General features: G+C 35.8%; 1 protein-coding gene across 1 annotated transcript; it reads right to left on the bottom strand.

Annotated features, from left to right (window-relative positions):
- Nucleotides 1–43,992: 43,992 nt before the first annotated feature.
- Nucleotides 43,993–124,104, bottom strand: hip1rb (huntingtin interacting protein 1 related b). Its single transcript, XM_042734007.1, has 32 exons — nt 123,722–124,104; nt 100,666–100,729; nt 95,514–95,656; nt 95,145–95,201; nt 94,948–95,034; nt 92,373–92,449; nt 79,771–79,832; nt 74,215–74,355; nt 73,977–74,034; nt 73,098–73,173; nt 72,843–73,001; nt 72,589–72,641; nt 72,132–72,204; nt 71,208–71,391; nt 71,041–71,129; nt 70,693–70,809; nt 70,508–70,609; nt 67,302–67,496; nt 66,331–66,478; nt 66,148–66,234; nt 65,931–66,038; nt 65,015–65,151; nt 64,120–64,230; nt 61,134–61,192; nt 60,965–60,995; nt 60,686–60,748; nt 60,353–60,457; nt 58,172–58,276; nt 55,581–55,704; nt 55,387–55,448; nt 45,960–46,193; nt 43,993–45,018 (listed from the first exon to the last, which is right to left on the bottom strand). Exons 1-32 carry the CDS (start codon nt 123,812–123,814, stop codon nt 45,010–45,012), a joined length of 3,213 nt encoding a protein of 1,070 aa, XP_042589941.1. The 5' UTR covers nt 123,815–124,104; the 3' UTR covers nt 43,993–45,009.
- Between the last annotated feature and the right edge of the window lie 20,075 nt (nt 124,105–144,179).

Below are 144,179 nucleotides of genomic sequence, written 5' to 3'. Positions count from 1 at the left end.
CCAATCATCCTCCATGTGGGGAAGAATGATATTCGGAAAGAGCAGTCAGAACTCCTTAAGAAGGACTTCAGTGAACTCTTTGAAACACTTCGGAGACACAAAGTTCAGTCGTTCATCAGTGGACCACTCCCAGCAAGGGGAACAAAAATGTTTTCACGGTTGCTTGGGCTGAACAAATGGCTACAAAGATCTTGCAATATAAAAGGAGTGAATTTCATTGACAACTTCAATCTTTTCTAGGGCCATAGACAACTGTTTAAACCGAATGGCCTCCACCCAAACAAACTTGGAGCTAGAGTGCTTAAGGACAATATCTACTTCTCCCTACGTCATCCTTCAGCAGAGTGTGTCAATTCATTCAGCACACACACACCAGGTCCGAGTCATGTGGTTGACATATCCCACAAGGACACTGATAACACCATGCAGCCACAACAAGCACTGCTGATGAACACTATCCCGGCTGAGCCCTACCCACAGAGCTCCTCAAGACAGACTGTGATGTATCAAAACAGCTACAAGACTCAGCACTCAAGGACGACTTTCTGGAAAACAGCCAGGGAAGCCAGGACAACATATCACAGTCACCAGAAACACCAGAGACACAGCCTCGCTCACCGGACACATTATCCCTCTCTCCAGTATCTCCACTTCTGTGATTCTCACAGAAAATGGAGGAATTGGTGTACGCTGGGACTAAACTCTCGCACTCATTCGCTGCAAGCCCACAGATATCAACAAAAAAACAGTGGGCCCCCCAACCACCAAAGCCTGTGGGCCCTGCTCCTGTGAGAGCTCTCCGACCGCTGCCACAATGCTAGGGCCCAAACACTCCATCTGCTGTAGGTGAACCAAAAACAACTGATAGCAGCTCTCAGTGATATGTGTCGGGTCCCCGCTATAATAGCAGCAACATTCACAAATGTTTACAGAACAAGCGGGAACTCAGTGTGCCTGTAGCTTTCTCTATTTCAGTTTTATCACGTGATAGAAAGTCTAAGGCCTTTTCAAGCCGAAGGGCAAACTCATCTAATCTGCGGCCTATTATGAATCAAACTAAGATTGATGTAAAGACACAAAGCACTGACATCAAGTTAGCATTTTTAAACATTTGCTCACTAAAAAATAAATAATTTCTAATCAATGACTTTATAACCACAAACAATCTGGATTTTATGTTTCTAAACGAAACATTGCTAGAAGACAGCAGGAGTGTCTGCAGGACTGTTAGGATAGATGGAGGTGTAGCTGCTCTATTTAAACCTCTGGAGTCGATTAACGCTTATACGCATTTTGGGGTATTTTCTCCTGATAACCCCAAAAAGAACTTAAATTACACTTTCAGTTTTCATCGTACAGATAAGAGCAATACATCAATCGAATCTGTAAAGGGTCTACTTTTTTTGTATACAGACATAACAAAACTTTGTGCACTTATAAAATAAAGATAACAAACAAGGAGTGCTGTCTGCAGCCTGTCTGCGCTGATCTTCATTTACAAACGCGTCATTAAAATGAACTGTAACTCAGTGAATACTCAACACAGAGACATGAGAGAGATATCTATAGAAAGCCTGACGTGTCTACTTTTAAACTAAACAAGTTCACCCCAAAACAAATAATCTTCTAAAAAGAAAACCACACCAAAACAAACGCGCTGTCCATTTTTCACATCTCCCTTCATTATCTTCTAATGCGACCACGCCCCCGCGCTGAACACGCTTTTGAGATGCTAATGTTTCACTGAAGCACGCGGCTTGAATACGCCCACACAACAGAAGACAACACAGCGAGACTGTTCTTCAAGTTTTTTTATTTTACTGTTTGCTTCGCGATGAGAGGAATAAGACATAATTCGCCCCAAAAAGATGTGATGTGGTTGAGGATTTGAGATTTGGATTTCCTCAGAAAAAAAGAATGAAGCATTTTATTCAGCAGAGATCTTAAACATGAGTAAGTCTCTTTTTATTTATTTATATACTTGTACTAGTTTTCACATAACGTGTAAACATTTTACTAGTTAGACTTTTTCCAAAGACTTTTTCCAAACTATAATTCCTGACTAAATGTATAATCAAGTGAAATATTATGAAGTTTCAATAACAATATACACTACTATACCATTCAAAAGCTTGATGTAAATAATATAAATATACCAATAAATGTAACTGTAACAAATGTAACAAACAATTCTGTTCTTTCAATTTATCCCCCCTAAAAAACCTGAAAAAAAATATTCTCAGCTCTTTTCAACATTAATAATAATAATAATAATAATAATAATGATAATAATAATAACAATAAATGTTTTTTTGTAGAAAATAAGATTGTTAAAAGGATTTCTGAAGGATTGTGTGACTGGAGGACTGGAGTAATGATGCAAAAAATTCAGTTTGAAAGTCAGCTTTGATTGTTCCTAATAAACTATTTAACTGCACTCACAAGTGAATATTAAATTATGTTGTGGGAAAATTAAATATATTCTAAATAAACTACAAACATAAAATTATATACATTTATTTTGTCCTCACATTCTTTTTTGTAACTCATCCCTCTCAGTGACACAGCTGACTGAATGGCTCATTATGCAGCTCATTATGCAGGCCTTTGTCTTCTCAGGTGTGAATTCTTGATAGTTGACGCCTACTCGCATATGAATTAGAAAATTTAAATCAATATATTGTTTTCTGTAAGTGAGTAAACAAGATGATTTTCACATCATTTAGAAAAAAAAAAATTCTAGGCTACAAGCTCCAGTTCTCAAAAGTCCCGGGAACCAATGTTCTGTATGTGTTTTATTGCCTTATTCAAGTGATTTAACATTTTTAGTTTTTCACTAACCACGCATAACATTTTTTTTAAAGATGTCTATCAATGCAAGCAAGTGTCATTTTGTCAGTACTTGACTTTTCAATATCTAGGGATTGTGCTGAAAGGTGCTCCACGCATTCTGTTTATCATTAATTACAGGCCTCCAAAATACTCTCCAGTCTTTTTTGAAGAGGTCACAGAAATGTTATCAATGATTTCCTCAGAGTTTGACTGTTTTGCTATTGCAGGGGATTTTAATATTCACATAGATAATGCAGAAAACAAAACTAAAAAAGAAACGATAACGGTTCTAAACACTTTTGACCTGATTCAGCATGTGCATGGACTCACACACAAAGGTGGACACACCCTAGATTTAATCATCAGTAGGGGTCTAAACATTTTATCCATTGTAATTAAGGACGTAGCACTATCTGATCACTTCTGTATTTTCTTTGATATATTGATCTCTGCTACCACTGAATCTAGATCTGAAGGAGATGCATTAACGAGAACACTAGTGTGCTGTTTATGGAGGCTATATCTTTAACACCTAGCATTTCTGCAGACTCTGTTGATATTCTCCTTGATTCCTTTAACTCAAAAGTTAAGAATGTTATTGATGATATTGCTCCAATAATAGTCAGTAAGAAAACAAACAGACAAAAATCAGTTTGGGGAAGATCAACAGCAGTTCAGACTATGAAAAGACAATGCAGAAAAGCCGAGCGGATGTGGTGGAAGACGAAACTTGAAATTCACTATAGCATCTATAAAGACAGCCTTCATGCTTTTAATGTGAAACTAGCCACAGCTAGACAGAATTTCTTTTAAAACCTTATAAACAGTAACTTAAATAACACTCATACTCTTTTTGCCACTGTTAAGAATCAATATACTATGTCTGTTTTTGAAGCAATTGATAGCAAAATTTTGGAAGAAATAGTGCAGCACCTAAAATCGTCAACCTGCTATCTTGACACACTTCCCACATAATTTTTCAAAAGTATGCTTAACTGTTTAGAAGCAGATCTCTTAGAAATGGTGAACGCCTCACTTCTTTCTAATACATTTCCAAACTTCCTGAAAACTGCAGTTGTTAACCCCCTCCTGAAAAAGAGCAATCTTGATAACACCATTTTGAGCAATTATAGACCAATATCTAATCTTTCTTTTATAGGCAAAATTATAGAAAAGGTCGTTTTTAATCAGCTGAACAAATACTTAAGTTCAAATGAATACCTGGACAATTTTCAATCTGGTTTCCGACTGCATCACAGCACAGAGACAGCACTCATTAAGATAATAAATGATATTCGCTTAAATTCTGACTCTGGCAAAATATCAGTGCTGGTTTTGCTAGATCTTAGTGCTGCGTTTGACACTGTCGATCATAACATACTACTAGAGAGACTGGAAAACTGGGTCGGGCTTTCTGGGATGGTACTCAAATGGTTCAGGTCATAATTAGAAGGGAGAGGCTATAATGTGAGTCTACGAGAGCATAAGTCTAAGTGGATGTCCATGACATGCGGAGTCCCACAAGGCTCAATTCTTGCACCGCTCTTGTTTAGCCTGTATATGCTCCCACTAAGTCAAATAATAAGAAAGAACCAAATTGCCTATCACAGCTATGCTGATGATACACAGATTTACCTAGCCTTATCGCTAAATGACTACAGCCCCATTGACTCCCTCTGCCAATGTATTAATGAAATTAATAGTTGGATGTGCCAGAACTGTCTTCAGTTAAACAAGGAAAAAACTGAAGTTATTGCATTTGGAAACAAAGATGAAGTTTTCAAGGTGAATGCATACCGTGACTCTAGGGTACAAACAACTAAAAATCAAGTCAGGAATCTTGGTGTGATTCTGGAGACAGACCTTAGTTTCAGTAGTCATGTCAAAGCAGTAACTAAATCAGCATACTATCATCTAAAAAACATTGCAAGAACTAGATGTTTTGTTTCCAGTCAAGACTTGGAGAAACTTGTTCATGCCTTTATCACCAGCAGGGTGGACTATTGTAATGGTCTCCTCACCGGCCTTCCGAAAAAGACCATTAGACAGCTGCAGCTCATCCAGAACGCTGCTGCCAGGATACTGACTAGAACCAGAAAATCTGAGCATATCACACCAGTCCTCAGGTCTTTACACTGGCTTCCAGTTACATTTAGGATTGATTTTAAAGTACTTTTACTCATTTATAAATCACTCAATGACTTAGGATCAAAATATATTGCAGATATGTTCACTGAATAAAAACCTAACAGACCACTCAGATCATTAGGATCGAGTCAGTTATACCAAGGGTTCACACACAAAAAAAGGGGAGTCCGCCTTTAGTTACTATGCTGCTCGCAGTTGGAATCAGCTTCCAGAAGAGATCAGATGTGCTAAAACATTAGTCACTTTTAAATCTAGACTCAAAACTCATCTGTTTAGCTGCGCATTTATTGAATGAGCACTGTGCGATGTCCGAACTGATTGCACTATATTTTACGTATTCACTGTATTTTATGTAAAATCATTTTCTATTTTTAACTGTTTTAAATTCATTTTAAAAAGTCAATTTTTAAATCATTTCCAAAGTTTTAAAATTGCTTGTTTTATTTTTATTATTATTTCTCTTCTTGAATTATTTACTTTCTTTTATGTAAAGCACTTTGAATTACCATTGTGTATGAAATGTGCTATATAAATAAACTTGCCTTGCCTTGACTTGCCTTGCCTATCCTTAGACACCCACACACACACACACACACAAAAAAAAACCTAGCTATGTCAGATTATTGTGATGGCCAATATTAGTTGATATATCAGATATGTGGTGATGATTAAGTTATATTTAGCAATTTAAACAACAAAGAATGATTGGAAGATAGAGATTTAAAACAAGGTGTACAGTACAACAAACGCAAACCAAATACATTTTTAAAAGTACACATTTTAATAATTTCACACACACGCGCGCACACACACACACACACAAAAACTACCCAAATACAACACTCATGTGACATTTTCTTGTATAGGCAGCAAATTTAGAAACTATTAACATGTTTGAAAGGGTAAATGAAGGTGACACACCATGTCGTCCATACAATCAGTTTTAGTACTGTGGTAACTGTAAGACCTAGAAAGAATTTCAAAGTTGTGAAGACATGTCGATCACAGTATATAACTTATAAAACACAGTATATTACTTGAACCAATACCAACCACAGGCAGTCAGAAAAAAAAAAAAGGTAACAAAGCCATCAAAATCTAAATTCAAAAGAAAAAGACGAAAGAAAAACAAAAAATGATTTACAATATTTATATACCACTAAAAAAGATAGCAGAGGAAAAAATTACAAGATAATTTAATGGTTAAATGTATACAAAATAAATAAATGTGGAAACCCACTACACAAGTAAAAACAGTACACAAGTACATAAAACGAATGCTTGAAGTTTTTGTTGTACATAACATGTATTTTTTTTTTTTTTTTTTTTTTTACTGTGGTGGTAACAAACCTCATTAAAAGGGCAGAGGTAGAGTAACCTTCAGACGTCTGTGCTGATAAACCACATGTGTTATTATTCAGGTAACAAGAGAACATGTCAGTAACTGACAAGTGTGTACTACTGTATTTACTAAATCCGCAAAAAGAGTCAAGCTGTGTGGCTGCTGATTCCACACGTTTCACAGAACAGTTATTTTGCCATGACAGTACCTGACCTGGGGCCCGTTCTTCTTAAGTCGCTAACTAAGTTAGCTGGATTTGATTGTTGACGATTTGGCATGATCTTGGATTATTTGGTTGTTCGAAGCTCATCCTGGAATTGCTGTCATAACAGGTCTGAGCAGGTTTATTTCATATAAACAGGATTAGATTGCATAATTTTAAGCAGAACTGATACTTAAAATCTGTCCGCTACCACTGCTACTTTATTACAAGAGTATCCTACTGATCCAGGGACAATAATTTAAAATAATAATTAGTGGTGGACCGTTATCGGCGTTAACGTGCTGCGTTAACGTAAGACTCTTATCGGGCGATAAAAAAAATATCGCCGTTAATCTATTCTCAAAGTTGGGTTGGGAGCTGGGTCTATACTACGCAAGATATGATGACTTTCACCATGATAGTTTATCGCGGATGTATACCTAGACGAATTGCACTGTAGGGTGCGAGAACGAGTCTTCGAACCTGTGTGTATTAGTGATCTCATAACCCGCGGACCTCGCGGGGTTGGGGCGGGTAAAGAAATTGTCACTTTATTTGCGGACCGGGTTGGGGCGGGTCATTCAAAAAAACAAAACAAAAAAAAACATACGTTGTAGTGTTGGGCGATATGGTCATTTTTTCAGATCAGATCAGATCGACGATACACAATATTATCGTGCATGGGTGGAGTAAGAGAGAGACTCTTTGTTCTTGTCATAGCATAACTATTTGGTGTTTTAAACCGCGCAGGTGCACGAGAGAGAGCCTATGGAATCACCAATAATCAAAAAAATTACTTTAAAACATACTGATAAACTAACGTTAAATATAAAATTACTGTAAACAGTAAAACAGCTAGTCCATATATAGTCAGACGCAACTGTCATATTGCGCGTCCTGTGACAAATTTACCGCATCTGCACACGGTATCAGTCTAAATGTTCAGTCAGCGGTGAAAATCAATAGTAGCCTAGATTTCATTTAAAGTCCATCAGTTTAACACTAATATTGGACATAAACGAAAACGTTAAATATAAAGTATTTAAAACAGGTAAGTTCATATATGTAGTAAAGTTGAATTGAACTGATGCATCGGTCATACAGCACTCTGGACCGCGCGCTGCCACAGAAACAAGGAGGGGATGCACATAACTGTGGCATTAAACTCAGTTAGTGAAGGCTCGTTTAAAATATTGCACATAAATAGGCCGTTCAGATTACTTGTTAAAGTGCAATAAAATCCCTTATATCTGCAGACGATGTAGATCTGTTTGTGGATAGAGACTTCTTCACCGACTACAGGCTCTAATCCTCATTTGCGCGCAATATTTAAAATTAAAGCACCGCTGACAGAAACAGTCGACTCTCGTGCCTTTTGCATTTAAATCTTTATTACAAGCAATTGCACGGTTCTTAATGACCTTTGTTTTTCTGTTTCCATAAAAGTGCAAAGGCCTATATCATGTTGCCTCGTTTATAAAGGTGCTCTTTTTCTTGTTTTAAACCTAGCCAAAACCCATGTGTTGCGTGTGAAAAACAGTAGGCTTTAATTAGTTTACATTTATTGTGAAATTACTGCATTTCCGTGTCAATCCATGTTAATTTTTACCGCGAACAATACGCCATCATTTTAATTCAGCGCATGCAGCACAGCAAAAATAGACTCGGTAGGTAAACGATGCTGCACTGCTGCAGACGCACCGCTCCTGGAATGCACTGACGGACCACAACCGCGTGAACGCTGGAATCCGTTAACATGGGTGCGTAAAAAAAAAAAAAAAAAAAAAAAAAAAAAAAAAAATGCAGCGCATACGCACTGCAGACAGAGTATGTGTGAAACAAAAGCGTAATGTTGTTTGCAACTTGTGCAATGCGGAATTAGTTTACTGTAGGAGTTCTTCCAATCTCAAGTACCACCTAAATGCAAAGCATCCCGACCCTTAGCTAATGCGGAAGATGCCGGGCCATGCAATGTAGCGCAGGGGAAGAGTCGTCGTCAAACTACTATGTTTGAGTGCAGCACAGCTCTATCAGTACTAACAAGTACATCTTATTGAACATAATTTCAATGCCTTCGGCAGAATTCAAATGAGCCATTTTAATCTAGATTAATCTAGATTAATTCCAAGATTACAGTGAGATTAATCTAGATTAAAAAAATTAATATATGCCCACCACTAATAATAATCATTTAAAAATTAATTTAAAGATAATATAATCTTTTTGTGTAGTCTTTAATACTATAGACACAGCCAGTTTTGCTCACTGGAAGATTTATTCATCATAAAATAATTACTTCATAAATGTATTAGAGTCTTACGCACATGCTTTACAGATAATGTAGAGTCGTGCATTAATTTGAGTGCTGCCAGCTATTGGAGTCGCTAAATGGAGATCAGGAGATGCAGATAACATGATCTTGACCCTTAAGAAACTCTAATTAATGCACGTAACAAATCTGTTCAAATATAAAATTAAATGAATTGCTAATTACTACATTGAAACAAAAATGTAAAGCCTGTACAAATATTAGAAATTGTGAATATAAATAATTAGGAATCATGTAAAAAAAAAAAAAAAAGCAGTGCACATTTCATTTATCTATTATAACATTTATGTAGTTTTGTTCACTTGGCTGTTTCCTTATAAAAGTCCAGAAATTTGTCAGGTGTCTTTTTTAATTATAGGCTATTATGTCATTATGTTGCTGTCTTGCCGCCAGCCAATCGCTGCACTGCTGATTGTGGTTTTGAGTATCGATACATAACCCCTTTTAAACCAACCCATGAACGTGCAATTATCTCAGATAACTCAATCCAGCCATACTAATCGTTCGAAGAACCGAATTAGATCCTGATTAGCGCGATGATATCATCTTGGATGTGACATTTCATCTCAGATGTAATAAGCACCGTAAGAAGAACGGGCCCCACAAAGACAAAAACTCATTGTAAATAATCATTTACATATCAACACTGTGGCACAGGGTAAAACACTGATTAAAGAACTGTTCTTCTTAACTTTTGTTTCAAAAGGCATGTACAGTGAACTCTTTGTGTTCACATGCCTGAAGTAAGTTTCACCTCTAATTCTACTGCACGATTTTAGCAATCCTATAAGATCATTGCTGGTCACACTGTGTGACATGGATCTAATAAACTTGTGTACGACATGTATGTAGACTGTACGATGATGACACCTATTAACTCATAGGCTACAACGCACGTTTCTATAGAAAAATAAAACGTCATTAGCATGCACTAGTGGTAAACAAAAAGAGCATAATAAATCACACTTTCCATGCGTTCCATTCGGAAGGGCTCATCCCTATACCCTAATCCCTTCGAAGGGTTAAAGGGTGTAGGGGACCAAACAACTGTTTCTTGAAGTGCCCCTTTGCGTCATCATCACTTGCCCACACGGAGGTGCCGTCATCATGCAAAGGATCATGGGGGCCCGAAGTGTCCATCAGTTGTACCGTTTGAAATCTTTCATTCCTAAGGGCCCTTTGAAGTGGCCAGTTTTGAGCACTTCGGTTTGGAACAACCCTTCAATATGGCGGCCATGATAGTTTTCACTCCGAAGTGCCCTTTTATTCAGTTTTATGTTTTAGCGCCATGTCGTGTTGATTTCATGTCGCATTTTTACTGGTTGGTCAGTAAACGCGGGTCATAACTGCAAACACACTGTGCGATGAACATGCTGAATTTCTGACACTGCCAGAAAATTATCGTAGGCTATCTTTGGTAGCAAGACTGTGACAATGGCCATCTTTCACCCGCTCTCATTGTACGATATAGGACCACCAATTAGGATCCATGATCACAGAAATCGCCACGACTGTTACATGATGTCAGTCTTTTGTCTGGTACAGCCAAAAATCATGCAGTGTGTCTCGGGCTTAAAGGCTCTTTCACAGCAATAACATTGGATACATTTCTCCAGTGTACCTTTTTACAAAACATAAATCAGACAACATCCTTTGTATTAGAGTTCAAAATATTTTTAAACATTACAGATTGAGAGAAATTAATTTGCAAATTAATAATAATAAAAAAAAAAACTACACACCTCTAAAAAAAAATTATATATATATATATATATATATATATATATATATATATATATATATATATATATATATATATATATATATATAAAACAACATTTAATGTACATTGGACTATATTATAATCTTTCTCTCTCTTTCTGTGTGTCACTTTGTCTTTGTGCCCTTGTGGCTCCAACGGCACTTAAAGCACTATGATTATAATTTAAACTTTAAAACTTCCCCCACAACCATCCTTAAACTGAAGCTACAAGACCTTAGAGAGCCAAAGAGCTCTCTTATCCTTATTATAATATATCATATATTCAACACCCACACACATTTACAGTCTTTTTTACTTTATTTTACAAAGCAAAATGTCCAAGGCATCTTAAATGTATACATGGGGAATCTCACTTAGTGAAAACTGTCAAAAATATTAATCCTATATTTCACCGTAAAACTACAGTGTATTTTATATTTTATTGTAATATAGATTATGCTATTAAAATAAAAACAAACACGTCTGATTTGTACTTCACCCCAAAATAAAATAATATGATATTAAATTAAATAATGAATTAAATAGAATAAAGACACTATTTTTAATATGAAAATTATCCTACACTCGAAAGATGTTCTTGTAATGTTTTACACAGTAATAGTTCTATTTAGAACCATATTAGAACCATATTATCCATAAAAACTCAAGTGTTTCTCTGATTTAAGGCCCCGTTTACAACAAGAACGGCAACGATAACTTTAACTAAGTTCTAAAAATCGTTTTAAATTTAATAGAACAGCCAAGTTCCTACCAAAACCATAACGATATATACCCGAACGGGAATGAGTGAAAGTCAGGTCTGAACAGTTTAAACAATGCCAACTTAAACATTAACAACAAGTGTCTTGTAGACTTGTCTCTGATACACTGTTGTGGTTGGCATATTATATGTATAATTATGGTATCTATGTCACTGGCAGCAGTTTATTTTCACTACTATTAAATATCCACACCCACCACTTTAGGTCAGGACAAGAAGAAAGAACATTATTTTGTGTCATGATAAGAGTGAAGTTTGTAAAGTACACAGCAATTATACATCTTGGTAGTGGCAGTGTTTGCTTGTATTTGAATTTGAATTTAAATTGTAAATAAATTTAAATATTTGAATTTAAATTATGCAAATTTTACTAAAAATACTTGTGTCAGCATAGGATGGTTTTAGTTCCTATATTATAGTAAAAAAATTATAATAATAAAATTATATATATATATATATATATATATATATATATATATATATATATATATATATATATATATATATATATATATATATATATGTATGATCAGCTTAATTTTGTTCATGCAAAATATAATTTATTTTCTTTCTTTCCTATGGGGTAAAATACGGGCCAGATTTTTTCATTAGATTCACCCATATACACACTCATATTCACATACTCCACTCAGAACTGGACAAACAGAACAGAATGAAAGTATTACATTTGATATAAATTAATATTCTCCAGTAGCTTTACATTTGTTTTGCAATCAAATATTTCGTCAAACACACAAAATACAGGCCTTCCACACATTAGTGACAAATGAAGGTTGGATGAGATCAGTCAGCCGAATAGATGGATACTTCGCTCGCATCCTGAGAAAGAGAAAGAAAGAGGGATGCTAAACCAGGCACACTCTCAGTCAATTAGCTTTCATGCTCTAGAGAGCACAAAGGGCAGTTCCATTAGCTCAGAAGCACTTATACCCCTACAAACATGCACCACCCACTCTCCTATAACAACACTGTTGTTTGAATATTAATTTCACACAGGCTCACCTTAATTAAGCATTTCATTAGCACATAAGGCACAGGGTGATTCAATATGACACAGGAGTACACCTGTGTTTCTAATGGCTGTCAGATTTTGCATGCTTGTGTAGGATGATAAACTGTCATGTTTTGCACTGTTTGCTTCAAACCTTATACATTAGTGATGCTTAATATTCATATAATGTCACAATGTAAAAACAGAAAATGTACACCTAAAGAACTGTTTTTCTGATCCGACCCTTAAAATTATTTTCACTGATATAACCCCTTGTTGCTAAGTTGATTGATTCTTACTGATAAATACAAGTTTCATGTATTAATGATATAATGAATGAAAGAATGCTTAATTTAGAAAAATAAAAGTTCTGTAGAAAAGACAGAAATAACACTAAGACTATTCTGTTGCGCTGAGAGTTTAATAGAAATAATTTCAAAAAGCACAAAATCACAAATGTGCTGGAAATATTGTCTGAATGAGCCCCTTATGTTCAAAACACACAATGAGTGCTTCCTTGTAAATATTCAGGATATCGTTCAGATTCTCAAAATTACTTTGAACTAGTCTCTCTGCCCATTGTATCCTTAAATTAAACAGAGAAGCTGCAACAGTCATCTCAGATCAGCATAAAATCAACTAATAAAGTATTGACTTGACACTGGACCAAAAATGCCCCAGGAGATCAGCCAGTAATTATTTTGTTTGTTTCCAGAGGACATTTGTTCTCATTTACCTCGCCTGTCTTGTCCATCAGCATATGTCTTTGGATGGGCACTGGTTTGACAATCTGGATTTGTTTTTCCTTTTCCCTCTTATGGAGCATATCCAGTTTCTCTCCATTCAATTTGCATACTTCTTTGTGAGATTTTTTGCGATATTATATTGTAATGTTTAACAATGAAACAATAAAAATCTCTACATTTCACACTTGGAAATTGTTAATTAGTTGGGTGGGTATTTGATTCAATAAACTAAAATATATATCTAATGCCCACCCAACAGCTAAAATAGCCTGAAAATACATTGTAACCATATTTACTTATTTACTGAAACTTTTCTGAGACTTCCTCTTATTAACCATAGGTCTTATTAACCAGCCCATATTTCGTAATTCTGTGTGTCAGGTCTCAAATTAACACTATAATTATAATGCACTTTTTGCTTTTCAAATATTGTTAATAAAACTTTCTATTTCAGCATTTTTTATAGGCCTGTAGTCTGTTCAGCTGGCCGTATTGTCTAAACAATATTTTTTCTTCAAAGTAGTTAAGCACAACCTAAGTATAGCACTGATAGCACATCCTGATAGATAACATTACACTTTGTAGCAATCAGATGCATCAGTGACTTTATGTAATTAATTAATTAATTTTATTTATTTATTTTTGCCTGAACCAATAAAATTGTCTACAGGGTGAAGTTTGTGCTTAAGTGGTTCAGGAGGAAAAAATAAAAACACATGCTGCACTCAAATATGCCTCTATATAGTATAGTATAATATTTCTAAATAGATAGCATTCAAAAACAGTAGGTGAAAAGTAACCAGATGACCAACTACTTTCGGCCAGATTCATGAATATGCATTCGATGGACACTTTACTATCCCATGAGGCAACACGATAGAGTTGTGAATGGCAGGTAAGAGTTGCAACTGATGCCATAGATCACATGATAAAGAAAAAATGTAGTAGGGGAGATTGGGGGCAATTGTAACATTTTTTACATTTTCCTTCATAATTCAAAGATTACTTGAAATACATTAGTCATCTTTTTGTTTTATACAAGAAACAAATATAGATGCACTAATTAATAATACAATTAATATATTTTCACTAATAAGGACAAGACTATAATATTAAGTTAAATGCAAGAAGTCAAAGTGTTATTTACAGTATAAACTCCCCTTGGTGGGGGTGATTGTAAGAGTGTTTGAGGGCAATTTTAACACTGCAAAATAAGTCATATTATCCCACTGTATCTCAAATTAAAGCCTACTACAAAGTATTCACTTTACTATCAAATTTATAGTACATTATATATATATATATATATATATATATATATATATATATAATATAATATATATATAAGTATATATATATATATATATATATATTTTTTTTTTTTTTTTTTTTTTTTTAATGGTTCAAATTCTTTTAGATGTCCGGCCTAATATGCATTCAATTTTTTTTTTTTTTTTTTTGCAGATTTTTAATTATATATATTACTCATATACATTAATCAGCTGATGAGTCAAGAACAGTCTTTAACCAAACTTTAATGAAATGGTACAAGATAGATATATCAACAGAATAAGATCACGTGGAGATAATATATATTTTTTAAGATTTAAAAGCAACACAATGTTTAATGTGTAACACTAATAATTTTTTAATATAGTTTTACATTTAAATATGTTCATTTTCTAACAGAAAAATGTCAACTCAGACAAACAAGGTGTTTACACTGACCCACGTGGCTCAGGGGCAATTGTAACACATTGTTACAATTGTCCCTGATGTTGCAGTATGAAAAAAATCTTGTATGCTAGGTAGACTCAACTATATTACCATATGTTGTTCATGTTAATTTTTTATCAATAACCTAGAGATAAAATGTATGTAAGTTTAAATTCACAGTCATCTAAACTTTAAACAGCAGAAGAAAAATACTTTACATCCAAAAAAGTAACTTTTATACCTCTAAAACCAGTATTTTGTTGAAAACTTCTGCTGAGGTGAAATGATCATGCTCCTTTTCCACAGGCAGCGAGAGAATCCTATTAGTGTCATCACTCTAGCTTTGTTTCTGATTGGAGGAATTGAATATGTAACAATTGCCCCCTGTTACAACTGCCCCCTGGATTGCGTTTTGTACATTTAAAGTAAGGCTGTATCCGAAATTGCATGCTCTCTGAGTAGATACTTCTTTTGAATAAGTAATTATTGACCATTAAAATAGCATGTTTATATAGTATGACTGTGTGTAGTATGAATTTAAGACGTAGTCTAGGCGTACTACATTCACCATGTTGTCATTGTCATGATGTGACGTGCTTCACTGTCATTCCCAAGTCCTCTCCTGTGGCTTCATGGGATAGTAAAATGTCCATTGAATGCCCAGAAGTAGTCATCCAGGAACTTTTCTCCTACCGTGTTATGAGTCTTTTTTCTTTTTCTTTCTTTCTTTCTTTTTTTTTCTTTTTTTTTTTTTGTAAAGGCATGCAAGTAAAATATCAATGTAAAATAACTAATAATAATAATAATAATATACATTTACCATTAACACCATGTGTATGTCAGAACCATCTCATTAATTAAATGGTACGGTAATATATGCAGCGTTTAAAACAATTTCACAGCATGTTACGTATTATTATTATTATTTAATGTTGGCTATATGAAATGTCGAAATCTGTGTAACCAGTGCCGGTGTTCTGATGATTTGTGCTACCCTGTCAGATTTAGCTACCTCCCATTAAAAGAGATGGTAGCATAATTCGGTAGCGAAAACTGCTACCTATCAGAGTTTGCTTCCAGCATGATATTAATAAATTGTGAGGCTTTATTAACATGTAGCCTACACCTACACCTGCCCCAACCCTAAACCTACCCTTACAGTAGGATATACATTGTTGGCAGCATAATCTGATAAGTAGCATTATTTGTCAGAACATCGGCAGTCAACAGTTAAATTCTAGATTATTATGAAAAAAACTATAGCGATGCGTCTGGATCCACATCATCAGACAGCGCGTAACTCTACCTCAGGAAACATCTCTGTTTGCCCCGCGCTCTCCACGTCTGACGGTAATGGAGCGATAGTGTGTTTCATCCGGTAAAGCATCACAATCATTAGGGCCAAAAGAAACAGCAGCAAACACACAAAAAGTCCAAGATATGTGGATAAACTCGGCAGTTTGGAGTCTGGACGTCCTATGTGCGCCACGGTGGTGGTCCAAATCGGTTCCTCGGTTGACCCATTTCGCAAAAGTCTAGGCAGATCGTCAGGTGTAGGCGTGAAAAAGTTCCTCCAAATGATTCGCTCATCTATCATGTTGAAAGATGGATAGTCCGTTTAGGGTGATAAAATACAGCCTACTGAAATCAAACAGGAACTATTCCCTTTTATTGTCTGCCCATGGTGCTATACGATAAATGCAGTTTTGCACGAAATCAGCATAACTTGCAGATGTCGATTCCGTCATCTTGGAGTATCCAGGAAGAAAATACAAATGTGTCACGTCGTGAGTGGCGCGCGAGAGTGGCAGTGAACCTTCACAGCAGACTCGATCTATAAGCGGCAAAACGTTATTGCGTTCACGCTATTTCAGTTTGCTTCACCCAGTCACGACATTTAAGTGAATTGTCGTTTTTAAACCGCGCCTTTCTCTGTCTCACAAACGTTTAACCTGAACGGAAGACGCGACACCGTTTGATGTAAATGTCAGTGATGACCTTGCGCGTGTCGGTGATACTGCAGGCTTGTTATAGGCTGTGCATCTTCATTAAAACAGCCTAATGTCTCTCATCTGTCAAAGGCTTCAATCGATTGAATCACACACCGCTAAATATTTCCTTGACCATCAGCTGTTTAGGCTATATTAGAAAGAACGTGCTCGTTTGTTTGGTTTCTAAAAGCAATCGTCTCATAAATCGCTTTCCATACGCTTCACACACTGTAAAAATGTAAAGTTTCAATTATCAACCTTTTATTTAATCCATTCAAGATTGTGGTCTATAAAGGATTTTGGTGATTTTATATAGATAATATATTTATGTAGCCTGTGTATATATATATATATATATATAGAGAGAGAGAGAGAGAGAGAGAGAGAGAGAGAGAGAGAGCATAAATATTAAATATAAAATAAAATAAAAAAAAAATTATATTACAACAAAGCACTTTGAGTTAATTTGGTTTACCCCTAAAATTTAAAACATTGCTGTGAATGAAAAATTGTTCCAGTCAAGACAAGTGAAAAGTCAAACCATCAATAAGTTTAAAGTTCAAGTTCAACTTAAACAGTAGAAGCAGTGATCCCTTTGTTTTTGGTCCAGAAAGCAAAAAGTCTGTTGTATAGTCTTAACCCCATGATTTTTCACAAGAGTGTCTGACAGCTACATCTATATTGTGATTTACTCTTAAGTTTAAGACCTCTCTTTTGTATTGCATTGTGGAGAAATGGCAGCTTACTGTACATTCTAAATTCCCTCTGGGTTTCTTTTATGAAATGTGTGGCATACACTTAACTGTGCTCCAACTAAAATGCATGATAAAGGTTTATAGTGGTGTCATAGTTAATGCTGATTTTGTTTCTCTTTGGTTCAAGTATTTTATTGGCAATGGAAAATTTTAGTGGTGTTTATGTTAAAGTCATCATCGGGATTCTATGGATTTGCTATGCAGTTGCTAAGGTGTTCTATTGAAAAATTGCTGTGTGGTTGCTAGTGTGTTTTGAGTGGTTGCTCACTTAGGGTACTGCTAAGTGAGGGTGTTCTATATGGTTAATAGGTGTTTGCTTTCCCCTAGATGGGTTGGGTCCTACTTTACATGTATAAATGATTCTTTACTCATTCAACTGCCAAAAATCATAAGTTATTGGAGTTCATTTAAAAACAAAAACAAATTATATATAGCAGTAAACTTTGAGGTATCATTCATTTCCATTAGAGCCATAGATAGGAATTCTGGTTCCCACTGTATATGGTTTCTTCTTTCTGCCCCTATAGCTACAGCCCCGACATTCATAGCATATTATAATAGCCTATCCATTGCCTTAGCAAGCACCATTAATTACACACACACACATACTGTACATACACACAAACACGTGACAGTCTGTATGAGGGTAGACAGATGAACTGTGAAAGAGTGTGGAATGGCAATTATGCTAACAAGTCAGACATGGAGACAGGACAATCAAGCAAGGAAGAGAGTAGGCAGATGGCAGGGCAAGCAAGGTATGTTCAGATGTGTGAACGTGTGTGTGTATGTGCAAGTGGTGTTTAATTGTGTCTCTGTGCCTTTATATGTGTGTGCTTGGCATTTATAACAATGCTCCGTTCCTGTGCTTAGCTGGTAGTGCAGCATGGGATCATTTGAAAGCTAATTCTTCCATCTTTCTTTCTTTATACATCATCAATGCTATGATTTCCTCCTTGGAAGCTTTTCCTATCTATTTCTTGCTCCTTCTTTCCAGATACTCTCTTTCAGTCATCTTCATTTTATAGGCATGGTATCAGCAAACTGCAGAAATAATTATGGCTGGATGAAGTTCACACGGTGTGTATCATGACTGAAGATGCTGACCTACTTAACATGTACAATTTTATGCTCATAATCAATCTTTATTTTTTTATATATTTTTTTATCTAAATACTCCTGTTACAAGAACATCTTAAACATGCTTCAAGTTTAGAAGAGACTATAAAATACGAGTAATTCTGCACAGTGCACTGGTAGTGATTTTTTTTTGTTCTTTTAGCACCTGCATAAAAGTCAAAGTTAAAGGGGCACTGATTGTCATCATTTAAATTTTGCAATCTGCATAGGATGGCACGGTTTGTTTCACCATTATTTACCTACCACTATACATATTAACAACTGCCAACAAAAATTTGATCTCAACCTGTTTTGTGTGATTCTCTTTCCACTGTGGCTTGTACTTGTCTCTGCCAGTTCTACTCACTCGCCAGAGTATTAATCATCATCACCTATAATCATAACATCTCTAGGAACGGACACTAATGGACCATAACCTTCAACTTACCCTTATTGTCTTGTTTCATCTGAGTGTGAACCTTTACAAACTACACATACTCTGCTTCTCCTTCTTGGACTTCTAGTAAGAGAAATAGTTTTTGGAACTATGCCTGTTTATTGCTATCTACCCAACTTCATCATGCAACTTTCCCTATTTGTGTTCACCTGTGACTCTGTCCATGCCTAACAAATAACAACTACCATTGTCTTGCTCCTCTGTGACAAAAGACAAAACAACTAGCTTCATCGCATCAATGAGATTGGGCATGGAAGAGGTCACTTCCACCGGTGAACCTCAACAACACCAATGCAATCGAACTGAGTCCTCCATTCACCCTGCATCTCCTGTTTGTTTGCTCTTCCAAATTCCAGTTATCATAACAGCTTCTGCCTTCTTTTATGTTGTAGATGGTCTCATCAACTTAGGGTAGGCTGGACAGTGAGAAGCTCAGTGAGAAGTTACACCTCCCACCCATCACTCTAACCACACCGACTGCCATCCAGCCAGCCGTGGGACAGTAAAGAACACATCACACATCAATCTGCACCGTTACAACTTCAAGTTGGTGTCTGCCACAAAGTAAAGCATTGTCCTCACGCTTCTCCACTGCATTTATCATCCTGGGGAGGCCCTGGTTGATTAAACACGCTTAGTAACTGACTGTATGAAATAATCCACATTATAACAACCAGTTAAAATAAATACATTACATGCATTACGTACATACACACAAACATAATTAAATACATTTCAAACCTTTTTATTTTTTGTAGACAGAGTTCACTCTCCATTAAGATGAAGGCTGTCATGATACTGTTCCTGCTTTGTGTGATTCATTGGCACTGCATGATGTCACTTAACTGGGCTGAATACTATGTTTAGTAAATGTTTATTTGGTAGTAACTTTACAATAAACATGAGATGATTTTAGTAAGTTAATTATGATTATGACACAATAATGCATTTACAAATCATTAACTAAAATATTAATAAACATGCACTAAGAATGCCAGTACACAAGTGGTGTGTTGGAGCAAGGTTAAATCAAAACCCTGCAGAGTTTAGAAGTAGATCTCTAGGAACAAGACTTAGTACCCCTGCTCTACATACTGTAGTCCCGAAAATAAAAGTAGCTATGACTAAAATTGAAGATGAACAATAAAATAAAAAGAAAATAAATAAATATATAAATAAAAGGTTTGGGTTGTAATTATTAGTGATATTTATTAATCTTTTTTTTTCCTTTTTTTCCCCCAAATTGGCAAATTATTAAATGGATAGTTCCAGTCCCTAATAATATTATTAATTATTGGCTAGTCATTGTAAAATAATCTATAAATACACAATCTGTGACCTCATTACATCAGTATAACTGCACCACTGTAGTTGCTGCATTGCTATGTCTGTGTGTTGCTTGGCAACCATTCTGCTATTGCTGAAGATTGCTGAAGAACTACAGTACATTACTTGGTGGAAATATTATATATCAACAAATTTATTAGATTTTTGTTGCTGTATAGTTATTTTCTGAAATCTTGCCTAACTGTTTTATATAAAAAAAAATAAGCCCCATGGTTTACTGTGATTTTAAAACAGCAAAGGGCTGTTGTTAGGCATGATGTGGAGTGGAGTGTATAAAATCTTCTTAGCTGTTTTATCACTGTAAACTATGACTTCCTGTGGCTCATTACTTTAATATACAGTACATGCACAATCCAATTATTTGTCACAATGCAGCAGATGGCAAAACCTTAAATCATGACAATATTAAATCATTCATGTTTAATTCAAAGTCAGAGTAACTGTTCTTTATTCTTATTTTGAGCATATTTGATTTAGGTTATCCCTAACTGTTAATTAATGCATTAACTATCAAAGGCCGTGTTTACACCTGTTATTAAGATGCAGCCATTTCCAGAGGTAGCTGAATATGCAGTCAACCAGATTGCTTTCATAATGGAAATGCTTATGTGGTCAAATGCATTCAAATATCCACAAAAGATGACCTCCTCTGGGCCAACTAACCTAATGCATAAACATTATGGGAAGCACACCTTCCAGACAGGATTTAAACTTTACCAGCTGAAGAAGTAAGTTAAGTTTGAAGATGAAAATAGCAACCACCAGTCCTGACTTCTAATATGCATCCACAGGGTTTGGTGAGGTTTTGCAGCTATTTGAGCAGAAAGAAAAGCTGCTGCTGTCCTTATTTTTTTTGGTTGTCAAATTTTACAGTCTTTGTAAATTGCCTGAGATTATCCATTAGACCGAAAGATCTGTAAAAGCCCATCCATTTACCAACCCATAGACCCCTTTGAAAAAATTAGTGCACAGAATTGGTCAAAAGCGAAAAAACAACAACAACAACAACAAAAAAAAAACGATTAAACCACCAGGTGTAAATGGGAATGTCTACCTTGTCTATTTGTCATCCAATCGACCAAAATGCATCTTAAAGCCAGGTGTAAACAGGCCAAACATGTACTAGCATGCAGTCAAAGTCACCATGAAATCAAAAAGTGACTTTAGATGGTAAATAAATAAATAAAAAATAAATAATAATAGTAATAATTAATAAAATGCCAAAAGGTAAACGGTAACATACAATATTAAAATATTAAACCATTGTTTACTAACTAAAATTGTAATTGATACATTACATAAAATTACAACATAAAACTCAAATGATAACTTGGCTTACCTGACAATCATGAAAATACCCTAAGTTAAAGTTACAGAAAAGTATGACAAATAAGTTTTAAGATCAGTTGTGCTTTAAATATTAGTATACAATTTTGTCTCACATCTTCATAGTCTAGTTTTACCATCTAAAGTAATTGACAATAATTGAAATTCCACTAGCTAAAGAAAAGAAAAGAAAAGAAAAGAAAAGAAAAAAGAAAAGGGAGTGCTCTTCTCAAACACAAAGTAGGGTATATAATAAAAAAAAAAATTACTGAGGGTTTTAAATTAATAAAATAAAATAATAATAATAAAAACCAAATATAGCCTGTATGCTATACACTCACTACCTTTGTTTCCATCCAAAGATGCAAATTTAACTTATGCACAAAACTGGAATATCGCATAAAACATTTGCGAATAAAGCACCGTTTCCATCCAACGAGTCAAAGAGAACAAAATTGTTACTTCCTGATAAATTGGCACTAAATATCTCTAAAGCACTCTCCACAGGAACGTGGTTATTTTCAAAACCGCAGCTTTTTCTATGTGGTTTGGCCATTCGTCCATACGCAAACGCAGCACCAGATTACTGAAACCGAACATTTTTAAAAACTCCTGCCAGAGTGAAGATTTTCAAAAACTCCGGTTGCAGTGTTATCTTGTAGACAGCGAAACCAGAGTTTTGTGGCTTCTGACGTCGGAGCATGCACTGTTATCTCTGCCTGCTGGAAACTTTTTTAGGCTTCTGATTGGCCAACATGGATTTACGGTTGAGATTATATCGCCACCCGTCGGCTTGGCATGCTCTTGACAGTGCTTCACAGCAGGCGTTTGCGTTTTCATGTGGACAGAGATTTTTTTAAAAACAGAAGAAGGAAAAACTCTCTTTTTAAAAATACCCTCGTGTGGACATGGCCTAAGAAAACTAGGAGAAGCCACTGAATATAATAATTTTCATATGTAATAAATTACTTGCGGTTCAGAGAGAGCAGACGTAACACAATAAATGTGGCAACACATAGATGCTGTGAACGAGATTGGTCTGCTGGTTAGTCAAGTTATCATGTCTCATAGCGCAAAGTCACATGACTTTTTCAAATGCACATGGTGGAATAGAATTATGGACATCTTGGCGTTTCCAAATGCACGCATAAAAATATGGTGGAATTTATATCGGTAAATGTGTTTCCAATCTAAATGGCTAAAGTCTAGTCTCACTGTAATCAGCACAAACTATAATTATATGTGAGCAGCATGTATGTACATGATTGTGTTTTTGAGAAAAAAAATGTTATGCGTTTTTGTGAAAAAAACTAAAAATGTTAAATCACTGACAATCATATAGTGGTTCCCAGGAAATTTGGAGAACTGGAGCTTGTAGCCTAGAATTTTTTTTTTCTAAATGATGTGAAAATCATCCTTGTTTACTCACTTACAGAAAAACAATATATTGATTTAAATTTTCTAAGACACTTTTTGTTGGTAAAAGTCAGCGAGTAGCGGTTCATGAATTCAACACCTGAGAAGACAAAGACCTGCATAATGAGCTGCATAATGAGCCATTCAGTCAGCTGTGTCACTGAGAGGGGTGGAGTTACAAGAAAGAATGTGAGGACAACATAAATGTATATAATTTATGTTTGTAGTTTATTTTTAGAATATTAATTTAATATTCACTTGTGATGCAGTTAAACAGCGGAACAATCAAAGCTTTTTGAATTTTTTTTGCATCATTAAGAAATCTTGTTAAACACAATGTCAACTTCATTTTACCAATCTTATTTCTACTAAAAAAACATTTATTGTTTTTTAGTATTATATTAGTATTATTTGATATATTTATTATTAAGTTATTAATGTGAAAAGAGCTGAGAATTTTTTTTTTAGGTTTTTTAGGGGGATAAATTGAAAGAACAGCAATGATTGTTACATTTGTTACAGTTACATTTAGTGTTTACATTTATATTATGTACATCAAGCTTTTGAATGGTATAGTAGTGTATATTGTTATTGAAACTTCATAATATATTCACTTGATTTATACATTTAGCCAAATCTCAAATCCTCAAAACATAAAAATATGTGGTGGGCGTATTCAAAAGCCGCGCGCTTCATTGAAACATTGAAATCTCAGTGTCGGCGCCGTGGTCGCATTAGAAATAATGAAGGAAGACGTGAAAAACGGACACGGGTTGTTTTTCATATGGATTACTTTATCACAGAATATTTGTTTTCAGCAGCAAAGTAGACATGTCAGCAGTCTCTCTCAGTCTCTTCGTTGAGTATTCACTGAGTTACTGTAACTGAAGATCAGCGCAACAAAGGTGCAGACAGCACTATCATCTCAAAGTTTTGTTGTTATTATGTCTGTATACAAAAAAAGTCCCTTTACAGATCGATTGAGATATGTACGATCAAAACTGTTTTTCGGGGTTTCTCACAGAAATACCCCAAAACGCGTATACGCGTTAATCGACTCCAGAGGGTTAAAACTCACACAAAAGCAGTGTCTAACTGTTCAAATGTCTAACATCTCACAGAAATTCCATCAGATATTGTTTCAACACATTTTTCATTTGGGCTGTAGTGTTTATTGTGCATACTTTTTCTTTTTAGTGCTAAATAGATTTTAAAAAAAAGAAAAGAAAAAACCTTGTACTCTAGTTACTGAAATATAGCATAGCCTTTTCCCCATCTAGTTATGGTCTCCACTAAGACAAAAACTATGAGACGTCTGATGTTTGAGTAACGTTTGCATTCCATGGGTTGTGATATATGGATAAATTTAACCATATCCGCTTGTTAAGTCGTGACGTAAGAAATGCTGTTTCTGGGTCCAAGCCTCAACTCGTTTCACTTAAGAATACTATCTCAACAGCTGTTTATCTGTACTGTTTATTCATATTTCACATTTAAGCGAAATATTTAAAAAATTACGGTGTACATTACAGTCTCCGTGTTTGCTCACAGCTTCCCAGACACAAATATTATATTTTCATTGTCTGACTATTTGGGATTTCGGTATGGAGTTAAGGGTTAGAATTATAATTTTTCTGTTAGTACATTACACTGTGAGTGTATACCGTTTGTTGTTTTCTTCTGGCAGCATTTTAGGTGTTCCTCGATTGGTCATTGGGTGGCGCAATCCTCTGTTTGTAGAGCTTTATAAGTGCTCAGGAAAGTGTCATCGGCATGCAGAGCTCAGCTCTTTAAAAACTGGCAAACTATTACTACCAAAGTAGCTCTACATCGCTGCGGCATCCTGGTACTCCCTGTCCTAATGCGAGTGAGCGAGTTTAGAAACAGTCTGCTATGAGAAAATGTCCGTAAATGAAGTATACGTGTTCCGGCCGTTCAAACTGATCGCTCAAACCGTTACAGATCTATTGTGACAAACCAATCTCCTGGACCGAATTTACACCATGATATGCTTGTGCCAGCATCCTGAAACTGCACATCTGAAGAGTGTAGTTCAGTCAGTGCAAATCCAAGAAGGGGTGTAGACCCCTTTTTCAACACCAGAAAGTACCGCATTGCCTTTCTTGATGTCCTCTTGAGGATGCTGGAAAGAGACTAGGTCAATCACACAACAAAGCTCAGTGGTCAGATCAGATCTCTTATACATATGGTATGTCTGCAAAACTTTCTATGGTATGCAGCACTGCACCAGTCTGACAGGCTGCCAATTAAGACTTACCAATGGGCCAACATTGCTCTGCATGACTTGGACAGCAAGGTAGGTTGTCTCAAAAAAAGTTTTTCAGCAATCAAATTTAGTAGTTGTAATTATGCTTGTAGCATGGCCACACAAGAGGGAGATATTTATAAAGCTGTTGATAAAATGCTAATTTGATTGCTGATATATTTCATCTGTTATCATTGTCCCTTTGTTTGTATTGTCCTTCTAGTGTTGTGGACCCTGTTTCTTCTCGCGAGAGTTCCATCGCGATGTGCCAGGGAATCCCGTTATGTCATCTCAATCAGCTAATTTTACAACGCCGATAAAAGAAGCCAGTTTATCAGTGTTCGAGGAGAAATGCTCTTTGTGCTCAAATTAGGACTATAGCGATAAGTCGCGTCTGTCTGTGACTCTGAGTTCCCTCCTTGTGGAAATAACTGATCTTGTGGGATTATTTTGCCTTGGATTTTGTCACAGGACAGCGCTGTTCCTCAATGTGCTACTGGACTCAAAACGTGTTTCTGGTGAGGCCGACCCATAACACACACACACATTGGACTTTAAAAGACAGTACAAATGCACGGACATTCATTTATTGTATATATTGTAAATATAGTTTACTTCTTGTAAAACACACTCTGGGTTGACAATTATTCTTTGTTTTGAAAGTGAAAAAAAGTCGTGACATTTGCCCAGTATGGTAACTCGGAATTGGTGCTCTGCATTTAACCCATCCAAGTGCACACACACACCTGGAGCAGTGGGCAGCTATATCCAGCGCCCGGGGAGCAACTGGGGGTTCAGTGCCTTGCTCAAGGGCACTACAGCCATGGGTATTGAGGGTGGAAGAGAACGCTGTTCATTCACTCCCTCCCAACTACAACTCCTGCCAGCACCGAGACTCGAACCTGCGACCTTCGGGTTACAAGTCCAACTCTCTAACCATTAGGCCACAGCTGCCCCAGTGGTGGTTACTTATTGTGCCTGCATTCATTCAAACACACTATTAACAGATAAAAGGACAAACTTTATTTGTGTAGCCTGCCTTATTTAGGCCGAGCATTACATGCTGGACCTTGTGTCAACCTTTTTGATTGATAATGACCTTTGACCTGTTTGACCTTGTGACCTTGGGATGATGTCCATTCCGCAAACGAAAGGTTTAAAGAAAAAAAAAATGTTTAAGTAGCAATATAAACAAAGCTCACAGGTCCTTCCAGGGATAAACTCCATTGTGAAATGGATTGAATGCTTCAGACCCACTCAGAGATGGGCAGAGTTACAGACTAAATGAGCCCCTGCGGTCCATTACAGTGCATGTGTCAAGTTAGTCTGTAAAACCCCTTTCCAGAGCGAACATCTTGATCACATTATTTTTAAAGCATAATGTTTAGAGTTTAAATAAGATCTTTCAAAGTTAAAAGATTGTTTAGATTAAATCTAAAGTTTTAAATAAAATCTTTTACTTATCTTTCTGCAAATTTAACCTAAATTATGATTTTTATTCAACAGTACCTGTGTGCTTCTGCAAAGTTCACTTAATTTAACAGGGTTTAGCTTCAATTTTAGTCTAGTGCCGTGTTTAATCTGACTTCAATTTCAAGTGATCATTAAATTTAGACTGTATTTCTAATTAAGAACTGATCACAGATATCAATAATGTAATAATTTAGATGATTATTCCGAACATCCCATACTTTCAATTATTCATTCATCTGGGACCCCAGGGCTGGACTGGGACATAATATCATGCTGGAAAATCTCACACTTGTCCAGGCCATCCAATACACCTACAAACAAAGACAACCCTATTATTTGTATGGTCATCACATAAAAAGGTCTAAATCCTTATTTTGGGGCTGTGGAAAATAATTAAAGGCTGTCTCTTGAACAGCACCTTCACTTCCCTTTTCCTTTTCTTAATTTTCCTCAATAACTCTTTTTTTTTCCCCTTTTTTTTTCTTTTACCTGTCACTTCTTCACCAGCAGCTCTACTGTTATGAACAGAACTGTGTCCACTTTGTTGCAAAACAACCACCTCATTGCAATTTGTTAGCACAAAATGTTATCTTGTTATGAACAGAACTGTGTCCACTTTGTTGCAAAACAAACACCTCATTGCAATTTGTTAGCACAAAATGTTATCTTAAAATGACTTAAATACTTCATACAAATATGCACATGCATCAATTACTCTAAACAGATGAGCCGATTCCTATAGCGCAGCGCTGCCATTCAAGACTAACCAATTTATGATTTATTATCGATTTATTATGGAATGACAAAATCAGAAATTATCACTTTAGGACAGTGGTTCTCAACCCGCGGCCCGCATGCGGCCCATCACAAATGCAGCCCATGATGCTGACCATGTAAAAAAAAAAAATAATAATAATAATAATTAATAACTTATAGTTTTACAATTCATATCTTTTTTAATGTATTAAACAAATAAAGTTTGAACTTTTTTTTTTTTTGTCATATAAAATCATTTTGGTGATCATGTACTGGTTTCAGATTTTAAACAGTCATCAATTAACGATCAAAGTAGACAAATTTGTTATTAGAGGAGAAAAATATGCAAGGAAAATACTGATGAAGGAACACATGCAAACAAGAAGAGTTGTAGCATCAGCAGTGAAGGTAGGAGAGTGCTTGAAGAATGGAAGAATCAGTTTGCTGTCAACGAGTGAGATGGACAGCCTTTCTGCTTGCTCTGTAGTAAAATAGTAGTAAAAAACTTACAATGTCAAAAGGCATTTTGATACCACCCATGCAACTTTTGACAATAAATATCCACCTGGATCTCAGGAAAGAGCTTTGAAGATAACTAGTCTTGAAAAAAATGCCATTGTTGAACAGATAGAATGCGAGCTAGCTTAAAAGTGTCTCTGGCCGTGACATTAGCAATGTTCAAAATTTCCTGGCTCCTTGCCAAACACGGCAAACCATTCAGTGATGGGGAGCTAGTTAAGAACTGTTTTCTGGAATCACAATTTCTGTTTGATGATCTGAGCAACAAGAGTGAGATAATTTGCAGGATAAAAAGTTTACAGCTCAGCAATGACACAGTTACTCGTCAAATTTATGAAATGTCTGAGAATTTGACAGAACAACTAAAAACTAAGCTTGCCACTGCTTCAGCACTCAGTTTGTCAGCGGATGAATCTACAGACATTGGAGATGTTGCTCAGCTTTGCATTTGGGTGAGATGTGTGAATTCAGAGACTTTTGAGGTTACAGAAGATTTATTGGCGTTGAAATCGCTACATGAACAAACAAGGGGTGAGAACATTCACAGAGCACTTAGTGAAGCATCCAAAGACATGAACATACCGGAATCCTCAGTTGTTTCCATCACTTCTGACGGTGCGCCCTCAATGACAGGAAAACACAAGGGTCTCATCGCTGAAATGCGAAAAATCTCCCCTGACTTGTTGGCGTTTCACTATATTGTGCACCAGCAAGCACTATGCAGCAAGTTAGTTGATGGATACTTCGTGGAGGTTATGAACACTGTGGTCAAGGTGGTCAACTTCATTCGAGTGCGGCCTATAATGCACCACCGTTTTATTGTGTTGTTGGATGAACTGGACAGTGCTTACGGAGACCTCATTCTGCACAGTGAAGTGAGATGGCTAAGTCGTGGAAAAGTCTTGCATCGCTTTCTGGCTGTACTCCCCGAGATAGTTAACTTTCTTAATGATATCGGCGAGGGAGAAAGATTTCCAGTCTTGAGAGACAATGAGTGGAAAACAAACGTTGCTTTTCTTTCAGACGTCACAGCTCACCTAAACAAGCCGAACCTACAACTTCAAGGTGACAAAAAACATGTTGATAACCTGTTGGGCTGTGTTGAGAGTTTCAAAATGAAGCTAGGGCTGTGCACTGCACAACTCAAAGATGGTGATTTAACTCACTTTCCACTTCTGAATGATGCGTGTGAGGGTGTAGCCTACTGGACATACAACAGAGAGAACGATTCGTTAAAACTGTCAGTCAAATGCAGGAAAAATTCATCTCTCGTTTTTCTGATTTTGAGAAAATAAAATCTGCAGAGCCATTTACTTTCCCTGTGGAAAAAAATCAAGGACTTGGCTGCAACTGGTTTGTCCCGCCGCACACTCGAAGATAAACTGATGGATGTTCATGCAAGAGGACACAGCCATACCGCGCAACAGTCATCCTCAGTTGCAGAAATGTGGCGAAATATCTCTGGACAAAACCTCAGATTATTAAGTTCAAAAGTGCTTTCCATCTTTGGGTCGACATACATTTGCAAACGCACATTTTCTGCAATGACGCGCATCAAGTCACATTTCAGTGCACGTCTTACAGACTGCAATTTACAGTCGCAACTTCATTGTGCTGTTACGCCTTTTGAGTCGAATTTCACCAAATTGGTCTGCTCCCGACAACATCAGGTGTCCCATTAATGGTAAGTAGAATTATACTCTCTAATAATAATAAATCTAACTGTAATCATTTAGATACCTTAATATCTGGTTAGTTTGCATTGGTGACGGCAAATGTAAATGATATGCGGCCCGTGAGACTTAAACTTGGACATAGTGCGGCCCACTGAAAAAAAAAGTTTGAGAACCACTGCTTTAGTACATTGGGAAGGCAAAAATATAAAATATTAAAAAAAAAAAAAAAAAAAAAAAATGCCGGCAGCTCAAATCAGCCAGCTACTGGGAATTCTCACAAACTCGCCAGTCTGATTTTCATCAGAGGATGTAGGTTGACTAGTACATTTAAATCTGCTGCCTACTGCTTGCTTTTGATAAAAATTTTAGTTTACTTCATTGTTTCCCATACAACAGTGGTTCTCAACCACATGAAATGGGTGTCAAACAAAGGAGACATGCAAAATGTGCAGTGTTGGGGATCCTCAAGGAATGTGGTTGAGAACCACTGCCATACAACTTGCTAAATTAGTGATAGACAGAAATCAAAAGATCATAGATGAAGTGCCTATACAGCTCCAGGTGGCTTCAGTTTGATATATCCTAGACAGATTTGATCAAATATACTCACTCAAATATACTTACTCAAATATAAAATTTATAAAATGTATTTGTCACGTAAAAATGTGCTGTACCAATTACATAATTAAACAATGAGAATCCAATTTGAATAAATACATAACATCAGTTCCTCAAAGATGAATATAAGAGTGAAAAATGCATACCTGACAGCAGAGAGACACACATCAGCATGTGAGAGTTCTAGTGAAGAACTCCAGAGACTCTCACACATACAGTGTGGGAGTTTTCTGGTTACAGAATCCCAAAGTGGTGTTTTGACATTTCACTTATATACCCAGACCAGAACAAACAAATCTTCAAATCAGTTGTAAAAACATGAAATACCTTTTGGTTTGTAAGGATCTCATGACCCAGAGTCACACCTAGCCAGAGATAGGAAAAAATTCTCACCAGACCCTGAGGGAGACCCACCTCTCAGCAGCAGAACAGAATTCTTCAAAAGTTTTCAGTCTTTCTCATAATATAAGTGACTGTTGTGAAATTGAGACCATTTTACCAATTGCATGGAGACCTTTATAATGATACTAAACATGAAAGGGTCAAAATTGACTGTGTGCTCAATTTTGAAATTGTCAAAATTTTGTAATTTGACAAAATTACAGGTTCTCCTGTAGCTCAAGTGGTAGAGCATTGCGTTACGAAGCGCAAGGTTGGGGGTTTGAATCCCCGGGAACACATGATAGGTAAAAATTGATAGCCTGAATGCACTGTAAGTCGCTTTGGATAAAAGCGTCTGCTAAATGCATAAATTAAATTATTAATTAAAATAATAGATTCTTAATATATAATAACATTATTTGATGAATAGAAAGATTCAAAGATCAGCATTTATCTTAAATAAAAAGCTTTTGTAACATTATACACTATTCCATTCAAAAGCTTGGAGTCAGTATAATTTTTATTTTATTTTTAAATGAATACTTTTATTTAGCAAGGATGCTTTAAATTGATCAAAAGTGATGATAAAGACATTTATAATGTTACAAATGATTTCTGTTTCAGATAAATAATGTCCTTCTTAACTTTCTATTCATCAAAGAAACCTGAAAAAAAAAATCTACACTGTTTTTGAGCAACAAATAAGAATATTAAAATGATTTCTAAATGATCATGTGAATGGAGTAATGATGCTTAAAATTCAGCTCTGAAATCACAGGAATAAATAACATCATGGCTTCCTAACCATCCCCATACAGTGATTGGCTTCATCACTCTGTCTCCTCTCCACCAATAAGTTGGTGTGTGGTGGGCGTTCTGGCATATGGCTGTCGTCGCGTCATACAGGTGGATGCTGCACACTGGTGGTGGTTTAGGAGATTACCCCCTTCTATGTAAAGCGATTTGAGTGCCCATGAAAAGCACTACATAAATGTAAGGAATTATTATTATTATTATTATTACAGAGCATTCATTAGACACTACAGAAAAAAATGAAGAACACAGCGTCTAGAACATTACAGGAAAAAAAATTGTATAGAGTAAATAAGTTTGCAATTCTGTAAAAAAGTATAGTAATTGCAACTGAGTAAAGTGAATATATTGTATAGGCCTACTGTATGTACTGCAAGAATAGTATTGTGCCGAATATTGAATATTACTGAATGTTTGTATATATTCAGTACTTGGATACTGTAGTCCAACTGCAAAGGCGAAAAGGTCAAATAAAACTCTAAATGAATTGCATGTTACAGTATGCTCAATATGCTTTATATGCACAGTATACTGTAAGTTGTGCAAGTGTAAAATCAGGGTCAGTGAGAGATTCATTCTGTCTTAGCATCATGTCTTTGTGCTTGAGTCTGGCCTGGGGACTTTGTCCACATCACAAGTAATGTTGTCTTTTTTGCTAGACAAAGAGAAAAAACCTCTGGTCTGACAGATCCTTGAAAACACTCTCTAAACCTTACTTTTTCTCTCCTCATCCTCCACTTCTTACATGTACTCTTCCTCCTCCCCTTCTCAGATTGTTTCCATCTATTGTTCATACCATCATTCAGTCACCTTTGCCACTTGTGCACTCTGAACTGACTCATATTTTGTACAGTTGGTTTGATCACATCATTAGAAACAAATGTGAACAATTTTGAATCATTGTGTATAAACAATAACAATCGTGCTTTAGTTGTTTAACTTTTGCCACTTGTGTTTAGCATTTTGCAGCAAAAATGCATGCACAGTTTGATAAGTGTTTAAGTGAATGAGAATGTGTTTAAAGTTTTGCAAAAAGAGTGCACAAGATTTGCAAATAGAGTTTAACTGCCTGAACGTGTTTAAGATTTAGCAGAAAGATGGGTTTAAGCTAGTGAGAATTTGGTTCAGAGATTGGGGTTTAGTGTTTTACCAATTTAGAAAAACTTAAAGACAGTAACATCCCTTACAAAAAGAAGTTTATTCAAGTGTGCTATTAGTATACTTCTTTTAAACTAAAAATAGGAAAGTATGCTTTTAGTTTACTTTTTATGTACTTCTCAGAAATGGGCTTTATGTACTCCTCAGAAATATACTTAAAATGACATTTAAGTATACTTGACTTATACTTACAAAAAGTCTAAATATATTTGAGCTATACTTATGCTCCTAGAATCTGTGTTTTCTTTGTTATATGGAAGGGTGGCTAGTACACATCTTCTGTACAGAATTTCCAAAAAAACACAAGTGAAGAAGAAAAAGAAACAACAGATACTAACACATGTAATTTAACACGATGATCTGACATGAAACAGCATCAAAACTGTAACGTTATGAAATAAAATGTCGACTGATGAAGAGGTAATAGCATTTTGATTGACTCCATCTACGTTTTGATTATCATTCTGAATCTAATTCATAGTCTTTTTTCAGCTTTTTGTTCAAAATGTTCTTTCTTTATTTTTTATGAAACTTACCCACATTAAAGTGTTTAAAAAAAGACTGCATGAAGCTAGAATAAAATATTTTTTGTTAACAAGCAGATACCCTGTTCTTTCTTTGGATGTTTTGTATGTTCAGATATTCATATAACAAAACATATACAAATTAAAACCTAAACCTAAGGGATGTAGTAGTATACTTAAAGTATGATGTAAAGTTCACTTAAAGAAAACTTATGAGTATACTTGCAGTATAAAACTACTAAACTAGTAGTTTACTGAGACTATACTTCAAAGTGTGCAAAATATTTAATTAGTAAACTATCAGTATACCTATAAGTTCACTTTTAGTATAATTGCAGTACAAACTACAAACATAGAGGTAAACTAGTTGTGTACTCAAAGTTTACTACTGTCATACTTAAAGTATACTTAAAAGTATACTTTTATATAGTAGAAAGTGGGCCAATTTAGTCCCAAGGAGTACTGAAACAGGACACTTACAAGTATACTACTAGAACACTGATATTAGTATACTTGCTACATAAAGTATACTTAAAAATATACTTGAACTTTACTTAAGTATACTTAATAAAATAAACTTGAAGTATACTACTTTTTGGTAAGGGATCATCTGCATATGCAGAAAGCTTAACAGAGTGCTTAACATCCAGTGTATTAACATCTAAACCAGTTAGCTGTATTCTCAGCCTATACAGGAAAGGCTCAATAACTAAACTGTAAAGCTGACCTGAAAGAGGACATCCTTGCCTAATGCCTCTATGTTCTTTTACAGGAACACTGAGGCCATCAGATATTTCGATTATACATGAAGCAGTTTTATTTTAGAAATAAAATTGTCCCCAAAACAAAAGGCCTTTAAGGTATGCAAACAAAAAATGTGATCAGCTCGGTCAAATGCCTTTTCCTGGTCTAATGACAGAAAACCTACATTGATATTATTATGGGATGCAAAATCAAACACATCTCAGACCAAATGTAAATTGTCTGTGATGGATCTATTTTTTATACAGTATGACTGATCTTTGTGTATGTAAAACACCATTTACCCTGTTGACCAGACATTTAGAAAAAAATGTAGAATTCTTTAAGAGAGTTAGGTCACCTTTTTTGGGGGGAGTATCATTAAAACTGCCCACTGACAGCTCAAATGAAGTTCCTTCACTTATGCATTTTGGAGAACCTTAAAATAATCATTTCCAATTATATTCCAAAAAACCTTATAAAAATCAGCAAGTAATCCATCCAACCTTGTTGGCGTCCTGAGGAAAGTCCCATAACAGCAGCAGTAAGAGAGGTCAGTCTCTAAAGACTGCTTGTGTTCTAAAGTTAAAACAGGAAAATCTTGTTGCAGTTGTCTTCAACACTGCTCATCTGAGTTCTCCACAGCTAATAAATTACAATAAAAATCCACAGCAACTTTGCACATCACTACAGGATCTGAAGTATTATGTCCATTGTTGTCCTTTAAAGCATACATCTGTTTTTCTTGTCCTGATTTTCATTCCAAATTAAAGAAATAAGAGGAGGGTCCATCCATGTCTCTTATAGTTAAAAAAGATTTCTTACAAGAGCTCATTTGACTTTCTTTAAAAAAAAAAGAGCTCAACTTTTTCTTTTCGTTCCACAGTTCCTGTAGATTTTGTGCATCATTATCATTCATGCTCCTTTCAATGTCAGCGATCTCTTTTTCCAACCACTCTAATGTCTTTTTCAAAACTAAAGAAGAATGAAATGTATATTGCTGACTTTTTATGTGCTCTTTACAAACTTCCCACCGCTGAATAATATTTTCAAAAAGGCATTTGTCACTTTTCCAGGTATCCCAAAAAAAGTTTATATTTCTCACAAAAATGTTTATCTTCCAGAAGTTTAACATTTAAATGCCAATGATAACTCTTATGAGTTCTTTTAGTCAAAATACACTTAAATGTAATAGGTTTACAATCAGAAAGAGCTGAAGGAATGATAGGCTGTATTGACAATCTTATTTCTCCCATTATGTGATATACTGTATAAAATCTATTCAAACGTGCTCCAAATACACTGCCGTCACTAACTTTCATCCAAGTACAATGCCACTCAAAAGTTTGTGAACCCCTTGCAGAATCTGTGAAAATTTTATTTTAACCAAATAAGATTTTTTTTTCTTTAGTACTGTCCTGAGTAACACATTTCACATAAAATATATTTACATTTAGTCCACAAGATGACAAAAAAAACAAAAAACAAAAAAAAACTGAAATTATTAAAATAACCCCATTTGTGAACCCTTGGTAACCCAGGTGTGGTTACCTGGATGATCCACGATTGTTTTTTGTTTTGTGATGGTTGTTCATGAGTCCCTTGTTTGTGCTGAACAGTTAAACTGAGCACTGTTTTTCAGAAAAATCCTCCATGTCCTGTGGAATCTTCAGTTGTCCAGCATCTTTTACATATTTGAACCCTTTCCAGCAGTGACTGTATGATTTTAAGATCCATCTTTTCACACTGAGGACAACTGAGGGACTCAAACACAACTATTAAAAAAAGGTTCAAACATTCACTGATGCTCCAGAAGGAAACACGATGCATTAAGAGCCAGGGAGTTAAACCTTTGAACAGGATGAAAATGTACAGTTTTTCTTATTTTGAAGAAACAGAACAAACTGAGACAGACTAAATCCAGAAGAAATGCGGCAATGTCTCTGAGATGCTTGAAGAAACCTACCAGCAGTCTTATTAGTAGACATCTAATAAATAGCCTCAGGCACTTTTTTTTTTAAACTTATGTTTCATATAAAATTATACCGTAAGGTTGAGCTGTCAGTCCATGGTAAATCTCGATTTAAATTCAGAGAACTATTTCTATTAATTATTTTCCAATAATAAACATTCCTTTAACTTTATTAGTATCTTGGATACGTTTCATAACCTTCAGGGTCCACAAAAATAAAAAAAATATATATTTAAGCATCTGTATAATAAATATATAGATGAATGGCAATATATATGCTATATGATGTCCTTTACAGACATATCAACCGTACGGTCATGCTTGATTTTGCATAATTATGGCAAATAAACAATTTTGCATTTCTCATACATTTAGCTATATTTCTGTTCTTTACCTTCTACCCTATTGACAACATTATTATGGTTTCATCTCTACTTCCTTGATTGCTTGTTTGACACTATTATCTGATGACTGACCAGCACTGTTTTACTTTCTGTGTGACTGACTCAAGTTTGTAAACTGCTACTGTCATTGAAAACTGGAAATTCTCAAACCCCCCATGGCAACAGCAGACACAGAGATGGGGCAGTACAGCTGTGGAAAGATTGCTCTCTCATCTCTTGCTTTTGAAGGCCCTCCCAGAAAAAAAGGAATCACCACTGTATTGTTCAGCGACCGTGGGTTTGCGAAAAAATCCTTGCAAAAAGTCCTCCATCGCCCTCTCAGACGACATTGCATTTACCACCACCAAATGCAGCTGGTGATTAAAACAATGCACACACTTGCAGTATTTTTATTTATTCATTTATTATTATTATTATTATTATTATTATTTTGCTGTGTTTTATACATAAAACCTTGTTTTCCTGACTTAAAATCTTGTCAAGGCTAAGGCCAGAATTAGTTAGTTCAGTGATAACTTGGTTAATGTAAAGGCGTCACATTGTTTGCTTTTAGTCAATTTCAGCAGTCTCTCTCACACACGATAACTGTCATCAACATATCTCAGTACAGTAGAAACTTTTTCACATCCAGTTGGGTCTTTATGTTTTTGCATTTATGTTAATTGAAATAAAGCTAAAATTAAATAAAATATAATATTAGTTGAAAAACTTAAACTTAACGAGATTTGTTGCCGTGATAGACTGAAATAAGTTTAAGTTGAAGCACTAAAATTATTAACTGGAAATAAATAAAAACTTAAACTAAACTGAAATGTAAATTATATAAATATAAATAACATCAAATAGATGTAAATAGCAATAGGCCCATTAAAAAAAAAAAAAAAATAGCCTAAAATTGTAATTACTAAGTAAAAAAAAATAAGCTAATTCAAAATACTAATACAACTAAAATAGCACTGCAGGAATCAGTACCAGTCATGTGACTAAAAACTATGAAACACTGTGGAAAAAAATACAAATAATAATAATCATAAAAAATAAGTCAAGAAAAAATACACTTAAAGCTAATTCAAAATATTAATAAACTAAAATAAAAACTAAAATATTACTGCAGGTCTCTGTACCAGTCACGTGACTAAATTATGAAAATATTGTCATTAACTAAAATAAAAAATAATAAATTATTAAATGATAATAAAAATTAATTCAAGAAATTCATGTTTCGCTCTTCTTAGTTGGCGCTGAACCAAATAATAAATGCTTTTTTTTTTTGGCTCTGGAAAAAAAAAAAAAAAAAGTTGGCAGTCTATGTGGCTGCTTTTATTATTTTTAATAGTAAGACTGAGCATGTTTTAATGAGCATTAGGCTAACCATTGGCAGTGGATGTTCATAAAAGGTTATCTGGCCATGCTGCTTAGAAAATTAAGCCAGATGGTGACCGGTCCCACTCTAAACCTGCCCAGCAGCCTCTCCCTGCACAGGCCGTCAAACCAACAGCTGAAGTTGGTCAATAGCCTGTGCCTACCCAGCAGCGAAGGACATCAGCATCACTCACACCTGTTTTACCCCAGTCAACGGCCCCCGATGACCTTAGGGATAAGGAACCAAATCAGGTTTGTCTTGATATCCAACCCGTGATTTTAATAGGAGAAAGCGGGCCTTCTGTAGTGCCTGGTATAAGAACAGAGACTGGCTTGAAGAAATCACATGAGGATCCAGTCAGGATTTAGACCTCATCATAGTACAGAGACTGATCTCATCAGAGTTACAAATGACCTGCTCTCATCATCCGATCATGGTTGTATTTCTCTATTAGTGCTACTGGATCTTAGTACTGCATTTGACACTATCGACCACAACATTCTTTTGAGTAGACTACAAAATTATGTTGGCATTAGTGGAATTGCATTGTCTTGGTTCAAACCTTACTTATCTGACCGTCATAAATTCGTAGCAGTAAATGACGAGATATCATATTGTTCACAAGTACAGTATGGAGTGCCACAAGGCTCAGTACTAGGACTGTTGCTTTTCACACTTTAATTATTGGGAGATAGCATCAAGAAACATGGCGTTATGCTGATGATACTCAGCTTTATATTTCTTTGTGGCACGATGAAACCTACAAATTTGCAAAACTAATGGAATGCATAGTTAATATAAAAAACTGGATTACTAGTAATTTCCTACTGCTAAATTCTGAAAAAAAAATCTGACTGTACTTTTCCATCTTAAAAATATATCTAAATTACGACCTATGCTCTCAGTGTCAAATGCAGGAACGTTCATCCATGTGTTCATGACCTCAAGGTTAGATTATTGTAATGCTTTATTGGGTGGTTGCTCTGCGTGCTTAATAAACAAACTCCAGCTGGTCCAAAATGCAGCAGCTAGAGTTCTTATTAGAACCAGGAAGTACGACCACATTAGCCCGGTTCTGTCAACTCTGCTCTGGCTCCCTATTGAACAATGAATACATGTTAAAATCTTGCCAATTACTGAATGGTTTAGCTCCTCAGTACTTAAGTGAGCTCATATCACATTATAGTCCTTTATATAGACCACATTATATAAAACTCTGGCCATTTGATAATACCAAGAATATCAAAATCAACTGCGGGCGGCAGATCCTTTTCCTATTTAGCGCCCAAACTCTGGAACAATCTACCTACAGTAGCATTGTTCGGGAAGCAGACACATTGTCTGCTTAAATCTAGATTAAAGACCCATCTTTTTAACTTGACAGACATAATACACTATTGCATTTGTATTATTCAAATCCATTGAAGGACTGTTAGGCTGCATTAATTAGGTCAACCAGAACTGGGGACACTTCCCATAACACCCGATGTACTTAAATAGTAAGAATTCTTTAATTTTTATTTCAAGGTCACCATAGCCATAAGGATCCAGTCTGTATCCAGATCAGATGGTGGATCAGCACCTAGAGATGACCTCAACAGCTAAATTTTTCTCCATTTCTGTCACCGATGGTGTTTTGGTTCCTTGCCACTGTGACCACTGGCTTGCTTAGTTGGGGACTCTTGACTGATTGCACAAACACTATTGGAAGGGAGCTGAACTGGATGATGACATTCATCATCAATGAACTGACTTAAGCTGAAAAAATGACTCCGTTATTGTCTTCTTGCATTATTGACAATCTATTTTCCTGATTAACACTGTAAAGCTGCTTTGACACAACCAGTATTGTATAAAGCGCTATACAAATAAAGGTGACTTGACTATTAAAAAGCAACAAATTATGAGTTTGAGGCAAAAGTCATAGTCAATGGTTTGTTAATAGCGAGAATTGTACCTTAAAATAAAGTGTGACTGGTTTATGTATGTTAGCAGTAGGGATTGGCGATACTACTTATTTTGTTTTCGATACGATACAGATACTTTTAAAGGCCAGTATTGTCAATATAGATACTGATAGGACACTTCTAAACTGAACTTTTAAATTATGAAATTTATTAAATTATTAAATCACTAAGAGTACAATGGTAAATGATATCCAATTTACTTTAAATTAAATTAAATTAAATGACAATTAACTTTATATTTGAAATGCATTTTAACATTCAATATGCCTTAATTGCAACATAAAAGGTTATGTTTTTGTTTACACATGGTTAAAATATGTTTACTAGTGTGGAAATCTACAAATACTATAGTTGAACTACGGTCACTTTAGTAAAACAATGGTTTATTTTCATAAGGGACTGCCAGTTACAGGCATAAAATGCAACCTTTTATTCTGACAGTGTGATGATTTATATCAACATTACAGAATAGAACATGATCAATATGAACTTTTTACGTTCAGTTTAAATAAATGCAACTGCACAATCTATGTAGGCTACAATTTCAGTTTATTTTTTGTGAAATAATTTAAACATAAATGTTTTTTTTCTGGCCTCTGATAAGTATTGTTCTAGGCTGCCATTCCCAAAATCATCATTGGTTTCTTATGATACTTTTTGGAAACGAATGCCTTGTTTGAATGCACTGTCAGAAGTGAGTAAACACTCACTTTGATTGATTGGTTCTGTCTTGAAACATTTGCGTATGTTCAGATGAGCAGAAAAATAGTTCTATCATACACAATTATTTGCCAACATAGGTTGTCTGTCCAATTCAATGTGTATTGTAAGCATTCATTTTTTTTGTTAAATGAACAAAATCACTGGTAAATAAAACATCTTGGCATAGATATTTTTTATTTGAGTATCGATACTTTTGATATTCACTTCAGTATCTATATATCGATAATTCAGGATCGATACACCCATTCCTAGTTAGCAGTATATTATGTGGCTGTGGCCATTTAGATCAGCAGTAGTTCCTAAGTAAATTTGGGGTGTTATGATTAGAAATGTATACCATTAGAGTTCTACAGATTACAAGTATATGTACTGTAGTAGATCAGCGATTCTCAGAGAAGCATAATTTGTCACTGCACAGAACAATATTACACTGCTCAAGAGTTGTGCTTTACACCTCTTCATCCAACACTTGGCATTGTACTTGGTGATGTGAGGCTTGCATGAAGCTGCTCAGCCACTGAAATCTTTGTTGCTGAGTTGCTGCTATTTCTAAACTCTTCAACTTTCCAATAATACTAGTTGACCATAAAATATCTAGGAAGGATTTTACTTGCAAAATGGTAATACCGTCGCTCCTGACGATGCACTGAGGTCTTATGAAATGAAACCCAAGTGTGCATATACTGCATTCAATCAGTCATCGTGACATTACTAAACACACACGCCCACTGCAGAGTCGCCAGCCGCACTTTTAGCCAATCACTAGGGATCAGCAGACAGACGTGATGATTCATGAGCGACTGGTTTTTAGCACAATAGTGGATCAGATTTTGAATATATAGCTGTATATTCAAGTGATCACAATGCCAGTGGCTTAATTATAAGTTACATGGTAAAGAGTGGAAGAGTGACTCGACCTTCATAATGTGAATTACACGAAAACTCTAATAACATTGCAGGGGGCAGCTGTGGCCTAATGGTTAGAGACTTGGACTTGTAACCTGAAGGTCGCAGGTTCGAGTCTCGGTGCTGGCAGGAGTTGTAGGTGGGAGGAAGTGAATGAACAGCGCTCTCTTCCGCCCTCAATACCCATGGCTGAAGTGCCCTTGAGCAAGGCACTGAACCCCCAGTTGCTCCCTGGGCGCTGGATATAGCTGCCCACTGCTCCAGGTGTGTGTTCACAGTGTGTTCACTTCTCACTGCTGTGTGTGTGCACTTGGATGGGTTAAATGCAGAGCACCAATTTCGAGTATGGGTTACCATACTTGACAAATGTCACGACTTTCACTTCACTTTCATCTCTGAAATCAGAGCACAGTTGAATAAATTAATCAAAATCAAACCAACAGTCTTGTGGTTATTGTGTTGACATATAGTGCAACTGTGCTCACGGTGACCAGAGTTCGATTCCCACCTTGAGGTCCTTTGCGGATCCCATTCCCTTCTTTCCACCCAATGCTTTACTGTCATCTCTCTACTGTCCTCTTCCATTAAAGGTATATAAAAAAAAAAAAAAAAAAAAACTGCTTATTTAATCACTTTATTGTTGTTAATTTTTTATTGTTGGATTATGGTACAGTATGTATCAGTGAATGACATTTTTTGACTCATGGTGCATAAACGAGTGTGAAAAACCCGCTAATTATGTTGCTTTTTTTGACCACTTACATCCAATTTGGAGAAGACCGTTACATCACTTGCAGCTGCGCACATTGTGGTGGGGGGAAATGGGTAAAATCCATGGAATTAGAGAAATATATATATATATATATATATATTGTTGTGCCTCTGGATGTAAAAATTGGAATGCAAATAGATTTTATAGAATGATGTTGTCAAAGGTGCTATTTGAAGCTAAACGAAGATGTTTAAATGGACAGACTATTGATGAAACCTGCTATGGTTACCCTACTTTTAAAGCATAAATTTGATTTAAACAATAGGTCTACATAATATTTGCATATGCATTTCATAGGGAACAATGTATTAGCCCTACAGTTACAGCATGAAATTCTATTTAAACCTATAACATTTTATATAACATTTACCTATTTTCTGTCACCAGATAGGCTCCAGCCAAAAAAAAAAAAAAAAAAAAACCTTCACTGTTTGCAAATACTGAAATTGGTCTATATTGGGCGCTTTTTGCATTTAAATTGGATTATTCTGACTGTTGACACTGAAAATGATGCACATGCTTTTTCGAGAGTATTAGTTAATTTCTTGATTGCAGTTTTGACAGTGTCTGTCTGCATATTTTAGTCATATTTAGTAATTCTCTAACATATTAGCCCTGATTTGATCCATTTTCCTAGGAAATTAATCTTTTTATATTATTTTGTCATCATTATTTTGTTTTAAGGAGTAAAATGGTCCTTATCAACCTTGGCAATAATATTCTTTCACATTATTTTGACAGTTAAAGTTTTGGGTATTTTTTTGGGCAGATTCTGTTGAGCTTTTGGGCTGGAAATTGTCCATCCAATCTGGCAACACTGGCCAGCATAAGCTAACAGTTTGTTTACAATGGAGAGTGAAGACTTGTGTATAGAATTTCACCAGCAGGACTAGCGTCCAAAATTCACAGCGTAAAAGTAACAACGGCTGATGATTTTGATGTGAAAGATGATGTCATGGAATTTTATGCACAACCCTTCTTGTTCGAACCAGAAAAACTATCCTTAAAGGGCAAACATGAAGAACTAGAACATAAGTTAAGATATATTGCTATCTCAGAATGCAATTTCATTATATTTATCTTTTATTTAACTGGTTGCAGATTGCAGGCTTATTAATTTATTCATTTTATTTCTACCTTCAGTCTGGCTGGACACACTTCCTTTGTTCTTATTTTATTTGCAGACTATTCACTTGTCTTTAACAATTCCATGATAACTTTTTGGTATGGGGAATTGTAAAATTTCACTAATATTTAAAATATTCCCCTATCAGTATTTAAGCTTTTGATTGCCCATGTACACAGATCTTAGATGCTTTCATAGCAGGCAAATTAAATTTTCCTTCTCCTAACCCCATTACACATTTTCTATCACATACCCTTCATAAAAACCTTTCTGCATTTTTACATGTTTCTTGTTTAGAAATCATTTAGTATGTGTAATTGTTTATTATTATTATTATTATTATGGGGACCATTGGCTGATTTGCAGTATGATTTCACGTCATTGTGGGGACATTCACAAAAATATTTTTACTGCACAAAGCAAGCTAGTTGCAGCACTGGCACTGCCTCCCCTGTCTCTTCAGACAAAACATCACTGATGAATCATAAAATATAAATAATAGTACATAAATGATCAAAAATGTAATTTAATTTAACTTAGTCCATTTCAAAGATTTTTCTTTAAAATATTTATTGATTATTTTATATTTATCACAAGGGAGAGTCAAACATGACTAAAATATGTTATTAATATATAGATGTTGATGCATAAAGACACTGACACATTTTAAGACAGACAGACAGACAGACTAAAAAAGCAAAAGACAAAAGACCCTAATTTAAAGAAAAAAAATCCCAATTAAATAGATTCTGCTTATAAAGTACTTGGTAGATATGCACAACACTGCAGAATTATTTTCCACCATGGTAATACCCTTTTGTTTATCATAAAATGGAGTACATTTTAAATATATTTGAAATATATTTTATAAGAATCACACATAAAATAATGTTTGTGAACGCACAGGAAAAATCCATTACAATAATGTTCACCTAGTTCACCTAATTATTAACTATGGTACTATTGTAAAAGTGTCTGAGGTGTTTCAAGGTAATAACATAGTATTGTGCAAGGAACCGCACAAATGAGATTTTACTGATCAATAATCTGCCCCTGTAATCATAATTTGCATAAAAATAAATCAAACTGGTTTTACTGCCTAGTGTTCATTTCAGCTGGAAACTGCAGTAAATTCTATATATAGATGAGTTTTTGGAGTTTTGTGAGCTTAAGTTCGAATTTTCATTGTTTTGGGTGAACTATTTCTTTAAGCCAAACGTTATTCATTATTTGCTGTATTACATATTATGTGTAATGTAAATAAAGCAAAATATCACTTTCACTTTCATATCTGTAATTTAAAAATGAAATTATTTGAAATTGTACTAAAATTATGGACACCCAGTACTATAGCTCTACATCTAAGATAGAATTTAAAAATAATTTGTAGCCTCTAAGGCACTCTCAAATAGAAAAAGGCAAAGGTCTTACATGGAAGATATGGAAAAACATTTGAGTGACTAGACAAAGAAAGTGGGGAAAGAAAGTTGATAGGAAAATTTAACAAGGGTTTTGGATGCATGATGATTTGAGATTCAACGAGTCTTCAAAAATCTTCATCCAGATGTGCTCACCTCAACTGTAAGAAAAGGACAGCTGTAGTAAATGATACATTATAAAAATGAATCACAGCAATTTGTCTCTTGCGTCACACTATTTCAACGCTACCTCTGTGTAAACCTCTCAGGCTGATATAAGATTTTTAGTTAATACAGTTTTTTTAACTAATTATAAGGCTTTGGGTATCAGGAAATTTTTCTGAAAAGTTTGAACCCTTACAATCTACATACAACACTGGGCTGTTTCTAATAAATTTTGGAATAACAAATGTGACTGTGTGGTATGTGTTATTACCTTTGTCTGCCCTGGCTATTAGTAGTGCTGGGCAGTATCATCTCTACAGAAACTATTAGTTGGTACATATTGCAGTGACAATTTAATATTTTTGAAGCAATAAAACTCTTAAAATGGCAAAACTATTTAGTGATATCAAATAAGAATACCAGCCGGGTAGTGTTTACAACAAGGTTGTCAACATGTTCAAATGTGTGTGTAAACGAGAGTGCGAGCAAAAACAAGAGCGTGCTTTCAACAGATATTACATTTTTGAAATTTCAGAAGAAGAAAAAAAAAGCTTTATCCTATTGGTTTGAGCTCTTTTGCCATGGTGGGCTGTGTGGCTCTTTGAATTTACTGAAATAATTTGGCCGTGACTGGAAGTGTAATGCAAATCAATGACCAATAAATCTGGAACCCCTTCACAGATGTACAAATATACAGAAAATTACAATGCCTATAATGATTTTACAAATGGCTTTGCTTTATTGCAAAATGACTACTTAAAATAAACGAAGCTACTGTTTTAATTTTTTTTTTTTACATTTTATTTCACCTAAAAGTCAAGCTAACCATGCTATTAGTGACATCGCCATGCAACATTTGAAAACTATTATATGATAAATAGATGATAACAGACAGAAAAGTGTGCAACATTTACAAAAAAAAAAAAAAAAAAATTACCGTGCTTTTGGGTGGGATGTTGGGTTTTTGTGCAAGAGCTGGTTTCTTCATTAGAGTGGGTTTAGAGGGTTTAGGAGAGGACGGGGCAGCAGTCACATGTGGAGAGGCTCTCAGGCCATTGTCCTGAGCCAGCTCCTCTAGAGGGACACCTGCTATCTCATAGTGTTTCTTCCTGAGTTCACCCAAATGCAGACGCTCATTTTCCAACATGGATTCAAGCTCTAGAACCTTCACCTGGGAGAGGAAATAAAGGTTAACCAAGGTTAAATTATATGCACTGTATCAAGTTTACTCACAAAAGTACTACTTTGTTTCAGGAACTTCCCCAACACTATCATTCATAAATGTGCCAAACTACTGCATTAAGTTTCATAGAGATTTTTAAGTTAAATTCAAGCACTTGTCCAGCACTTTCAAGTAATGACAGCTGGTGATTCTCAAAAGCAGAGAAAATATTCATTATTATTTAATGAAAAACATAAGCCTTTTTTCCACCATCATGCCAAACAGTTTCCAAAAAAGGGGAATCAAAGCCATGACCTTGGCATTTTTTTCCTTCTCTCTCTGAGTGACAGGCATAAGGGGTTGATCACACAATTCCTTTTTGCTTTTAAAAATGATGTTTGTTAAAAATGTCTATGTAAAGATGTATATCTAGACACATTAACTTTCTCATTTACAACTCTATGTGTTTGCTGCATAAAAACTTATGTTGATATTTGCATTGATCTGACCATAAACAGCAAGAAAGGCTTGTTGGAAATGCAAATTAATTCTCTGCCAGAGGTGGCACTTTAGGAGCACTGAAATATTGTGGTTTCCCTGGTAACAGCTGTAAACAAAGCAGCTCCATGCTCATAAACGTTGCTTTATCAGGAATTTCAATTCAAGGTAAAATTAAATTAAAATGCCAACGACACATTTCTGAGGACAGTCAGTTCCCTTCAAATACATTCAAATAAAGATATCCATGCTGCGTTTTGACTTGAACATGCAGGGCTCATATTTATTCAATGACATCATCGTCTTCTGTAGTTTAATCCAGCCATATCTGTCTTTCCGTCCCCAAGGCCCGTTCACACCAAGAACGATAACTATAAAGATAACTATAAAGATAACGATATTAGTGTCCACACCAGCGAACGATATCTTCTGTTTATTCTAAGCGCAAGCTTGTCTGGCGCTTTAAATACTCAAGCTCATTACAGCAGGATGGATTCTGATTGGCCGTCAATTTTTTTATTGTTCATCAGCTGGAAAAAAATTTTTTTTGAAAGTGATTCCAACGATTTCGTTTTTCTTTGTCTTTATTGTTCTAGTTGTGGTGCGTTTTTTTTTTTTTTTTTTTTTGTCTTTATTGTTATAGTTGTGGTGTGGATACTGAAAACGATTTTTAGAACTATATCTTTATCTTTATAGTTATCGTCCTTGGTGTGAACGGGCCTTAAGACCTCTTGAAATTAAGATATTTCTTATACAATTTAACACTTTTTTTTTTTTTATGGCCTTTAGTTTGATACAATTCACTTTAGGAGTTTAAGGACCCGTGGAGATCTGCATTCAAGATAGCCGTCGGGCAGAGTGGTGATACATTCTGGTAGCCCGACTGGAAAACACAATAGCCCCGGGACGTCAGGCTAGGGAATTTGCGAGCCCTTTATTAAAAGGGCTATTAAAGTCGCTCATTTAAGCCATTAGTAATCACACGTTTATATTTAATTAAACTATTAAATTAACTTAAACTAAACTATAGTCTACTAAATGAGCGTTTCATAGGCTATTCCGCGCTCAAAGGGATCCCATAAATAGCTAGAGCATATTTTATATAGGCTACTTATTACTAAACTGTTTTCAGTCAGTGTCGGCTGTAAGTTGAAAATGCTGATGAATGACTTTATTCTCTAAATTTAATTATTTTTATTCTTAATATTTTATTTATACATTTTTCTGGATATTTAATGAGTTTAATCTTGCATTATAGGCTAATGACTTTATTCTGGATTTTTTTTGGCCCTATAATCCTCTTGCTAACTCTCTCATTTGGAACAAATCCAAATGTTTCCATATTTACAATGTTGGCTATTTGAATTTGAATGCTACAGACTATTATTTATTAGGCCTATGTAAACCAGGCTTTGTGGTTTACCCGCTTTCCAAAAAAAAAAAAATTATAAAAAAAAATAAATCATGGTCTTCAACACATGAAAAATCATCCTCTTCACATGAGCAAATATGTGCTTGGCCCGAGCTCAGCCTGAATGGCATGGGTTGTACTACGGGCTGTTTTAATTAACCAGTGTATCTAGATTCTATTGTGTTATCTATATGTTTGGTTGACTGTATTTTATTATGATAATAAACATGAAAGGTATGAAAGGTGCATTTCTCTCATACTGCAGTGCAGAGATGGCTAATCAGCATCGTCTACTTCATCTTTGCATAATAATAATAATAATAATAATAATAATAATAATAATAATAATAATAATAATAATAATAATAATAAATATAGCTGCAAGCAGGAATTACAGGGCCAAGTACTACAGAACCAAGCCTCAGACCAACTGCAGGAATGAGTAATTAAAACCATTTTACGATTATTTTTGTCAAAATGGCTGAAAAATCATAAATACAACCACCAGTAATATGATTTCTTGACCAATAGGTGGCGCTGTTACCACATTATGAGGTGACAATGGCACATACAAAGTTTGGTGTCAATATGACAAATATTTGCAGAAATACAGCCTCAGATGCAGTTTGGCACTATGCCTAAAATTTGTAGCGGCACTGTGTTTCATTTATCGACACAAAATCCATAACTTTTTGTCAACACAGTCTGAAGATCATCTGACTCGATTTTGGTGAAAATCTAACAAACAGTTGATGAGAAGTTCAAAAAAGTAGGTTTTTCACATAAATCAAAATGGCGGACAGGAAGTTCGGCTGACTATGGCAAAACTGGTATGTATGTAGTCGGCATGACCCAATGAATATTTTCATACCAGTTTCATTAGCATTTTTGGAAATTTTATAATTAATGGTTAATGGTTTATTACTCTTGACCAATAGGTGGCGCTGTTACCAAATGAATGTGGCATGGTCAGGGTGAGGTGATAATGGCACATACAAAGTTTGGTATCAATGTCAAATATTTGCAGAGATACAGCCTCCGATGCAGTTTGGCACTGTGCCTTAAATTTGTAGCAGCGCTGTACGAAAATGGTTTTGCTTATCAACACGAAATCCATAACATTTTGTCACCACAGTCGGAAAATCATTTTGGTGAAAATTGTACCAACAGTCGAGGAGGAGTTAAAAAAAAATAAAGTTTTCAACATGCATCAAAATGGTGGAAAGGAAGTTCGAAATGTCTGAGCGAAAATTGGTATTTATGTTGTCGGCATGACCTAAGGAATATTTTGACACCAGTTTCACGATAGGCTAACACAATCAAAATTTATTAGCATTTTTGGAAATGTAATAATTAACAGTTAATGAATGGTTTATTACTCTTGACCAATAGGTGACGCTGTTACCAAATTGATGTGGCGTGATCAGTTTGAGGTGACAATGGCACATATATAGTTTGATGTAAATATGTCAAAGTGTTGCAGACATGCAGCCCTCAGATGCAGTCTGGCATCTTTCCAGCAAATTCGTTGACGTGCTAAACCAGAACCGTTTCTTATATCGACACAAAATCCATAACTTTTTGCCAGCATGGTCTGAAGATGATCAGAGTCAAATTCATTGAAAATCGGACTGACAGTCTAGGAGAAGTTCGAAAAAGTACGTTTTCAACATAAATCAAAATGGTGGACAGGAAGTTCAGTCAATAATGGCAAAAATTACAATAGGCTAATGTAAGCAAAAGTTATTAGCATTTTTATAAATTTCATTATATCTTTAGACCACAATGTGGCGCTGAACCCAAACTTTTTGAGTACCATCAGGGCATGGTGTCAAAGATGCTTACCGAGTTTCGTAATGATACGTCAATGCATTCGTAAATTATAGCATTTTATAAAAATAACCAAAACCAAAGATACCAAAAATGAATTACATGGGAAAATTGCATCGAATCTAAAGAAACCAGTTTTGTCATTTTTGGCCCAACCATTCAGAAATTATAAGCAAAAATATGCATTTTTCTTATCTCCTGACCACTAGGTGGCACAGTGCCGAAATGCTGCAGGTAGTCTCAGGTCATGCTTGTTATAACACACACCAAGTTTGTCTCAATATGCCTAACCATTGCAGAGATATAGCCTCACATGCATTTTTTCGTGCTTTTCATAGAATTCTTTCGCATGTTATTCAAGAACGGTTGGACGAATCAACTTCCATAACTTCCATATATCCAATTCCATAACTTTTTGCCAGCATGGTCTGAAGATAATCTGGTTTAATTTTCGTGACAATCGGTGCAACGGCCTAGGATGAGTTCGAAAAAGAAAAACAATTAAAAATAGCGAAAAAACTAAACCTTGTGATTTTTTAATTTTCTGGCTAACGGTTCAAAAGTTATAAGCATAAACATGAGTGCAACTTTGGACAAGTGGTGGTGCTACAGAGTTTGAGACTCCAAATTTGCTATGGTGACTTTTCTCACTGTCCCCTATCAGTGTTGCCAAATTTCACAACTTTCCTGCAAGCGGTTCTATGGGGTGCCATAGACTTGCGGCAGAAGAACAAGAAAATCATGCAAACGGATACAGTAGGTGCCTAAGCACCTTTGGTGCTTGCCCCTAATAATAATAATAATAGCGTACAAGGAAGGAATAACTGACAACGTGCTGTTAAATTACAGAAAGAAAAAACAAAAAGAAGAAAGAAGGAAAAAAAACAAGGTACCATCACAAAGTTCTTGTTTGGCAAAATTAATATAAGCTATTATGTGTCTTAAGACAAGTTAAGTTAGAACAAGTTCAATAAAACATCTTTATTGTATTTCTACGGGCAGGGGAGAATAGCCATACCAAAAAGAAACAAAGAAAACACAATGTAACATTCATGAAACCATACTTAATGGAATGCACACATGTGACTGGGGCTAGTGCCATCTAGTGGTCACTGATTTTCTGTGGCTCAGCTGCACGTGGATCGCGAGCTGTGTGTGTGTGGATTGGGCAAGGCTAAAAGGGCAGAACAAAAGTATCAAACTTCATATGAATCAAATAGAATCGACTCAGAAGAGAGTTGTGTGTGGGGGACGTGAAAGATCCAAATGAACCGAACAAGTTATACTCGAACTAGACGTCAAGTAATGCACTCGTGTCACCTGATCCACTTAAGCACGAATTCCTTTTTACATGAGCAATTTTTGATATATTAATGCAGAACAGAACATTTGTATTCACAAACATGTCTACATTTGTAAAAATCGCTGCACAATCATTTAATCCTGAATTCCACAGACTCAAAAAGTATTTGTTTGTGGTTAGTAAGATACATGTATAAAATGTATGCAGTACATGGATAATTGTGCTTGCATATTAATCATTTTGAGTCTAATATCATCCCATATAATTACTACAACAATATCAAAAGCTGGATGACTAGTAAATTTCTCATGCTAAACTTACGGCTGCACGATATATTGAAATTATTGAAATATCGCAAATGTAAATATCGCGATATGCATATCGCAATGCATGCGATATCTGAATCATCTTAATAGACTACTTCAATGAAAACATTTCAAAAGGTAAAAGTTTTAGGTCGATGCATATAGCAGAGAATTGCTTGACGTTAAAAAGAGTTAATTGTAATAAGTGCAGAAAACAACTCTTTTCCATCTCGTCTTGCTGTCTGACACACATCTGAAGCGTGCGCACATGCGCACATACACAGACGCATTTCAGACAGCGTGCAAACACAGAGTTGATTCATCTTTCACATCTCCTTGTGTTTGAACAGACCCACAGACACAGAACAATGTCAAAATACCAGTCTCGACAATCATTCTCGTAAACGCAGTCTGTTATATTTTAAATAAATGCAAACAGCTGAGAAAGAAATCGGATGTGTATCATTATACTGGATCCATGCAGTCGGTCTTAAAGGGACAGCAGCCTTTAAATACGTGCTGCAGAATGTCACTAATGTTAATCAAACAACAAAACACAGCTATTAATCTAAATTTAATTCATAAAGTGAACACTTTACAGTGTTATTTTACACAATTACATTTCTGTACCTGAATACTACTGTTTATTTTATCTATGCTTGTAAATTGTGTATTTGACTGTTCACTTGCCTTTCATCATGTTTGAACTTTCTTAGGCTATAGTTTTTGATGTGGTATATGAAGAAGTACCTAAAGTGTACTTTAAGTAATAGGCATAAACGGAAAGCAAAGTTACATTATTTTTTTGTTTGTTTGTATGTTCACATTGATGTTAAAATTACATTTTCAGATGTGACACTACTTTTTATGTAATGTTTAAACACTGCTGGTCACTTTCAGAAGTTGTAGTGATTCTTTTCCAAGAAAGAATGTGAAACATATATTGGTTTTATAATTTTCGTAATTAAAATTTTTTAAATGTAATTTAAATAGATTATACATACTTTAAGCAATATTGTATCACATATCGAATATCACATTATTTAACAAGGTATCACATTTTTCTTCAATATTGCACAGCCCTAGCTAAACTTAAGAAGAAGAAGATAAAAATCTCTTAATGACTGGACCAGAAATCCTTAAATATAAGACCTCAGAATATGATTGTCTCTTGATGGATGTGCTGTCATGTCTTCTGGTTAGGACCCTGCATGTACTGTTTGAAAGTCATATTTCTAGTTTTTCAGTCCCTCTAAAATTTTGCGATTCTGTGATTGCAGAATTTAATGCAAAATCAAACTAACTCTGCATAATTTGAAGCAGCTCTCAATTTTTCTGAATTGCCCCAGATTTCGGGCCTAGATGCATTGTGTGTCATCACAACATGTATTCAGCCAAAGCCCACTTCAAACTGATTGCTAAACTTGTGTTTGCGCCGTTGTAAAGCACTGTAAAGCGTGCATTCTCTCCAACACACAAACAGAAGCACACATGATCTGAGTGACATCTTTTCTATCAACCAGTTCAATTTGTCAACACTGACTTTAAAAGAAAGTGTAAATTCACTCTCTGACAGTAGGTGGCACTCATGGAACTGCAGAAATACAGTGGTTTCCTGGGTTACCCTGTAAACACAACAGGCTGCTAGTTCTCTCTGTCGGCGACGAGGGATTCACATGTGATAAATGGAGGGAAATAGGTTGACAGAGAAGGCTTCAGAAGTAGAGACACGCATCCAAACTTTAATTGAGGACAGTAACAATTTGAGGGCTGTAGATACGGCTTTGGATGCGACTAGCTCAGGGAGTCCTGTACATTGTTCGGTTCCGGTTACTGAGCCTCTGCTGCAGGGCAACTGGGTGACTGCGAGGCAAAACACCGCTCTTCCATTCTGATCAAAACATTAAACAGGTTCTAATAACCTAGAACACTGTCTAAGACTTGATGGCTACTCTGTCATCAGTTAGGAACCTAGGTGTGCTATTTGATAACAATCTTTCCTTAGAAAGCCACGCTTCTAGCATTTATAAAACTGCATTTTTCCATCTCAAAAATATATCTAAATTACGACCTATGCTCTCAATGTCAAATGCAGAAATGTTAATCCATACGTTTATGACCTCAAGGTTAGATAATTTAATGCCTTATTGAGTGGTTGTTCTGCGCACTTAATAAACAAGCTCCAGTTAGTCCAAAATGCAGCAGCTAGAGTTCTTACTAGAACCAGGAAGTTCTAGTTCATATTAGCCCGGTCCTGTCAACACTGCACTGGCTCCCTATAAAACATCTTATAGATTTTAAAATCTTGCTTATTACTTATAAAGCCCTGAATGGTTTAGCACCTCAGTATTTGAACGAACTCTTGTTACATTATAGTCCTCCATGTCCGCTGCATTCTCAAAACTAGCAATTTGATAATACCTAGAATATCAAAATCAACTGCGGGCGGCAGATCCTTTTCCTATTTAGTGCCCAAACTCTGGAATAACCTACCTAACATTGTTCGGGAGGCAGACACACTCTGTCAGTTTAAATCTAGATTAAAGACCCATCTCTTTAACCTGTCTTAAACATAACACACTAACACATCATTTGCCACTATCATCTCTCCTTACTCTGTTTATGTGGTAATTGAAATCTTATGTATTGTAATGTACAGACGTTATACTGTAACATATAAATTTGAGTCCAATGGTTATTGAGGTCAGAAAGGTAATAGAAATGTTAGAACAATGTTGTCTGTGCTATATTTTCACTGCGAACCAACAAAAGAAATGCATCAAATATTGCCTTAAATTTTTAGAAAGCCGCCGCAAAATCAGTCATTTTAGGTCGCAAAAATCAGAAAAAAGTCCCACAAGATCCTGGAGGGACTGGTTTTTGCAAAATGGCATCCTTCCACCTCAATATTTTTAAGTTACAGCACATATTCTCACTGTCAAAAAGCAAAATGTGGTCCACAATGGAGCAGATAGAGTGCTTACTAGAACTAGGTTATCAAGTAAAAATTCTGCTGATTACTTGAAACTGTAAAGTTTTGTTCATTATCTGTAAAGCTTTGAATGGACTAGCTCCTCAGAACTTTGGACAATCACATTCACTGCAGTAATAAAATTCTTGGCCAACTGATAATACCCAGAATACCAAAACCATCTATGGACTATATCCATTTTATTAAGCTATGCATAAATACATAATGCTGTTTTGTTCTTAATTATTCAATTTAGGAAATTATATTTGATATATATTTTTAGAAATATTAGTTTATAATATTTTATAAATATTAGTTTAAGATGGTATGCACTTTTTCCACAGAGAGTTATTTCATTGCATTAAATAAACAGTTTAATGAGGTGCATTATTTTGCTCATTGCACCCTCCTGTGGCCTCAGGAGACAGGCCAAATGTTTCCTTAACACTTAATTAATCTGCATATAAAATATAAGAAAGGTGATATTTGTTTTGATGTAATTTTGTGTTTGTTAAAACTAAAATAAGTTGTTTGTCTTAATGAACAGGGTAAATTAAAAATACAGTGGTTAAATGTAACCTTTTTTGTACTGCTCTTTGTTTAAGATAGGTTATAAAAATGTTTCAATAATCATCGATACCGAATGATTTGAAACATCATAATAGTGATTTTTTTTATATATAAAAAATATCTCCCAGCCCTAGAGCAAACACTCTGTCAGTTTAAATCCTGATTAAAAACCCATCTTTCAAACCAAGCATACAACATAACTCAGTTCCTTAGTTCCCCTATACAAAAAAGTAGGTCAAGTTTTTCATGCAGATACACATAAACTTTACAATTTCATTATGCATGTGACAAAAAAGAGAAACAAATAAACAAACCTGTGACTCCATTTCTTCTTTTTTTAGCTTAATTAGAGACATGCCGGAGAAGTCCATGGTGCCTTAATATGCAAATTAGAAAGGAAAAATTGTTGTTGTTTTTTTTACATAGAATAAATAGCATCACTATACATTTATTATTGAAGAAAAACATGAGGAAGCATGACCTAAAAGCCCTGTCTCATCACACTGACCCTTATCCTCGATTTGGCCCTGCCCGGTCTTGGTGGAAGCCACCACATTAGCAGCCATCTCATTAACATGGCGTGAGGCATGCTGAAGAACGCCAAGCTTCTTACTGCCACGGTCAGCTTTCACCTGTAATTAGAAAGGCAAAGATGTGAGGCAGTGCCTTAAAACATTTAAATAATAATAAAGTTTGTATAAAGTAAATAAAGTAAAATACAGTACTGAGATAAAACAATGCAAATGATACAAAATATGACATGAAATAGTTTGCAGACCTCCAGACTTCAACACAATTGTCACATTTTGTGATGCATTTCCTTGCAGACTGGTTAAGACAATGCAGTATAGATCATTATGGACCATTTACATATTTACATATCCAGGTTTGGAATGTGAACATATACTACAGTAGCAAATAATAATAATAATAACAATAATAATAATGTGTTCCAATTTGGGGGGGGGGAGATAATTATTTCAATACTACAACTATGCACAAGAAGAAAAATTTAACGCTGAATTACTGCAGTCAGAAGGAACTTTTGAGAGATGTGTTTTGTATGTGTGCATGTTTTTCAGACCCTCTGTCTTATTTTATATTATTATTATTATTATTATTATTTTAGGATAATTAGACTATAGGATAAAAGACTATAGTTTTTTAGTTGCGGTGGTTATTTTGGCCTTAGCCCAACCCGGAAACCAACTTGCTTCCTCCTTGTTTTGTGGTGATGGTGGAGTAATCTCACTCACCAACAAATAACTAAAAACACAAATAAATATAAAAAAAATTACACATACATATTTATATATATATATATACATATACATACATACATATATATACATACACATACATACATATATATACATACATATACATACATACATACATATATATATACATACATATATATACATACATATATATATACATATATATAATATAAAATATATATATATATATATATATATATATATATATATATATATATATATATATATATATATATATATAATAATACTTAAAAAAAAAAAAAAAAAAAAAAAAAATTATTTGACCTGACCCTAGACTGGGAATGTAACGGTTTAAAATTTACTCAGTCAAACAATCAATTAATCCATCCATCCATCCCTGGCTGTCTGTCTGTATATCTACAATTATAAAAATTATGACATTGAAAGTATGACAGAGAAAATATGGAATTATGTAGTCGACAAAAATGTGTTAAATAACCCAGAATAGGTTTTAAGTTTTTGAATATTTTTTCTCTTTACTTAACTGAGTTTTTCTTGCTTAATTCTGTACTTAATTTGTACAGTAGTTGTAAGAGCACTAATAGGTCTATTGACTCTGTATCCACTCTTCTTCTGCACAAGAGAACTGATGGTCTAAAGCATATTAAGGCTGCAAAAACTGTCACAAATTCACTCTTGACAAGGCACACGTGTGAAGACCATTCCAGATGACTACCTTGTGAATCTGATGAGAGAATGCCATGAATGTGCCAAGCTGTCATCAAAGCTAAATGTTGCTACTTTGAACAATCTAAAATATAGGTTACACTTTATTTTAAGATCAAATTCTTGCTATTAATTAACTATTAATGACGACTTTTGCCTCAATAAACTCCTAATTACTGTTTACTAAGGTAGTTGCTAAGTTTAGGTATTGGGTAGGATTAGGGATGTAGAATATGTTCATGCAGAAAATGTGCTTTTTAAGTACTAATAAATTGCCAATATGCTAGTAATATGCATGCTAATAAGCAAATAGTTAAAGGGATACTCCACCCCAAAATGAAAATTTTGGGGTGACATCGTCAGAATAGTCATCGTAAGAATAGTCCATCTGCCATCTGTGGTTCAACCGTAATGTTATGAAGTGATGAGAATACTTTGTAAGCGAAAAAAAAAAAAAAAAAAAAAAAAAAAAAAAACGACTTTATTCAACAATTCCTTTATCACAGAGGAATTGCTGAATAAAGTCGTTATATTTGTTTTCTTCGCTTACAAAAAGTATTCTCATCGCTTCATAACGTTACAGTTGAACCACGGATGGCAGATGGACTATTCTGACGATGTCTTTCATACTTTTCTGGACCTTGACAGTGTAACTAACTTGGCAGTCTATGGAACAGTCACAGGCTTCCCGGTTTTCAACCAAAATATCCTAAATTGTGTTCCGAAGACGAACAAACCTTTTACGGGTTTGGAACGACATGGGGGTAAGTGATGACAAAATTTTCATTTTGGGGTGGAGTATCCCTTTAATAGTAAGAAGTGGTCCCTATACTAAAGTGTTAAAACATATTCTGGGTTGTTTAACAAATTTTTTTTTTTTTTTTGTAGTTTGATTGTCTCCAATATTAATGTGCAATGTTGAAGATATTAAAACTAAAGAAAAACCACTTAATGACAAGGTGTGTCCAAACTTTTGACTGGTAGTGTATATATTATGGCTGTCAATAGACACCATAAGTTGATATCTGAATTGAATTAAACACACCCCACAGGAAACTGGTTAAAATATTACTAAACTAATGCAGTCTCTGCTTTGGAAATTGGTATCCATATTTTGATATAAAAGTAAAACCTTAGAGGCTGCAACAAGCTGTGCAGTGCTGGCAGCAATCTCATGAGAGCAGACGATCAACTCCTCATACTTCCCAGTGTGTAACACCACTTTATCAGCAGAATCCTTTTATAAAGGGAAAGCATAGATTCATTAATAACAACAACAACAACAACAACAACAACAACTACAATGCACTTCCTCAAGTTGATATGCAAATTATGCACTCAAAGACAAATGTTTTTGTAATAGTTTTTTAAAATACAAATAATGTTTTTGAAATCTTTATTTGTCGTTGTTTTTGACCCAAATGACATTCTAATTGAAGGTTATGATAATTTCACAGTTATTAAATTCAAATGTTGATGCCACTGAATAGATTAACTAAAAAGTAAATAAATGACAAGCAATAACACATTAATTTTTTTTCCATATTTTTTACAACGCACGACTGGAATGATGCATCCCTGAAAGGATGTTTTTACTCAGGTGGCTGAAACATCTGCCCAGTAGAGAATGGTTGTGGCTCACTAAAAAATAAAATTGGTAGTGTTGCTGCTACAGTATCACTATGTAACTGGTATTTTTGTTAACTACAAAACTTGCAAAACCACCATTTTTGTTTTATTTGGTTTAAGCACAGTGGCCGTCTATGGGGCACAGCATACAACAAATAAACAGGGGTCTCATTTAAAAAACTCTCCGTAGATTTCATCTTAAAAGTGTACATAGGCACAAAAGCTAGATTCTGCATACGCACAAAAGGTTTCAGATTTATAAAACCATGTGTATGCCAGAACCTGCACAAAAATCCCTTTATAAATCCCCATCAGGGGAAGATTGTGCATATGTTCATCTCCACCTTGTCTCCTCCTCCAAATAACCATATATGGAGCTTACAACGCCTTGTTTTACTATGCATAACCTCATCTGCATATCGTTTCCATGTTTATTCCCATGCACGTGACACAGTGTTTAACACCGAGACATTAAGGAAATATGAGATGGGGACTATTATGCCATACACATGAATTTTCATTGCTAAAAATTATTGTTATGTTCTATAATAACTATATGAAAATATCCATAAAAACAAAATGGTTTAAAGTTGTTATCAGATATGTTTTAGAATAGATTTGATCTCATTCTTTTAAACTGGCCAAATAGTTTTTACATTTTTTTAACAATTCAAATCAAATTAAATGTATGCAGTTTTGCTGATGAACATCTTTTAGCTATTTTTAGTGGAAACAGATATATTTATTGTAGTGTAAATACAAATGTCTGATTCGACTCGTCATTGACAAAGTATTTTAAAAAGGAAATGTGCAAATCTTACCGTTTTCTCCTAGTTATATCCTTCAAATATAGTGGTATTTTTTATTATGTTGTGGAGATGCCTTCACACGATATCAACACCTCCGTGCAGCTGAGCTGCGGTTGTACAGTAAGTTATTATCATTGGTCCTATACCGGACAACGGACCGTTCGACCACTGAATCCAGCAGTGTCCACCATAATATCGAAGTAAGTGCGGATTGTTCTCGCGAAAATATTCCTCATAACATGTGATCTATAGTTAAGTTTAAAGATGAATTATTGTGCACCTATAGCACTCCTAGCTGTCATTATTGCATACCACAGGAAAATTATGTAGCCTATAGTTAATACAATTATGTAATTATGTTTTTTGTAAAATTATGTAATTTTAGTGTTTATCTCTATTAATGCGAGTGGGGTATTTACTGTAAATGTGTATATCGACATGAAAACAGAGTTTAAAATTGTTGTTTACGTCATTACTTTTCTCACTCCAGGAAAAAGAGTTCGTACGCATGGTCTTGAATGTCCGTACGGTGCATACATATTTACGACAAGTTAATTTTTTATAAATCATGATATGTGCGTGAAAAATTGCGTACGTATGTTTCTATGCCCATTTTATGCATACGCAATGTTTATAAATGAGACCCCAGTTGTTTATGAAAACCTGAGTATTAGTTCAAGTTGGTTCTAGCTCTTTGAAACAAAAACTCATTTCTAAAGCAGATTACAAATAACATACATTCTTGAACATTCTTATTTATTATATTTTGAACTTTTTTTTTTTTTTTTTAGAAGAAGATAAAGATTGCAGAAAGTTCCACTTAAATTTTAGACCACTTAAGACAGACTGACTCTGGTAAATAGTAGCAAAGATACATACACCATCTGTGTTGCACCCCATCCTACAGCTTTGGAGGCAGAAATAAGACCCTCTGTCCAGCGAGAGTTACGAGCATAAAACTCTCTCACCGAAGCTGCGCCTTGAAAGATAAATACCAGCAATGCATGTTGAGGTATCACTCAGGTAACGTTACTCAATTCAAATAAAACTATGGAGATTTGTCTTTAGAAATTCAGAAAAAATGCATATCAGAAGCAGACCAATACACACTCAAACTGACTTTAAAGTACAAATTTAGGTTACTAAGGATAACAAAGATAAAACAAGAATGAAAAAGGATAATAATAGTAGTTTTAACAACACTTTACCCTTCCACTCTCCACAATCTCCTTCTGCAGGTCTGTGGATGCCAACACTAGAAGACGAATGGCCTGCAGGATATTAACAATTATTTATACATATTTCATATATTATGCAGTGCTTAATGTAATTGCAATGTAAGAAAGACAAATAAAGTTTTAAAATAAAATAAAGCATAACACAGATAACGTTTTTTTTTTTTTTTTTTTCACTGAATAAAAATATCACTGAAGTAAATGGAACACCAAATGTTCAGTCAACTATAATTACATATGTTTTAATCTTACCTTCATAAGGTCAGTGCAGCTATTTAGGATTCTTGAAGAAAAAAAAAATTGAAGACAAAATGCATATGAATGAAAGCATACATGTATTCTGAATTTTAAATGAGTGAATTTAAAATTAACAATTGGTTTAAAAAAATCCAACGGGTTATTGGCCTACAAAAACACTGACCTCTCATTGACCTCCAGTTTGACTCCTGTTGTGTCCTTCCTGGTCTGACTCATCATTTCCTAAACAGCCAAACAATTAAAACCAAGATCAAAACAATAGCCAAGATATTTAATATGAAGGGAAAAAAAAGAGGACAGAACAGAACATAATACATACAAATTTATTAACTGTAAATAATTCTATGAATTTTACAAGACTTTAATGATTCTATTATTTGCTATGATAGTTCCAGGCCTGAAAATCGTTTTTTTTTTTTTTTCACTACAGAGTAAGTGATTTATGATTTTTTTTTTGTTGTTTTTTGTTTTTGTTTTTTTTGTTTATGCGTTCACGTCCAAGCATTTGTTAAATAAGAATGTTAACTGTTTATCAGTCCAAACAACAATTGCAATGTTTGTCAAAATAATCATAACAGAGTATAATAGAGTTTTGACCAAATGGTACATCTATAATATAGTCTAATTTAACCATGTTTTGCAAATCCAGAAGAGTTTACAACTCAGAATACTAGTGGGACAATTGTTAAACATGGTTTAATCCTAACAGTTTGGGATGGTATCTTGTAGGATTAATTAGGTTCAGTCCATCATAGAGGAAAATTTAAATCCAAGGCCTGGTTTCAAGGCACACTAAAGTCACAAAAAACTACATATTTTCCAGTTTATGGGATCTTTTGTGTCACAAATGCTAATAAATGTGAATTGAAACTCCAAAAAAAAAAAAAAAACATGTTACACCAAAAGAATTTCCCCAGATGCTGTCCTTACTGGTCAAACACTGTTGTCTAAACAAATAATTTTTTTTACTTTTCTCAATGATTACAGCAACTTTCAACTTTAATACTGACATTCTCAGACTTAATGGAGTTTGGCCTATGGCAGAGGCACTGTGGGTAGCAACTGTTTGGGACCATGTTGTGGATCCCTCCAGTTTGATTTTAAGGTACACCCCTTCCCAACTCTTGGGTTTACATTGGACCTATTATTTGTCAAAGGACACTTATTATCTCTGCTGTAATACTGGGCTGTTTAGACGGACAAGATATATTCATCGGAGTTCAGGTGTTCGTCCTTGAAACACAATTTAAGTTATTTTGGATGAAAACCGGGAGGCTTGTGACTGTCCCAAAGACTGGCAAGTAAAATACACTGTCAAGGTCCAGAAAAGTATGAAAGACAGTCAGAATAGTCCATCTGCCATCCGTGGTTCAACCGTAACGTTATGAAGCGACAACAATACTTTTTGTACGCGAATAAAACAAAAATTACGACTTTATTCAACAATTTGTCTCCTCTGTGTCTATCCACATCAGTGTAGCGCTATTTTGGAGACTTACAGTTTACACACTTCTGTGTCAGCCGCGACACAAGGATGCGCTGTTTTCTTTCAAATCAAAGTGTAAATATATACGTAGAAAACACAGAGGAGCGTAAGCTGCCTGCGTACAGCTCATATTCTCCAAAATGGCTAACAAAGCTTTTACGGGTTTGGAACGACATGGGGGTAAGTGATTAATGACAAAATTTTCATTTGGGGTGGAGCATCCCTTTAAGGGAATACTCATTTTTCAGTATACACATTCACCAAACTAATTCTATGATGTCCAAAGATTTTTTGGCATTATTAGAATGTTTCAATCTTACTCAGTCTGTAAACAGGTCTATTCATTGCAACGGTCACACATTAGACCTGTTGACTGCCAGTGAGTTGTTTGTGTCCCAGCTTTCTCCAGTTGATATTGATCTTTCTAACCATTTCGCAGTATTTTTCAACCTGGATTTATTATTTTCATGTGTACCTACATCTTGCACTGTTAAGTTTCAAAAATGGAAATCAATCGAACTGAATTTGCCACTGCTGTAGCTGCACCTTTCACTGAATTGGGCTTAACGTCCTTGGATGATAAAATATCACAGCTAAATAATGTGCTGGCTACAATCCTGGATTTATTTGGTCCTCTTCTTGAAATCAAGTATGATCATTCTGCTTCTTTGTATAAGAACAATCTTTGTTTAAAGAAGGCTGATTGTCAAAAAATGGAGAGGAAGTGGTGTATTTCAGACTTAAATAGTTATTATCTTGCTTGGAAGGACCTCCTTAGTGAATACAGAGCTGAAACTGAATCAGTTAGATCTGCTTATTTTGCATGCTTAATTCAGGAACATCAACACAATCCCATACATCTTCTTAAATATACTGGTGGTCTGCTCAAAGCTAATAATAGTAGTAAGTTTACAGCCTACAAAAATAGCAAATGTCCAAATGTTTCTTTGCTGTCTTCTCCTACCGCCTCTTATTCCAGTTTATCCAATTTTTTTGGTACTGCATTTTCAAATTTTGTGCAACTTGACTTTGCTTTACTTGTTACAATGGTTTCAGGTATGGAAACTACAACTTTGATGCTTTATCCCCTACCTACAGGCTTGTTTTAAGCATCTTTGTCCAGCAGTTGTTAAAATAATTAATTAATCCTTAGTTAATGGTGCTGTTCCAGCTGCAGTAAAAATGACTGCTGTTACCCCTGTACTTAAGAATCGAAACTTAGACATGGATAATTTAAAAAGCTACCGACCTATTTCCAATCTGGCATCCCTCGGGGCTAATATATATACTTTCATGATTTCATGAACAAGTAAATCTTTAAATGAATTATTTTGTAATTTAGTTTTAAAGCAGGAAATTGAAAACTATTACCAAAGGGATTTCATCCTTAACTTGAACTTCTGAGAAAAGAATGGAACGTAAGGCTTATTGGAACTTAAGCTTGGCCTTAAAAGGCTTGAGACTTCAACTTAACCAGTGACAAAACACTTAAAACTTCACTGGGACTGTACAGCAGAGATTTGACACCATGTATATGGTTTGAAGTTTCAATTTCATATGAAAGCTGCACAATATGCTGCAATAAAAAGTTGCTATATTACAAGAAGGTTTTACCAGCTGCTTTTCTGTGTCTAATAAACAACTTTGTACCCTTTATACTCACATCAATTCTCCTAACAGCCTCTTCAATAGCAGCAGAGGTAGCAGCCATTTCTTTATCCACCACATCTCCCAGCTCTTCTTTACCAACATCTATGCCTTTTGGCCTTAGATCCTGCACAAGAAGAGAACCCCAGAAAAGTTGGAGTAAAAAAATATATTAATTGTTTGAACAATTAAATATATATAATTACAGCATAAAAAAAACGTATAAATTTATAAATTAATAACAACAACAACAATTAATCAATCAGAAGCTTTTATCCAAAAAAGCAACTTACAAATGAGGACAATGGAAGCAATCAAAATCAACAAAAGAGCAATGATATACAAGTGCTATAACAAGTCTCAGTTAGTTTAATGCAGTACATGTAAGAAGGTTTTTTTTAAATAATATAATAAATAAAAAGAAAACAGCTAGAATAGAAAAAGAATAGAGCAAGCTAGTGTTAGGGGTCTTTTTTTGCTTTTGTTAATTGTATAATAAATGAAAAGAAAACAGAATACAAAAAGATTAGAAAGCTAGTGTTAGTTTTTTTTTTATTTTTTAAAGAAAACAAGCAGCAAATGAATAGAGTGCAAGTCTAAAAGTGTTTTTTTTTTAAGAATAGAATTAGAATAAAGAGTGCTAGAGTTAGAGGGTCAAATAAAGTCTAAAAATATATATATTATATATATAATTATTATATATACATTAATATGTAAATAAAGTCCTGGATATTGGGTTAGGTGGTATAACTAAAAATAAATAAATAAAATCAATATTTGTCACAACATATCTTATATCTTAATATTTATGTACTCTGAAATGGTTTATTTATTTTTCCAAATCAGAAGAACCAGCAACAAAGCAAAACAGCAACCTATATAGACAGCTTGTGTGTCTCCTTGCACCTCACCTGTCCAATTCTAAGAATCTTCTGCACCGCTGCTTGAATCGAGGTAGGATCAGCCCCCTTTAGAGATGCTTTTGATTTAAGATTCTTAAGATACTGCAGGCTCTGGGTGGCACAAGTTTTACAGTGCTCTGTCAAACCTATAGATAGAAATGCATATAAACGTGCTGATACAAATACAAAAATATACACCTTAGGTAGTTATATAAGAGGGAATTTCACGAAAATATGTTCAGGTTCACATTTCTCCCTGAGAAAAAAAAAAAAAAAAAAAAACGAGAAAAAAAAAACACCAACACACATCATAAAGAAAATTAAGCTTGTCAGACCTGTGGCAAAACAGGGCAAAAAGGCAAACTAGCTTACAATATGATACATCCGGCATGATTCAATACATCTCAATGCCTTACAAAAACACAATTAAATCCATGATGTGCAGTAAATTATATGAATAAACATATAAATGAATTAAAATATTGATACAAAGACCAGAAATATCAATGTAATATTGTGAAACAAACTAAAATAAAATTTGATATATCAATGTGATTGTATGCAAAAATGTCCCTGTTACATATGGTAACCCTCGCTCCCTGATGAATATTAGTTAATTAATACATTCTATAAAATTATAAATATTTTTCCCATTAAGAGGACCATTAGTTCCCTTTCAGTCAGTCACTTCGATGTTGTGTCGAACCGTATCATTTCATACAATGTATGTATAATAATATTAATTATATCCATTTATAAAATAAAATGTAAAAAAAATTTTTTTTTTCGATTTTGGAGTGAAATGTCACCTGAACATGTTCTTGATGGTTTTTGTGAGATTCTTCCAAAAAAGCACATAATCTGCATATAACAAAACACTATCCACAATCTATGGGTTTGTGCATATGTAAGTGTGTGCTCTTACGGTCAGCATTGTCAGTATGGGCCATGTGTGCCGTCGCACTTCCACTGATTATCGTGTCAGCAGTAAGATGCGAAAACTTAGTAAGAGCCCTAACGAGATTCCCAGCATCTGACCCAAAAACAAAGGAAACAAGAAACCACATACAAGCATAAAAAGAATATGCAAACATACACACAAACAAAATGCTGAAGGAGAGATGGAGGAAGAGACAACATACCCCTCATTTTCTTCACATACTCAGAGTGGCCCACTTGCAGCTTATCAATGGAGTTGAGTGTAGCCTCTGCTCGGCTAATGAGGTAATCTAGTGACAGTCAAATTGAGAATATTTTACTAAAATTATGCAGATCATCCACAATGTAAATAATTGTTAAAGTTTTATTTTGAAGAGTGGCACTACCTGGGGAGCTGGAAGAGCTGATGTGCAGGGGGTCATCTAGTGTAGCAACAGCATCCTGAATGATGTTCTCAGCCTCAGTGACTGTCGCCTGCAGCAGTGCAAACTGCTCATCCAGCAACTTCTGCTGCAGCTGCTCTTCGTGACTTAACTATAAAACACATTGTGAACAAAGCTACTTGATCACAGTGCTGGTATATGGGTGTAAAGCTACAGTGGTCCCAAAATAGGGATGTCAATTTTCAGGAATTTCACAAGTCATGTTTATTAAAATTAACAATAACATTAATACTGCAATAAATCACATCCTTTAGCAATGGCTGCAACTATACATGAAAAAGTATGAGACTTGATAGAATCAGTGTAGCGTGCCAAGTCGATTGATATGCAGTTTTCCCATATCGACCATTTTGGGTGTCACCATTTTGAATTTTGCAGAAAAATATTATTTAAGAACGGTCACGGAATATGACAGCCATCATATGGTCAAAAAAGCATGGGAGGAATAAACTGCTGTTGTTTGATGGTTCAATTAAGAATTGTTAAATAAAGAATCCGGATGCAATGCTGGGCCATTTTTTTTTTCAACTCTATTGGACAAGTAGATATATAGATGCGGCTGTAATGGTATTATGGGTGGTTGCTAGGTGGTTTCAAGGGTGGATGATGCCAAGGAGTTGATAGGATGATTGCTAAGGAGTTGCTAGGATGTTTTGAGTGGGCAGTCACTAGTCGTCAGTGTTCAGCTCTATAAAATATAAACTATTACTTGGATAATTGTTTTATTTTAAAAACAAAGTAACAAACAAGTAAATTTAGCACAATACAGATCAATCCATGGCTTCATTAGTATAAGACAGACAAAAGACATAATATCTTTAAAAATATCACTCAAATTCAAAAAAGACCTTATTTATTTAATGCATTTTACCCACTTTTTTTTACCCACTTCTGAGAATTAGATCTGTCCATACCTTCTCTTTGAGTTTGCCTTGTAATTCTCCCAGCTCCTTGATGGTCCGGTCTCGCTCCTGCTGTAAAGAATACTCTTTCAGCTGAGCTTCCTTCATCAGGGAGGAGAGATCGGCATCTTTCTTACTTATAGAGTGCATTAGACTATCCTTTTCTGCCTTAAGTGCAGCCAAAGAGCTGTTCAGCTGCCCTCCTGCCTAAAGGAAATAAAGCAAATAAAAAAATGTACTGTATTTTTAGAAAGAATATACAGCTGCAGTATCAATCTACAGGCAAAACGTATAAAAGTTTAAGAACACTATGCAAACATACTAGTTTAAAACTCATTTGAAACTGCTTCAGCAGCGGGGAAGATGAACAGGCATTAATTAGCTTTTTTTTTTTTGATGTTTCATTTTTACCTAAAATATAACCCGTTGAGACGGTGATACACAAATGTGGAATTTCATACAGTGAACTTATGACAGTTTTTATTTTTTATTTTTAATGAAAGTGGTTTGGATTATGCTTGTGGTTATGCTTTGGAATGTACTGAAGTACAAGTTTCTCCAAAAAAAAAAAAAAAAAAATTCTAAGTACACATAACTTGAAAAATGTACTTTAGCACAGTAACAAAGTAAAAATACTTTTTGTTACTGTCCACCACTGAGGCATAGGAAACCACTCTTGACAGAATGTCAGTGCTGAACCAACAGAGTAGTCATCTCTCTACGTCATGATGTAAATAACCACCACTTTAAAATCATAGAGCCTCCAATTAGAGGGGCCTCTTCCATTTAAAATTGTCTCAGTAATTTGAAACGAAAGACAAAAAAAAAAAAATTCAATCAAGGATCTCTGTTCAAAGGTAAGACCAAAAGTTTTCACATTTTCGGCGAGGGATGCCACAAGCTGTGCCAAGCTTGGATAAGAGATATTTTTGGCAGCAGTGAAAATCACTTTGAATCCCTCCCATCCAAGCCATCTTCTCTTTGAACTTTGTGTTATCAGCCACAGAGGCCCTACTGCTTCTACAATGTTTAAAAACTGCCCCCACATCAAAGAAAACACAAGCACGATCCAAATTTTACCTACATTCATTTTTCAACACCTCAATGTTCTTTTTAAAATCATAAATATCAAAACAGGGTCAGAAATTGACTTTTCTATTACAGCTCTCTGGATTTGATTTCAAAGTGGCATATTTGACCTTTTTAAACAAATTTTAATTTGAATAAAAAAAACTTAAAAATTAACAATTAACTCTCCTGACATCATTGGCTACAAAATGTCGATTTTACTTTGGACTAAACCTTTTTAGTGATACTATTTGGCATTGAATTAAATATATTCTTATTCAATAAATATCTTGAATTGTTCTTCATTCATTTTGGGATTGCCTTCTCCATGAAAAATGCATGTAAGCCTGCTTTATTATTTTGGCCACAAGAAGTTCTGTATTTTAGAAGCCATCATATCTGTACAGCACAATGTGGCTTTATGCAAAATCAAGTGATTTTGTTGTCAATCCTTTTTAAACAGCCTTCATGTTGGGATTACACCTCGGTTGTCTTTAAAGGGGTCCTTTTATGCCTTTTCAGTTTTTGAATGATAGTCAGTGTGTAGTGTGTATGTTTGGGCATAAAAAAAGATCTACAACGTTACAAATTTCATAGTCCACTCCAAAGTGAGATATTTCGTTTTTTAAAAATCACTTTTCAAGAACTACAACGAACGGCTCATTTTGACTACAGCATTGTTTTCTAGGGTATTGTGATGTCACAAACCGGCCCATTAAAATAATTAACCTTCATACGCAAATTCGAATGGTTGGGGGATGGGGTGGGGCGAGGTCATAGTTAGAACACCTGGTTGAGTGCATTAGACAAGACGACGATGAAGTAGTGCTGCTGCAGAGTTAGTGCATCAGAGAAAATGAAAAAGAAGAGCTGCTGTAGTGTCAAGTTTCTGCCATGTAGAAGAAACTGTTTTTTTTTCATAAATTGCTGACAGTACAATACTGGACAATGATGTTATCTGCATTATTTACACTTCAATTATGAGACTATGGTATAAATAAATTCAACTGTAGAACAGTTTCACTGCAATTCATGTGATAATGTTAGAATTAAAGAACAATAAAACATAATACATATTGCCGTTGCACTTATCTGTACATATTAAATGCACTTATTTTCAAGCGGTTGTTGACATAGTTTTTAAAATGTGAATTAGCCAAAACAGTAGCATTACCACTCTAATATGTCTTGCAATATCTATGCATGCAAAGGTTCTGTGCGATCCTCTTGTTCAATATTCTCGGGGTTTGAATTGATATGGCAATATTGACACCATCCTTAACTATACCGGAGCAGATGGAATTTGCTGCTTTGACAAGGGTCATGGCAGTACTGAAACACTGTCTAAGCTGTTTGCCAATCACAATGCATCGGGACAGCTAGCCAATCACAACACATTTAGTTTTTCAAAAGTTGGGCCTTCATCAAACCCGGAACTAATCAAGCCTTTTGTGCCAGGCTGGGGAGAAATGTATTTGAATCATGTAAATTATGTGAGAAAATAATGCGTTTTTCAAAACCACAAAGCATGAGAACATGTTCTAGTACACCCCAAAACAAAATCAACACTTTGTAAAAGAGCATAATAGGACCCTTTTAAAATGCTGTTTATGTAGGCAGTTCAGTAGGTTTTAGAACAGAGCTAATGCATCTTGAAAGGTAAGTAAACATGGAAGAGATTAGGGCTGCACAATTAATCAAATTTCTAATGGTGATTAAAATTACGGAAGTCCACTTACATTATTCTGTCTGTTTAAGATGTGTGTGATTTTCTTCTTTCTACAGGTTATCTTGAGAGTTTTTTTTTCCATTGTTTTAATTTTAGTTTTAGTACAACATTATAATACCATGCATATTTTTACTTTTTTTTTTATTATTAAAATTTAAAAAAGAAACCAAACCAATATATAGTTGGCAGTTGAGGCTTAATGCTATAGAGAAGCAATGAAAGTTGTGCAGGAAGAATTTTCAGCTTATTTATTTTCTTATAAAAAATGCAGTTCCTTCAAACAATGGTACAAAACTATTCATAACATCATTCAATGTAATTTGTGATAATAGTAATTAATAATCACAATTCCAATTTCAAGGGAATAACTGACAATTATGATTTTTGTCATAATCTTGCAGACCTAGAAGAGATACTTTACCTTCTCAGAGGTCTGTAATAAACTCTTGACTTTCTGGATCTCTGCATTCTTCTCTTCAAGCTCCCTCCTCAGTTTATCCATATCAAACCTCTGCTCTTCAAACTAAAGCAACAGGATGACATGTTTCAATCAGTCTTTGGAGGCTGTTTCAGTTCAAGTAAAGGAAGACACGTGTGCACACTTACCTTCATGTCTGAATCTTGTCTGACTCTTTCTACCTCAAAGGCTAACTGTTGCTTAGTTCGTTCAATTTCCTCCTGAGTCTGTTGTGTGGCTGATAGCATCTTTACTGTGTCTGCACTCTACAGAAGATAAAGGACACAAAAATAAATAAATAAATAAATAAATAAATAAATAAATAAATAAATAAATACATACATAAATACATACATACATACATACATACATAATTTTAACACATTTTTTTATATATATATAGAGGCATACTGTTTATTTGAAACAAATGCAAACCAAGGTAATATCTCTGTGATCACATATACACACACATAGGTGCAATGCATTCTTTGTCATACCTTTCGGAGGAGTTCAGCATGGTTGGCAACCAGTTCAGCATGCTTTTCCTTCAGTTTATTATAACGCAACTCTGTCGCTTGGGATCTTTCTATATTCGAGAAAGTCATTAGAATCAGCTGCCACATTTTTGTTTAAAATGTATATGTGCATGCATGCGAAGACTTACTGTCTGCCTCAACAAAGCTGGTCTGCATGCTCTCATGTTCAGTGTTGCGGCGACGGAGAGCCTCTAACTCCATGCGTAGTTGCTCATTCTCCACCAGGGTGCGCTGCTTCTGCACACGCTGCTCCTCCAGTTCTGTCTCAAGACTGTTGATTTGTGACTTGAGCTGTGTGATATAGCGTTGAGCCTGAACACATGGTGAAACCACAATGGTGAGATCATAGTACGTACTCCAGTGCATAAAATCCATTCTGGTTACTTTTCCCAGTACAGTGGCAGTAGATAGTGGCTCGCTTTCTGCTGTTTCTGTTGTGTATGAGAAATGTCAAATGGCAAACACTCCAAAAGGAGAACAAAACAGCACTACTCATTTGAACCTTACCACAGGGGCCATTTATAGACAGCACAGGGCGAGTTTAGAGCAGATGCATGTACTCACAGACTGATCTCAAGTGATATGCCTTGAATTTTGTGCAGAATTTTCTATCACAAACCAAAAATGTCTCTGCGATTCTAACTACTGTTGTTTAAATCTACATTAATCAGCACTGTCAAACTCTCAATAACACTAAGAAAGTAAATAGAAAAGAAAAAAAAAGAAGAAGAAAAAAACAACAACAACATTGTGCCATGTAAAAGTTAAAAAGGTCAAATATAAAAAGTTGTTAATTTCATACAATTTATTTTGGTTATAATTATAAAGTTGTAATTATAATTGTAATTGAGGAAAAAAAAAAAGTGTCAAACTGCGTTATGCTATCAGATAACGTGAAACTTAGCCCACAACACAACCCAGCATCCAACTAGCAATAATAGTGGTATTACCAGTTTGAACTTAGTCTGGAGTTCTGTTTCATCTCAAAGACTGTATTCCAATTTCCAAGATTTAAATATAGTACTATAGTAATATTAGGGCCAATGTCTCACCTCTCCTTTTATCTTTTCAAGCTCAGCTTTCAGAAGTTCAATTTCTCGTTTCAGATGTTGGATTTGGAGGTCTCTGTGTTATGGAGAAAGTACAGAGTACATTTCAGGTACATACTTGTAGACAGAATGTGGTAGCACTTTATTTTACAGTCCTGTTCCTCATGTACATACTATGTACTTATTATAGTAATTACAATAACTATGTAAAAACTAGGTACTAACCCTGAACCTACCCCTAAACCTAACCCTAACTCATGTAGTTACCTTGTATTACCAGAACTTTCTTAGATAAATACACTGTAAGTACACTATAAGTACATGTAAGTACACATACTGTAAAATAAAGTGCAACCCAGAATGTCTTCAAAGTATAAACCTTCCATACATATCACAAAATGTCACCTTCATAATTAAATTAAACAAATGATGGATAGTACGATCATCAAGTATGACCTACCTATCATCAAATTCATTACTGGGTGGTCCAAATGCTTGATCAAATATGTCCCCCAAAAAAGAAAACAGGACATATTTAAGAAGTTGCGTAAATAGGAGCCAAGAAATTCAAGAAAGGTTCAGGCTAAATATTATATAAAGCTCCAACCTCCAAAATGTCTACGTGCTAACACAATGAAGACACGTTAGATCTCTTTCAACTTTTTTTACTCAAAATCAATATCATAACACTTATTGGTTACCACTTGAAAGTACCTGTGGCAGAGAGGCCATGCTAGGCTGTGCCTCACTAACATCTATCAGAGTCTCAGGTTCATCCTCTTCCTGCTCCTCAAGCTCTTCTTCATCTGGGATGACAACCATGGGTTTAACATGCTCCGCTAGGGCGGAGGCCCGAAGGAAGTTGGGTGGAGACTTAAATAAAAAAAAAAAAATGTTTGGATGCATGGATATAAAGTGTAATCCATATACAGTATCTGTTAATAAGATGTAAATCAAAGATTTCCTTACATCAGGCAGTCTAGGTATCTGGATCAGCCTCTTGAAGTATAGCATGTCTCGAGCTTTATTGAGGAATGTTTTGAGGCTGAAATAAATAAATAAATAAATAAATAAATAAAGTATGTATGTATGTATGTATGTACAGTATGTATGTATGTACAGTATGTATGTATGTATGTATGTATGTATGTATGTATGTATGTATATATCTCGCTTTCTACAAATCTTCCACTTGTTCAGTCACTCTACTTGTTGATTGGCTTCAAGTGTGTTTGGGTGCTCAGGGCACAGAAGGTAATTAATTTAGAAGGTAATATTCTGAAACCATTATTTGTATAAAAAAAAAATATATTGTTATTCACTGATAATCTTCTGTTCAAAAAGACCAGCCAGAATGATTCATTCAAAAATCAGACATTGATACTTTCCTTAAGAGCATGAAAAAGAAAGCAAAGGCAGAAGTCGTAATTTTCTGTGAATAATAATTTTAATTCCTGTCTGTTTCTCTCTTGGAATGTACCCTTTTTTGACACTTTATGACACTTTTTTCCATCCTTTTGAAGTTTGAAAAGCTTTAGTCCTCATTTATTGTAATGGCACAGAAGTGATCAGTCTTCAGTGATCAGAATTTCTCCTTAGGTATTCCACAGAATAAAGAAAATCATACAGGTTCAAAACTACATGAGGGTGAAAACAAAACTTAAATGAACTTAAAATGAAAGTTAAATCAACCATGAATTATGGGAATTAATTTGTCCATGTGTAATGTTTTCTTATCTGTTTCCTGCATTTATATTTCCTGCCAGCATTTCTATATGGTAAAATACAGAATACCTAGACAAAATAAAAAATTCGGTCTCGTTCAAATTTGAAAATTATTGAATGTACCTGTGGAACTGCTCATGAAAGCGTTCACGGTGTCCCTGAAGTGTGTCTGCAGGTAAACCTGTCAAGAAAATAAATAAATAAATAAGAACATTAATTTTTCCCAAGTATCAACAGCTAGGTCCAGAAAGTGTCTACACAACTTGATTATTATTAAGGCATTTACAATTTCAACATCAATCAGTTTTTAATGTTATGACTGTAAATAATCTTAGACGCATGACGTTGCTAGAACTCTTACAGGCGTGCAGTTTGAAGAGCAGTTTGACGGTGTAGTGGTAGAGGTGACTGCAGTCCTGGATAACCTGGATGAGTGGAGCTAGTTTACACTGGCCCGACGTCAGTGTGGAGATAGCGATAGACATATTGAGCTGGCGGAGCACTAGGAATATAAAAAAAATACAGAATAATTTAACTTGGTACCAGATAATGCAGGATTTTTTTTTTCTCCCCACATAAGCCAAAGACAAGACACGGAAGACAGCAACATCCATAATATGATAAAAACAAAACTCAAAGTAGGAGACTTAAATATCTGGCATGTCTTTTTTCTATGGACTGTTAAGTTGATTTCCTGCTGATTTGTATATTTGCTAACTTGACTTTATACACATTAATTTTAACATGTTTGGCTAACCAGGATGAGATTAGATGTGGATATTATTGGGCAGGGAGTTGCTTCTTCCTAATCACTGCATTTTGGTAAAATAACAAGACATGTAAATGTAACACAGTTTCCGAAGAAGTTGCTATACCGAAACAAACCAAGAGACCAAGAGCTTTAGTGCCTAGAGCCATTAGAGAAAATTCTGCAGCTTAAAGCCTGTTGAGCTTACCTGGTAGGGACGCTGCCGCAACCAGACTGCTCCTAAGACCAAATCTGCAGGCTAGAGCCCCTAAGAGCAGATCTAACTATGGAGGCCACAGCTTCAGTTTGGCAGCGTCCAATCTGAAAGAAGGCAGACTACTTTGCCATCCTCCAGTCTCAATGAACTTGAGGAGGCTACAGGAGAGAGCAAAGGATTCCCTTCTCCATCAACTTCCCACTCTAACCCTTAATCCTCCTCAAAGCAGAATAACAAAAGTAAAGTGACGTGATATATAGCCAAGTATGGTGACCCATACTCAGAATTCGTGCTCTGCATTTAACCCATCCAAAGTGCACACACGCAGCAGTGAACACACACACACGCTGTGAACACACACCCGGAGCAGTGGGCAGCCATTTATGCTGCGGTGCCCAGGGAGCAGTTGGGGGTTTCGGTGCCTTGCTCAAGGGCACCTCAGTTGTGGTATTGCCGGCCAGAGACTCGAACCCACAACCTTAGGGTTAGGAGTCAAACTCTCCATCCACTAGGCCACAACTTCGCCGTACAGAGGCAGAGAAGAGAGTGGACCACCTGTGGTAACTCAAACTATCTCATGCCCTGCAAAGAATGTCAAAGCACCAGGGAAGCGTGCCAACGTAGCTCATCTACACCATCACCTCCAAGTTAAAGAAGCTGAAGGGGGGCAACAGAGAACATAGGACGCTAATGGCGATCAAGGCCACTCTCTTCTTTGTCCAGTGCCCTTATACAGGCATCACATTAACACAAGGAACTGAAATCTTTTATCGCCAATCCACCAAGGGATTGTGCTACCTGTTTAAGCAGATCCCTTACGGAAGTGAGCGGTTTTCTTGACTAGCTAATACCTAGAGGGGCCGACTGAGAGAAGGGGTCACAAATAGCATCCTACTACCTCTTTGGTATGTGGCCCTTATCGGCTGATATTTGCTTGTATTTAACTTGGTTCTGGCAAGGAAGCATGCTGGAGGGGGCAACAAGAGAAAGTGGGACACTAAAAAAAAAAAAAAAAAAAATAATAATACAATAATTAATCAAACTAAGCATGCCTGCTCAGAATAACCTGTCCTGTGTATGTGCAAAAGATACAGGTATATTAGTCATAATGGGCCATATAAGATCTACATTAATCCCATCTGATAAACAATATAATGGATCATAATTCTTTTAACTTTTAAATAACACTGTATTTTGATTGTCCACTTTAGGCATTGTAATACCTATGAGTAACTTTACTATTAAATGCCACCTACCATTCAATAGAGTATAATTGTATGCTTAATACCTGCTAACACTTTATTTTCATGGTTCCCCACCAGACATTGTACTGTATACAAGTAACTTTGCAAGTGCGTCAACTTATTCTGCTAACACTAACTTCAGCTCTACTAAGGCAATTTGTTGCAATTTATCGTTTAAAATGTAGTTCTCTTTTTATGAGCCAGTACTAGGGTCAAAATATAAGGAGAAGACATTTTTTGGTGTACTAGTTCATTATCTGTTGTTTATTCCCTTTTATGTTATTGTTTATTCAAGGATGCTGTATTAGTACATTTTCAAGTGGGTTATTTTTATTAGGTATCTATAGTGTGTAGCAGCAGTATCACAAAGTTTGCCTTGCATAATGAATTCACTTTTGTGGCTTTTAAATGTAAATGGACTTTGTATTAGTGTGGTTTACCACGCTTTTAAAGCCAAATGATTGCTTTGTGAGGAACAGACCTAAATTTCATCATCATCATCATCCTCATCTGCCGTAATGCTCAAATCCCTCACATTTTCGAAGAGTAATGCCTGAAGCATTACATTTAGCATTTTAGCAAGCCAGATGTCAATAAATAAATAAATAAAATCCATAAACAAACAAAAAAAAAGCATGTGTAAGCGGAGGAAGAATAAAAATGCCAAAAAACATGAAAAAAAAAAACATACTCAATGAAGACAATGAATCTGGGAGGAGAAAAAGTCAGCATCAACTGTGTGATTTTTATAGACATTTATATGCAAGGACCTGCAAAGGGATTCCCTTTGAAAATCCCAATCAGACAGAGACCACAACAACACAGATAATAAGAAATAAAGCTATGTGAATAAAACACATATAACAGAAATATATATATATATATATATATATATATATAATATATATATATATATATATATATATATATATATATTATATATATATATATATATATAATATATATATATATATATATACATATATACACACACACACACACACACACACACACACACACACACACACATACATACATACAGCAGAAATAGACAACATTTGTGTGTATAGTTGTGGTATATAGATGGAATAGAATAGAATTTACAAGGAATGGAATAAGATGTAGGGTAGTATTAAGTAAAAACGGTGGTATTGCACATCTTTTTATTGAACCGTAGATGAGACTTTTCATGAGGTAGACTGCTCTGTAGCGCCGGCCAGATGGTAAAAAATAAAAAATAAAATTGATTGAACCAGAGTAACCATATGATAACTTTCCCACACCCTTTACACACACAGTACAAAAACATTTCTCAAAGGGTGGGCAGGGGAGCACCAATAATTATTTCCACAGTCCGAACCATCCCTTGTAGTCTTCTAATGCCTGATTTTGTAGCCGAGCCAAACCAGACAGTTATTGAAGTGCACAGGAAAAAGCTGTGTTTCCATTAAAGATTTGCACAGCTTTTGCGATATTTTTTAAATGTCGATTAAAAAACTATTGTGAAATGACAGCATTTCCATTAACCGATGTTATGTGACTAAAACTTTTTTTTTTTTTTTTTTACTTTTCAGTTAAAAGTCATGATGACGGATATTGGTAGGTTTATGTATATAGCAGCCACCACTCTAGCTATTATTTTAAATCAAAGGAAATGTACTGTAGGCATGTATCTTTAGTGAAGCAGCACAGAGAGCCGCTTCTGAAATGTGCCGCAGAGTGGCTAGTATAAACAGACTAGAGTGGCCACGATCAGCTCCGGTGGCCATGTTGGAGCCGTAATGCACAGCAGACGCGTGCAGTGTAAATAAGGGGTTATCCAAGCATTAACAGCAAGGAAAAGCCCTTATACTTAAGAGCAGCCACTTATTAGGTGTTTCTTGGAGGTTATAGTACGTTAAAGAATGATCATGTGACTTTTACATATGCCAGGTGACCTGTAAATGCAAAAAAAAACTGTTTCCATTGCAGTTTTGCAAAAAATTCCTTTTTCGAATTGCCTGAAAAACCACCTCACCTCAGCTGAGTAGAACTGTTTGAGCAGCTCCTGTGGCAGGTTGAACTTCCTCAGCTGGCAGTAAGTACAATATCTGTTGGGCCTTTTTAACAATGTGATTGTCCCACTTCAGGTCCTGAGAGTTGGTGATACCCAGGAACCTGAATGACTCTACTGCAGTCACAGTGCTGTTCATGATGGTGAGTGGGGTGAATGGATGGAGTGTGGGGGGTTCTCCTGAAGTCCACTATCATCTCCACTGTTTTGAGCGTGTTAAGCTCCAGGTTGTTAAGACTGAAACAGACAGCCGGCTGCTCACCCTCCTTCTATCTGCAGACTCATCATCGGTCCTGGATGAGGCCAATGACTAGTGTCATCTGCAGTCATGGCCTAATGGTTAGAGAGTCGGACTTGTAGCCCAAAGGTCAAGAGTTCGAGCCTCAGTACCGGAAGGGATTGTAGGTGGGAGGAGTGAATTGGTTGTGCACTTTGATGGGATGAATACAGAGCACATATCCCGAGTATGGGACACCATACTCGGCCACACGTCATGTCACTTTCAAACTTGAGCTTGACAGAGGGGTCAGCAGAGGTGCAGTCGTTGGTGTAGAGGGAGAAGAACAGTGGGAAGAGCACACATTCCTGGGGGCCGCCAGTGCTGATGGTGCGGCTGTTTGCCTATCTGTCAGTCTCACTAGCTGTTGCCTGTCAGAAAGCTGGTAATTCATTGACAGACAGAGCTAGGAACAGAGAGCTGGGTTAGTTTGGTCCAGAGGAGTGCTGGGATGATTGTATTGAAAGCTGAACTGAAGTCCACAAATAGGATCCTCACAGTCCCTGGTTTGTCTAGATGTTGTAAGATATAATGCAGTCCCGTGTTGACTGCATCATCCACAAACCTGTTTGCTCGATAAGCAAACTGCAGGGGATACAGCAAGGTTCCAGTGATGTCATTCAGATAAGCCAACACCAGTCTTACAAATGACTTCATGACCACATATGTTAGGGCAACAGCTCTATACTGTTGTATGTTAAATAAGTCCTGGTAGGAATGCACATATATTCACAGAAATTAAACTAAGAAGACACAATAAACCAGATCTCATCCATTACTCCATCAGCAGCTTCAAAAACACTCCAATCCGTGCAGACGAAGCAGACTTGTAAATCCTGCTCTGCTTCATTAGTCCATCTTATTTTTTCATTATTAAAAATATCTTCATTTTTGTTTCAAAGATAAACAAAAGTTTTATGGGTTTGGAATGACATAAGGAAAAGTAAATAACACTTTGCAATAAGGTACCATTAGTCATTGTTAGTTAATGTTAGGTAATGCATTAACTAACAATGACTAATGGGACCTTATTGTAAAGTCTATAAAAGTCTATTACTTTTCCTTACGTCAATCCAAATACATAATAAATCTGATATAGTATATATTTAATGTTGTTAAATTAATGTTAGTTAATACGAATACAACTGTTCATTGTTAGTTCATGTTGGCTCAGGTCCTTTTGATAATATTAACAGATACAACTTTTGTTTTTGATTTTAACAACTTCTGTGCCTATGCAACATTTGTACATCAGGCAACAGTTCTCAGTTGTGTCCCTCAATTATGTATTCCGCTTCTGACTATTACAATATTTAATTATTGCATTCAAAAGGGTTGTGGACATATTAAATATAAATCATAAAAGCTGTACACTCACCAGCTTCTGCTAATCGAAGCTCTGCATCCATGTAATCAAACACTTCTACTGTGAGCTGGAACCTGGAGCGGAAAGGAGAGAAACACTTTTAGTTGATGTCTCAACGTTAGGTAGCTGTGTAGAACATATGGTGCCAACAGTTGTGTAATTGAGCTGCCTGTCTAAATATACTTGATATAATTTACAATTCTATATAACTATATATAAATAAATCTAAAGAGTGCTAAAAGAATTATAGAATTCTGGATAATGGCGAGGTCCTAAAATGAACAAACAGATGACTTGTGCAAAACTTAAAGGTGACCTATTGTGCCCCTTTTTACAAGATGTAAAATAAGTCTCTGCTGTGTATGTGAAACTTTAGCTCAAAAAATACCCCACATATAATTTTTTATAGCTTTTTGAAATTGCCACTTTTAGGGTATGAGCAAAAACGCACTGCTCCCTTTTTGATACTTAACTCGTACTGCGTATGCTAAAGACGCTATTGGAAAAAGCCTTTTTTCTCCTGAAGCTTTTTTTCAATCACGCAGTGAAACTGCATGGACATTGATTCGTGCAGTATATAAAAAAACAAACCAATGAGCTGCACGAGCCTATGGCAAAAAAGCCCGCCAGAATGGTTGGGGTCATCTGGCTATATAAGCGGGCGTTCGCCACAGGATTCTCAGATTTCTATGGAGGGAAGTCACCTGTAGGAGAAAAAAAAATACAATCCGTGTTGACGGTTTTGCAATCCGTCCCCTCAGTTTATAAACCGTACTCACAAATTCTTAAACTGCTCCCTCGGTTTAACAAACCGTATCTTCGGTTTTTGAATCCGTACCCACAAATTGATAATCTGTGCGCATGCTTTTGCAATCCGTTTCCTCAGGTTTGTAAACTCACGCATTTGTGGCCCCGCCCCTAGTCTGTGCCGGCAGATTCAGCCAGGCCACCTGTTTAGGTGTGGGATGCATTGTATTGTGTTTATTAGACATTATTTGTCATAGTAGCCTATGAGACCATGATCCGTCTTCTTTTTAGCATTTATTTTACATTAATCACCAATAGGATAAAACTCAACCGCCTGTGTTTTATAGCTTAAAATAAATGCTAAAAAAAAAGAATAGAAAATTTTCGGAATTTTCTAAAAAAAAAAAAAAAACTAAAAAAAAAAAAACTAAATGTTTTCAGAGAACATGGTAAAAAGCAATACAAATTGTACCGGTTATGTTGTCATTTGTCTTTGCTCTCTAACTGAATGCAATGTTATAAGTGACAGTGAAAGTGAAAGTGACGTGACATTCAGCCAAGTATGGTGACCCATACTCAGAATTAGTGCTCTGCATTTAACCCATCCGAAGTGCACACACACAGAGCAGTGAACACACACACACACTGTGAACACACACCCGGAGCAGTGGGCAGCCATTTTATGCTGCGGCGCCCGGGGAGCAGTTGGGGGTTCGATGCCTTGCTCAAGGGCACCTAAGTCGTGGTATTGAAGGTGGAGAGAGAACTGTACATGCACTCCCCCCACCCACAATTCCTGCCGGCCCGAGACTCGAACTCACAACCCTTCGATTGGGAGTCCGACTCTCTAACCATTAGGCCACGACTCCCCCACTATAAGAGGCCTAGTTATTTAGTAATAACATTAACAGTGAAGCATGCATCTAACTCTGGGGGGGAAAGCTCAGTATAACAAAATCACCAAAATAAGACTTCATTTTATGAATAAATAGTACACTAACACATTTCCAAAATGGTAAAAAGTTATTTAAAAATAAAGTAAATAAAATGTATTTTAAAGGATTCATGAATTATTTTATGACAAATGCACTCATTTATTTAGCCTATGAATTAAAATATTAATAATTAATAATAACCATTATTAATATTATTATACATTTAGTCAGGGGCGCCTGCAGGACTTCTTCCAAGGGTACACAGAGAGGTTTTTTTTTTGTTTGTTTTGGGGTTGGTTTGAGGGGCTATACTACTGTTTCAGCTATTAAACTAGTTCCATTTTGTATGTAATGGTAAAGTGATTATATTTTGTTTCAATTTTTTTTATAAAGTTAATTTAGAAAAATGTTTGGAGCTTTTTTTATTCGTAAAATGTAAGTTGTTGTTTTTTTTTTTTTTTTAAGTAACTACCAAGTGGCCAGCGGCAGCAGTGAGTTAATCCAAGTGTATGATCAATTTAGCCTTCACAAATCATCACGACTTGCCTAAATATAAAATCTATAGATATAAAACAGTTCAAGCTTATCACAATGTTAGTTTAAATGTTAAACCTAGATAAATGTTTGCTGTTAGACGCCTATCCAACAGATTGTGTTGAGAGTGGAAGCTGAAGTGCATGGAAGTGCACATTCCGTAAAGATGCATTTCTCTCTAAAAGCACGTCCAATGAGGAGACGGCGAGTAATTTTTTTCATCACCGTCTAAAATATAAAAATAAGACTGGCCTAAAACAGGCCCAATTATAATTTGTGTTTTTTTTAATTGTATACAATTAAAAAATAAAACAAATTGTTATGCCATATAATATGTAAAACTTTGCCCTATAATTGTTTGGCTGCTTATATTTTCTGCTCTGTTCTAAATACCTCAAAATTTAAAGGATTTGCTGCAACGCAATTTTGTCTGATGTGTGAATTATTTATTGGCCTATTTATTTATTTATTTATTTTTATTCATGCAGCAAATGATTTAAAAACAGCTTTAAAAAATTACTTTTTTGCATTCCAGAAGAACTTTTCACTATAAATGTTATGGGTGGCTTGAATGTAAAACATGAATTCATTGTATTCCCATTTGTAAAATAGGCTACAAATGAATTGTTGTATTTTATCCCAATCACATGAAAGTACGTATAGCACGATTTTCTTTTCTATATTTGGTGTAATATTTATACGCAGAAACTGACTTTGGCGTGCAAAAGACTGATAAATTCATAATGGCATGACAGGATACGGGACACACGAGCCTATAATTTACTGCTGGAATGTTTGCGGGGCAAATCTCAAGTCAGTCTGAGCACTCGTGGTATGCACAGTGCATAGGCGTACAACTGCAGGTGTCACTGCATTTAGGTTACATATGCATTTAGAAGAAGCTTTTATCCAAAACGACTTACAAAAGAGGAACAAAAACAAAATGATTCCAAAGTAAGTCACAATGCCAGGTTTAATATACAATAATAAAGTGCTAAGATTATCAAGATTTTGACGCACATCTTTCTTATTAAATCGTTGTATTCCACCTCAAAACCCGTTAAAATTGTTAGATAAACACTAAGAACAATTTGATGTAGGCTTATTCCACATAACAATGTGCAAGAAAACAATATACAATAGGATTCGTTAACACGTAGGCAACCTATAAGTTTGCTCCCTGAATCCGTGAGTACAGTTTACAAACCCGTGGGTAAGGTATATTAATCCGTGGGCACGATTTGTTAAACAGAGGAAACAGTGTAAGAATTAATGAGTACGGTTTATAAATTAAGGGGACGGATTGCAAAACCGTTGCCATGGATTGTTTTTTTTTTTTTTTTTTTCCTACTACAGATGACCTCCCGGGCTCCGTAGATTTCTTCTCCTTCAGTGACGACATGCTCTACGCTGATTCCAAAGCCTGCCTGTCATTGACACGCCTCGCAGCTGAATTGAGACCTCTCTGCTCGGCTGACCCGCTTCGCCACCACCTCAGCAGTTATGGTCCATTTCCCCTACCACCACACACCCTTAAAATTTCCTACTAAACCTTGCATGCCAAAGACGGCCACACAGAGTGTGTTTCCTTCCTGGTCAACTCTGTACGCTGATGACTTCCACACGGAGTGAGTTTCCTATTTTGGGAAATGCCACACTGAAGATGCGCTCAAAGGGAACTGTTTGTTCTAACTGAAAGAACTTCAGTCTCGCCTCTCTGCTCTCGCAAATCACTTTCTTTCAGAGATCGACTCCGCCCCTCGCGCCATCCCGTTTTCTTCTTCCCAGGCACCTGTGAGGCAAAAACAGCGGGGCAGAGGACTCAAGCTGAAGGCGAGGTCGTGTCTGCCCAGATCCCGCACATCCGCCCTCGCCTCAGAGAGAGAGTTCAACTGTCTGCAGGCGCGAGCGATCTGGTCTCGTTTGGGGGTAGTGAGGATGAGCTGCCCGATGACAGCATGTAATATACAGCTTTGGATGCAGAGGAGATGCTAGGCTCGGTAACCGACCCCACCCCCTTACCGTCGTTCCCACGCCCAGCGACGCCAAAGACGGGATGGATGCCGTGCTTCTCAGTATCCTCTCGAAAGCAGTTGAAGAGCTGATTTTAGAGGGGTCTCCACCAGAGGAGCCCTCTCGCAGCCATCTGGACGAGTGGTTCCTGCCGGGGCGCCGTCAGGCCCCTCGTTAGCTTTCCTCACCATTCTTCCCGGAGGTCCACGGCGAGTTCACCAGGTCATGGGGTGCTCCCTACTCCACCTGCCCCCGTACTTCCACTTCACTGGCCCCCACCCTTTATCGACAGCGCTGAAGATATAGGGTACGACAAGCTGCCTCCCCTGGACAAGTCAGTGGCTGCGCACGTCTGCTCGCCCATGGCTATCGGCTAGAGACCGATGGCCTCTCATCCATCCAAGCCATGTAGGACCACTTCAGCTCTCGCTGGATGGTGCGTACTTTTCTGTTGGACAAGCAGCTTTGGCTAACGCTAATGGAAATCAAGGACGCGGATAAGGTCCCCTAAGGGCCTCTTCGGACCAGCAGTCGAAGAATTCGCCGAGCACTTCACGGAGGCACAGAAATCATCCCAAGCTATGCAGCATTTCTTGCCAAAGCGCTCCAGCTCCGCTGCTGCCTCTAGTTGCCCTAAGTCTATGCCGACTCAGCAGCCCATGAAGCCAGCACCTGCCGCCACCGCCATTCAGCCTGCTAAGACTCAGCAGACACGAGGGCACTCCAGCTCAGCCAGATGCCACCCTTTTCCTAAGCACCAGGGACCCCAACCCAACATAGCATTGGACCCAGTGCCTCAGGCGTCTTCCTGATCTGCAAGACAGGAAGAGGATGGGGCCAAGTCTCGCTACAGCCAGACTGCCCCCCCAAGCAGCCTCTCTTAAACCTCCTTGCACCCCGTTCAAACCTGGGTACAGAGGGAAATGTGCTTGTTGCAAACACTGGGCCGAAAGTGCCCAAGCAACCAACCGCTATTATAGCGGGAAAAAGAAAAGAGGCAGAAAGTTTTAAATTACTACTTTAAAATGAAATAATTAAAATTGAAAACAAAAACTCTTTCATTACCCTATTTAATCCGTAAAGAAAAATAAAACAAACATTTTCAAAAAGAGAGCTAAATACTCTTCCGTTTCTCAAGAGTATTCTGTCCCCATGCGGCCAGTCAATCGAGTTAATCCAACCCCTTGTGGGCCGAGGCCTGGCAGGCCATCCCCAGAGTGTTGAGATGGGTCATGGGGATAATAAAAACGAGGGTATTCACTCCAATTCACTCGAAGACCCCCAAGCTTCAGCAGCGTGGTCCCCACCTTAATGCAAAGCAGGGACACTCACGTCCTGTGCTCAGAGGTGATGAATCTGCTAACAAAAGGAGCTATAGAAATGGTTCTAAAACATCTAAAATCACACCCTCATAAAAAGGTCGTTCAGGATGACTACGCAGAAACAGATCCTTGTGCAGATTCGCTCAGGGGACTGGTTCTTTTCTCTGGACCTGAAGGATGCATACTTTCACATTCAGATAGCCCCCATCACAGATGATTCTTGAGATTTGCCTTCGAGGGAGTGGCTTATCAATACACAGTCCTTCCCTTCGGGCTGTCTCTGGCCCCCCACGCTTTTATAAAGGGCATGGACACGGTTCTTCCCCCTCTGAGACAGATGGGAATCCACATTCCCAATCTCGATGACTGGCTAGTGCCTGAATTAATATCACACAGGACCCCCCTCCTCAGCCACCTAGAGCGCCTGGGAATCGGGGTCAATTTCGCCACATTTCGAGTACGTTGTTCCCCATCCAGTGAATATCATTCCTGGGAACAATTGTTTAACTCGGCTCAAATGAGAGCTGTAGTCATGCCGGACTGGGCTCTGACCTTACAGAGACTGGCGGCCTCTTTCAAGATCGGTGCCACTGGCTATGTCAAAACGTTTCAGAGGATGTGCATCGCCAGTGCTACAGCTGGGTCTACATCATATGAGTCCCCTTCAGCTATGGCTGAAACCACGGGTTCCATCTAGGGCTGGGCGATATATTGAATATTAGTGATAACATCTGAATAATTTTGACGACGATGTAAAATTTGAAAATATCATGAATATCGAATATTTCTAATTCAAGCATACATTCCCAAAAAAACGTGAACGTCCAAAAAAGGAACATGTAACTGCGGACTGCTCTTAGTCGGGGAGCCAAAGTCTCAAAAGTTCAATAAAATGGGTTGAACCTGACATGGTCTGCCATACTTTTTATTTGTGTTCTTTTCTGTTAACTTTATCTACATGCCTCTACTACAAGAGCTTTCATGAGAGCAGTTGCCAGATAACAAGAGTTTTAATCCCCGAATCACAGTTTCGCTGTTACAAGGATACATTTTTTGCCTGGTGTTTGCTTATTTTAAGCAATCTGGCAACCATGCACACATGCTCACTCTTCATTGCTGAATAAAAAGCACTTACTCGACCGCTGATGTTTGAATTGAGAAACATAGGCTATGGCCATTTGAAATTACTATTAGGGAATTTCACTGTTATATTTATCAGTTTGCATAATATAGACAGAGAGAGTGCAAAGGTCTTTAGTATTCATTTATATATATATATATATGGGAACATAGTTTCATGCTACAGAGCTTCTCTTAAAACCACAGACAGTTGACAGACTTGTGTTCTTAGCTAAAAAACGTAAAAAAAAAAAAAAAAATACCTATCCCAGTTTAATTATTTCCCCCAGTTGCATAGTTTAAATTGTGAATTGCATGCACTAAAAAAGTTGACAGAATGCACTTTCTGTACTTGTTTTGCACTACTTGAGTTACATATAGGCCTACATGTGTTCATTTAATAAAAAGCAGTAAGTGATCACTTGGTCTAGATTTTTTTTTAACTGCTTAAATTAGCTGTTCGGACTAAATTTTTTTTTTTGTTTTTATTATTATTTAAATGCAAATGCAAACTATATCAATATTTTGACAATATTGAGATTTTTATATATATATATATATCTCTATATATCGCCCAGCCCTAGTTCCATCCCATGCGTGGCGTCACAGACGCCTACATGTCAGGGTGAACAAGGCCTGTAAAACAACCCTGGCCCCTTGGAAGAACTCTCGGTGGATGAAACAGGGAGTAGCCATGGGAATGGTTTGCAGGAGGAAAGTTGTCATGACAGATGCCTCCAACACAGGTTGAGGGGCACTGTGCGAGGGCATACCGACTTTCGGCTATTGGTCGAAAGCAGAAAAAAGGGTTTCACATCAACTGCTTGGAAATGCTAGCAGTGTGTTGAGCCTGTCAGTTCTTCCTGCCAGTCCTAAAGGGACACCATGTGCTAATCCGATTGGACAACATGCTGGTGGTGTAAATAAATCGCCAAGGAGGCCTCTCCTCAAAACACCTCTTCATTCTTGTAAAGCACCTTCTGGAATGGGCTCAACTCAACCTGCACTCACTGAGAGTGGCAAATTGAATCAAGGAGCGGACATGTTATCAAGGAGCAATGTCCCCTCAGAGGAGTGGATGCTCCATCCGCAGACGGTTCAAAGAATCTGGGAAATCTTCAGCAAGGCCGAGGTAGACCACTTGCCTCAGAAGACAACTCTCACTGCCCAATTTATTATTCGAAGACTAGGGACGCATTGGCCCATGATTGGCCCAACCTCCTTCTTTATGCATTTTCCCCAATCGCCCTGATCCCACAGGTAATCAGGCAAATCAGGGAACAGAGGCACAAGGTTATCCTGGTGGCCCCTCTCTGGAAGAACCATCTATGGCTATAAGAGCTGACCCTCTGAGATCTCCTCTCACAAGTGGACAGGACAATATGGCACCCTTGGCCCAAATTGTGGGCCCTACACCTCCGGCAGCTGGACGGGAGCCTTCAAGCCTCTCAGAGCGAGTTTTAAACACAATTTTGGAACCTAGAGCCCTGTATACGAGACGCCTCAACGCTAGGGCTGTGCGAATTGGGCAAAATATCTAATTGCGATTTTGTTGACCTATTGCGATTGTGATTTGATTTGCGATTTTAATTTTGCAAAGTCAGGCTTCAGCTTAATATTGTCAATAGTGTGCAGCACAGTAACTTATGGGTATCGTTACCCTGCTGAAAAAACCCCAATATAAACCATCACAGAAATTCTTATGGTTTCCATTAAAACAATTACAAAATTCCTTTTTGTAGTGGGTTTTGTCAATATTCCAATAGGAATTACTGTTTTTCTATTGTTTCCCATCTGCCAAATTACATCCCACAAATAGAATCTATCAAATACCAGTAGACAGCATTGTAGTTTACATTAAAGCCAATATAATTCCCATTATAACCCTTAAATCCATTAAATTTTCTATTGTTTTGGGAGGGGTTCTGTTGTTGTTGTTTTTTTAGCAGGGAATATTATAATTGTATTACTACTTTTACAGACTTTACTTAATTATTGAATTTCACAGGAAAAATGAGTTTATTTTGTGTAAATAAAGAACTGTATTACTTTAGTCAATTATTAACCCTAATAAGGTCTTCGTTTCCTGTTTACAAATCTGGTCTTTGGGGTCTATATGACCCCAACAATTGATAGAGAAATTATACAAAAAATATACATTTTTAATTATACAAATAATATATGTTTTTTTTTTGTTTTACGTTTACTTCTCATCTATTCATTAATGCTGTGTTTTGGGAGATATGAAGTACTTTTGTACCTATTTACCACACAATTCCTCAACTACACCATAAGCTTGCATTTGAAATATTAATTTTTTATGAAAAAATCACTTAAATGATGATCTAAATTTAATTTAAATTGTTTCTGGATATTGATCTAGGTGTTATGTGTAGAAGTACGCCATCTACTGGTTAGAGATAAACCTAAATTCTTTGCAGTTTAAGAAAGAAATAGTTTTGACCAGCAGAGGCAATAGAGAGCCATTCATTTTACTGCATGTTGCCAACTGCTTGTATTAAAACTTTTGAAATACATTTTGTGAATTTATATATATATAAACATAAGAAAGGACATTTAAAATAATTATTTTTTTTAGAATAGTAGAATTTTTGTAGTTTTGATGCATTTTGAAATGTCTGTTTTTTACAAAATGCCACAGAAATATGACCGAAAAATGCCACCTAAATGCCACCTAAGACATACCTAAAGGACAAGACTTGGAGTCAGATTTTAGTTGCATATTGTTGTATGCATTATTTAAATGAACAAAGTGTAAAAATAAATAATTAACTTTAGAATGCAAAAGAAATGAAATAAATAATATGTAAACAAAAGCAATATGAGTGAACATCTAATAACAAAAACATTTTTTTCAATAACATTCTGAACACTGAACATAAAAGCAATAACAAGCTACAAAAAATATGTAAAACAATAATCAGTCCATGCACATCTGCAACAGGAACACCGTGTGAGCAGCACAAATGGCTCTTTTGCAGTTTGTGCACTGCTTGTCAGTTTTGGTGTCCTTTGCCCGTGGACAAACCTGACACCGTTTTTCTTTTTGGGGGTGGATCAGTGGAGGGCCCTGGCTCGTTGGACGAATGCTGTTGTTGTCTCTTCAGAATCGCTGCAGAGGCTGGTGTACGAGGCGAGTGTTGTCGTCGCTCCATCTGAGGGGACACCAGAGCTTTTCCCAGCTGCTCTAGAAAGAGCCTCCTTTTCATACTCTTTTTTGTGACTGACTGTGTGTGTGCGTGTGTGCGTGCGTGCATGCATGCGTGCGAGTGTGTGTGTGTGTGTGTGTGTGCTTGTGTGTGTGTGTGTGTGTGTGCTTGTGTGTGCCTGTGTGTTTGTGTGCATGAATTAGGTCTGACCCTTTTATATCTTTGTTCTGCATTTGTGACTGATTTCCTTTGCCAGTTCTATAAAACTGTTGTGGCAGTACACACATACATGTGTGTGTGTTTTTGTGTGTGTGCGAGTGAGCATGTCTTTTCTACATCACATTTATGCTCTAGTAGTAGGCCTTCATTTCTGTGTGAAAATTTTCTGATTTATGCTGGATTTATAGATTTTTTTTGACAAATGAAGAAAAAATATTGAGTTTTTTTCACATTTCCCATTCATTTCAATGTGGGGTCATATTGACCCCGAAGACCAGAAGTGTAAAAATTTTTTTTACATACCTTCAGAACAACCGAATCAAGCCCAGTTTTTTTGTGTGTGTGTAGATAGATTATGTAGGAAAAGTCACAAAATATTATTCCAATCAGATGAAGGGAACCCATTTTTTTAATAAAGGAAAAGTCGATTGGGGTCATATAGACCCCAAGAACCGATTGAGGGTTTTAAAGTATTACATAGGTTACATAGGCTGATTTATTAATTTCTTAAGTATTTGGGATTTTAAGAAAATGTGCTGAATGTTTCATTTCATCCAAGTGAAATTAGCTAAGCAATTAGACTGAATTTACACTCGTTTTAAATGCAGAGCCAGGCGCGAGTTAAGCCTCGTCTTTTATTGCCAGATGCGCTCGTGGAGACGTGCGGTGCAGAGCTGCATGTGAGTATAACCGAGCATTACGAGACAGACTGCGTGTTTTGGCAAGTTTAAACGCTCCTCTGTGAGACGCTGCAGAGAGGAGCGAGTATGAGAAGCATTCAGAGAAACAGGCTGTGTGTGCAGTCTTCTGAATTGGGAATAGCGAACATGCATTATAAACTTTCAAATTAGAATCTGTTGGGGAGATAAAATGTGCTATATAAATGTTCATGTACTAATAAAAACATTTAAGAATATATCTTTTATTTTCCATTACTGAAAGCAGAACCGATAAGGGAGCTCTTGGTATGTGTTGTGACACAGCTCTTGCAAATTAACGTTACCTTTTTTGTTTGGCGTCTGTCATTTCGAAGCCCAAGTAATCTCATATTACATAAGTTTTTCTTTAGTATTAATTTGCCTACCTATCGATCTGACCATGTAGACGCCATAATCACACACACATGCACGCACTCTCTTTCACACTTTCCGGTTTTTTTTTTTTTTTAAATGGTGGCCGTTTACGCAGTTGGCTAGAGCAGAGCTGATTGGGGAGAACGGAGGTGCGCTCACTTTGTTGGTTAGTAAGGCTGCCACTCAAGGCTGTCAGTCATGCATATGCTCAGGAACAGAGTAATATCGGGTCCACAATCGCAGGCTTTGCGATTAGCAAAATCGCAACGTCTCAAATCGCGATTGCGATTCGATTAATCGCACAGCCCTACTCTACGCCCTTAAGTGGTCTATTTTCTCCACAAGACCCTTCTACCTTTGAATGGTGTAATTCCTGCAAGAGCTGCTGGATAAGGGACACTCCCCATCCACTCTCAAGGATAATGCAGTGGCTATAGCTGCCTCTCATGCCCCTATTGTGGGCCAATTGGTGGGCAGCAAAAGCGCGGTTGTCTGCTTCTTGAGGGGCGCCAGGAGGCTGAATCTGCTAGCCCCTTCACTGTCCCTTTGTGGGATCTGCCCACTGTACTGAGGGCCCTGAAGGGCCCCCTTTTGAGCTACTACAGTCTACCAACCTTCGGTCATTGTCGCTGAAGACTGCTCTGCTTCTGACACTAGCATCGGTAAAGCGAATAAGAGACCTGCATGCACTTTCCATTAGCCCTGCCTGCCTGGAATTCGGGCCTGAAGACTCTAAGGTCATCCTGAAACCAAGGCATGGTTATGTACCCCAGCTAGAGTTATCCAAGCTCTGCCCCATCAGAGCTCTAAGAATTTACATTGAGCGTTCTGCCCCCTTCAGATGGTCAGAACAACTCTTTGTTAACTTCGGTTACTGCACCACAGGGCATCCAGTCATGAAGCAAAGACTCTCTAGATGGATAGTACATGTTATCACACTAGCGTACTCTTCCTTGGGCCTACAATGTCTCATCGGAATACAGGCCCATTCCACCAGAGGAATCGTCCATTCTGGCGGGCTCTGGCGGGTTGTCACCATAGACTTGTGCAGCTTCGCTGCCGAATCATTATTTTTTTTTGGTTCATTTTTTATACACTGCATGAACCAATGACCGTGCAGTTTCACTGTGTGATTGAAAAAGGCTTCAGTTCAGAAGAAAAAAAGGCTTTTTCCCATAGCATCTTTAGGAGATGCAGTTGTCCCTTAAATGCAAATGAGCTGGTGCTCTCGCCTACCTTTTCGGAAGAGGGCGGAGCTTCAATGAAAAAAATCTTGCTTAAATGTTAATCTTCTTTATTACCATTTACTTTTATGTTTTAAAGCTATATTTAAATTAAAATTACTTAAATACATAAAATGTATTAATTTTTTTAACAGTGGAAAACCTAATGAAGGGGTCCTGTAGTGCAAAGTCCAAAACTGTATTTCTGAAAGATATAATACAGTAGAAATAAAAACAAAATAAATGGAATTTTACATACACATTATTGATGTCCGTTCCCGCTGTACGCTCCAGGACTTCATCTGTGACTTCTAGACTGGCTGGAATTTCAGAATGCTGCAAAGAGAATACAGAGAAAATTTTAATTCAACTAAATGGGACTATCCCCATGTTTACACACTAAAATCAAAAGTGCTAAATTTCTATTTCATGCACAATTTCAATTTTATTTTTAAGTTATGCACATGAGCTTTACATTTGGCAACAGGTGACCCATTCACATTTAATTTATTTATCCACATTTGTTCATGGATTGTGAGTCGGACAAGAAGTCCAAACAGTGATTGTTAACAGTAGTTTGTTAACATGATGCAAAAGAATCCAAACAACAGTGTTTGTTGGAGTTTGTTGTAGCAGTGTAAACTGGCCTTAATAACGCAAGTTAAGAGTAACTGAGATCTGTTAAACTTATCTATTATACATTTATTTATAGTACACCGGTATGAGGCATAATTTTCTCAAATTTAATTTTTATATCCTTAAAGCAGGGGTGGGCATCTCTGGCCCTTGAGGTCCACTGTCCTGCAGGGTTTGGCTCCAACCTTATTCAAATAGCTTACCAGATGCATGTGAATGCCACCTTACTTCATGCACAGAGATTAGTAGGGCTGCCCCCTAATAGTTGACTATCCTTTAGTCGACGAAAAAAAAAAAACCACAGGAAGTGGCAAAGTCACGTATTCCGTGATGGACAGATTATAAACAGCGGGTCTATGTGGTAATTACAGTACATCGGACATCCAAAAGTTTGTTTTGTTCATAGACCTTAAATGTGGCTAATCATCTGAAACATGCAAGTAGTAGCAACATTACATGGCTGCTGGTTCTAATGTTAACCTACAAAAATGTGTGCTATTGTGTTTGTGCGAAGTGCGAAGCTGAATAGTAGCGTGCTCACTGCATTACAGTTAACGTGGAGGCACCTGTGCGATAATTTGCATTTAACTTAAAATACTTTGTAATTTTGTAACAAAACACCAAGCTAGTATGCATTCTAAAAATATCAATACTTCAGATAATAAGGTAGGCCATGTATAATTGTTTATTGAGCAGTTTGCTTGTTTCCTAATTTTTCTTTCTGGTTTTCTATAGCTGAACAGTCAATCAGCGCAATCCGAAAGCTCTGATGCCAATTCAGCATGTTTAATCAGCTGAAATGCTTATCTTGGTAACATTGGCAACATGCTTGTTGCTTATGGCTCATCCAGGTTGATTGTTATCAATTTTTAAAACAGTTGCACTGCTTCATATTTTACTTGAATCTGATGCACATTTTATATTGATGATAATCCGAAATGTTTCTTGACCAGCAAATCTTCATTTTAGAATGATTTCTGAAGAATCATGTGACTGAAGACTAGAGTAATGATGCCGACAATTCATCTTTACATTTTACAATATATTTTTATAAAAAAAACAATTATTTTATTTTAAATTATAAAAATATTTCATAATTTCTGCTGTATTTTTATATAAATAAATGCAGCCTTGGTGAACAGAAGAGACATTCAGACACATTAAAAGGTCTATTGATCACAAGAGGATTCATTTAATCAGTCATTCAGAACAGCGATTCAGTCAAAATTCTTTGCAAATTCAAATATAAATGATTAATTCCCTTTGAGGTTAATTTACCCATTTTCCTTACAGCAGCATACTGTAAATGTGTTCACATTTTTTAAACATGCAATTTTGGCAATGGTTGTGCCGTATGGGACAAATTTTGGAAACGAAAAATTTGACAAAATAATTAAGCATCTTTGCCCTATCAGTGTGCCATGCTTACAGATTAATTGCCTTTGATTAAGCTCTGACAGTGTCATGTTGGGTCCCAGCTCTGCAGTGTGACTGCCTCTATGACAGCCATCTGAAGAACCTATATTAGGAGCCATCTGACCCAAGTCACACCGTCAATAAGGTCTTAGCTACAGTGTATATCATACAGTATAACATGAAAGATGGTTAATGCTGTACAGTCTGTCTGGGCTTTTCATACAAGATCTTCCCAGGCTTATATTCTACAAACTTTAATCATCTCCTGTCAATCTCCTATCTTAAAAAAAATAAATAAATAAATAAACAACAAAAAATAAAAATAAACAACAAAAAATAAAAATAAACAACATTAAACTCATATTTTTGAGTTTATTTGTTTTATTGCAACAAAAGTACCCAATGTACACATCAGCTTATAGGAGGGCCCAACACACTCATGGCTATTCATAACTGTTTTAGATTTTGGTGAATTAGTGTCTAATTCGCATGAATTTGTATTATGAATTTCTATGATCTGCTTAAGGGTGGACCTTCATTCATTCCTTTAAAAAAATGTTTTTGTATAAATCAAATCGTACAAATTCATACAAAATTACCACCTTATCAATAGTTACTTTTCCATAAATTATCGTGCCGTAAAATAGTGGCATTTTCTCATGAGACTGGGATTGAGGGCATTGGAAAATTGTCTCAGTCAAAAGTGGGGCTTGAAGTCAACAAAGGTTATAGCTAATAGCTAGGTAAATACATTACAGGCACAATAATATATTGAAATCTACCTTAGTGTGAAACTCCATCTTGGTGCAGAGGAGTTTGGAATATAGAGAAACCAGCTGTCCATACCCATGTCTGTCCCGTGTGTTACTCTGACAATGGAAATAAATGACAACAAATCATTATATTCTGTCAAACTAGTCAAAGAGATTTAGAACAACTTTCTTTTGTTCTGAATGCTGAAATTTGTGCATGAACTTACCCATAGTAACCCTGTCTCAGCAATGCTGCTGTAGTGTCTCATGCAGTCTTGTAAAGTCTGGTAAGAATGATCAAGACAATTAACAATACAATCTTCTGTAAGAATAGAGACATTAGGCTAGTTTAAGATGCCAAATACTTAGTAAATTAGATATCCTTGGAGAGAATTGTATATTTAGCTTTTATTTGATTGTCATAAAAAATAAAAATTAAGTAACTGTTAACAAAGCAAAGCACAAATATGTATATATATATATATATATATATAGGCAGTCATTGACACACAGGCAAAAATAAATTAATTAATTAAAAATAAATTAAAAATTGATTTGAGCAGATGACTATGAAATTCAAATGGAAGCATGCTTACATTTGGGTGACCATCACGCATGATTTTGTGTAATACATGGCAGAACTTCCAGCTAATGATGGCACTGCTTGGCAAGGGCAGACCAACGGCATATGACCAGAAGGTATAGGCCCCCTTCTCTCTGTGGGTTCCCAAAATAATTCCTGTTCATGCCTTTAAGGAAAAGATCTTAAGCACAATGTACATCATACTCATTAACTTTTGTTATGTAATTTCACAATTCATCAAACTGAGTTAAGTCTGCTGAGCTGTCTAATTTTTGTAATCTAGGGCTGCTAACAGCAGTGTTTCCCACACCTATACTTTACTTGGGCGAGTCGCCAAGGTATATTAACAGCCGCCCAAGTATATATGGAAAAACATTTTTGCTTTTATTATTTTTATCTTCTTGTACTTTTTTTATCCACCCGAAATAAATGAAACCATCTGTGATTGATTAACTAGTGGAAAATCACCCCTCGTCCTTCATGTTTCGTATCTGCTCATTCTGTGTGCGTGAATACGGTTTCCTCCCACTGACATTTCCACATGCGCTGCAGAGAAGCGGTAGATATTTTACAAAGACAGGGCTCGACAGTGCGGGTGCTTCAGTCGTTTGTGTGACTAAAATAGATGTGTGCATACTGTAAAATGTATTTAGAAGTATGTGTGTGAATAAAGCAAAATCCTTCTGGGTGAGTTTTCTTAAATTTAATGTCATAAAGTCTTTAATACATGAAATGGTAAAACAAATGTCTTAAATTACATTTTAAGACGTCTTATATTGTGGGATGGAAAAACATAAATTGCAATACAGCCTATTGACTTCAAAAGGCTATAATTTCATTAAAAAAATTAAAAAATAAATAAATAAATAAAAAGAGCGCTGCACGTTGAAGTTTCACAAGGCGGCGCTTCAGACTGTTTCAAAGTGATTTTCAATCAATGAATATCGCACCTTTATGCCAAGTTATTGCTTATTTGTTGACAAATTATGACAATATCTGCTTTATGACCTTTATATAATATGTTTTAGACTGTTTTAGCGCAATCTGATGTGCTCATTTTTTCAGATGCTTGCAGAAAAAGGCTTACCAAAACAAAGTTACTGGGTTAATCTTTTTCACTTTTCCTGGGTTGGTAGATGCACTGGGGACCCGATTACAGCACTTAAAACCAGAAAGTGTCAGATTTCCATGATGTGTCAACTTTAAAAATCCTGCAGATATTCAGATTTTATAATAAATATATTTATATATAAAGCCATGACGTAGTTAATTTGGTTTATTTCTGGTTTATTTAGCCCACAATACTATAGACATTTCATAAGAGTTCCACTGTATTTCGGGCTTGTTTATAAATAAAAGGAAACTGTTTTTTTTTTTTTTTTTTTTTTTAACACCATTATTGGTATTTTTGGTTACACAAATTGTATTTAATTTAATTTCAATTTAATTCATCTACTGTACACTGCAAAAAATGACTGAATTTAACGGTAAAACACTGTAAAAAAACCTGTTAAATGGTTTACGGTAAATTTCCCTACTATATACGGTGAAAAACTGTATTGGAGTTAACATGTAATTTTATAGTAAATGACTGATTTTAACGGTAAAAAAAACTGTGAACCTGTTAAATGGTTAACGGTAATTTCATGTAAAATTTACAGGGAAAAAAACGTAAACTGACGTTCCCAGAATTCTCTGCGTTGTATTTCAAATTTTGTTTGAATTTGATGTTTTTTCTTTGACATAACTATGTTTCTTCTTATTTTTTCTTATCTGTTATGTTTATTAGGGTTGTATGTTACATATAATGTTGTTAAATTAATGTTTATTGCATATTTCAGTTTAATGAGTCTCACCATGATGGTGCTTAGTGCTTGTGTGAATGAGACTGTGCACCTTCCATGTATCGTATTATTTAAAAGCTGCTTGTGATGGGCTTTGTTTCATCTCGTGACTTTCTCATCACTACCTGCTTTTGGTGGTTACCAGTGTATTACAAAGGTACAAAACAGATTTCAGTACTTCAATAAATTGTTATATTAATATTATATCAGTTAAATTACGGTATTAAAAATGTACATTTAAGGTAAAACCGTTAAACCTAAAATAGTGTTACCGTGTTTTTTACGGTAAAAAAACGTTAAACCTAAAATGGTGTTACCGTATTTTTTACGGTATAAAACCGTTAAACCTAAAATGGTGTTACCGTATTTTTTACGGTATAATTCTAGCAACCACAGCTGCCAGTTTTTTACCGTATATTTTACGGATTATTTTTTACAGTGTAGTTTCTGACTGGGATGCTTCCCCATAGAAAAGTCAAAGAACATTATTTGATACATATTATTCAGATTTTACTAGTATCAGTAAAATCTGTGTCCCATTCACTAAGAGAGACACTATTTGACAAAGCAAAGAGAACTCTATAATTTAAATACTGTAATTTTGCATAATTTACGATGCATAATTATGCATAATATTAGTATGTAAATAAATGTAATAGTAGCCTGTGTAATTAAAAGAAATTTCAATAAATAAAAATATTGTTAAAAAATCTGACATTATTTGTTATTTGTCACATGTAGTGGACATTTTTGTGTTGTGGGTAATAGGAGGATTTTACACCTGGCTACCATCTCAAGTATATTTTAAACCTGTGGGAAGCACTATTGTTTCTGGACTGTCTGATATCTGATATATTATGATCTAATTTACCATTACATAATCATTTTAACACCGGTATGGTATCCATGTTCTAACCCATTGTTAGTGCCGTCAGCACTGATTGGATGCAAGGTAGTGCTATGAGGTAATTTGCACTACACAACTGCTACACATTAAGGCAAGAGTTTGATTCTAAACTTTAAGCTTAAAATGTATATTAAACTTTTATAAGAGCAGTAACAATTTTGTGACAGATGGTATTCTGTTTACGGAACTACTACTCATTCATTTCTATGGTCTGCAAACAGTGACTGACAGCCAAAAATACAAGAAAGATTAAAAGATGCCAAGGCTATAATGTGACTTGTTCATAAGGCATTCCAAGCTGACCATTATGCATCCTCTAATGGTTGAGTCATGGAGGTTGGTATCTCTTTAATATGATAAGATCTCCTAGTAGCCTATACATCTTTGCAGAACCAAAATAATTGTTTCCCAATCCAATGAGTGTTTTCAAACCAGGATTGACATTTTTCAACAACTAAAAAAATACATATAAAAGTGTACATGACACAGGCCACAGACAGACAAAGCTAGTGTGACATCAGATTCTATATAGAATGTGACAAATATATCTTTCTTTGAAAGAACGCCATGTGGCAGCATATACTGTAGTATATGAGAAATAAAATCACAATGTGCCTTTATTTCATGCCATGTGTATTAATTCATAGACACAGAGTTATCTCAAATAATTTGTTATAAGGACAAAAATGTATATTAAGTATAAATCATCAAACTTGTCCTTTAAAGGGGTCATATGACGTTGCTAAAAAAAATAACATTATTTTGTGTATTTGATGTAATGCAATGTATTTATGTGGTTTAAGGTTCAAAAAACATTATTTTCCACATAATGTACATTATTGTTTCTCCTCTATGCCCTGCCTTTCTGAAAAGCATTGATTTTTACAAGGCTCATCGTTCTGAAAACCGAGGTGTGCACTGATGGGCCATCTATCCAGTGCGTTGTAATTGGCCAAATGCCTTAAGCGTTTGTGATGCCGTGTGCGCCTGACAGTCAGAATAAAATGTCAGGACACCGTCGTGATGAGACAAAACCAATAAAACCCATTACAAATAAGGAATAAGTTGCATCCAGTGGGGACATAATTACTTATTATAATGACTTCTACTGTCTTTTTACACGTTGCGTATTGCACTGCATAAACATAAAACCATGTCTGCATTTGTGATTGGAGAAAGGACAAACAACAAGCTCTAACAGTTTTTTCTACACTGCTCAAAACTTGCATTTGAATAATCAGTGGCAAACCCTTTAATGTTACATATGTAAAAGTACTTACAGACTATATGTCAGAAGCGCCAGACTGTCCTTGCAAAGTTAGAATTGGCCCACTTTATAGAAACAGACACCGGCATTGTAGGTTACTCTCAGAGGAAACAGTCCTAGTCCTCCGCAAAATGTGCAGCACACGTCTGAATATTTGGGTTGGACTGTTCTGGAACAGTGTTGTAAATACAACATAACCACTGATTTCTAGTTGTGTCCTTTTTGGAAGACCAAACAAAGTAGCTTCGCTTTCACACTGAAACAGAGTGTCTCCACAACATGGCGCAGTGAGAATAAAAGTTACGACTTCTTTCTTTGCGTGAACATTTGGGTGGCATTATGCAAATATTCCCACATCGTGGCATAGACATGTGGGGGCATGTTAGAATGAGCCATTTTAGGTAGGAGTGGTTAACTCAAATTTTATAAAGAATATCTCTTTGGATTTGAGACTTTAGTCTTTGCAACTTTACAGATCTTCTTTATGCATCGAGAGCTTGTAACACTCCAAACAGAAAGGAAAAATTGAAATCGCATCATATGACCCTTTAAGTTACCTTTCGCACAAACATTCATAAACTAGAAGTCACATTCTTGCACATTAAGCTACTAGTGATCTCATAAATATCTGTCTTACGTTTGGGAACTACCAACTCAACTTAAATCAGGTGGTTGAAAAACACCCATGGTCCACTGCTTGGAAAATACCTCTTTTGTTCTGCAGAGACACCAATAATTGAGTTAAATGATTGAAAATTGAGGAACTGTGCATCTGTTCTCTTCAAAAGTTAAATGTGCATTGTTTCTCATTTTCTTCATTTTATTTTTAATATTTACTGATTTAATGCTTCAGATGCAGGATATTTCACAGAAGGTATCATTGTTTGTAATTACAGCAACCATTTGAACTTGTATGAAACGTATCTGTACACATGAGAGGTGGCAAGATCATGTTATAACAAGCATTAACAATAATAACACACAAAAAATTTAAAAAAATACCTCCCAACAACATTAAAAAAACAATAACAAAAAAAACAGAACCTGCAGTACTGCTCCTTATCCTCTTGCAAAGGGTTCATTTGACATACCTGATTAGATAATAGTTGAATAAGCATTAATAAATGTACATCTGAATAAAGGATACTGCGTGCATGTTTCTCCTTCAGCGGCGTCTCTGTGGAGTTGATGGCCTTACTGATACTGCTTAGCTAAAGAGGAAAGGAAAAGAGAAACAGAAAAAAAATTACTATACATGGATTTTTAGTAATGAATGAATGAATTGATGTCTATTTTAATAATATACATATACATACATATATACATACATACACATACAAGCTTTTCACTATTTCCAGCACTTTAAAGCTCAAAAAAAATTATCCACTTTAAATGTTATTTTCAATGTGATGACCAAAATATACTTTGTAAAACAAACTCTTGTAAAACATGTAAAAAAAAAAAAAAACACTATAACCAGTAGATGGCAGTAGAGGAGCACTTATTGGCTTATTAGTCGTTCTTTTCTACTTTGCTTTATATTTTGAAATTATAAAATCACTATTATAGAATATCCAATCATCAAGAAATCAAATTGCCAACTTTAAGCACTTTTTGTGTGTATGAAGAAAAGTCACAATGCAACTGAATCACACAAAGAGCACTCCTTTTATAATCACTAGTCAGTTCTGTATGATACTATTGAAGAATAATGGCACATTTAATAAGATTAGAATATTATTTTTATATAAAAATTAGATTTTACATGTTACTGTTGTTAATAAGTAAATTTTAGAGCCCAACTGATATAAGCCTGTCGCAGATATATCAGTATCGGCATATATGCCGTTGATATGCCACCAATATTAAAAAAAAATTAACAGAACATAAAACGCAGATAAAATGCTTGTAAATGGTGTAATTATGTTCTTCCAGCAGAGTTTGCTCCATTGTTTTCTTCTGGTGATCTGGATGAAATGCTTTAAAGCTTAAGTGTATGGAATACCATTGAAACTTTGATTGGCCATACCTTGGTAAGGGCGCAGCGGATCCAAACCAAATTCAGGGCATACCTTCAGCTCGAGGAGCCCTCTCAAAAGCCAAATGAGACCACCCCTGCGTCAATAGCCCCCTACCGACCCACAGAGGGTGGCATTTAAGGGGGTACCTCAAGCTGAAGTGATCCCCGAATTTGGTGGATCTCCTCCACTGAGATAGTGACAGCCAACCCTTTTAGTTCGGGAGGTCTCAAGCAGTGTCTTACTGTAAGTTAAAACTAATTTGTGCAGTGGTGGCTTGAGTCTGCTGAATGGTAATTTAGCGCAAAGTTGTCAGGGATGCAACGATACCATTTTTTTTTAGAAATGATCCAATCCGATACTAAAAATTCTGAGTAGACACAGGCAACGCAAGTACCTCCAGATTCTAGCTGAACTGGTGCATTTATTATAAATTTTAACCTCATTGATGAACTCAATTCAAGGGTTAATTAAGTGATTGATGGTTGTTCAGGTCTATGCAATTGCACATATTGCTGTAAACTTGGGATTTCACATTTTCATTCTCTTAAACTTATTCTTTCCTCACTTTCTATCTTCCTGCAACCGGTGTGAATGTGTGAGTGCATGTGCTTATGTGTTAGATTAGTTTATATGTCTTAGATTTATCTAATAAAGCCTTATTCATATTGAAAAGATAAGTAAGTTGTGTTTGGTGCTTACAAGTTAATGTCTTAAACTGCCCATCTTGTTACTGTGCTACTGCTAATTAATAGTATTTTCACTATATTTTGGATTAGAGATCGACCGATATGGGTTTTTCTAAAGCCGATGCCGATATTTAGAGGTCAGGGTCAGCCGATGGCCGATATCTGCTGCCGATTTTTAGGGCCGATATCTTGAAGTTTTCCCCCTCATTTGCATGCTAAAATGTCACACTAATAATAAGTGGATGCACATAATTTCTAAAAATTATCATTTATTGAGGACTGACTTGAACCATCTCTCGAATCTTAATTTTGTGCACTGCACGGTATTACAAATAAAATAAAAAAATATCTAAAGTTAACCAAACAAATCAATAAACTGACCAAGTATTAAATATATAAAACAGGTAATTATATATATAATATTATATATATAGATATATATATATATCTATATATATATAGTATATTATATGTCAATCATTTACATAAAAGTTTTTAGAGCATTTATCAAGCAGAATTTTTTCAAGTTTGTTGGAAGATAAATGTAAACTTAAATATACATTTAAATAAAAGAAATAAAATTGTATAAATAAAAATCAATTAAACTGAAAAATATAAAAAAATATTATATATAAAAAATAAATAATAGTAGTGCTGCAAACACACTAGCAACCAGCAACATTTGTGTTTGGTATAAATGACACAGAACACCTAAAGTGCATTCTAATTTCAAAATTACATCGCAGTCTGTTCATTATTAAGATTAAGTACAGTCAACCAAACATATAAAAGGTTACACTGGTCAGTTTAAAAAGACCATAGTATACCGGTCCACTCTGCTGTTATGCCAAGGACGTTTTTGCTCATGTGAAGAGGATGATCTTTTCCGTCTAGTTTACATTAAAAAAAATATATATATATATTAATGTTTAACATTCAGATACATTGCGAATATGAAAACATGTGTATATGTGCAGAACGAGACGTGAGCAACAACCTCCAAATACATCTATCCAAACCCGCGCGCGCTCGTCCTCGTCTGCACGCACACACCCACTGTCACGATCTAATGCACTGTAAATGCAGGATTTAAAAAAACAAAAAGACAAATAGGCCTGTCTACCGGAATGCAAAAATTCAAAATCGAACATTTTGCAGAACAGGATCAAATAAAGTACTGGTCATTAATACTCGCATAAAATGTTTAATGTGAAAAAAGCGGCTCACTGACTGCGCAGCACAGCCACATGCGCCATAGTTACGTTTGGGATAATTTTATTTTTAATACTATAGTGTCATTTGAAAACATTGCAATTGCGTTTTAAAATACACCAACGAGCACCACGAAACCATTTAAAGAGGCGCGTTCAGCGGTCTCCTTGACGAGAAACAGTCAGCTAAGTAAAATGATCTCAAACGTACAGCGCGCTCCCTTCATTTTATCAAATGATCATAATCACATCTATTCATTTTACAGTCCTGCTACTAGCATTTTATTCAGACTAAAACCCCTTTAATTCGGCTGAGAAATCTTTTTTTCCGAGTGGCTTTTGCACATAATAATAATACCGCTGCAGACGCATTTTGTAGCATTAAGCTTATTCATTGATTGTTAATTTAAACGACGATCGATCATGAAAATGATCAAATATTGACATCCCTAAATGCAAATGAGTTGGATGGAAACCTGGCTATTGTCTGCATCAAACCATGCTTCCGAACAAATGTCATTCACCGTTCTGTGCTGCTCCAGGACAGCTGTCTCTCCGAGCACGGTGCTGTCTGTGAGCGGGGCGGAGTAACGGAGCCCTCAATCACGCTGCAGTGTTTGTGAGAGCTGCCACCTTCTCCACCTCATTTACAGAGTGAAATCCTCTGACTACCTTTATCTCCCGGGACTGTTGTTGAATCTTCCAAAAGTTTTGGCTTGGGGTCCTTCACATGCGGCAGCAGCACTTTCCACTGCACCAATAACACGGGGCTGCCCGCCGACGTGCCTGAATTTAAATCGGCGCTACTAAACACGGATATCGGCCGATGCCGATATATTAAAAAAAATGACAAATATCGGCCCGATACATCGGTCGACCTCTATTTTGGATTTTAATATCCATGCAGAATTGATGTTATACGGCTCGTTCAATGACTCGCTGGCTGACTCCGTGATCTACAGTGGCCATGAAGTGCAAAACACATTACAATTCTGAAAACAAAATAAATTACAAACGCAAATGCAAATCTAAAAAACTAAATAATTCAGAAAACACAACAACAATTCAGAAAACATTATATCAAATCAGAAAACACAAACACAAATCAGACAAACTGGAAGAGGTAGGTATAGTTTGAGACCGCGCCATTGGTTTGGGATTACTCACCGCTGACTGGATGAGACATCTGTCAATCAACGTATACAGAAAGAACCAGCCGAAAAACAGCAGTGTCTTGGTAAAAAGTTTGGAAATTGTCTTGAAGTAGCTCGGTTTAAATGTATTGTATGAATTGTGCTTACTATGGAATAAAACATACAGAGTTTGTCATTTACACTTTGTCCATTTAACCTGCCTTATTAGCATTTTGGTATTGGTATTTTGTCATCTCCAGTGGCGCAAGTGGTTAAGTGTGTGGCCTTGGCTTTTTTTTGCAATTGACCCGTGTTCAATCCCACCTTTTGCCAAACTTTTTTTTCTCCCTTTTCAAATCTCGTATTACCAATCGATTCTATTTACACTAAGTGAAAATAGCAGTATTTTTAGCAATATGCTATTTACACTGTTAAAATAGCAGGATTTTCTGCTACGTATACTACTTGTTGCAAATAGTGGCAATTATCTGCACTTCAGTATTGTAGTACATTATAAAACAGTATGCAATAATAACAGAGTGTAAATTATAATTTTAATTCAAATTATTAAATTGATGCCACCTTATTGGTACAATAAAGCCATCCCTACACCTTCCCTAACCCTACCCTATACTTTATTTTCACCTTTTTATTTCCTTAATTTTTATTGAAAATAAATGCCTTTACGATGTAATACGAGATTTGAAAAGAGTCAAAAAAAAAAAAAAGTTTGGCAAACGGTTGGAATGAACCCGGGTCATCACGTCAAAAAGTCAATTAATCACCTCCGCCACTGGAGCTGACAAAATACCCATGCCAAAATGCTAATAAGGCAGGTTATTTGGACAAAGTATAAATAGCCACTCCGTATGTTTTATTCCACAGTAAGTGCAATTCATATAATACATTTAAACCGAGCTATTTTAAGACCATCTTTAAACTTTCTACCACGATTCTGCTTTTTTACGGCTGGTTCTTTCTGTATATGTTGATTGACAGAGGTCTCGTCCAGTCAGCGGTGAGTAATCCCAAACCAATGGCACTGTCTCAAACTATACCTACCTCTTCCGGTTTGTCTGATTTGTCATTGTGTTTTCTGACTTGTTATAATGTTTTCTGAATTGTTGTTGTGTTTTCTGAATTATTTTGTTTTTTAGATTTGCATTTGCGTTTTTAATTTGTTATTTTGTTTTCAGAATAGTCATCTGTTTTGCACTTCACGGTCACTGTAGTGATCAGCCGTAAAACAGTGATTCTGTCCAAATTCCCTATAAAATCTTATATGATTCCCTTTGAGCTAAATTGACCTGTTTCCCTTACACCGATACCAGCGCAGTTTTTTTTTTTTTTTTTTTTTATCAATGTAGAATTTCTATACTTCTCTGTGTTGACCTGATCGTCACTCTTGTGTGTGTTAAACACAAATTACTACATATAGACAACTTAATTTTAATGAAACAAATTAAAAAATAATAATAATCTTAATCTATGACAAAAATACTATTATAAACTAGGTTAGTGGATAATTCAGCAGCAAAAGATACTCTAGAAAAATCAAGGGTGCACAATTCTATTAAATCTAGTTAAATATTTTATTTACAAATAAAAGCGAATAAGTCTAAAATCTGGTAAAATGTTACAGATTGCACTTTGTATTGTCGTAAAATACATTCATGAAAAACAAGTAAATACATTTATACAGAAATATAAAAGACATTTCTTTTAAATGTATAGCACAGTAATAAAGGCAGCAACATATGATAGATAAGACACAACAAGAAAGACTATTAATAATCTTTGATTACGCAGAAAAGTATTCTAATACTAAAGGCTCCAATACAGAGCGGCAGAAAGCACTTATGCACATCCCGTGTGCAGAATGATGCACTTGAAACACTTAGTCACAGTGCCAGGCTGCGCAGCCCTTCAAGTCCGCATAGAAAAGTTAGTACAAAGGGAAGTGATATTGAAACAGTAGATTAAATCTGTGCGTTGGTTTATTGAGCCTTTTCTTTTAACGGTTTTAAACCTCAGTTACTGTGCACTCTTGAAGAGTGTTTCATCGTTTTGACTGTCGTAACTGAATGCAACACGCAGTTTGATTGCTGAATGGAGGACAGCCACAGGGGAAAGAAGAGTTTGTGAACTTGTATTTAATGACTTAAATATTCATCTGTACATCATATTGAACTATGGAACAGCTTCAGAACACTTGAAATATAGTGCACGTAAACTTTTTGGTGCTTTATAATGTTTTTGTGTCTTTCGTGGGGCTCAACAATATCAGAATAGTATACGCACAATATCAGATTTGGATCGGTCTCGTCAGACCGATACCCGATCCGGCAGAAAATGCCAGTATCGGAGCGATACCAATCCTGAGTATCGGATCGATGCATCCCTACTAGTTGATGAGGCAGCTGTTCTTAATCCTGTTCCTCACGACCCCCCGCTCTGCACATTTTGTATGCTTCTCTTATCACTTCAGAGGTGTGTTCTATTTGACCATAAGTTTCGTCTGTGTGTGAAGACAGTGGCATAGTGCAAATCCATGAATGAATGTTCCAAAGTGAACTAAACTTCAACAGAATAAAAGTTGAATGGAACTGAATTTAAATAAAGTTGAATAAACTTCAGCTTTATGGTTCAGTGCACTGATGTCAGACTTATTTTAGATAAAGTGTATTGTTAAATACCCTACCACCATTTTATTTCTTTGTCACGTCATAAGCGTTTCATCACCACATTTGAGTGATAACTGCAAAAAATTTGTTTGCGTATATATACACATATACATATATATACACATACATATATATACGTTTATGTATATACTGCATTTTATATAAAGTACCAGTGAAAAGTTTGGACACACAAATGGGAAAGTGTCCAAAATTTTCACTGGCACTGTACTATAATATACACAATGAATATTGGCCAATATAGCGATATCAATATATTTTTTACACCCTAATGTCGGTATTGGCATCGGACCTCAAAAAACCCATATCAGTCGGGGTCTAGTAAATTTTATATGCGCAAAGCGCCAAATCTGCTCCTGACAGCACCATCTGTACTATGGAAGTACAATAATGACAAATGTCTTTGAAACAAAAAAGCATGTTGACTTGCACTGAAAAAATAATGCATTGCATTAACAGTGCTTGCATTTTTATGCCTTGTATTTTCAGGGCTTGCATTTTTAGGGGCTGAAATTTTACTTAGTTATTAATTTAAGCTGTCAATATTTCAATTCAAAACATTTCACAAACATTTTCATAATTAAAAATTGAATAATTCATATTCACCTTCCAGAGTTCACTTCAGAAATATTCAATCCATTTAAAAATCATATGTAATATATCTAACAGGCAATTTTCAGTCCATTTTATTTCACTTTACAAATTCACTTCCGCCAATTCAGTGGTTCAAATTCAACAAAAAATTCAGCATTGCACATCCGGGAACTGCAGGAATAGCAGTAGAGTACCGATGCATGATCTGCATTATGAAACATTATGAAACTATAAACTAAATTGTGAAACAACTAAATTGTGTGCATTATAACAGATCCAAATAAATCTACTGATGTGTCTGTGTGTTTTTGTGTTTGTGAGTGAGTGAGTAAGTGAGTGTGTGTGAGTGAGTGAGTTTGGTTGATGTGAGAGGGGCGTGGTTTATGTGCACCTGGGCCTTGTTGCGGTGGCATTTAACCACTGTGTTTTTACTACTTACTATTTACTCTGGGCTGCTGGCAAAGCAGTTTTCCATCTCCCTGCTTCAGTTTTGGTTTATTTTGAACTTGTGCATTTATGCATTTCCTGGTACAACCCCTTACGTTGACAGTGACATTACGGATTACTGACATCTTGATTTTGTTATGGTAGTTTTTGTGTGCCAATAAATATTGGTTTCAGGTCACCTTTTTGTGTCACTTTTATGTTGCACCGTAGCCAGGTGTAAGACTATAAAAAGTATTCTCGTAGCTTCATAAAATTAAGGTCGAAATACTGATGTCACATGGACTATTTCAATGTTTTCTTTACTACCTTTCTGGGCCTGAAAATGGTAGCTGTGTTGCTGTCTATGAAGGGTCAGAAAGCTATCGAATTTCATTAAAAATATCTTAATTTGTGTCTATAGTAACATTAAACCGTAATATGAAAAAAAAAACCTTCACATTTCAACCTTTGAAACATTTTTAAGAAAAAGAATGAGTCAAAAGTATCAATTATTATATTAAATTTAAAACATAAACAGAGCTCGGTACTAACTGATTACATGTCATATGGATTTTCGTAATCAGATTCCAAAAATTAGTTACTTGTAATTAGATTAAATTACATTTTAAAATACTTCCAATTAGACTACAGTTACTTTATTGATTGCATGATTACATATTCACACAATATCAAATATATATATATATATATATATATATATATATATATATAAAATCATAATTTGATTCTCCCTTATTCCTCATTGTCATCTTTTAAATGTTCCTTTCAAAAATAGCCTACCGCTTATATACATTCAGAAAGTTTTGCAGTTTTATGGACATTCACACAAAAACCAGTCACTAGTCAGATGGCTACACAGCATTTGACCTGGATTTAGAGAAATTAGTGGTCAACCGATATTGGGGTTTTTTTTTTTTGTTTTATTTTTTTTTTTGACAGCCGATGCCGGTGCCGATATCTTGGAAAGCAGGGGGGCCGATAGCCAATATAATTTTTAAAATTTTTGAATATTTAAGAAATTTATAATCATTTGACAATGGATTAAAAAATAAATGTGTAAAATAAACATACTTTTACTTCAGTTGACAAAGTATTTTTTGCAAATAAATATTTAATTAAAATATAATTAAAAAGGAAGTAAACACTGTAACCAACAGGCCACTAAGTATTCCGGCGAAGTTTGTGTGCATTGGAAATCACCTTTTTTTAAATAAAGCAAGGGTAACACGCATTTTACATACAGCACACAGTGAAAACGACATGAATGACAGTGGCCAAATGAATAAAGTGCAGCATAATTTAAGTTTAAAGCATTCAATTCACACGGCCCGATGGACACACAGAGAACACATGGTCATGCAGGTCACATGCACACTTCACAAGATCTCACAGCTGGATTTGACTAAGTTTGTAAGGTTTATAATATTTAATGTTCATTAGTCATTAAAAGATGTGTTTAAATGATATTAATGCATATTTGCTTAATGGTGACGGCAAACGAGAAAGTATTATATTTGCCTTTCTATTACTAATAATATAAAAGCAATCATTACAATACTTTTTGTATACAATAATAATAATAATAATAATAATAATAATAATAATTATGCATCCAACACTATGCATCCGTTTGTAAGGAAGCTTGTAAGTTAATTTCTCTATCCAATGGTGTCACATCACATGACAAAAGAACAAATGATAGGTTAAGGCCTTTTATAAGCTTATGGGTCTGTCACGAGATGAACGAATGACTCGATAAACCCGAAGACCCAAGAGATGAACTAATCAATTCTCTTTCCGGCTCTAGACTGCATTGGTTACGCTTATGGGTCGGTCACGTGATGAAGGAGCGAAATCCGAAGACTTGTCAGATAAGAGGTGAGCTGAGCTAATCATAAACTGAAGAACCAGGTGAACAATGAATTAATCTTTTCTGTTTCTTATAGCATTATAGTTTTGTATTGTTTGTAGTGTGATCACCATTTGCTAAGTACTAGCAGACGTTAGGGAAGTAACACTTAACATTTTAATTATAATTTGATAAAATTAACAAAATGAACGAAATGACTTGAAATAAAAAGATTCGTTCATTTTGCTGAACGAGACTCAAAGGTCCGAGTCAGTAAAATGATCAAAACTTCCCATCACTACTGTGAACAACGACAGCGAACAAGGAGAATGTAAGCACTGTGCGCTCAGGCGCTGCCGTTCTCAGCACCGTCAAAATAAAAGTCCCGCCTCGAACACATCGGCCAAGCAGAAAAACTTATCGGCAGATGCCGATATTTGAAAAATGCCAAAAATTATTTCAGGTTTAAGAAGTGTGTCAACATTGCATTAAGAACTGATGAACACATTAATGTTTATTTGAATTATAACTCAGTGGGTTATTTAATCGTGTATTACTATGTCATTGGAAGGCTTTTGTACTTTAAACTTCACTTTATTTTTTATTTACATTTAATGCAGGCATTTCCAAACTTTTTTGTCATATTTATGGTGTTATCTACAACAAATGGAATATAGTTTCTTACTCTTTGTATTTTTATATCAATATAGCAGTTTATCATTTTATTACTTAAATCAATGTGATGAACAATTAAGTGAGTGACATGACATACAGCCAAGTATGGTGACCCATACTCAGAATTCGTGCTCTGCATTTAACCCATCCAAAGTGCACACACACAGCAGTAAGCACACACACAACGTGAACACACACCCGGAGCAGTGGGCAGCCATTTATGCTGCGGCGCCCGGGGAGCAGTCGGGGGTTCGGTGCCTTGCTCAAGGGCACCTCAGTCGTGGTATTGCCGGCCCGAGACTCGAACCCACAACCTTAGGGTTAGGAGTCAAACTCTCTAACCATTAGGCCACAACTTCCCCACCCTAATCTAAAAGTAATCAAAAAGTAGTCAGATTATATTACCTGAAATGTGAGATGTAATGGATTAGTTACTAACTACAATGTTTGTCATTAAATCTGGTATCAGTAATGGATTACAATTTGTAAGTAATCTACCCAGCTCTGAACATAAATATCTTACGGTCTTGTTTATATTTTTATATTAGGGCATATTAGCTATCCACTGGTTCACATTAACAACTTGTGTATGCTGCTTGAAAATATGGCTTATTTTTCATATTGGTCTGAACAAGAACAGCAGATGGGCTGATTTAAAATGCAATTCATTCTCTGCCAGTAGTTGGCACTTTTGGAATGGCAGAAATACAGCAGTTTCCCCGGTAAAGGCTATACACAAAGTGCTGCATAAATGTTACAATATCAGGCATTATAAGTAGGTAAGTTAAAATGAAAATGCCATTGATACGGTTCTGAAGACAGTTGGTTCCCTTCAGAGATGCATTCACATAAACGTGCCAAGTTTTGACTTTGAAATGTGCAGTGCTCAACATAGTCTTTTGAAGTTTAATCCAGCCATATCGCAATTCTTGCATGAGTTTTGGTCAAATTTGTGCAAATCTATTGGTGGCGGTCAATGTTGATATTGTAGCGGGCCGCCATAAATAAATCATTGTATGGGAAACACTATGTGTATAATGACACTGGTACTATAATGCAAATATGGTTTATGAGGAAAATTCCTGTCCCCGTAAACCAAATGGCTTAAATATTATTTTATAATATTACGAAACGTCCATTAACAGAGGCCAAAGATGCTGAAGACTGATGCAAAGAAAAGAAAATACTGCACTCACGTATAGCTTTATCAATGACTAATCTATACTTAAATTTTACATTGAAGAATATGCTATGTTATTTTTACATTTGATTATAACATTTCTGCACTCACACACTTGCGAACCTTAAAACCTAAAGCATATTTTAATTTATTACTTTGTTCTATTTTTTATGTGCTATTGCTTGTAAAATGTGTGTTAAAATTTTGGTGTCATAAGCTAATTTATTAGAATACAAGATAACGGGTCAAAAACAACTAACAAATCAAGTGTAATGTTAGTTCTGGCAGGTCACTTGAGTCAAGCATCAGCATCAGGAATACTATGCCTATCATGCCATTCCTATATAAGGTCTATTCAGTATATTTCAGCAGCTTTATCGCTTGCTCAGGAGCAAATTACCCTCCTCCATCCCCAACTTCTTTCATCACAGTCAGGACTTGGCTTTCTGACATTCCTAGTTGAATCAGATTCCTTTTAACTTAATGTTGTTACACTAAAATGTCATTAAGAACATTAATGATATCTGCTAGATTTGATTCTGTTCTGTTTAGCCTAAGCGGGTTAGTTTTTCCCCAGAACAGAACCATACCGCCAATTCAAACTGCAAAGTGTCATTATCTTTGATGATAGTGGCCCTGACAGAACTAGCTATTTTATTTGTGGCAGGGAAAGTAAAAAAATGTTCTGTTTTCACAGAAAATAAAAATATAAACCACTGGCCCAACCGGGCTAGTAGAAAAAACAGTTATATATTATTGTCTTCATTTTTTAACACTATATTTAAAATTATTATTATTATTATTATTATTATTATTATTATTATTATTATCAAACCGACTTGGTTCCTAAGAACCTACTGGTCTGCTGTTCACTGTAAAAAAAAAAAAAAAAAAAAAAAAAAAAAAAATCCAATTTGCAAACTGTTAACTCAGTTTAAAATTTTAAGTCGGGTGGACATATTTTTGAGCACAATGTTGAGTTTACTTATAAGTATTCAACTGCACGTTTACTACTATTTTGTCAAGTGAAGACAAACCACTGAGTTGAGAAACTTTGGCTGCATCCAAAATTGCAAACTAAATTACTATTGTATATAGCAGTCAAAAAAAAAAGTTTGTGGAAAAATAAGTATGTCTGAGTTTAAGTATTCCAATAATAAAGTAGTAGGGCTGTGAATCTTTGGATAGACAGTGGTTCGATTCGATTTGATTTGATTCAAGATTCATAGGTTTTCAATTCGATTCAAGAATGATTTTTGCAAATTTAGAACGATTCAATTCAATTCGATTCACAATTAAATTTGATTTGATTCGATTATAATGATTCTTTAATTGCATTCACAGGATTATTTAAACGCTTCCCCTAAAATATTTAAATGCTTAGTCAGAAGGCAAATTACACAGCAGCCTTTATGGTTACAGAACCATAGGTTAGAGGGGGGAAAAAAAACACTTTTGTCCATTGTTAGATGACATGGAACATACTTTTTTGAGGTCGCAAAGTAATTACCTACTCAAAATAAGTACCTACTCAAGAGAATGTGTGATATTGGATGCATCCAGCATGTTTTGAGTTCTTTGTTCAAATGTTTAACTTCCCAGCATCGCACAGTTGTAAGGGTGTTCTAAATGGTTGCTAGGTTGTGGCTTTACAGTTTTATAGTGTTATTTAAAGGATTCATATGATGCAATTTAAATTTTTCCTTTCTCTTTGGAGTGTTACAAGTTCTTGGTGCATAAAGAAGACCTATAAAATTTCAAAGACTAAAGTCTCAAATCCAAAGAGATATTCTTTATAAAATTTAAGACTTCTAAAACGGCTCATTCTAACACACCCCCACATGTCTACGTTACAATGTGGGAAGATTTGCATAACAGCACGATATGCAATGCAACACGTAAAAACATAGTACAAGTCATTATAATCAGTAATTATGTCCCCACTGGATGCAACAAATGCCTCGCTTATATTGGGTTATATTGTTGTTGTCTTGTCACGCTGGGACACGGTATCACAGTATGGCAAGGCACCATTTTCCCAATCCCAGTCCTCTTATCACGTACGACGTTTGTTCTATTCAACCATAAGTGCCCTGCGAAGTGGACATCACCGGATATACTGCAATGATTCCAGTTCGAAACAAGTTTACAGGTGCATCTCAAATTTGAATGTCGTGGAAAAGTTCATTTATTTTAGTAATTCAACTCAAATTGTAAAACTTGTATATTAAATAAATTCAATGCACACAGACTGAAGTAGTTTAAGTCTTTGGCTCTTTTAAATGTTATGATTTTGGCTCACATTTAACAAAAACCCACCAATTCACTATCTCCGCAAATAAGAATATGGTGACATGCCAATCAGCTAATCAACTCAAAACACCTGCGAAGGTTTCCTGAGCCTTCAAAATGGTCTCTCAGTTTGGTTCACTAGGCTACACAATCATGGGGAAGACTGCTGATCTGACAGTTGTCCAGAAGACAATCATTGACACCCTTCACAAGGAGGGTAAGCCACAAACATTCATTGCCAAAGAAGCTGGCTGTTCACAGAGTGCTGTATCCAAGCATGTTAACAGAAAGTTGAGTAAAAGAAAAAAGTGTGGAAGAAAAAGATGCACAACTAACCGAGAGAACCATAGCCTTATGAGGATTGTCAAGCAAAATCAATTCAAGAGTTTAAGTGTACTTCACAAAGAATGGACTAAGACTGGGGTCAAGGCATCAAGAGCCACCACACACAGACGTGTCCAGGAATTTGGCTACAGTTGTCATATTCCTCTTGTTAAGCCACTCCTGAACCACAGACAACATCAGTATCTATGGGGTATTGTCAAGAGGAAAATGAGAAACAAGAGACCAAAAAATGCAGATGAGCTGAAGGTCGCTGAACAATTCACTAAAAATGTTTTTTTTTTTTTTAATTGGTCTTATGAAGTATTCTAATTTGAGATAGTAAATTGGTGGGTTTTTGTTAAATGCGAGCCAAAATCATCACAATTAATAGAACCAAAGACTTAAACTACTTCAGTCTTTGTGCACTGAATTTATTTAATACACGAGTTTCACAATTTGAATTGAATTACTAAAATAAATTAACTTTTCCATGACATTCTAATTTACTGAGATGCACCTGTATATGTTCCATTCAAAGGACATTAAAGTGTGCGAGATGTGAATTTAAATTGTATTTATTTACAAAAGGTATATGATGTCACACTCTGTGTGTGTCTGTGTGTGAAGACGCTGCAGGCAGCAGCGCAACGAAAATCCATGAATGAATGTTCAGAAGTGAAGTAAACTTCAACGGATTTCCCCTGCTCAGGGAGTAGGGAGCAATGAACATGGTGCAGGGATCAGACTGCAGTTCATGCAAATAGCTTTTTTCTAACGAGCTGGTTATATGAATCAGGTGTGTTATCTAAGAGAGACATGCAAAATATGCAGAGCAGGGGGGCACAAGGACTGGGATTGGGAACCGCTGTGGTAAGGGGCATAACATTTCCGTCACAAGATTGAGGCATTCACCCAATCACAACGCACTGGATTGCTGGCCAATCAGCATACACCTCACCTTTCAGAACGTCGATTTTTACAAAGCTCATCGAGTTTCAGAAAGGCTGGGCATAGAGGAGAAACAATTATGTACATTATGGAAAATATATATGTTTTTTTTTACCTTAAACTGCATAAACACATTTCATTACACCAAATACACAAAATAATGTTCTTTTTAGCAATGTCGTATGACCCCTTTAAAGACTTTTATCCAAAAGAATGTGAGATAATAAAATGCGAGATAATAATAGTGATGTTGTGTTTCACAAACACGACTGAAATGTTTCACATGCTTCTCATTTTGCTAACTGTCTTTTTAGGTCACTAAACAGATAGTAACAACAGGCATCGGTCACCCAACACTGAAGGAAACCTGAGCCAGTACTGGGTTTGTCTCAGTACTGTTCTCAGTAAAAGGAATGGTATACAATAACCTACTTTATGGGGGGGTGGGGGGGCGGTCTATGTGAAACTGCCAAGAACACTACATTCTGACAGAAGACTCTAGTTTGTTTACAAGTTTTTATAGATTTTTTCCTACATTTTCATTTCAAATGGTTTGATTAATCATATTCAAAGCCATTATAAAATGGTTTACATACTCGCACCTGATTTCAGTCTATTTTAATGTGCTATGTTGTTTGGCAATTATAAACAGCCAACAGTTAGACTTATGTTCTTGGTTATTATGTTGCAATCGGTTTCATGTTGTTTAAGAACACTTCTCATTTATAGTAAAAGTGCTGTAACGTATGGCAGTATAATAACATATTATAACGTATTATGTTTTAGTGATTGTATATGTGTAAATATTCTCTTCAGTAGCACTGCTACAATATTAATGACAACTAGATAGATAAAATTTTTATGATGAACATTGATGTTGGCTGGACAAAGTGAAGTGAAGTGTAACGAAGTACGGTGACCCATACTTGGAATGCTCTGCATTTAACCCATACAAGTGCACACACGCGGTGCATTGGGCTGCCATATTGCTGAGGCACCTGCGGGAACAGTTTGGGGTTTAGTGCCTTGCTGAAGGGTCTCAACTCATTTGTATTGAGTGGAAGAGAGTGCTATTCACTCCCTCCCATCGACAAATCCTGCTGGAATTAAGACTCAAACCCGCAAACTTCAGGTTACAAGTCAGACTCTCTAACCATTAGGCCACGACTGCCTAATAAAGGTTTAAATACAGTATTTTTTATATTTAACATGTTAGTTTTCAGTATGTTTGAAAGTATATTATTTAGGGCTGGACCGGAATATTCGATTATTCTAATATTTGTTCGGTGTGTTGGCATTCGCTTTTCAATTTTGAGATTCAAATAATCTTTTTTTTTTTTTTTTTTCACCTCGGATCCCACGTGAAATGGTTTTCATTCGCTCTTGAATATAGCTGCTTTTTTACTATTGGGCGAACAGTTCTAAGAACTGTCAGTTATGGTTACAGTTACGGGTACGGTGCTGCACTATTACAAACCGTTCTCGGCCCGGTTAGACATTCTCGGTGCGGTTAGAATGCATGTGTATGACGTTGCCACTCTGTTGCCTGGCTACCAGTTTCTCCATAGCTGGCTAAATAAGCGGAAGCACGCTATTTGATCAAACAGCCAAGTAAACAGCTACATTCAATATAAAAAAGAAAAAATAATGTCTGAGACAGTTCGGTCTGTGAAGGAAACATTTGTGCTTATTGATATTATATTCGTTGTCGCCTTCTTTTTATTTTATTTTCACATCAAGAGTTGTGTCCTTTTTATCTATTACTGAACAAAGTAAATATCAGAAAAAAAAGGAGTCAGAAAAACAGAAATATTTGATCATCGTCCATATCGCTGTTTATATTACACTTGCATTACAACTAACGCATTTGTATAACATTCCAAAGAGCTCCGTTATCAGCACCAGAGTGGAAAATGAAACCGTATCCGTGCTGACTGGCCCGGATCGGCACGGAATCAAACGGTTAAGCAAAGAGAACCATTCAGCCCGATAGTGGAAAAGGGGCTTATGAATCACCCATGAGTGAACATCATGATTCAGTTCATCTGGAAGAGAAGACAAAAATGCCGAAGACCTCAGCTGTGTGGGAGCACTTTAAATTAAGTGAGGACAAGACAGGGGCAGTGTGCCAGATATGCGATATGAAGCTTGCATACCACAACAGCACATCAAGTTTGAAAAATCACTGGAGTTCTGTAAGTAGTACACCTATAGTATATTGTTTGTGTAAAAAAAAAAAAAAAAAAACAGACCTGCGTGTTTTTTATCACTAGTGCAGTGTCCGTTCTCGGAGCATATAAGCCCTGCTCATATTGCACCAAAATGCGACACTGCACTCCCTTGGGTCCGCAGCAAAACGCCCTCCACGCGTGAAGTCGATTGGATGAACGCTTCTCGAGTAGGGCTGGACAATAATTCAATATCATTATGTATCGTGATATAATTATTCTCAATAACGGTGATATGATTTTTAAACACATTTCCGATATTTCGATACATTACAGGTGTTTCCCATATATTGATTTATTTTTGACTTCATTGAATAAACATGAGCACTGCACGTTTCAAAATCAAAACACGGCACAGGTGTTTTATATGAATGTATCTCTGAAGGAATTAAGGCTGTCTTCAGAAAAGTTTCGATACCATTTTCATTTTATCTGATAAAGAAGCTTTCATGAGCGGAGCTGATTTGATTACAGCCGTCACTGGAGAAACCACTGGTTCTACCCTGTTTTTATACAGGCTATGGTTCTACCACTCTCACAGCACCTTCTGCTGGCAGACAGTCAGTTTGGATTTTCAATAATAAGCCCGTCTCCAGCAACATGCTTTTGTTGTTGCTCTTTTTTTTTTCCTGCAGCAACGAGCACTTTTCATACTCTTTATACTGGCTAAAGCTCATTTGTTTCAGTCTACACTACCAGTCAAAAGTTTTTGAACAGTAAGATGTTTAATGTTATTTTTTTTTTTTTTTTTTAAAGAATTCTCTTCTGCTCACCAAGCCTGCATTTATTTGATCCAAAGTACAGCAAAAACAGTAACATTTTGAAATATTTTTACTATTTAAAATAACCGTTTTCTATTTGAATATATTTTAAACTGTAATTTATTCCTGTGATCAAAGGTGAATTTTCAGCATCATTACTCCAGTCTTCAGTGTCACATGATCTTCAGAAATCATTGTAATATGCCAATTTGCTGATTATTAATATTTAAAACAGTTGAGTAATTTTTTTTCAGGTTTCTTTGATGAATAGAAAGATCCAAAGATCAGCATTTATCTGAAATAAAAAGCTTTTACAAAAGATTTCTATTTCAGATAAATACTGTTTTTCTGAACTCTCTATTCATCAAAGAAACCTGAAAAAAAATCTGCTTGGCTGTTTTCAACATATTAATAAATTATTTTTGAGCAGCAAAACAGAATATTAGAATGATTTCTGAAGGATCATGTGACTGGAGTAATGATGCTAAAAATATAGCTTTGAAATCACAGGAATAAATTGCATTTTAAAATATTTACTAATAGAAAAGTTATTTTATACAGTAAAGATATTTCAAAATATTACTGTTTTTGCTGTATTTTGGATCAAATAAATGCAGGCTTGGTGAGCAGAAAAGAATTCTTTAAAAACATTAAAAATCTTACTGTTCAAAATCTTTTGACTGGTAGTGTATGTTAGGTTATAGTTTGAAGTTAAAGATATTAATATTAATTAGTTGAGTCTGAGACGATTATTTGACAGTGATTTCACATTTCTTGTTTGCATGAAGGATACAAATAAAAGGTGAACATTATTTTTGCTGTTTTTTTCTAAAATATTATATGGTTTTATATTCACTGTTGTCAGACTTGGCAAGTTAATTTTTCATAAATTTGTATGCACAGAAATGTGTTGTTTGTATTCTTGGCAGTGTTTACAAGGCTTTTTTAATAGTGTTCCTATCGATATCGGAATTATATCGTATCGACCGAAATTAAGAAATATATTGTGATATAAATTTTGGCCATATCGTCTCTATTCTCGAGATAACAAAATGCAAACAGACAGACAGACACAAAGAGATTCCTGTCTTTATTAGAGAAGAATAAATTCAGCCCCTCCCTCCGAAGCTTTAAATATTCGGTGTTGATTACTACCGAAGCTTAAAAAATGGTATTCAGACCGGGCCTAATATTATTTTGATTATTGGTGCTTCCACATGCTCACTCTGCCGATACCGATATTAGGGAGTAAAAAAGACCGATATCGACATATTGGCCGATATTCTTTATCTGTAGGATATATAACAGTACAGTAAAGTCAAAAGTTTGGAGACACTTCCCATTCGTGTGTCCAAACTTTTAACTGGTACTGTATATAGAATATAGTATATACATTTTTTGCAATGATTACTCAGATGTGGTGACCAAACACTTTGGTGTCACTATGTGACAACTAGGCCTACTGTATGTAATGGAAGCAGGGTATTTAACAATTTAATTATAAACTTTATTATTCAAAATGAGTCTGACATCAGTACATTTAACAGTAAACTTCACTTATTATAAATAACTTAATTCAATTTATTTATATTGTTCTAATTGTGTTTAAGAAAATAAACAAGATAACTGTAGGGCAAGCACGCTATACTACCAAACCAGCAGGTGCAGGTTTATGCAGGAATCACAGCTTTTCCAAATGTAAACATCTAAAATGAATAAATAATAATAATGAATAACATTTTTTCACAAATTCTGTGTTGGGTATTTTCTGGTAATGAAATGAACATGCAGAACATGAGAATTCGTATTTAATATAGTTTTTTGCAGTTTAATATTCACAGACACTAGTCTACATAGCGATTTGATTTAAGTGTACTGACATGATTTTTATTTCTTTATCAAAATAAGACAAATTCCATGAAATTCCGCATTATACAGTAAATTCCGTTTTTGAAGGGATTCCGAGATTTTCCGCGATGTGGAAAACGCAGACATCAAAGGGCCCTACTAATGTAGCAAACAGGTATGAAAAGCTCATTGTGAGTAAAAGATGGGGACATTGTTTATTTACCAACTATATGACAACGTAGGGTTAAATCACTATTCAACAGACTCAAGCCACCACTGCACTGCCATCTATTGGACTGCAGAAAGATACTAACTTTTCAATATGCCTACATTACTGACTGTACTGACAAACTATGCTGACACACCATGTATACACTGAACACGCAACAAAGCGACCACTGAAAATCATTTGTACTTTGTGTCAGTAAGTCATAAATAGAATGAAGCATCAGTTTAATGTCGGGATTAGTGTTGTCAAAAGACCTGGTACTTCGGTATCAAATCAGTACTAAAAAAACGAAAATGTTACGGTACGGTAAATTTTCCCCACGATAAAAATTAGTCTTCCCGCGATAATAATGATAAAATCTAGTTGTTGACATATTTCTGTGTATGACTGTGTGGAGTGATATGAAGGAAGGCGAACATGAAATTGAGCAGCTCCTTCTACAATCTGGAACAGGTTTGGATAACACTGTACAGTGCAACAAAAATCGGTCTGAGTCTTGAATAAATGTACTACAGTAGCACGTGTGCAATACAGTTTTACATGTGTATGAGTCGGTTACAAACCTGTTGTCCAACAAAGATATTATTCATTGACAAGCTTTTTCTCCATATTAACTTCATAACATAGTCGAGTGTTTGAAATAACTTATTTTTGAGATCAGATGTGCTTTCATATCAGAATAAGGCAGAAATCATACTATTTTATAGCATGGTAACTTGTGCAGCATCTATTCCACCTGAAGAAATAACATCCCTACAGTCTCTCGCTCCCTTTCAGCTGCTCCAATTAGATGACATCACAGCAGATTATCTGCATATTTATTTGCTATGTTTAATGCCTGACGCCCCTTCTAATGGAACCCACACTGAGAGTGCACTGAGAGTAAATCGTGCAAGGACATCCCTACGATAGGCCTACATATATTCACAACCTCTAGATAGCTGCTTAACAGAGAGGTAACACAAAGGCACTGTGTTGCTTAGAAACATTTGTCAATGCAGGGTGGCTCAACTCACGTGAGAGCTTACAGTAAACTGACACAAAACACAGAGCTGTGATGAAAGCAGACAGAGCTATGTGGCATATTTGACTCGTCAGTGCGAAAAGAACATATATATATATTTAATTTAATTAATATTTAAATATTTATATTAATATTTTTTACTATTTTAAAAAAGGTCTGTTAACACTCTCACACTCGTGTTGTTCAAAACCTGTACGAGTTTCTCACACTAGACAGAATGACAGCTTTTGTCACCATTCACTCTCATTGTACTAACAAAAGTGAAAGTGGATGGTAACTGAGGCTGCCAGTCTTTTACATTCTGCATAACATCTATTTCATGGAAGAAGAGAAGTTATACATGTTGGAAAGGTGATTAAATAAAGACAGGAATTAAATTAGAGCGAACTATCCCTTTAACTCACATATCTTACTGGAAGCACATTCAAAAAATATTTAATGGTTTAATTTTCTTTCTTTCTTTTTGTTAAAAGAGATTTATCACAAAACTACCATCTAACTGTCAGCTCTTATGTTCATTTTTTTCAGCATACATATATCAAGTCATTTAATACTATGTTCCTCACCATTTTCAACCAGCAACAACACTATGTGTGGAGTACAAATCACAATAAAGGGAAGAAGAACCTGCCAAACCAGGCTCTTGGGTCTGCATAACTTAAGGAAAAATTCCAGCCTTCCAACATCACATTTTTTTTCTTCTATAATTAACCAAATATAGACTACCTTGTCATACACAATTTCCACTCATCTCCTGTAAAATAGTTAATGTGAAAATTATAGTTGATATTCAGAGACTAACATGAAATAATTCAAATATAAAAAAAAAATTGATGGACTTACCTCAGTAAACATGGTTTTATGTATGTATGTATTTATGTATGTACGTCTCTTAATTACTTGGATATACAATTATTTCCAGGGCAAAAATTTATTATTCAGTTAATTTGTATCATTATTTGGTGGAACTGTTAAAAATGCTGTTACTTACTGTGGACTAAAATTTAACTTTTCAGTAAATAGATAAATACACATTGAACATGATGAAGATAAAAATAGCAAATAAATAAAAAGACAATGGAACAGGAAGAACCTGTCATGCCACAAACAAAAGACCTCAAAGCCAGAGGAAAAAAATAATAATAATAATTTAATAGAAAGATAAACATAAGTCGGAGCATTTCGTCCTTTTAATCAAGATTAAAAATGTAAGCATGTTATTACTGTTTATTGTTATACTCATTTAGGAGGTACTAATATTATCGATAACATTATAAAATTTTGTATGTAATTTTATTTATTTTTTTCCTCATTACAAAGTTAGTTTTGGTTGATTTAATTTGGCAAAGAATAGACAAAGATGTTATGGTGATTTACTTAGGGGGTGATGTTTTATAACCTTATATCTCTAAATGAACTGCAAAGTAACGTTAGAACAATCTATGACATAAATCAAATAGTCACGACAAACAAACGCCCATTGCTTTTTTTTTACTTTGATCTATAGTTTACATCGCACCATTTATTTGAACTTTTACAATGGTATGTGAGCATTCTGATTGGTAGTTCTGGAAGCAGTATAAAATTAACAATAATTACTGCAAACAGAAAACATGTTAATATTACGCGTTGAACGCTGGCGTTCTTATCATCTTGTAGGTAACGTAGCTGCATGGACAGGTTCGGCGAGTTCCCGGATGACGTTATGTCAAACGTAAACTGGTCTTGCCAGTTGTTTGACAAACAAATGTTTCGTTTCGGTAATAAGTATACTACTTACTAAGTAAAAATCGTTAAATAAATGAATTCTGTCTAACGTCAATGCCTGTACGTTTTAAAGACCGACATTCCTGGAAAGACGCTATTGCTGCAGTAGTGTAGCTTAATGCCTACGCAAGCTGTGTTAATAATAGTGCATCCACAATAATGTATTCTGCGAGTGTATAACATATTATGTCGTAAAATGTAGTCAATGCTAGCAGAGTATCATGGAACGCTAACCATTAGCATCGCATCGCAACACAACAGATCAACTATTCAGGTTACCATACCTGCTGTTTTTCGAAATGCTCCCTCTCGGCTCCTAAAATCGTTACCGTCCTTTTGCTTTTAACCCGCGAAGGCACCTGTCGTATTGAATTCATCCTTTATATGCTCTCGGTTTTTATGGTTAACAAATAGCTGCGTGTCGACAGCGTGTTACGCTTCAAGTGTCCGTCGTTTGACAATCCAGTGTGGCGTGTGAGGTTTATATTCTGTTGGGTTATCAGGAACACCGCGATGCTAAGTAGGGCATGGAGAAAAACCTGTTCTTGCTTCGTGGCTTCTTGCCGGTCTGAGCCGTACTACATCATTGCTGTGGGAGGAGTAATAATGCGCGTTTTAATACTCCTGAAATTCAAGTTAGGTCAAAAGCGTTCACAGACGACGAATCGTCACAGAGGTGACACCTTTACGTCACACGCGCATACAGTATACAGCATAAAATGAGGACTGAAACTTAACAACTTCAGTTATTTCTATTTACATGTACGTTAAGGCATTTTGTCTACCTTGATGGTATCCAGCAAGTCTGACTGAGTTACCAAAAAGTCAGTATTAATAAGAAAAATAATGAATAAAATATTTAGTTAGATTGTCTTATTAAAGTGATCAAATATTGTTGGAATTAAGAGTACACACCCTCCAAAAAAAAAAAAAAAAAAAAAAGAATAATAAAATAATTAAAAATAAATAAAGACGATTTAAAGATATTTTTGAATAACAATTGAGTATGGTGAACCAAAGCATTTAAATAGGACAAATTTTCTGACATTTATTCTCAGACTGTGAGAATTGTGCTGACAACAATGGAACCACTTCGGAAAAAAACGTGTCTGGAGATGTATTTCTTTGCACAATATAGGAGAAATAGGAGAAGAGGATTACAGAAATTTTAAATAAATACATGGACTTATAAAAAGGTCCTTGAAATAACAAGGCATTCCATTTAATCTTTAATTTCATGATAATTGATTTTTCCTAAGAAAAGACCATGAAAATCCCAAGCTAGTGTCTCAGTGCTGACAATAAGAAGAGTGACTGTTTCATCTCACACATTAAGACAAAAACTGCAGTAGTAAATTGTTTTGTTATTGTCCATGTTGAAATCACTTATTGTAGCCAAAGCACAAGAAATACAAGACTTCTGGGATTCCAAACTCTGGTCTCATGAGACGAAGTTAATCATTTTGAATCAAACTGCATTAAAAAACAAAATATTGTGTCTCAAAGGGGAGCTGTATAGTATGATGTGCCTGGTTTGTTAGTAAAGTTTGAAGATTGTCAAAAAAAAAAAACTTCCTACTGAAGCATATCACAATTTCTTATTCAACATTTAGGTTTAACTTCTTTTTTAAATGTAGATTATATAAGCAGGGTGCAAATTACACAATGGCCCTTCATACTATATTTGTGTATATCTGTTTTTCTTCATATCAGTCTACACTTCACACACAATAATAACAAAGCAAAAAAAAAAACTGGTTAGTAAATGTATTTAAAAAAAAAAAAAAAAACATATCTGGGACACTTGAAATGTAGCTCAGGAGCATTCATGAAACAATAGTCCCAATCGTAAATAGTAAAGTGTAGTGGTAGCAGCCTCATGCTGTGGGGGTGTTTTTCGGCAGGGACTGGGGGAAAGCTCAACACATAGAGATATTCTTACTGAAAACCTAGTCCAGAGCATTCAAAACCTTGGACTGGGCAGAAGGTCTTCCAACAGGACAATGACCCTAAGCACAGAGCAGCATCGAGCTGAGACAATGCAAGAATGGCTTACAGACAACTGTGTGAATGCACTTGAGCACCCCATACTTGCCATACTGTGATATTGTGTGTCCCGGTCAGAACACCAGCGCGACAAGACAAAAACAATAAAACCCATTAAAAACGAGCCATTTGTTGCATCCAGTGGGGACATAATTACAGATTATAAAGACATACTACTGTCTTTTTACGCGTTGCATCGCGCCGCATAAACATAAAACCATGTTTGAATTTGTGATCGGAGAAACGACAAACAACAAGCGCTACTTTACACTGCTTAAAATTCACGTTTGGATCATCAGTGGCAAATCCTTTGCATGTCAACCTACCTACAGACTGTGAGTCAGAACAGCAGGCATTGTAGTCTTCTCTCCCAGGATCAGGAAACAGTCCTCCATAAAATGTGCTGGACACATCTGAATATTTGGGTTGAATTGTTCTGGAACAGTGTTGCAAATACAATTTAACCACTGATTTCTGCTTGTGTCCTCTTTTGGAGCTGGCCAAACAAAGTAGTTTCGCTTTCACAACAAAACAGAGTCTTCACAACATGGCGGCAACAACAATACTACAGCGAGAATAAAAGTTACGTCTTCTTTCTTTGCGTGAACATTTGGGTGGTGTTATGCAAATTATCCCACATCGTGACATAGACATGTGGGGGCGTGTTTAAACAAGGCGTTTTAGGAGGGCGTGGACGAGTCTTAAATTTTATAAAGAATATCTCTTTGGGTTTGAGATTTTAGTCTTTGCAACTTTAGAAAACTTATCTACTCACGAACAGCTTGTAACACTGCAAAGAGAAAGGAAAATTTGAAAATTATTAAATGATTAATTAATGCTAAAAGATGTATCACCTTCAAGTTAACAATATCAAGGAAGTAGTTTTTGAACTAAGGGTTTTTGAAATGGAAAAACTCTTTGTCATGTTCTTACATATCCTCTTACAGTCCAAGAACTGGTATATCGTAACAAAGTCAGAAAACAACTTGCTGTAAGATACACATATAGAAAAACAGAAAAAGAGAAAGAAGGGAGGGAGGGAGAGAGAGGGAGAGAGAGAGAGAGAGAGAGAGAGAGAGAGAGAGAGAGAGAGAGATTGTCTTTAAACTTACTCTGAAACAGGGATGTCAAACTCTCCCTCAGCCCTCCAGGAGCTGAATTCTGCTCTCAAATTCTGCTCTTACATTTTTACAATGAACATGTATATATGCACAACTGATCAGTTATTTTTTTTCTATCCATGTGCTCCATCCTTCTGAAGAAGAAAAAAACTCTGCTCTCCTAATCAATTCTTTTTTAGTGTTGCCATTGGAAATTTTGGTAGCTGATAATTTGATGGCCACCCTGTTTGGGCAATGTTTTGTGTTGACCTACATGGAATACCAAGTGATGTCCTACAGAATAAATTATCAGAAAAGTGGTATGTTTGCAGTGGTGGTTGTGGGGCCAGGCAGGGGACACTTGTGCTTTTAGGGGGCACACTTTTAAAATTCATCTTAACCTACTTTCACTATTATTCATTCAGTAATTTTTCACGATATCTTGTATCACTGCAATCTTTAGAAGTAAGCTATCACAATTTAAAGTCAAATTAATGTTTCATCATGCTTCATTCATCTGACAAATAATTTTGTATTGTAATGTCAGGGACATCATGCACTCATTATTTTTGTAGGGGCCTGAGTGAAGGGTGGGGGAGGCCTCATCATGATTGTCATGTGACACACAGCAGAAAACGATAGCACTGTATAACTCAGTGGTCACCAACCTTTAAGCCCAAGACCCCTGGCCTCAGCATTTATGAACAACAAGATCTACCTATTGAAAAATTTATAGAAAAAGATATCCTAGATTGTACTTCCAATTTGAGGCCTTTTATTTAGTATTTTAATTAGTGATGCACTGATCATAACCGATTCAGAATCCAATTTTCTTCTTTTTTAATAGTAAATTGGCTAATTCTGACACTGATTTTTTTAAACAAATTTATTTATTGGCTATTTGCTTTATAAAAAAACAAACTGGCCTTAAACAAAAATATCTGTGGCCATTTGAAAATAGAGGCAACCACTGCATTTTAATCACAATCCAAACAAAGATGCTACACACATTGCACCAATAGTTTTTGATTAAAATTAGATTGTATAATTTTAGGATTTAAAACTAAAACAGAATGGTCTGACTTTAGGTTTTATATATTTATTTATATATTTTTGTTACATAAAACCATAGACTGTATAAAATAAAACATCTGCATGAAACAAAAACAGCAGGTCTGAATGAGGTGCAAATTCACTCTCTGACAGCAGGTGGCGCTTATGAACCACCCAGGATATCTTGTTTCCTTGGTTACCGCTTTTAACAAAGCAGAGTTAAGCTTTATGCAGAGGTAAGAGGAGAAGAAAATTGCCATTGAAACTTTTCAAGACTCAGGCGTGTGATGTATTTTTCTTTATCACTGCCCCAGTAGATCCTGAAAATAACAGAAAAATACAGTACAAAGAATGGAGAAATGTAATGCATTTTTTTGTACTTATTTTACTGTTATTTTCGGGATCTACTGTCTGGGACAGTGATAAAGATCTATCAGTCGATTGCGATCGACGGGTTGGTGACCACTGGTATAACTGATAGGCTTATGTCTTATTTATTTTTTCCTTTTTTTATTGGAGATATTACCAAACGTGTTAACTATATCATGAAATATCTTGATTCTCAAATATGTGTAAGTAAATGCATTTTGCACCTCAATATGTTGATTTATAATGGGCAATGGGCAAAGTAGCATAGTAGTAAAAAATATATATTTTTACTTAAGTACCAGATATGGGTGTCATGCCATAAAATATTTTTAATGCGTCTGACTTTTGTATTTATTGTGAATTTAATAAAAACATTGTAAGTTACTAATTATAAAACTTTCATTGTACAGAAAGAGAGCAAAGAACATTTACATTATCAAAGAACACACTGAGTGACTTCATTCTAGCCAGAGTTAAAGCACTCTCAAAAACTCCCATTAAAATCACTGAAGCTGTTTACACTGTGAAATGAATATCTTACTTACATTCGTACGCACATCTGCACTTTGTTGTTTATGATGAGAGAATTTGCCAGAGAGCAGAATACAGTCAGCGAGCGAGTGCACTGAACAAAACACCGACATTTTAGCTTGTTGACATGGGGGCACTGGAATTGAAATTTGTAATTAAAACAAAATGTGGTTCAACAAAATACTGGTGATCCTTTTTCCAACTCAGTGATTCTGTTTTTTTATTTTTTATTTTTTATTTGTTAATTAATCTTTCATAAGCTCAACAGAATCATGTGTGATTGGTTTAAATGCACAGCACTGTAAAAACGAGCCTGTCTGGCTCTGCGCCAGTCAGTGAACGCAGATTTGAATTTAGCAACTGGTGATGTTTTACTTTTTTCCATGATGAATAAATCTAAAAAAAAGGTTTCATCCCCAACTGTCAACACGGTGGAAGACACTTCAGCTAGCCCGGTGCTAACCAATGCTAAAGTTTGTGGTCAACTAACATTAACTTTGGTAATCAGACCACTGAGACGGATGCTTCTTATCCTTTGGAGGATGAAGATAATGTTTCACCCAGGTCTACCCTTACCAAAAATTTGTATACTTCAAATTTATTTTGTTAAGTATACTTAAGTAAAGTTAAAGTATATTTTTAAGTATACTTTATGTAGCAAGTATACAAATATCAGTGTTCTAGTACTATACTTGTAAGTGTACTCTTTCAATACTCCTTGGGACTAAATTGGCCAACTTTCTAGTATATAAAAGTATACTTTTAAGTATACTTTAAGTATAACAGTAGCAAACTTTGAGTACACAACTAGTTTACCTCTATGTTTGTAGTTTGTACCACAATTATACTTAAAGTGAACTTATAGGTATACTGACAGTTTACTAATTAAATACTTTGTACACTTTGAAGTATTGTCTCAGTAAACTACTAGTTTAGTAGTTTTATACTGCAAGTATACTCGTAAGTTTTCTTTAAGTGGACTTTACTAGCCTGGGTGCCAGCCCGAACCCCGCCCATATGAGTATGACGAAGTCAGGCTAGGACTTTACATCATACTTTAAGTATACTACTATGTCCCTATTTAGGTTTTTTAATTTGTATATATTTTGTTATATGAATATCTGAACATACAAAACATACAAAGAAAGAAGAGGGTATCTGCTTGTAAACAACATTTTTTATTCTAGCTTCATGCATTCTTTTTTAAACACTTTAATGTGGGTAAGTTTCATAAAAAAATAAAGAAATAACATTTTGAACAAAAAGCTGAAAAAAGACTATAAATTGGATTCAGAATGATAATCAAAACGTAGATGGAGTCGATCAACAACCCAAAGCTTGACTGTAATTATTACCTCTTCATCGGTCGACATTTTATTCTGTAATGTTACAGTTTTTATGCTGTTTCATGTAAGATGATCTCGTTACATGTCTTGGTATCTGTTGTTTCTTTTTCTTCTTCACTTGTGTTTTTTTTTGGAAATTCTGTACAGAAGATGTGTACTAGCGCCCTCTACCGTATAACAATGTAAACACGGATTCTAGGAGCACAGGTATAGTTCAAATATATTTTGACTTTTTGTAAGTATAAGTCAAGTATACTTAAATGTCATTTTAAGTATATTTCTGAGAAGTACATAAAGCCCATTTCTGAGAAGTACATAAAAAGTAAACTACAAGCATACTTTCCTATTTTAAGTTTAAAAGAACTATACTAATAGCACACTTGAATTAACTTCTTTTTCGTAAGGGTATTCTTCTGGCCATTAGAAAGATGGATTCCTCTATGAATGCCCGATTTGCTAGCAGTGATTATGAGCGCCGCATCTCTCATCTGGAGCAGCTTTGCTCCGGTCTATCACTGGAGAACACGTCTCTTAAGGCAAAGGTAACTGATCTAGAGACCAGATAGAGGCAAGTTATGATTGCAAGGATACATCCCAATTCTGTCAAGATTGAAATTCTGCGCCTTTCCCGTAACCGGAGCCTGCTTTCTTTTGATGGCAGTCGTATCAGTATCTTCCCAGACTTTCCAGTGGAGGTGTCCACCCAATGCAAGCAGTTTGACAGTGTGCAGGAGAAATTAAGAGTCAAGGGAATAAAATACAGACTCTTGTACCCTGCTCGTCTCATCCTCATGCAATATTTTCGTCCCCGCAGAAGGCAGAATCTTACACTGACAGTCTCTCCTCATGATGAAAGATGAACTATATTGGGATCCATTGTGGAAAATAAGACATTACTTTTAGCTGTTCGTGGCCTGTACATTTCTTGGACTGCTGAGCGTGACTCTCTTTTCTTTTATTATCATCACATTTCTATTTTCTATAGTCCTGATGGATGAGTCGCCCCGCCTTTACTGTTCTACTAATACTTAAAGACTATAAGGCCAGTAACGCTATAAGATGTTCATGTATGTATACATGTGGGTCTGTATAATGTGTATATGCATGGGGATGTTTGTGCTTTCATTCACATACAAAGTATTCCTGATCAATGTGTTTGTATGTAATGTCTACAGAGGAGGCTTCTCCTGCCTCAGCCGGGTTCTTCTTTGTAAAGAAAAAGGACGGAGGGTTATGGCTATGCATTGATTACCGCTGCCTCAACGACATCACCATTAAGTTTCAATACCTGTTTCCCCTAGTTCCAGCCGCATTAGAACAGCTTTGCCGGGGCAAATACTACACCAAACTAGATCTACGCAACGCTTACAACTTAATTCACATCCGTGAAGAAGACGAATGGAAAATGGCGTTTTCCACCACTAGTGGGCACTATGAATACTTGGTTATGCCCTTTGGCTTGGCAAACAGTTCGTCAGTTTTCCAGTTTTTTATGAATGACGTCTTCCTGGACATGTTTGACAGATGGATAATCGTATACATCGACAATATCTTGATTTATTCAAACACTCTGGAGGAACACATCCACCATGTCAGATCTGTGCTGAAACGCCTTATGCAGTATCAGCTCTACGCCAAGGCTGAGAAATGTGAGTTTCACTGAACAAGCACCTCGTTTCTCGGGTATATTATCAGTCAGGAGGGGGTAGCCATGGACGAAAAGAAAGTCAAGGCAGTATTGGAATGGCCACAACCTCAGACAGTCAAAGAATTACAACATTTTCTGGGTTTGTCAAACTTCTACAGGCTATTCATCAGAAACTTCAGTTCAATCGCTGCCCCTCTGATCGCCATGACTAAACGCCACACAGCCAGACTGATTTGGTCCCCAGAGTCACGTCTGGCCTTCGATGAATTAAAGTCTCGATTTACCACTGCCCCTATTATCCGACATCTAGACCCAGAACATCCAGACCCAGACGATTCGTTGTGGAGGTCGATGCCTCTAACACCGAGGTAGGCGCAATACTATCTCAACGTCATGGTTCGCCAGCTAAGATGTACCCGTGTGCTTTCTTCTCTCGCAAACTGACCGCCACTGAACGGAACTATGACGTGGGCAATCATGAACTCCTTGCCATGAAACTAGCACTGGAGGAATGGCGGCATTGGCTGGAGGGGACAACTCACCCGTTCACCATCCTAAAAACTGGAGTACCTGTATTCAGCTAAACGTCTAAACCCCAGACAAGCCAGGTGGGCATTGTTCTTCACAAGATTTCGGTTCACTGCCACATACAGGCCGGGTACCAAGAACACCAAAGCCGACGCTCACGCCAAAACCGAGGAAACTGTCCATTCCACTGCTAACAAGACTATCCTTCCTGTATACCTTCTTGTGTCACCTGTACAGTGGTATATCATGACAGAGATCGAGCATCTGAACCTCCAAGATCCAGCACCTCCTGAATGCCCTGCTAATCTCACTTATGTCCCAGAACCCCAACAACTGCTCTCTCAGGAACATGTTACATCCAGCTCAGGTCATCTTGGAATCACTGCCACAGTGCACCTGCTCAGGAATCGATTCTGGTGGCCCACTATGCTGACTGACACAACCAAATTTATCCAGAACTGTATCATGTGTCACACTTCCAAACCCACTACCGACGCCACAATGACCTTGGACTCATATTGCCATCGACTTCATCACCAACCTGCCCGATTCCCAAGGTAACACCACCATACTCAGGATCATAGACCGATTCTCCAAAGCCTGCCGCCTAATTCCTTTACCTAAGCTCCCCACAGCCTTTGAAACTGCCCAATTGCTCTGCAGCCAAGTGTTCTGATTCTATGGCTTACCCAAAGATCTAGGGCCCCAGTTCACTTCAAGAGTATGGCCCACCTTCTTCAAGCACCTTAACATTAACATCAGTCTTACATTCGGTTACCACCCTCAATCCAATGGGCAAACAGAACGTCTGAATCAGGAGGTGATTTGATTTCTCAGATCATATTGTCAGCAACAACAATCAGACTGGAGCAGATATCTGTTATGGGCAGAATACGCACAGAACTCACTTGTAAAACCAGCCACAGGTATGACCCCTTTCAAATGCATTCTGGGTTTTCAACCACCATTGTTTCCCTGGTCTGGTGAACCCACCGACCTACCCTCGGTCACAGATTGGTTGCAACACAGCGAGGAGGTCTGGGATCGAGCTCATACCCATCTACTTCATGCTGTCAGATGACAAGGACAATAAGCTAACTGACTTCGACGTCCCAGTCCAGAGTACACCCTGGGCCAATGTGTATGGCTTTCGACTGAAGATCTACGCCCCCGACTACCATGTAAAAACCTCAGTCCCAGGTATGTTGGTCCCTTCAAAATTCTAGACAAATAACTCCAGTATCTCCCGCCTGGTTTACGATTCTGTCTCTGCCTGGTCTCTGCTGTTCTGCCTTGCCTGTATTTGACCGGTGAGTTGCACTGGTGTCGCGCATTAACATGAACTCAACTGGCCTCGCTCCGTTCCCACTGCTCTCGGCTCTGCCCGTCTCGTCACAGTAATATTTGTGAATTTGTATGCTCCAAATTTTGATGACCCCAAGTTTTTTTCGCTCTGTTTTTAACCTCATACCCAGCATATATTATACTCATCTTATTATCGGAGGGGATTTTTATTGTATTTTGGACCCTTTTTTGGACAGGCACTCGCCTAGCCCTCCCAAACTTTCTAATTCGATTACTGTTCTTAATAATCTCATTTACTCATTGAACATACTTGATATTTGGAGACTTCAGCATTGTACTGACAAAGGTAACTCTTTTTTATATATATATTCATAATTCATATAGAAGGATTTACTTTATTTCTAACTGATTTCAAAATAACCTCTAAGATTTTATCCTCCAAATATCATAAAATTTTAATATTAGGTTAGGTAAAAAAAAAAAATGTTAGCCTGAATGCACTGTAAGTCGCTTTGGATAAAAGCGTCTGCTAAATGCATAAATGTAATGTAAATGTAATATCTGATCACTCCCCAGTCCCTATATTAGTAGATTTTGGGAATGGAAAACCCCCCTTATAATTTCCGTTTTAACCCCACGCTATTAAATGAGGACAATTTTTAAAAAAAACTTGTCGCTCATATAGCTGAATTTCTTTCTTTAAATGACAAAGGGGATGTGTCTGATTTAACCCTATGGGAAGCTCTCAAAGCTGTCATTAGGGACCAAGTGATGGCATATCAAACAGAACAGAAAAAGCAGAGGCGCAAAAGGCTTTCTGAGATAGAAGCAGAGTTTTCAGCTCTAGAGCAACAGTTTAAACTCACGTCTTCCAACTCAAATCTGACTAGTATTATGAAATTGAAATATTAATAAAATACCCTTTTAGCTATGCAAATTAGCTCCCTTCTATTAAAGATTCAGCAAAAACAAATTGAATTAGGAGACAAACTTAATGACTTGCTAGCTTGTCAGCTTAGGTGTGCACAAGCTAGTAGAGCTATACATGCCATCAAGGCATGGTATCTTGACCATTAAACCAGTAGAAATAAACAATGTATTTCGGGAATTCTATCAGGAATTGTACTCCTCTCAGAGACTCGCTGAACATTACTAAATTCCTTCATTCTCTTGGACCCCCCATAATTAGTGGGGATGAGAGAGAAAGCTTAAATTCAAACATTACACTGGAAGACGTTTTCACAGCTATTAAATGGGTCCTATTATGCTCTTTTACAAAGACTTAATTTTGTTTTCGGGGTGTACTACTACAGGCTCTCATGCTAGGTTGTTCGAAAAACACATTATTTTTCACATATTTCACATTATAACAACATCTCTCCCTACCCTTACGAAAAAGAAGTTTATTCAAGTATGCTATTAATATACTTCTTTCAAACTAAAAATAGGAAAGTATGCTTTTAGTTCACTTTTTATGTACTTCTCAGAAATGGGCTTTATGTACTTCTCAGAAATATACTTAAAATGGCATTTAAGTATACTTGACTTAACTTACAAAAAGTCTAAATATATTTTAACTATACGTGTGCTCCTAGAATCCGTGTTTTTATTGTTATATGGTAGAGGAGCCTAGTACACATCTTCTGTACAGAATTTCCAAAAAACACAAGTGAAGAAGAAAAAGAAACAACACATGTAACACGATCATCTGACATGAAACAGCATCAAAACTGTAATGTTATGGAATAAAATGTCGACTGATGAAGAGGTAATTATTACAGTCAGGCTTTGGGGTGTTGATTGACTCCATCTATGTTTTGATTATCATTCTGAATCCAATTCATAGTCTTTTTTCAGCTTTTTGTTCGAAATGTTATTTCTTTATTTTGTTTATGAAACTTACCCACATTAAAGTGTTTAAAAAAGACTGCATGAAGCTAGAATAAAATGTTTTTTGTTTACAAGCAGATACCCTGTTCTTTCTTTGGATGTTTTGTAAGTTCAGATAGTCATATAACAAACTATATACAAATTAAAACCTAAATAGGGACATAGTAATATACTTAAAGTATGATGTGAAGTTCACTTAAAGAAAACTTATGAGTATACGTGCAGTATAAAACTACTAAACTAGTAGTTTACTGAGACTATATTTCAAAGTGTACAAAGTATTTAATTAGTAAAATATCTGTATACCTATAAGTTAAATTTTAGTATAATTGCAGTACAAACTACAAACATAGAGGTAAACTAGTTGTGTACTCAAAGTTTGCTACTGTTATACTTAAAGTATACTTAAAAGTATACTTTTATACACTATAAAAAGGGCCAACCAAATACCAAGGAGAATTGAAAGAGTACACTTACAAGTATACTACTAGAACACTGATATTTGTATACTTGCTACAAAAAGTATATTTAAAAATATACTTAAACTTTACTTTAATCAAATAGTTCCTGTATCAAATGAAGGCCCGCCTTCTAAAATACGAAATGTGCTGTGATTGGTTAGCTAGGCCAGTGTGTGTTGAGATTGGCTCCACTCTGCACTTGGTCGGGAAATGTCATGCCCCTTACCATTGCCCTGTGAGCTTCAGTCTAAATATTGCGTCAAAAGCAAATAAATTTGAGAGCACCCGGATGATTGTAACCACTCTAAGTTCGTCTGCATTAGGAAAGCTAGCATGTCTCAGACATAGTGATAACACTCGTTGCCTTCTCTAGTGCAGCTCAACCAGGTCTCGTCCCATTCGTCGGTATTTGTGATATCACAAATCCCGGAAAATATGCATTGTTGTTCAAACGAGTCGTTTGTTGTAGTTTTTGAAAAGTCAAGTCAAGTCACCTTTATTTATATAGTGCTTTTAACAATACAGATTGTCAAAGCAACTGAACAACATTAATTAGGAAAACAGTGTGTCAATCATGCAAAATTACAGTTAAAGGCAGTTCATCATTGAATTCAGTGATATCATCATCCAGCTCAGTTCAGTTTAAATAGTATCTTTGCAATCAAGTCCGCTGAATGTCCACTGAGTCCTTTACTTTTTGCTATCGCTATGGAACCTTTAGCAATAAGTAAAAGAAATCCCTCAAATATATCTCCTGTTATTATGGGAGATGTAGAACATCAGCTTTCTCTATATGCGGACGATGTTCTTCTTTCTCTTTCAGAGCCAAAAAGATCCTTGTCCTTTTTGTTTGATCTTATTTGAGAGTTTGGTGCACTTTCTGGATACACAGTTAACTGGCAGAAAAGTGAATTTATGCCATTATATGATAATATAGGTTCAGCTTTTATTAATAGTCTCCCTTTTAAAACTGTAAGCGGATTAAAATATCTTGGTATCACTGTCCCCAGACATTATAAAAGCTTGTACAAAACAAACTTCAAAGTCATGATAGACAAACTGAAGAAAAATATAGAGACTTGACTAGTACTCCCTTTAACAATGACTGGTCGTTAACTCAATCTAAATGGTTACTTTACCTAGATTTCTTTATTTGTTTCAAAACATTCCTATCTTTTTAACCCAGTCATTCTTTAAAACACTTGATACTGTGATCATGCTGTTAATATGGGGATATAGAGCTCATCGTATATTTAAAGCGCATATTTGTAAAGTAAAAGAGGTAGGAGGCCTAGGTCTTCCCTGTTTTTAGCATTATTACTGGGCAGCCAGTCTAAGGGCATTAATGTATTGGTGGATTGCATGCCCCAGGAAATGGAACGCTACCGTTCCTGCTTGGCTGGCTATTGAGCGGGATATGCAGGAATCCTCCCTCCCTTTACTCTTTGCAGAAAACAAACCTATCAGAACACTGAAGAAATGTAACCCTATTGTTGTAAATTCTCTTAAGATTTGGTATCAGCTCAGAAAAATCTTTAAACTCCCTCAGACCTGTTCACTTACCCTTATAGCTTGCAATCATGCATTCCCTCCCTCATAGTCGGATATAACTTTTTTATCATGGTAAGAAAAAGGAGTCTATAGGAGATTTATATATAGACAATGTATTTGCTTCTTTTGCTCAGCTTAGACAAAAATTTGGGCTACCTTTTTTTTTTAGTTATTTACAAGTACAGAATTATGTTAAAAGTAATATTTCTAATTTTGAAGTTTAAGTCTCCTGAATATCGTTATTTATTTAAGACCTCTGAACTCGACTCAAAGGGTCTTGTTTCTAAATATGATTAATATTTTAATGATTCTAGAACTCCTTCTACACAATACTTAAAGATGTCTTGGGAAGAGGACTTGGGGATAGATATTTCAGAAGATAACTGGACTAAGGCCCTTCAAGGTATTAGGTCTTGCTCTAATTTTCAGTTGATACAGTATAAAGTTGTCCATAGATTGCACCACTCTCTTATCAAATTACATTGTTTATATCCCTCTGTGTCAATTCTGTCTCTTAAATGCAAGTCCAATGACTGTACATTGGCTCATTTATTTTGGTTCTGCCCAAAAATGTGTAAATTTTGGTCTAAGGTTTTTTCTTTCTAATCAAAGGTACTTAAGATTGATTTTCTTCATGACCCTCTTATTGCAATATTAGGCTGGGCCCCCTTCTTAGAAAAGTATAGTTTCAGTCAGATCCAAACAGTTAAATATGGGATGACCATAGCAAAAAGACAATTTTGTAGATGTGGAACAAAGAGTCTGCACCTAAATTTGAAACATGGCTTACAGAGCTCAGTAATGTGTTACATATGGAAAAAATTAGATAAGAGATTGCGGGTAAACCAGAGAGATTCAGACAGATTTGGAAGACCTTCTTGGAATATTTCGAAGGTTACCAATGATAACTGAATTTAACCTTTTTCTTTAAGTGGGGTGGTTAATTTGATAAAATAGCAGTGTGTAACAATTATATATTTCCATAATTGTGTATTTATTGGTATAGGATGTTTTTTTTTTTCATGACTCTGTATGTGTATATGTATGGCTGTATGTGCTTTTGTATAGATACACAAGCATGAACGATGTATGTTTATGGAAGTCTATATGTAGGCTATATTATATGTGCGTGTATGCATATATGCATGATCACATTGATAACAGTGTCATTAGGGGTTTCTCTCTCTCTCTCTCCTTTGATTTGCTGACATGGGGGTTGAGGGGGTTGTTCTCTAAAATGTGCTTAAAATAAAATATTCAAAACAAAACAAAAAACAGGGGAAACAGGAGTGGCAGTGGAAACAGAAGGAGGCCTGGAGTGTGGGATAGGAACAGGTTTCCTGCTCATCTCCTCAGCTTGCAAATCTAGATGGTGCAGTTTAATATCATGGTCTGCTTCCACCTCCACAACAACAAAAAATTAAAAGAGAATCTTTGATTACCTGTTTGGTTGCCTTTCTTGGTCCCTCTAAATTAAAGAAATTTGCTATCAAAACAGATATTTTTTCATACACTTGTGGAAAACCTCTGTGGTAGGAAAAAGGGGAAATACCACCAAATCAAACTCCATTTCTCCATTCGTTCCTCCCCCCACAAAAAGCAAAAAAGGCAAAAGGCACTTAGACAGAAAAGAGAAAAATGGGACTCACTACAACAACTAAATTTGAAAAAAGTATGGAACGAGCCCCCACTTCTTACAATCCCCCCTTTTAGTGTAGGAGGAGGAAAGGAGGGAAACAAATGTTTTCGGAAGAGAGTGAGAGAACTTCTTTCCTCAGGTCCCAGAACAAGCACAAATTAAAACAAAACCAGTTTAAAAGTAAAAGATATAACAGTCTTTATTTTAAATAATCAGTGGGATACAAACTTGACTTCAGGAGGGGAAATTTTGGCCCGTCTGTTTACATTCAATTTAGACACGACTGGTATCCGATATCTGTGTTTAATTCCCACCCAAAATGATTGTGAGTGATCGCACATGGTAGATCCTTGGGTTTTGAATGGCCGTGCTATTAAAATTATTTATATAATTCACGTCGAGTAGCCATTTGGTTATTATTTGCCAGCATGGACAATGGCTTTCATGGATGTTTTGTACCTCAAAATCTCACTGAACGGATAAATGACGGAAAATTAAGGTAATTTTAATTTGTATGCTATTTTATACAGCTCGTTAGAGGTAGAATTCTTTAGTGAAATAAAGTAGCTCCAAGATGATATTTTAAATGAATTCGAATGAATTAACAAGAGAGATAGACCACACGAGTGTGAAGCTTGCAAACAAGTGAAAGTTATTACATCATTGCTAAGAAATATAATGTAGCTTTTAGTAGCGAAGCTGTCGTATTTATAAAATTCACAGGGCAGAGGTTGAAAGCCAGCTCGAATGTGCAATTTTTTAAAGTTTCCATCTCAATAAAATGCAAGCGCATACAGCACACTGGCATTAAAACGCTATCGTTATGGGCAAACGTGTCGTCCTCGCATTGGGAGTTCTGCGGGGAATCGGATATGTGTGTTTACACATAGGCCTCGTTTACACTGCCACTTAAATGTGACCCATTTTTCTGCTCATATGTGACACAGATCGGATTTGTTCTATGACAGTGTAAACAGGAAAATAGCGCATGCATTCGGATATTTCAAGATCGATTTCAGGCCTCATTCTTATGTGGAAATAAATCAGATATGTGCCAGGCAGTAAACAGGCAGATCAGATTTTCTGAGGCATTGCGTTCTGTACGTCATAAATACTGCGACAATTTGGTACTTCTTCACGGTTTAATGACATCATATGTGACCCGTGCTGGCAAAATAAGTGTAATTTCACATGGGCTGTTTTGAGCTACAGGCCAAAAATAAATAAATAAATAAAAATACCCTGAAAAATCAAGTAGTAATTAAACATCTGAAATTATCTTTATTTGTACATTTTCTGAGAGGATTACCTTTTCTCCGCTCGCTTCTTGCGCTGACTGTCATCCGAAGTGCATGCATATAATGGTGCTTCTGATGGCAAGCGATCCAGATAAATACACACATATACAGAATTACAGTATTTCAGTATTCACTAATCTGTTCTGTCTTAAGTGGATGCTTGGGGAACTGTTGGGGGAAACATCTGATGTGTAACATTATATTAGATCCGTGCATTACAGTAGGACGTCTAGTATCATGTTTCATAATGTTAATCTAACAACAAAAGAAAAGAGGGAATCGCTCGCTGCACTTCATTGAACTGCTTTCGTAGTTTTAATAATCAATTTATTTGTAATAACCACGCTTAAGTTATTTTTACATTTGATTATTTGTTTTTCGGACATGAATGCTTTAGTTTAGATATAAAATGATAACAGTAATGCATTATTTGTTTCTTTATTTGATCTGTTTTTTTTTTGCATCTGTTCTTATTTATAATAACAAAGATACAATAAAAAATAGCTGTGTTGTGATTATTAATATAGTAATTAATAATAAAAAAACATGGAGGACTCTATCGACTTCAAACGGGTGTGGCTCAGTCATTTTTCCAACAAATCATAAATCATTTTGAAGGTCTTTTAATGGAGAATCTCATTTTTATTTTAAATTGCTCATTGTGACTCGTTTTATCAGCACAGGTAACAGTATTCTCAGGAGGAAGCACATGTGGAGGCGGTAAATGAGAACAACGCATCAAGACCTGCAGTGTAAACGAGGCCATAAGTCGGATGTCCAGATATCGGATATGTATCTGATTTAAAACCACATTTGGAAATGGCTCAGATCGGATGTGAAAAAATCGGATCTTGTGTGAATTTATGTGTTTACACGCATGGATCAAATTCCGACCTGTGTCAGATGTGGGCAAAAATCTGATTTTTTTTTCTGCCAGTGTAAACGCAGCCTTACTGAGGGTTCGTGGACATAACTTACCTAGACTCGAAAGAAAAAGAAACCAAAGACAAACTTTTTCCTTACTCCTTCTCTTTTTAAACACAAGAGAAAACATGAATTATCTAAGTATTACTTAAAAGAAAATCTGGCCACAGAGGCCAGGACTACACAGATGCATACAACTAGGGAAGTGGTCGGCAACAGGTGGCCGGCGGGCCAAAACAGGCAGATTAGGCTATTTTGATAGTGACTGGCTCTGAAATAGATATGTTGACAGCCCTTTCACACGGTACGTGGCAGTCGCAAGTGTCTAGTTCAGTGGTTCCAAAACCTGTCCTGGAGGACCCCCTGCCCTGCACATTTTGTATGTCTCCCTAATCAGACACACCCAATTTAGTTGTTGCAGTCTCTACTAATGAGCTGATGAGTGGAACCAGGTGTACTAGATAAGGGAGACATACAAAAGGTGCAGGGCAGGAGGTCCTCCAGGACAGGTTTGGGAAGCACTGGTCTAGTTCATTCTCAATGGGAGACATGCAGAAAGCGGCAAAACGCGGGTGGTTTCGCTGGCGGCACGGAGGAGGGGCACAAGCAGTGACAACCTGGTCTCACAGAATTCTGTGTAATGACCATGGACCCTTAACTCCGAATCTGTGGTGGCATCACAGAATCGCTGAAAATTCTGTGATGGGCTCACAGAAGTGATACCAATGTAAGTCAGTGACAGGCATCAGCCGTGGTCCATGCACAGGATTGAACTGGATTCAAACTGGATTGAACTGGATTCAAATATAACTGCATCGGAGACACTCTTTTTACTTGGTCCACACACGGATCCACTGGTTCAACACCAGCGCTGCCTCAATTGACGTTGTTTTCTTATTTGGATACATAAGCCTATCACTTTAAATATTCTGGGCTTTTTTAGACCTACTTCAAAAATACTTCATGTGAAATATTTTTTCACCATGCCTGAAGCATTGTTCTGTAGTCATTTGAGCGCTAGCTTCCTCTGATTAGCTCAAGTTCCATGACGGTACAGTATCATGGATTCTTCCGTGGTCACCACAGTTTCACCCTCACTGGACGTTATTAGGCTATAGGCCAAAGTAGTTTTTTCGTTTTGACACTTGAAGTCTTCAAGACGGTGTCTGCGATGGCAATTAACCTGTCAACCTCTCATCTACCCCCGTTTTCATATAATTCAGTTTGATCAGTTTGTAGCCTTTTGCTTATTGTGTATTTTTGTGGTGGCACCACAGAGTCTTCCGTGGTAGACACACGGACAACCCCGGGTCTCACGCAGTAGCTACCCTAATGTTGTTTCATGTAAAATAATTTGGGCTATGCTTCATCTGTCATTCATCAATCGAAACTGATGGGCCTACAAGACCGAAAATTCTATGGGGGATGTAGGCTATAGTGCAAATGTGAGTAGCCTATAGGCTTATGGTCTTCACACTGATTAACTGTTTCAAACAGATCATGCAGATTGGTAGCCCTATTTTTGTTATTTTCATCATCGTCATTTGTTATTCTTATGAGGCTAAGACACATGACCATTTTCTTGACCAATTCTTCCAGAACAATTTTCACCATGCCTTTAATGTTGACCACATAGGCTATTGATTACAATCTGTTGCATAGGCTACCCGACATCCTGTGATGGGACCACAGAATTCTCTTTCATTAAACTCTTTTTGAGTTTGTCCTAACATTAATTCTGATAATGGTTGTAGGTCTTTAATTCTGAGTCAATAACTGAAACCTGTAAGGACTACGGTGGCCTATCCGTGGGCGACACACAGATTGTCAGGTCTGGCTAATGGGCCTCAATCAGAAACTCTAAAATGTAGCCTATTAGACTATTAGAAAGTCTAATAGTCAACTTTGTTACGATGTCACTGTCATTTGTCATTTTGTTTTGTCCTATCCTCAAAAAAAAAAAAAAAAAAAAATTGACCGATTGTTGGCCAGGCAACTCCATGACAAGTCCACAGATTTGCATGCACCCCCACCCTCTAGCCAGTAGTCCAAACAATATTTGGACTAATGTACAATTTATTTTTACTGTTTATTGGAAATTGACAGCTAGTTCTATATAAACAACAAAGAAAGAAAACCAGATAAAGACTCAATAAATGAATATTAAATCGGAAGTGTCGGTTGCCATAATGGCGACATGTCACACTTTCCCGCACTTCCCAGAACTTTGTGGTTTTTCCAGTCATTGCGAGGATCACCGTCCCCAGATCGGTAGGTTTGTATGATCACATCAGTGTGATTTGAAAATTTAAATCTGCGTTCATGCTGCCATTGACCTAAAGAGAGCAGCTGTCATCGGTCATGAATGAAACAGCTTCACAGTCTTTTCAGCCACAAACATTCTAATCACAAACATTCTAATCACATCATTATATCATAATGATATCATTATTTAATTGAAATCGAAAATGGGAATTGAAAAGAATCTGAATTGATAAGCAGAATTGGAATCGATAAAATTCAAACGATACACAACCCTACTGTTAAATTACCCACCATATTCCTGCCTAATTTTAACATCTGCACTGGACAAAATATTTAGCACTGCCTTTTATGCTTAACATGAACAAGAAGAAAATATTCATTTAAAATATGAAATAAATGTCATGAAAACCATGAAATTTAACTTTCTCATGCATGTCAACACATTGTTGCAATACTAATTTTATTTTTTTAAACAAATTATAAGTAAACTGTTTGTGTTTCTTGAAAATTATTGCTTCAATTAAGCGAAAGTTTTTTTTTTGTTTGTTTGTTTGTTTTTTAGAAATAGAAGGTTCTATCTGCATTTGACCCATTCCAGAAATCCCCATTTACAAATTTGAGAGGATTTTAATATTGTACATTTAGAACACATTTAGGGTCCCTGTCATGTTCACGTTTTAAAGAAACTTGTTCCCAATATAATTTTTGCTATATGGAATGCAAAAATGTTAAAGCTCAATATCTCAAAACTGCTCAGAATGCAGATAGAACCTTATAATTCCAAGGTG

Source organism: Cyprinus carpio, chromosome A3, assembly GCF_018340385.1.
Source record: "Cyprinus carpio isolate SPL01 chromosome A3, ASM1834038v1, whole genome shotgun sequence".
NCBI classification, from domain to species: Eukaryota; Metazoa; Chordata; class Actinopteri; order Cypriniformes; family Cyprinidae; genus Cyprinus; species Cyprinus carpio.
This window is presented reverse-complemented; position numbering and strand designations above follow the sequence as displayed.

What these genes read in the sequence shown, in the direction of transcription:
- hip1rb (XM_042734007.1), bottom strand. Translation starts at nt 123,814, where the DNA reads ATGAATTCAATACGACAGGTGCCTTCGCGGGTTAAAAGCAAAAGGACG. An exon ending in TGCGTGATGGTCACCCAAAT is followed by an intron (nt 95,202 to 95,513) that starts GTAAGCATGCTT and finishes CATTCTTACCAG; the next exon opens with ACTTTACAAGACTGCATGAG. An exon ending in GCATGGCCTCTCTGCCACAG is followed by an intron (nt 72,642 to 72,842) that starts GTACTTTCAAGT and finishes TTTTCTTTTTTG; the next exon opens with GGGGACATATTTGATCAAGC.